The sequence below is a fragment of the Periplaneta americana genome, chromosome 17 (genome assembly GCF_040183065.1).
Source record: "Periplaneta americana isolate PAMFEO1 chromosome 17, P.americana_PAMFEO1_priV1, whole genome shotgun sequence".
Lineage (NCBI taxonomy): Eukaryota > Metazoa > Arthropoda > Insecta > Blattodea > Blattidae > Periplaneta > Periplaneta americana.
In genome coordinates this window covers 34,193,573-34,337,751 of record NC_091133.1, presented here as the reverse complement: position 1 = coordinate 34,337,751, position 144,179 = coordinate 34,193,573, and the positions used below count along the sequence as shown (strand labels likewise).

General features: G+C 35.4%; 1 long non-coding RNA gene across 1 annotated transcript; it reads right to left on the bottom strand.

The window, feature by feature from the left end:
- Positions 1-54,224: 54,224 nt before the first annotated feature.
- On the bottom strand, positions 54,225-121,426 carry LOC138692644 (uncharacterized). The gene is made up of 3 exons (XR_011330095.1): positions 121,286-121,426; positions 97,903-97,988; positions 54,225-55,998 (listed from the first exon to the last, which is right to left on the bottom strand). It is a non-coding gene; the product is annotated as an uncharacterized lncRNA (long non-coding RNA).
- Positions 121,427-144,179: the final 22,753 nt, after the last annotated feature.

Genomic DNA, 144,179 nt, shown 5'->3' with positions numbered 1-144,179 from the left:
ATCTGTCGTGTGCTTATCGCTAATGTCATGGAAGATAGATTTATCAGGGGAATTGTCATATGTGATGAAAAATGGGTATATTACCATAACCTGAGACCTCAAGACCGTGGCTACACCCCTTCAGCCTTCAGTCGTCGTTAAAATGGTTTCGGCTCCAATGTAATGTTATATGTCTGGTGGAATTTTGAAGGCGTGATTCACTGGACGTTTGTTCTAAACCGACATTCAGTCGATGCGGATCTTTATTCTCAACAGATATAATAAGCTCTTAAAGTTTTAATAGAGAGTTACCCGGCATTAGCTAATAGAAATAGAATTCTCTTGCAACAGGATAATGCGAGAGCAAGTACTGCTGAATATTCATGGAAAAAATCTAGGGAGGAATCGAACTGCGACCATGCTCGGTATACAGGATGAACCGTAAGTAATGTCTTTAATTTCAAGGGGCTATTCTTTGAGATATTTCAAACAAATAGTTTAATATAATTTTTCTCGTTTGTGCTTCGTTTTTGAGAAAAAATATATTTTATATGAAACATTTCATAGCGTATTTCGGGAAAGCTATTGAATTAATTCCCAATATGCTCACTCTGTTTAAGAGAGCAATATAATGAAAGTTTCAGTTTTGTCCTTTAAATGTGCAGATATTTGATCCAAACAGATGTAAGTTTTCGTTCTGCAAAGGAATTTTAAAACCTGACGCACTGTGACAATGCTGTAAAGATGCCTGGACAGATGCAGCTCGCGTATGCTAGGAATGGGTGAGATAACGAGAAATGTAACATAACAAAACTGCTTTTAAATATGGCTCGGGAAATTTGATTTCTTGTATGTAAGTTTACCGATTACTACTTTAAAATTAAAGTGGGAGTAACTATTTTTAATTGGATGACGAGAATGGCAATGACCTTCAACAAGCCAGTTGAAGGAGTTGTTGAGAGTAACAGTACAATGTGTACTGCGTACTGGTTACAGCGTTGCAAGATCTCATAATTAAGGTATTTTAAAATACACTTTTTTTCTGGAAAACAATTCAAAACATAACAAAATGGTATTTGACTTTTTTGTTACCCTTTACTAAAGGAATCACCCATCAGAATTAACGATATTACTTACGGTTCATCTTGTATAGCCCTGATATAGCGTCTTCAGATTACCATCTGTTTCAATTTATGACCCACCTTCTGCTTGAAAAAAATTTCCAAAACTTGGAGGTGTATCACGGAATTCTTCGTATCAAAAACAAGAAACTGGTACCGTCGCGGGGTAACAAACCGCGCTGAAGACCATAGAATCTAATGGCCTTTACTTTTATGATTAGCTTAATTTATTGTCACAACAAACTCCAACTAAAATTTTGCTTCAAACCGATATGACATACAGTATGACTCTTATGAGACAGTAGGCTATTGTAATTTCGAAGGTGAGTGAGTTTTATAAATTCTTCCACTCCGTATCAAATTCTCTGGAACATCTTTTAGGCAGTTTCGTATTTAATATGTTAATGTCCGATCTAACAAACGATTAGTACTCTGCATGTCAATCGCCAGATTCTTAAATATCATAATCGTTTCTTTTTAAAGTATTTCTATGCCATGGAATAGTAGCATACATCACTTCTGTTCCCTAATAACGTCATTATTATTGACAATGCTAACATATTTTAAACCTGATCAAGGTAGGCTCTACTTGCAAAAATGTAGAATTAATAGTTTATTCTTCGTCGTTAATTAAATTTTGGAAGTTAAAATAATAATTATTAGTTATTTCCTTGATTCATTACTTTATTTGACCATTAATTCTATATTACATCAAGACTTCATATATGAATTTGTTCGTTGGTTGATTGGTTAATTAATTCATTCATCCATTCATTAATTAATTCTTTCATTTAATCGGTAATTTATCCACAACTTTATGTAGTCGTTCATTTATGCATTATTTTATTTAGTATATAATTAATCCCTTCATTTATTCCTTCATTCACTCCTGACTTAATTATTTTTTCAGCTATTCGTTTATTCACCTATTCGTTTAATCACCGATTTACTTCTATATTTATTCATTAATTTACATATTTATTAGTTCATTTTCCATCTATTAATTTTATATTAAGCAATACCGGTAATGATTTATGTCCAGTGTCATAACGTTTACTTTTCAGGCAATTTAAATCTCACATACTAGACAGACGCAACATTACAAAATAACACAGGCCATTACCTTAACAGAAGACTAACATCACACCGCAGCGATATATGAAAACACGACTGTAACCTCCACATGTAGTTACAGCTGCGTTTTAACCATTGCGTACGCCACGAACAGTCATCAAGTTATTAATGTTATGGTAACACTCTGGGAAATTAATTTAGGGGCACATAGGGAAAAGTGCAGATATGGAACATAATTATTACAAAGAGAAAATGAAATAATGAGATTAAGGCCTTCCGAGTAAACAGCATGGTGACATAGTTTCGCGGTGCAGCAACATTGCAGCAGTTTTGTCTGCAGTCCCGGCTGTACAAATAGTTGCTTTGATATACCATATCCGGCCCTCTTCCTACCGAGTAATACGTTATATTTATCTCCATAAATCGTAAGCTACGAACTACAATTTATTTACTACTACAATTCAAACCATTGCATTGCGAATATTGCGGCATGAATGAAATTAACTAGCCGTGTGAAATTCAGAGGTCTGGATTTGAATCCCTTTTCCAAATGTGACGATTTGCGTTACCTTTCATGACTCGAAGGATCTTTCTAATTCCACATAACGGCAGTTACACCATGTTCGTTTTAGTGTCATAATGAAAAGACCAAGGTCAGAGGACGGAGGTCACCTGTTATAGCCTACTACATGTATATTGTAGAAAAAAAAACCAACAACACTAATAATAAATAGGTAAATTTAGCTCTTTCATATGCCATGAAGATACTTGGGGCATGAAATAGAACCCCATGCTTTCTTCACCTCGGCACTAGAATGAGGTGGTGTGGTCGGTACCATCTCCAATCGCCTTTTTTTTTATCCTAGGAAAGATCCGGTACTCGATTTGATAGAAGGCTGAGTGAACCTCGGAGCCGTTCTGGAAGTTTGGCTGCGAGAAAATCCCGTCACTGTCTGGAATCGAACTCTGAACTGACCAATTTGTAACCAGCTGTTCTATCAATTGAGCTAGCCGGTCGCCAAATAATGTTGTAATACATGTTACAAAATGGATTCTGAAGGAATATCTAATATAGTTCAACAGTTTGGAGAACAAGCAGATATAATATCTCGTGTCAAGGGAGGATATGATGCTTAATTTAAATTGTATTTAAATAATTAAAATACGATGATTTTGGTCCAGAGAGTACTCATTTGGTGCAAGGTTAATTCCTTTAACGTGTTTCTTAATTGTTATTATATGCAAATAATTAAAATAGAATTATTTGGTTCAGAGAACATCCGTTCTTGATGCCAGGATAATTCGTTAAACATTTTTCTAAATTAATCTTGATTGCATCCTTGAATAATTCTCTCCAAATTAATGTTAATATAGAGTGGATAGTGTACGAAAATAATTTTTTTACGCTAATATGTTTTCGCGGGATATCAGCCGAGTTAAGATTTTGGAATGCTCCAAGCTTTCGACTGCTATCTCTGCAGCCATCTTCAGGGAAGTGATGTCCGAACAGAAAGTCGAAAGGTAATATAGATGTTAGGCTGTCTCAGGTGAAACGGGATTGGTTGGCGGATCGGCCAATCCGGGGCCGGGAATTTTCATCGCTCGTAAGCTCCGCCCCTCCCGGGATTCCTGTGTAAAGTTTGGCGGGCGACGAGCCCTGTTCCGCCGGTTGGAATCGGTTGCCGTCCTCGGTCCGTGATCTTCATGACCTTGATTGTAAGAGGGCCTAAGTTGGTCCAAGGCCGGTGTCCATGCCTGACTGAGCTGGAGTTCACTGTCTCTGTTAAAGTTGTTTTTCTCCAGCTTGATCTCTATGGCCTCCTTGATTGTACGATCCCAGTAGTGGCTTGATTTGTTAATGACCTTGGTGTGGTCAAGCAGTATTTTATGCTCCTTTTCTATGCTGTGTTGCGCCACTGCAGATTTTTCCGGGTAATACAGCCTCAGGTTCCTCTTATGTTCTTTGATTCTGTCTTCTATTGTGCGGCCAGTCTGCCCTATGTATTGAGACAATGGACTCCAGCTCAGTCAGGCATGGACACCGGCCTTGGACCAACTTAGGCCCTCTTACAATCAGAGACAGTGGACTCCAGCTCAGTCAGGTATGGACACCGGCCTTGGACCAACTTAGGCCTTCTTACAATCAGAGACAGTGGACTCCAGCTCAGTCAGGCATGGACACCGGCCTTGGACCAACTTAGGCTCTCTTACAATCAGAGACAGTGGACTCCAGCTCAGTCAGGCATGGACACCGGCCTTGGACCAACTTAGGCCCTCTTACAATCAAGGTCATGAAGATCACGGACCGAGGACGGCAACCGATTCCAACCGGCGGAACAGGGCTCGTCGCCCGCCAAACTTTACACAGGAATCCCGGGAGGGGCGGAGCTTACGAGAGATGACAATTCCCGGCCCCGGATTGGCCGATCCGCCAACCAATCCCGTTTCACCTGAGACAGCCTAACATCTATATTACCTTTCGACTTTCTGTTCGGACATCACTTCCTTGAAGATGGCTGCAGAGATAGCAGTCGAAAGCTTGGAGCATTCCAAAATCTTAACTCGGCTGATATCCCGCGAAAACATATTAGCGAACCAACGCCGAGAAAGCCTCAACTCATACATAATTTTTTATGTTGGCCTAACTGTCCATCTCTTTTCATCTGTGGTCATGTCGCGTGTTTAGAATGTCAGGGTACACCAATAGGCCGTTTTTACTCTTGTTGAGTTCCTGTTTCTATAGTATGTTGTAGATGGTTTGTGTTCATGTAACTGATTATAGATTTTGATTATGTTTATAGTATTGGTAATTGAGGCTGTGATGAATCATGGCATGTCAATTTCCAATCTGACATTTATCTTTATGACTAAGGGAAACCATGAAAAACCCCAGTCAGATTGGTCGACCACAGAGTTTCAACCCGTGACCTCCCGAATACGAGTCTCAAAATGTACTGTCTGAGCCAACTAGCTCGGTTGTGCATCAATGTTTATGTAAATAAAAAAATTAAATGAATGTCGTACATAGTTCAGAAGCTCGGAGAGTGCAGTCGGGTTTCTTGTGTGCTCTGTGGTGCGAATTACTACAGTCTTAACAATGGGTAGAAACAAGGGTGCAAACTGTGAAGGAGGAAGTGGGAAGGATCAGGACAGCCAGATTATTTCCACCCTCAAACTTATGTTTGAGGATCTTAAATCTTCAGTGCAGTTGGAGGTGAATGAACTAAGAAAATCAGTTGAATTCATGTCTTCCAAGTTCGATAGTCTTAGAGAGGAATTGACGCACACAAGACATGAACTCAACTCCACACAGGGGGAGATAAAGAGGCTAGTGAAAGAAAATGACCATCTCAAGCAGGAAGTGAGTGATCTGCAGCAGTACACACGCAGAGACAATATAATGCTATTTGGAGTTCCGGAGATCAATGAACAATCAACTTATGAAATCATTGACCAAATATCGGAGGTCATAGGCGGTAGTGGATTGGTGCAACATGATGTAAGCGTAGCACATCGTACACCATCCAGGCTAGGAAAGACGCGTCCTATTGTCATCCGCTTCACAAAGAGGAGAAGTCGTGATGAATGGCTCCAGCTGTTCAGGAACGAGGCCAAGAAAGACGACAGTGGCCCTGGGATTGCGACAAAGAAAGTCAACAGGGAACTTCCAGGAAGTAAGAATCACAGCAGGTGACCAACTGACAGCAGTGACCAGAGACCTTTTGAACAAGACAAGGGATGCAGCACGGCTGAAGAGTTATAAATTTGTCTGGACAAGAGACGATAAAATATTTGCAAGAAAAGATGAAGCCAGTCCCGTGAGTAAAATCACTCATGTTGACGATATAAATAATTTGTAAATATTATTGTGTCGGTAACCACGTTTAATTATACAATATAATTGACTTAACAATGGCTACTAATACTATATTAAATTAAATCCATCAGTGCAAATTTAATAATACTAACACAATGGTTTTTGACGATTTACTTCACTGCAATGAGTATATTACCGATATTCTATCAGATCTTAAAATATTTCACGTAAACATTCGTAGCATCAACAAAAAAATTTTCCGAACTCTGTGTTTTACTCAATAATTTTTCCTTTCACTTTGATATTATAGTTCTAACTGAAACCTGACTTGATCATGACTCTGGCTATGATATTAATGGTTATAAAAAATTCGTTAAAAGTAATAAATATAATAAATATGATGGTATAGTTGTATATTTTAAGGAAAACGTCGTAGTGTTTTTAAGTGATATTGACATTTCCAATTGCAACGCTATACATTTTCAATGAACACTTATTACTGATACTCTTGTTAACCTAACTGCAATTTACAGATCTCCAAAACTATGCAAAAATGAATTTCTGAAAAATTTTGAAAGCTTCTTATCAATATACAAAGATTTAAAAAACCATGTTATTCTGGATGACATAAACATTCAAATTTTAGAAAATGGGTTAGATAATTTTGGCAACACGTATTTAAATATCATGCATGAATATGGATACGTGAAATACTTAAATTCCATTACTCGTCCATCATCCAATTCATGTCTTGACCATATTTTCCTAAAAACGGGACATAACTTAAATTTTATACCTGGAGTTTACGCAAGGGTATTGTTTCAGATAAGGAATTATCCAAATCGGTTAAGTATCTTCTGAGATTACTTCACACAAACACACAAACATTCTCTGTAGATTAATGGAAAAGAAGGAAGAGGTGTGTGACAAACTCGTTCAATCAGCGGTACGAGTAAGATAAGCTTACAGTATAGGCTACTGTGGTGCGATCGTGTATAGTGAACAGTGTGTATTACTAGTTGTGTTTTTGTGTTTTTTTCTTTTTGATTTTGCTTGCACAGTGCTTATTTTTTATTTCATCAAAATATATACGTTTAACCACTGCGTGTGTGTAAATAACGTTATCCCTGATTGATTTATTGATGACGACCGGCATGAATAATGACATGGACATGATCATGGTTTCAAAATTTGAACATGATATTGATACGGATTCGGAAATATTATCAGTTCTATAATCTAATTCACTAATGCATACTTTATATGATACTGCAATAAACCTTGAAGAAGTACTACAAGATGTAGGTATCGGTAACAGTCTCAAGACTTTCATCATTCAAACTTTTGATGTGCGAGTTAAAAATAAACAAATCAATAAAAGAGTGAGAGATGAGTCATCTAACTCTGATTAAGAATTTCAATTTGTAAAAAAAATTTGAACGCAAATCTATGATGAGTCGTCCCACAACATCAACATCTGGTAACATTACGTTGTCCAACCGATTTAACACACACTCAAATTATGATCATCTTATCGTTGACGACGAACATCAGCAATAGCAGGAACAATAGAAGTAGTATCATCATCAGCAGCAGAAACAAAAAGAACATCAACAGCAGCTGCTGCATGAACAACATCATCATTATCAGCAGCAGGAACAAGATCATTATCAGCAGCAGCAGCAGCAGGAACAACAAGAGCAGCAAGTTGCTGCTGCAGCAACAGTATCAGCAACATATACAACAATATCAAATAGTTCACACCTGTGGAGTAACGGTTAGCGCATCTATCCGCGAAACCAGGTGGCCCAGGTTCGATTCCCGGTCGAGGCAAGTTACCAGGTTGAGGTTTTTTTCGGGGTTTTCCCTCAACCCAGCAAATGCTGGGTAACTTTCGGTGTTGGACCCCGGACTCATTTCACCGGCATTATCACCTTCATCTCATTCAGACGTTGATAAAGAGTCGTAAAGTAACCTGCTAAAAAATTATATCAAATATCCTAGGTTCCCCTCAATACTCAAACCCAGACTTCTTCTTCATCATTGATGGATTAAAATTTCATTCAAAAACAGTAAAGGCCCACAACAAATTAACTAAACACTTGATTTCTGAAAACATTGAATTTCATACGTTTATTTCACCATTAGAAAGGCCGTTAAAGTATGTAATTAAACGACTGTCACCTATAATTTCCGAAGAAGAAATTTACCAAGAACTTATAGTTTTGAAATACCCAGTTCAATCTGTTCGTCAATTTACCTCAAAATCAACTGGTTTCAAAGAAGCTTCGAAACTTCCTATTTGGATTGTAACCTTAGAATATTCGCCGATAATTTTGGCTTTTGACTACTTGTGGACAATTTATTTTAAACTTTCATTTTTACCTTATTTTACAGTCGCAAAAACGATAGAAATATTTTCATTTGTCGGAAATGAACTACAACCTAAACTAACCTAACCTATGAACACCTTAGTATAGGTGATTTCCGACAATTGAAAGTATTTCTATCGTTTTTACGACGGTAAAACAAGGCGAAAATGAAAGTTTGAAAAAAAAATAGCCATAATTACCAGCGAATATAATAAGCCAATTAGACGTGAAGTGCTGAATTACGGTCTCCCAATCTGCTTTCAAAATATCCACACTATTCCCACATGCACAACTATCAGATAACACACCATGATTAATTAAGAACTCACGCATTTCTTGGTAGAACTTAGTTACTAAAAACCTAAACTAATCAAACCTAACATTCGTATATGAGTCATTCCACGTCAAATAGCACAAAATTATACAAAGTTTGACCTTCATATTTCTGATTGCGTTTATATTTTTTACCAACTCTATAGATCTAATAAGAAGTGTAGTTTTATTTCCATCTAGTCCACATGTTTTTAAAATATTATATGTTAAAATTCGTTAAAATGTTGAACATTGCAATATTCCAAGTGTCATATATCTGAGGATATTGGTGTTAAAAAAATTAATATTATATAATAACATTTTATAATAATTTGTATAAGTTTTGAAGTCCTAACAATGTATCTCTTTCAATAAGTTCTGGAGAATACCCCTTCTATCACGTTTTGCAATCTACGGTTTAACCCACAGGCAATCCTTTTTTTTTTTTTCTTTTTCAGTAAAATGTTGACATAATAATTGAAATAATTGTAGTTAAACAAGCATAATACTGTTCTTCATTCATGGTGTTATAAACTTAACGCGTAAAATCTAGTTTCAACAAATCATAAACTCAACGCGTAAATATTAGTATCAACAAATCCTCGGAACAGTGTTAACTGTTGTGGAACATATGTTAGGTGAGCTTTTATTCCTAATTTCAGGTTAGCTTTGATAAAATATTTTATAAAAAATTTTATGTAGTGTAGTATACCTCAAATCCCCTCTTTTATCATATTCTTTATGAAAGAACTTTGATACTGTAATAGCAGCCTCCTCCAATGTCATCACATGGACTTTTACCATGCGACGTTGCGAAGAAGTGCCATGCAGCGCTAATTCCATAATCGTCTTCATGTAAGCAGATATTTTAAAAATAATTTTTGTTTTTGTATTGCGAACTTTATTCATTGGAAAAGTAGATAATTTTCCTCATATCGTTGAATTCTTACTTTAAGAAATTGATTGCTTTGCAAAAAAGTGAAAGGAATCGGTATAATATTTCATGCTTTCTGAGATGACAACAATATCTTTGTGACGAATTTCTGTATCTTCTTTGAAATATAACTACAAGAGGATGGCTTGGCAGTTGTTGAAATGCTCACCTTGTGCTGAATCTTGTATTACAAAAGAATAATTTTCAGAAAAGTCTGCAATAACTATGTAATTTTTAGGTTGTATATTTTCTTTGCATTCCGTAAAACTTTCCGCGCGCAGCCTTCCAGCACACGTGTACTGTACATGTAGGCCTACGGCCGCAAACGGTTCATTAGCTGGGGATCGCGAGCGCAAGCATGCCTCCGGAAAATAAATTGTTCAAATGTATGTAATCAGATCCCACATTTTTAAATACATTAGTTTTTTTATTGGATTATTTTACGACGCTGTATCAACATCTAGGTTATTTAGCGTCTGAATGAAATGAAGGTGTTAATGCCGGTGAAATGAGTCCGGGGTCCAGCACCGAAAGTTACCCAGCATAAATGCAGTAGTGTACAGATAATACATTAGGGAACAAGTATATATATATATATATATATATATATATATATATATATAGATTTTTAACGTGGCTATTTAATGTATTAATTTTGCTTTGAAAAGAAATTATTAAACAAATTAGGTCAAATTTTAAATTTATCTATGATATGCCTAAAGAAACCGTGGCGAAAATGTGACTCACGAGCACATTGTGGCTCGCAATGATAACTGTGTATCTCTCTTGCTTCCTACCTCCCACAACCCCCAACCTCTCACTCACTGGAGTCAAACTCCGTTCCATTTGTGATCTGCGAGTGGTGTATCGTCGCAATGTCTCTCTCGAAACCATGTACCTCTACAAAAACGAAAGTTTCAAGTAGGATGGGAGGACGCATTTTTTTTTGCTGCCAATATGATGAGAATATTAAATATATGATTTGTTCACAAGTATTACAAGGAAAACGGTTGTATAAAATGAAATGGCATTATACTACATGTTACTCATGAAAAATTTAAAGGTTAAGTGTTGTTATTATTATTATTATTATTATTATTATTATTATTATTATTATTATTATATCTTACGTTGATCCTTTGTCAGCAGAAATACGAATAATGCGGTTAAATCTTCAATTTAAACTCCCTGATTTACAATGTGATGTTAAATGAAAGCTAGATGTATGGACTTGACAAATGCTGAACTTTTCAAATATTTGCCAAAAAAATAAATATCCGAAGCTTCGATCTTTCGCTTGCTCTTTTAAAGCCATGTTTGCTGCAACTTACGTTTGTCAAAAATTATTTTCAACAATAAAAATAGTAAAAACCAAATTCAGATCACGACTGACAGACAAATGCCTTCGTGATCACATACGATTGGCAGTAAGTGACATCATTCCTGATTTTGAAACTGTCGCAGAGACATTCTGAAGACAGTTAATTCTAGGTTGTGGCAATGTGTCCTTTGTTTTCTTATTAATTTCTTTCTTCGTTACACGTACTGTACATTAGTTTGTACTGTATAAAATTATATTTAAATGCTTGACGGAAGGTAAATGAAAATCCGTTACTAAATCAGACAATTGCTTCACTTCCCCTTCGGGTGTCCGCCTCCCTCCATAGGTGCTATGCAGATTGCAGGTTACACAGTGGCTCGGCGCAAGATCACATTTTCACCACGGTTGGCCTAAAGTAACAAAAAGTATTGTACAGTATTTAGTCTTTCAAATGCGCCAAAACCCAAAATCTCAAAGATAAGTAAACACAGAGTTCCAAGTGAGCTTATGTAACAGTGCGCGCGTAATTTCCGCAATTTCAAATAGTCACAACTACACAAATAATTAATATTGCGGAAATAAATCAATACGTGTCTCTTTATTTGATGTTTGGAATTCATGAAAAAAAAAAACTACCATTTACGAGAAAGTTGTGTTTTGTTTGCTGTGCGATTTGACGTGAGATGTACAGCTGTAAAAAATAAGTGGCCTCAATAGTGAACAGCGAATGTTTTCTATGTCCACTTTGGGTCACGGCGATGTTACACGATGCATATGCATGTAGAAGCAGTTCCGGAACTATGGAATTATTCCGCATCTGTGTCCCGTAGACCAGCGGTAGAGTGTTCGTTTAATGATTTGAAGGTTGTGAGTTCTGGCCTTGTTCAAGTTTTCATCTTATTTTTAATCGTTCTTTAGCGATATAAATAATATTAAAATTATCATTTATATTCTGTTATCGTTCTTTAGCGATATAAATAATATTCAAGTTATCATTTATATTCTGTTATTTTTCTTTAGCGACATAAATAATATTGAAGTTATCATTTGTATTCTGTTATCGTCTTTTAGCGATATAAATAATATTCAAATTATCAATTGTAGTCTGTTATTGTTCTTTAACGATATAAATATTATTCACGTTATTTATATTGTGACAGCTGCAACGGGGTTCGAACACGCGTCCGACATGGCGTGCGGCAGACGAAACGCTGGTACGGGTGCATCTGCATGCTGAAGGGCAGAGGGGGTGTATTACGGCAAAGCGGCTAGATTGCGCGCGCATCTGCTACTTGCGGAGTGAAGGGGGGACGGACCCTCCCGAATCGTCCAGAGGAGTCCGTCGAAGTGGAGATATCCAGATAATTCGAGAGAGCTATCTCTGCACACCCGTAGAAATTTCTCGCAACTATGGTTTAGCTATAAAAGAAGAAACGCGAGCGAACTTGAGCAGTTTTTCAGTTTATTCAGCCAGTCAGTGAGCAAGCTAGTGAACAGAGCAAGCCAGCCAGTCTTGTGTACCGGAGTTCGACTTGAGTGTGCGTCCGCAACTGTGTCAGCATCCGAAGGCCTGAGTTCGAGTGCAGTGGACCGCAGTTGGAGGGACCTGAGTTCGAGTGCAGTGGACCGCAGTTGGAGGGACCTGAGTTCGAGTACAGTGGACTGTCTCTGAAGGTCTGTGGTTCGAGATACTGTGAACTCGAGTGACTGAGCTAGAAGAACTGTGAACTGAGAACTGACAGTTCTGTGTTTTAAATAGTGCTTTGTAAATATTAGTTAAGATTAACAGTTCATTGTTGTTCGTAATAGTCCGAGTAAATTGTCATTGTCGTCAGTGGAGTGCACTAACGAATACTGTGTTACTGTGTGGAGAGCAAATCCTATTGTTGAGATAATAAAGTTACATTGTTGTTTAGTTTAAAACGTCACAATATTCTGTTATCGTTCTTTGCGGTACAAATAATATTCAAGTTAACATTTGTATCCTGTTATCGTTCTTTAGTAATATAAGTAATATTTCAGTTATAATTTATATTCACTTACCGTTCTTTAGCGATATAAATAACACAAATTTAATATTAGATTTGGAACAATACTGTTGCATAATACTGGTGTTAGTTTCTCATTTTTATATTATTACATTGTACTATCGTGACATAATAACATGAAAAGGAGTGACAAGGAATTGAATCTGAGACGTTGACATCTAAATTCCGACGTTCTTCCGACTGAGCTACGAGGTTCAAGTATAGACACATTTTCGGAAAAATTGGTCCAATCCCCCTCCAAGATTTTCTGATGATTTGTAGACGCTTGTCCAGGATGCTGGGGGCAAAGGCTAATTGGGGTTTTCCGGTATCTGATCGGATAAAAAATCCTCATAGAACTAATATTTAACTCTTGCGGTGAATTTCAGTGAAGTCCGGAGGACCCAATTAGTGAAATCCACTCTCCTCACCTCCACGCTTGGGTCCCCTGGGATCTATTAAGATGCGAAAGATACAGTGGTGTGCGGAAAGCAAAGGGAAGTTACCGCATTTACCCTTCTCGAGAAAAACTGCAAACATGAGAAAAAGAAGCCTTCAATGGAAAAGGGAGCATCTTCTTCGGCCTCTGGAAAAAGAACAAAGGAAGAGACTAGTGAAGTGCTTTGTGTGGAGTGTGGCATTGCATTGGGAAGAAATATCGACATTACGACGAAATGAAGAGAAACGAATAGCATCATTTGAAATAAGGATGTGGAGAAAAATGGAACGTGTGAAGTGGACAGAGAGAATAAGAAATGAAGTTGTGTCGGAAAAAGTGTGTGAAGGAAAAATCATGCTGAAACTGATTAGAAAGAGAAACAGAAATTGGTTGGGTCACTGGTTGAGAAGAAACTGCCTACTGAAAGATGCACTGGAAGGAATGATGAATGGAGGAAGAGTTCATGGCAGAAGAAGATATCAAATAATAGACGACATTAAGATGGATCATATGCGGAGACTAAGAGAAAGGCAGAAAATAGGAAAGATTGGAGAATGCTAGATTTTCAGTGAAAGACCTGCCCATGGAAAGAACACTTATTTACGTATGTCCAGAATGCCTGCAATGTCGTGGTTGAGAGCAGTCGCTATTTGATAAGACTTGTCGATTCCATGCTCACTCGACTGCAAGATGTGGGGAAGATAGACTAAATATTGAATCGTGGCTTTTTCTTTTGTTTTGTTTTTTGAACACTTAGGTGTTTGAATGTTCTAAGGCAGAAGCCAGTAAGTTTGATTCGTTCATTCCACGAAAGATAGTTTTGTAGAGTATGAAATCTTTTTTTCTTTCCACTTGCAGCCATAATGTCATAATAAATAATGATAAAGTCATGACATAATGCATTCATGAACCTGATGTTAATTACTAAAATAATCATAAAAGGGACAGGAGCAATAATTATGTATATTTTCTCTTTCTCTTAAAACAAAACAAAAAAGAACATAAAAATCACTAGGTTTCGTTCTAACGGAGGACCTCACGAATATCAAGCCGGAACGCTACCATTACGCTATAAAGTAACACAACATATTTTAATATTATAACTGTAGATATCAGGCAACGTGGTCCAACAACATGTAACATCCGAATTGTAGCGAAGATACCCAAAGGGAACATTGCTTCTAGGGAGCGACATTGTTTCTATTGTTTATGAAAGTAAAACCAGTTCCGTTATCAGTAATTGTATATCTAGATTTAAGTTCGATAAAAAAAATGCATGTTCCATTTAAAAGAAGGTAACTTTGAGTTGAAAGTGATATTGTTTTAAGTTTTTTGGATTATGCATACGCTCCCATTGTGTGAGGCCCTGACATAGGTACATGCCTGTGCAAGTAGATTTTTCACATTTTGTTTCATTTCGAAAATAACTGTGGTCGCAGAATTAGGTGAGGCCCTCTGTATATATGTATGTATATATATATATATATATATATATACTTTTTTTTACTATAGTCGATGCCTGGAAATTCCTTGCATATGAAATGTCTTTACGGAAAACCAAAACAAGCACTCCCTGCTATTATTCCACTGAACTATTGCACAACAGGAAGCATTCCCAAATATCCCTACCTACCTGAATAACACACACTACCGATCTTTTCTCTGTTTCAATTATTCTCATATGATGCGCCAGCAGTCAGAGTGCCAAATGGTGATTTTATTGTATTTTGTGTGCGGTTTGTGTGCGTGCATTCGTTCGTGATGCCTCCTGCAAAATTGTTGAAAATAGTAAAATCCCTAACATATCACATTTCTCATATACAAGGGTCCATTGGTGAGGCTATCAAGATAAAAGTAGCCAGGTTGCTATCAACGAACCTTGGTTCAAAGTAAAGAAGGTCTTGTATCAAGGAAGTGTGGCTTGTATGAACCTTGGTCTTACAAACTCACAATTTGTACACTAAATTTGTCGAGTAACGTCATGTGATGTTGAACAATCCTTTTCAGCATTAAAAATATCCTTGTATGATAACAGAGAGCCTTGTAAAGTTGCTAGTTTTGTTTTGCAACAGGAAAAGGTAGGACTAGACAAAAAATACTGTACTGTACGTCATAATGAACAAATGTTGTATATACCTAAATACATATGTACTAACTTAACACTTCATTCACGCTTTATTTTTTAGAAAGATAGTAAACTGTACTAAAACTTGGATTTTGCATGTTTTTGCATATTTCTTGTTTTATTATGCATATTTCACAACTTATTTGTGAATTTAAATCCTGGTCCTAGTAATAAGCAAATATGTACGAACTAAAAACTACCTGTAATTAAAATACAAAGCGAAATTTACTGTATAATATTAATACATTAACTTTTATTACTGGTTTTTAGGCCCTCCATCGATTGATCTTTGGTTTTCAATAAATTAGTTAACACACTGTATATTCATAAATTGATACACTATATTAGCCTATTACTAAATGACTTAATGACTTTTTAATTCATGTTTTATTTACTTACATGAATTGAATGCATTGTACAGTAACATAATATAATGTACATATATATATTCTTAAATCCATCCACGATATTACTACATAAGCCTATATATATATATATATATATATATATATATATATATATATATATATACTTAAATCCATCTACTACATGAATTCATAACTACTCAATGTTTTCTTTATTTGTATACTAGCTTAAATTACCCGGCGTTGCCCGGGTTTTAAATTTTGGTCTATTTCTAAATAAACTGTATGTTAGACTTATCGGAGACCTCGGCAAGGGAACTATATAAAACCAAAACGAACCATATTTACTTATGTTTTCTCCTCCCTAGTGACGAATATTAAAGAAAGTGCCACTAATATCCAAAGAAACTGACTAATCGAAATAATTCCATCTCATCTATGAATAGAGTTTTAACAACATTAAGACCTTATGCTACAGGGATATTTAAGATATTTAACATTGTGATTGATGATAATATTTATCGTACCACGGCATTATGCATTATTAAGCCTTTCTGTCCACAATATATTTAATTTCCTTCAAGGCCAAACTACAATCTGTAACGGATGGATTCTATCAAATACATGGATTTCAGGGTGTTTTGCAGAAACAGAGACTATACTCATCAAAATTCACTCTCCTGGAGGAGGCAATGTAGAACACTACCACAACAGAAAATCATATTTTTCTATAAACGGCCAAGTCATTAGTGACCGTAACTTATTAATAAGAGACGGGATAACAGTAATAGTAAAATAGGCTCTATATTATTATTGCAATATTATAATATTGTAATATTATCACAAATATTACTATAACTTATAATAAATGCTTAAAATCGAATGGCTATAATAGCAATACGTGGGATAAAAACATCATCTTCTTTCGTTTTTCCAGTTAATATTGCCACTCATATTACGTTTCGCATGAGTTTTTGACACAAATTCTTGTTAGTGCATAATTTTGGTGAGTCAATATTTCGCAATAGTAGGTCTACTATGGCTATTCAATATGAAGTAAATTATGTGGTAGCAATCTTTGTAGTTTGAAAGAATTCTAGAATTCAATTGGATAAAACAGTCTGCTCACTATCTACAAAACTGCATCGAGAAATTCATAATACGGTCCTGGACTGCGTAAAGATACTTATTGCATGAATTATCTAGTTTTAGCCTTCATGATGTGTAACAACAATGTAATTTAATTTCGTGTTAAAATTTCCAAGGCCTCGTGAAAGTCTATGTTGAATACAACAGGCAATAATAAAGAACAATTGACTGTAGAAGATTTTGCATTTTAATATAATACATGAATATTTGATCTATTTATTTTTATTTTTTATATATTTAATTAATTTAACTTCTATTTGCACAATTTTAATGTAGCCTATGTTCTTCTCCTGGTTATGAAGGTTAAATGTGCAAACTTTGGCACATATCGGTCAAAGCGTGTAGATTTGTATAGAGAACATATACACACATACATACAATCATTCATACATACATACATACATACATACATGCATACATACATACATACATACATACATACATACATACATACATACATACATACATACATACATACGTAGTGTTCTGCACAAGGGTCAGTCTTTCACTACAAAACCAGCATTCTCCATTTTTCCCTATTTTCTGCCTTCCTCTTAGTCTCAGCATATTATCATTCATATATCTTAATATATTCCTTCCAGTGCATCCATGAGAAGGCAGTTTCTTCTCAGTCAATGGCTCAACCAATTACTTTTTCTCTTCCTGATCAGTTTCACCATCTTTCTTTCTTCACCCACTCCTTCCAACATAACATTATTTCTTATTCTGTCTATCCATTCACACGCTCCATCCTTCTCCATATCAACATTTCACATGCTTTTAATCGTCTCTCTTCACTTCGTCGTAATATCCATGTTTCTGTCCCATACAACGCCACACTCCACACAAAGCACTTCACTGATCTCTTCCTTAGTTCTTTTTGCAGAGGTTCGCAGAAGATGCTCCTTTTCAATCAAAAGCTTTCTTTGCCATTCCTATCCTCCTTTTGACTTCCTGGTAGCAGCTCATGTTACTGCTTATAGCACACCTTAAGTATTTGAAGCTGTTCACTTGCTCTACTGTCTCATTTCGAATTTGAAAGATTGTCTCTACTTTTCTTCCTGTAACCATGGTCTTCGTCTTGCTTGCATTTATCTTCATTCCATATGTTCACAGCTGTCATTTAGCTCTAGTAGCATACCCCTTATATCATCTCTTCTGTTAACAACGCCATATCATCAGCAAATCTTATGCACTTTATTCTTCTTCTCTTACAATCACTCCTCCCATGTTCTGAAAACAGTTCTTCACTAATTCTCCAAGTAGATATTGAACAAGGTAGGTGATAAAGGGCATCCTTGTCGCATTCCTCCCCCTATTTCACTTCCTTTTGACCTTTCTGCTCCTATTCTGACTTGACTCGTTGTTTCATATAAAGATTACTCAACAGCCTCCTCTCTTTCCAATCCACACCTAATTTCTTTAGATTCACCATTAGTCTGTTTCAATCCATTTTGTGAAATACGAGTACTACCCAAGGCCTACAATTCTTTGTTTTTCTCTAGGTATCTTTCGCCGATTGTTCGTAGTAGTCCAATTGCATCCCTCTTACCTTTTTCTTTCCTGAAGCCAAACTGCTCTTCTTCCAATTGTCCTTCCATCTTAGAATATAAACATCGATTCAGTATTCGCAGAAGAATCTTCGCCGAGTGCGATGATAATTATGAGATAATAATCATAACAATAACAATAATAATAAGCTGTACTATATTATTTTAATTATCCATTTTGGACTTATTGTTAGCCGATCAATTAGATTAGGGTATCAGTTCTCATCACTAAATGCCTGGTTTCAAATTCCAACAGATCCAAGTTCAATTTGTGTTAAACAAGTGCGATGCTCGGCGGTTCAATCGATGGTTCAATCGATATGTTCGCATTTTCCCTGTCATAGTGGTACCAATTATCTACCATCTACTATGGAAGCGAATAGTATGTAACTTCGAGGACCATGACTGGTGTCAGCACTAATGATATACTGGTACATTTGGCATCTTATGTACATCACCTTCAGATACCTATGCTACGAACGTCTGCCAATATCGATAAAATTGCTGGAAATAGTCCTTGTCTAAAGATTTGTGAATGAAAGTCGTGGTGGATTGTAGACGACTCATAGAGCTGCAGATGATCCTGAGCGCCTCTATCTCACCCTAATTAGTGCATGACGACTCATAAAACAGCACCCCTCTATCTCACCCTAATGGGTGCATGGAGACTCATAGAGCTGTAGGTAAACCTGTTCTATCTCACCCTCATGAGTGCATGACAACTCATAGAGCTGTAGGTAAACCTGAGCCCTCTTCTATCTCACCCTAATGAGTGCAAGACGACTCATAGAGCTGCAGGTAAATCTGAGCACCCCTCTATCGTACCGTCATGAGTGCATGACGACTCATAAAACTGCAGGTGGACTTGAGCATCCCTCTATCTTACTGCCATGAGTGCATGACGACTCATAGAGCTGTAGGTGAACCTGAGGCCCCTTCTATCTCAATCTAATGAGTGCATGACGACTCATAGAGCTGTAGGTAAACCTGAGCCCTCTTCTATCTCACCCTAATGAGTGCATGACGACTCAAAACTGCAGGTGAACCTGAGCGCTCCTCTATCTTACCCTAATGAGTGCGTGACGACTCATAGAGCTGTAGGTAAACCTGAGCCCTCTTCTATCTCACCCTAATGAGTGCATGACGACTCATAGAGCTGTAGGTAAACCTGAGCCCTTTTCAATCTCACCCTAATAAGTGCATGACGACTCATAGAGCTGTAGGTAAACCTGAGCCCTCTTCTGTCTCACGCTAATGAGTGCATGACGACTCGTAAAACTGCAGGTGAACCTGAGCACCCCTCTATCTCACCCTAATGAGTGCATGACGACTCATAGAGCTGTAGGTAAACCTGAGCCCTCTTCTATCTCACCCTAATGAGTACATGACGACTCATAGAGCTGCAGGTGAATCTGAGCACACCTCTATCTTACCGTCATGAGTGCATGACAACTCATAAAACTGCAGGTGAACTTGAGCATCCCTCTATCTTACCGCCATGAGTGCATGACGACTCATAGAGCTGTAGGTGAACCTGAGCCCCCTTCTATCTCACCCTAATGAGTTCATGATGACTCATAGATCTGCAGGTGAACATAGCCCCCCTCTACATCACCCTAATGAGTGCATAACTCATAGATCTGCAGGTGAATCTGAGCTCCCCATACCTCACCTTCATGAGTGCATGACGACTCATAGAGCTGCAGGTGAACATGAGCCCCCCCTATATCTCACCTTCATGTGTGCATGACGACTCATAGAGCTGCAGGTGAACCTGAGCCCCCCAGTATCTCACACTCATCAGTGCATGACGATTCTGGTTTCTGAAACAGTGGTTTCCGGCATGCCGTCTATCTTTGTCTATATTCTTCATGTACACGATTTACGAATCAGTTCTTCACGAACTAATTTATGCTATAATTTTATTTGAAAATCAATGGGTCTTTATTTAGAAATAATAGATAATATTGATTACTCGATTTTTTTGTAACGATTTTCTTTGTGATTCTGTTTCTTAAATAAATCATATGATAAAAGAAATGGTTTTAGACACTATATCTTCAAAATGTTCTTGGCAGAGCAATTAATATTTTTACATAATTATGCGCTGGATCTAAAACGTCGAATACATAAGTTTCAGAGATTTGTGTGAAAATTACTTTCCTAATTTGCCGTATCTCTGATTTATGAAAATATTACAAAGGAAGTCTTCATTTTTGTGTTAAATGTAATTACTCTCTACGGAACTGTACCTTCAATTAAGATCTGTTTCAAACCAAAATAAAACAGAGATTAAGAATTTGCATACAATTTTAAAGCAATGAACGTAATGGTAGATGTAATGGGGACAGAACAAATGAAAGGACTTGAGATAACTTTACTTTTCTGTAGTCGTAAATTAATTTTATAAATATTTTCTCACCACAAATAATTTTTGAAGCCAGGTAAATCTCATGGTCGTTCTTTCTCAAACAATTAGGTGTCTCATTTTTATAGATTGGCAACTTTCACCATTGCCTTGATTTGAATTCGGGTACGGTAAGCGGTCATCCTATGTCAGCGTCCTACCATTTCAGCTACTAAAAGAGGTCTTGTTTATGGTCGTAGAGATAGAAGCGTTGATGACGATGATGGCCGTGATAATATTGGTGACAGGTGATGATGATGATGATGATGATGAATATTATTATTATTATTATTATTATTATTATTATTTTTATACAAAATCATAATACTACATGTAAAATTATCCATAAATTTTTCCCTAACATAGATAAGATGCTATGAGGATCCAATTATGAGAAGTCAGCGACATACCACACTAGACTTTTCGAATAATTCGGTGCCTCAATATTGACTACAGTCAATAAGTTGCACACCATTGGGACAGGAGTTCGATAATTTAGGAACAGCTTCATGCATATTTAGGGAGAGAGCAATGTCAGTGTTAACAGGTCGCTTGTTTTCAGCTCGACCCGTTCACGTGGCTTCGGCGTAATGCGAATTAGGTACATTGTAGTTTTATTGTGTTATATACAAGCGAGTTAGACAACATTTGCGTGTCTTTGTTTACGGATAGAAACGAAAGCTGCATGTTTATCTGTTAGTGAACTGAATGCCCTCGGAAAGAGTTTATTTTTACATCGTTGTAGCAGACTGAATTCGCGTTTGATGGTTTCCGAATTTGGTCCCTTTACCAAATATCTTCACTGAATTTTTGTCGGATGGTTGTCTATAGGAAATATTTATGATAACTTAATTTTCACAGGACAGCTTTCTCTTCCCTGTTTCAAAATCTCTTGCTATTTATGTACCATAGCCACTGCCACCATTATCACCACCACTCTCTTCTACCTATAAGCCATTATCTCCACATCTTTAGGTCGTTGTTAGGACTAATAAACAATTTATTAATAAGATTATGTAATGAAATTCCTGCTGACGCATTGAAAAAATTTGTATATTTTATAATTACGTTGTGAATTTCATTTACATCAAAAATAGTAAATCTTTCGATTATGGGTCACTACATTAGATTAGATTGGTGTCGGAGTATTACAGGACGGAAACCATCTCTGGTCTGTTGTATTATTCTCCCAGCTAAACCACTCTCAACCCAAGCAGCCTCGATCGGAGAATGCTATGAAATGTTAATGATAGGAAATCTTGGCGGAATGGTGTACACTATATACCTAATAGAGTTCTGCATTTCATTAAGAACGGCCATTGATATATGTTCGGTCGTTCGCTCGCTCTGGCTGCCGCGTGTCTCGACTCCGCAGAAAGCAAACATCCACACACAGTGTTGTATTCGTAATGTCACAGAACAAAGTAAATACATTAAAGAAAACAAGGATGAAATTCTAGATACGACTGAGCAAAAATTATTAATTTTAAAACCAAATTGTTATTTTCCCACTGATTCTTTCAATTTTGGAATAATTTCAGCATGAATTTTGCTTGCTGCATCTTTAATATTTCGTGATATAGTCGTTGAATGTGGAATAATAGAATCTGCATACACCTTATCATAAGTAGCTTCAACGTCAATCATTGTTTGCGATTACGCATCTCTTAAAATAAGTTACATTATTGTAAAAATGTGAAGCAAAGTGAACATATAGATTTGGTTTATTTTTATTAAATACTGTGACTGAAATAGATTATGTCTGCTCTTGAAGACATTGGAGACTCATTACAAAATCTCTGTTTTTTATGCAATTACATATTTACTAAGTTACATTAAACATTTTCATTACAGTACCTACTGATATAATGAGTTCGACAAAATGGGTGCTGAATAATTTTATTGATAATATAAAGCATTATTTCACTTAAATAATTTTGTTATTTAAAATTATATATCGTTGTTTAAATGTTTAAATACTTCCTGCTTTTCGTGCTATCTGAAATAAAAACAAATGGTAACATTTTTAGGTCGCGACTGACCGAGTAAACGTCTGAACCAATTGGCTATAAATTCTCGACTGCAAGAGCTCGAGCACATCATTTCCTGGCTGCCTTCTTCACACCCGAAGATTGATCGGCGATCATGATTGGCCGTTTTCAGAAAATGCAGGGATATAATACTTAATATAGGGAAATAGGAGAATCCCGAGTAAGATCCAAACTTCGACCTTTTCCGGCACAAGTGACACTATGGTTTTTTCAATGACTATTACACTCTTACTACGTCATACTACTTTTGACCAATAAAACGGTACGAAAGGACGTATTTCAACCAATCATGGCTGCTTATCGCACAATTTTATCGCGTCCCTAGCATTTGTTTAATTTTATCGCGTCCCTAGCATTTGTTTAATTTTATAGCGTCCCTAGCATTTGTTTCTTTGTTTGCCAACATTTGAAACTGCGCTGGTCTGGACGTCAAAAAAAATGTATATATATATAAACTTGCAAACCACTCCAGTTGATGCACAGCAGTTTCAAATATGACTTGCATTGGCATTCAAGAACAAGAATTAATAAAAACCACTGATCATACCTATGCATCTTCTGAAATCCGATTTACAAATAAATGAAGAGCACTATTCGGAAATCCTGAATAAGTTGAATACACCATGTAGGCCTAAATCAACGAGTTCCACTTCTATTACGCACACGTCCAATATAATATCAATTGAACCACCAACCACATTCAAATTTGAAAATTGTACATTCAATAATTATTCCTTTTAAAATTATTCATGTTTATTTTTTATGTCATCGTCGTTAATTAAAACTTTTCTAACACTTGTGTACAGTATATTAGTTAGGTTATGTTATAGTTTCTGCCATATGATATTATGGATAGTCACGTATCAGAGATTGTTTAATATTAAGATTTATTGAAAATCATCTGTCAAGTGACGTTGATTACTGGGATTCGGATAATTGAAGTGGAATCCAACTGTTTTAATAATAAAAATGAAACTGAATCAACAAAGCCTTCTTGACTAGTAACATTGCCATCGTGTATAGATCTAGAACTTCTCGACGAGAAGGCATTGCTCACTACTGCCATCCAGCATGCATCTAGCGTAATATTTGTAATGTTGAGATGGTACAATAATACATTTGAAGACAGTTGTATTTTCGTAAGTCAATTAATATTTTATTGTATTGGAGTACTTCATTACTTCTAATCTTTATATACTTTCTTCTAATCGTGTAATAGTCAATTAAATCCCACTCCAATTTTGATTTTCTCTAGATAAATCTGCTCGTGTTCCACTCGCAGATTTATCGATAAAATCAAAACGTCTAGTGAGATTACTGTTGATAAAATACCAGGGCTGGGCGGGATTAGAACCAGAACCGCCAACGTGATCTTGACATGGGTAATTAAATAGGAAGCCATTCTGGAGAACATAGGTAAAGGTATCGATCTACACGGTACTGATGCGTAATGAAGAGAGAAAAAACTCCATGCTCTCTTAGGATAAAATTATTTATGATACTTAATCATTCATTTAAAGTTTGTGTGTCTGCAACCTGCGTATATTTTTGTGTGGCTTTACTTTGTTTATAGTGTATTTGTTTTCTTCTTATTTCTATTATTGTATTTGTATTTCTGGTGGTGTGGAAGAGAAGGCCTGATGGCCTTAACTACATCAGAATAAATAAATAAATAAATAAATAAATACACCGTAGCCTGACTTTAGAAGAAACTAATGTTGTGACCAACATGTTTCCGCCGAAATAATAGACATTACTGGGGATGGGAACATAAGCTATTCACGATTAGATCAATGTAGGATAGAGGGAGAACAGGATGACCGCTGTCAAACAGGAACAAGTGTATCACAGCTGAGATTTCTCAAGAAGTGACCGAGGAAGCGATGGGTGGAACTTGTTGTCACAAGAACCACAATTCTGACTCACTTAAAAAAGGTCTGTGATTAAGGTTCATCCTTTCAGCCAATATTCTTCTTATCCAACATTAATCCAGACGTAAATAGTTTACAGTGCCTGGCCACATTATTATAATGACTCAATTTTTACTATACTTTACATATTACTTCCTGATTTAAACTCTGGTTTCCTTTCTTAAGCAGAATTCATATTACATATTTAATTTTTAAACAATATTAAGTGCAATTACAATTATAACAATGTTAATTCAAGAAATATTGATAAATAACCAACCACACCTCATTTTTACAGAAATTTCAGTATGTCGTACGACCTCCTTTGGCTTTAATTACAGCTTCAATTCTCTTTGGCATACTTACAATACACTTCTGTATTATTTACTGGATCCTCTCATTGTGATTCCAAACATGTATCAGCCTTTCAATAAGTCGAACTCTGGTAGTAATAAATTCTTTTGCCATCTCACTTTTTACAAGGACCCAGACGTTCTCAATGGGATTAAAGTCCAGTGAGTTTCCCGGCCATGGCAAAAGTGGAATGTTTTTGGAAGCCAGAAACGTTTTGACTCTCCTAGCAGTGTGGCAAGGTGCATCATCTTGCATGAAAATATATTTCTCCCCATTTGGGAACCATTCGTTATGCTGAGGGATAAGCCTGTTTTCCAATACCTGGATATATTGATCTTGTTTCATTGTTCCCTGAACAATGTAGAGTCGTCCTGAACCTTTGCCTGATATCACAGACCATATCATGACTGATATTGGGTGTTTAACTGTGTTAACCAGGCTTCCAGGAGCAAATTTTTCTCCCTTTTGTCGACGAACAAACATTACTTTGTCCATCAAACACTGAAAGGTTGATTCATCGGAGAAGCAAACCTGAAAATTATCAAAGAAACTGATAAAAACTCTAAATTTTGTCTTTAAGTATTAAATAGTTCATTACTGGTTAATATTAAGAAATTGCATACCCTTTTCCAATCCTCCACGGTGAAATGTTTGTGCTGTTTTGCCCAGAGAAAGCGTTTATTCTTCATAGCGTCGGTCAATAAGGGTTTCAAAGCAGACCGATGGCACTTGTACCCCATTTCATGCAATCTCCGACGCACTGTTCTTTCAGCTACATTCAATCCTTCTTGTTTTGGGCGGTCTGTCAATTTAACTGCACTCATTTTTCTGTTTTATGTACACATCTTTCTGATTTTCCTGTGATCTCGTGGGGATGTTTTTCTTTTAGGACCACATTTTCCAATGCGTTGACATGATGTATCCTCTCCACTATCAATTTTTCTCTTCATAACACACACAGATGCCTGTGAAAGACTCATTTTTTCTGCTATTTGCCTCTGAGGTAAGTTTGTGTTACGAATCAATGCCATTATTCCAGCTTTTTTCGTAGGTGAAAGATCACTAACCTTACCCATAGCAAAGCAAAAAAATGCCAATAAAAAGAAATATTTCTTAAAGCGGAAACACAACTAACTACTTAAGAATGTTAAATCTGACTGACTGAATGTTATAAATGACACTTTCCAAAGTAAAAATTAGCATAATAAAGGAAAGAGCAGGTAATTAAAGTCTGCTTGCAACTACATATTAATTTTTAGTGGCTACAAATTGGCAAATTCCCTCCAAATTTACAACAATGTGTTTGGTACACAATTGGGAGGAGTGTAAATATTAACATTAGTAACAATGATCCACATAGACACATGCCTGACAACAATATAAAGCTAAAATCTTCAAAACAAATGAAATTCATAAGTGATTATAATAATGTGGCCAGGTACTGTATATATCCATGTTATTAGTGTCTGTTTTGTTGAGGCATTTTTGTAGAAACTTCCAGAAAAGTTACTTTGTATGTTTTGTACTTTATTATCTCTTCGCTATATGAATGTTTATGTATCCTTACATTCGTCATGAACTTTTTCTTCCACAGTGTGAATGTATTGACCATCTGTAACTTTTTAAGTAGGTTAGTTAGTTAGTTAGTTAGTTAGTTAGTTAGTTAGTTAGTTAGTTAGTTAGTTAGTCAGTTGGTTAGTCAGTCAGTTAGTTAGTTAGTTAGTTAGTTAGTTAGTTAGTTAGTTAGTTAGTTAGTTAGTTAGTTAGTTAGTTAGTGGGGTTTAAAAGGGACTCGTCAGTTACTATGGCTATTTGCGCCCTTATCTAAAATCCTTCACTAAACAGAAACACAATATAATAACCAGAATACTTAAAATAAATAAAAAGCGCTATCACTGTTAAAACGAGGTTCACAAATGCAGTTTCAACAAGGTGATGTATAAAAAACATAAAAGTGAGCAGTTCTCAGACCCTAGCTAGTAACTTATTTAAAAAGAAACAATGAAATAATAAAACAAATGCCACCAGTAATAAATTATCTGGCGCATTTATAAAATGCTCAGATGTAAAAGGTCCGAATGTCAAGTTTGTTAAAAACATATACTATAAAGTAACCTCTGGATGTAAAGAGTCCGGAGGATAAGTAAAACGGTTCATTAAAAAACTAAATCATCGTGTCAAGTCCTGTATTCGATAAAAATCTCAGAACTGCATTTGTACAACTAAAATCATTTCCAAGAGCATTACGTAGAGTTGGCTGAATTTCATATTGCCGACGGACACGGTCATATTTTATACAATACAATAAAAAATGTTCTACCGTAAGTGGAACATGGCATATATCACACTCAGGCTGAGGCTCGCCACGTAGGAGATGGCCATTTCAAGTAGGTATTGTAATATTATTATAATGAGATAACAGAATACTTGGATCAATCTACACATATAAACGGGTGTATAAAGTGAGTTTTTGTCTGCGTGTACACTTATTTATAAGAGGAGTAAAGGATATATTAATGCCGTCTGCAACCACCTTGTTGTAATAAAAGGAATAGAAGTAAAGAAATTGATTTAGTGTCATATATTAGCATTAAAAGTTACGACGATATTGAGGTGAACATCCAGCAACCGAGTGGAGTGAGAAATACATTTATCCGTAGCCAGAGCCCCGTCCGCGGCTCAGTGCCAGAGTGCTGGTCTTCATCCAGGCGACGAAGGTTCGATTCCCGGTCACGTCGTGATGGAAATTGTGGTGGACAAGCAGACTTTCCAGAGGGTTTTTTCTCGGGTTATTCTCATTACCTCTGTCATTTCACCAACACTCTCCACCTCCACATCATTTCATTTATCATCTGCAGTAGTTAAGAATACGCTGGGGATAGACGGGTTTTCAATGCAGATATAAGAAGGGCTAACGAAATATTCGTTTCGATATAAGAAGAGCTAACGAAATATTCGTTTCGGGATGGGATCTCGCTCTGTGAGGGCTGAGTCACAGTGATCCATCTGTTAGCATCGGATAGGGAATGTCATTCGGATTATTAGACTTTCGGCGTCTCAGCTTTTCGGCTTTTCATCAACTAAAACCAACATGGATTTTAGAAGGCATTTGATGAAAGTTCGCAAGAAATCATGGTATCAGTTGAGAGACACAAGAATATTTAATCTTAAATTACCTGAAATCAAATAACCAAGTAGGTTTCCTATATACCCAGCGTAATGAGTAACAAAAGTATGAATAATACGAGCATAATAAGTAAGATAAAGCGATAGTAGCTAATTTGAGTATAATGATTGAAATTAGCTAAAAGAGTAAACTATTAAGGTAAGTAGGAACAAAGTGAATTCAACCTATTCCGTTATGAGATCTTATGATGATGTCAGAAATTCTGATGAATATGAGTTTGGTTATTACCGGGAGCAATATATTGTACAGGGATATCATTTTAATTTTACTTCAATTTTTATTTTACCTGAATTTTTAACTATACTCCACTCCCAACCCATCTACTAGTAAACTTCCAACCATTCTCCACACAGAACCAAGGCCGCGTATGCGGTCATAGTAAGCAGTACTGAGTTACTGAGTATAGTACGTTCCAGAAATAGGTTCGCGTTTTCCAGTGACGAAAGAGCTTTCAATATGCAATCATATTTTCGCACAGGTACTGTCGGCCGTTTGCCTACGTCGCATCCCGGTTTCCCCCACTCGCTTCTGCTCGCCCCTCTGTAAAGGCTAGTGGCTGGGCTGTCTTAGCTCTTTTCTGAGAACATTAATTTACGTTAGGAATTGGACTTCTACGTAATATTACGCCCATACAAATGTTTAAAATAAATAAAAGGGCATCGTTAAGTAATTAACTGTCACGTGATTTCCCCCCTTCTACGACCTTGCTACATAACCACTTCAACGGACAGTAGATAGCATGTTTGAGTAATTTTCTCTTTTCGGATCGGGCAGAAGTGAAGATTGAATTTACAGTACGTAAGGTACTCTTTTATAGAGCAGGTACAGAATTATTTCAACATGAGTTACTAGTACGAAGGACGAAACTGGTAATTGGAATTAGGTACAATAGTCTATAGTGTGATAATATGCACAGAAGAACTGAACCCTGTATCGAAATGAACGGCCCATATTATGATTATTTTTCAATTTAACTTCATTCTCTACATTGTATGCTAATGTGCTGTGGACAGTATAATATACACTGCATAATGAATACTTCCGAATGGATAGGTCAATTCGTGAGTAAAATCACTAATTGTTAATATAGTAAGTTACTGTATTTTGATTAAGTAAAAACCTAATGAAAAATTATCAAACTGAAAATCGCGATATTTTCTAGTTTACGTAAATGGATGAACTACTTTTCTTCCTTCCTATCCAAGTAAAGTGATTTGTTTGTATTTTACGCCAGTATTATCGAACTCCAGTCGTAGAAGGGAGTCGCAAACAGAGTTTCCGGTTCTCAACCGTTAATCCAAAGGTATAGCCAGGTTAATATTAGAAATGTTATTAAAAATAAAATATGTCCCTGTACAAGCATCCTACGTAAATTATATTACAATAGTGGATAAGAGATGACGGTCACATGATGGATCCCATGGATCCAAAGGTGACGCCATAGGCGGGCGTGGCAAGTGACGTCACAAGTGGGAGTGGCAAGTGACGTCACAAGTGGGCGTGGCCAAAGTATGACGTCATGAAGGGGCGTAACTTAAAGCATGACGTCATAAATGGAGATGTAATCACATTACATGAAAATTACATCATCATTGAGCAGGTGGGATTTTTAACATTCACATCTCAATTTCAAATATACAAACACGTATGAACTTGTGTATTTCACCCCCTACACCTACAATTAACTATACAAACTTGTAGGAACATGTGTAATTCAAATTATTACGTCACGCTCCAACTTCAATTACATACCTGCAGTTGTGCACGACGTCACACTTTAAACCTTGCACTCTTACATTCCCATTTATGACGTTATACTTTAAGTTACGCCCCCTTCATGACGTCATACTTTGGCCACATGACGTCATACTTTGGCCACGCCCACTTGTGACGTCACTTGCCACGCCCACTTGTGACGTCACTTGCCACGCCCACCTATGGCGTCACCTTGGGATCCATAATATACTTACAATATAATAATATTCATGTCAGAAGTAAACATAACTGTTGTTCAGTTGTAACAAGCGAACACCATCAATACATTACATTTCTTCCTACTTTTCTCTTCCATTTCATACTTTAAAATATTGGTTTCAGTGTAAGGTGTGTGAGCTTCAATAATAGCGAATAGAGATATACTGCGAGTCTACTGCTTCTCTGTGCAACGTTCATCACCGTACGTCGGTGACAGACTGAGACTTCTTACGGTGATCCTTACTAGCATAATCGAAGTCGTGTCTCGCTGTTGTTCGGAGACTGTGTTATACGTTTACAGTCAGAGCAATAGCGGCCGGTGATCCAAATCCTCTGTGAGGCCAGATGCAACTAGTTTAAGTGCCTCCCATAGAAAATGTTTATTTATGATATTAATTATTATTGTTGTTATATTATTAATATAATTATTACTGTATTATTATTATTATTACTAGTAATGAAAAATAATAATTTCACTCACCAAATAAGCTGTTATGCTGCGAGTTTCAGTGATTGTTTCAGTGTGATGAAGCAACCCACATTATGTGTTGAAATTTCCCTTTCTTTCTTTTCTTTTTATTTTTTTCCTCTGACAGCAACAAACAAGGCCAACAAAGAAGTTTATTTTGCACCACATTACCACTTAACCATTTATGTTGCCCATACCAGGATGCAACAGAAACTCGCGTTTTAAGCTTATCTGTCAGAAAAATTGTCAGCGATGTCGTAGGTATCTCGGTCGGCTCTCTCTTTATTTCAAACTTCCTTTCTTTCAATACTATTTCTTCTCGAAAAAGGACACTCTAACAATGAATTAAGTACACCAGCATTATTTCTGGCATTTGTTTCTGTTTATATTTTCCCGAAGTACATAACAACATTGGCCCAGATTCACTACACGAAGTACAATAGTATAACACCCTCGCTTAAGTCATAAACTAAGACATAAGAGGAGAGAATAGTGTGGGTCTCTGCCTGCCAAAGAGCTGGAATGTTTGTTATTTACGGCCTATTTAGGAAGACAAGTCACCCTATTCCCACCACACTCTACCCTTGATGCCGGCCCATAGTTGAGAGGAGTGAAACCTGACCAGGCCAGACGAATTGTGCCTCAGTTACAACGTTTAAAGCGCAACATCAAAAGCCCGCGAAGACAAACGAAAATCCAGAAGAAGACCCGGCACGAGCGATCCTGGCCTCATGAACAAATTTTACTGCAAAACAAATCTATATACATCACAAGCCAGACCCGGCACGAGCGATCCTGGCCTCAGGAACAAATTTTACTGCAAAACAGGTCTGTCTACATCACAAAGTTTTCAAATGCTTCTACAGCGATATATGCTTCATTCAAATAACTAATACATTGTATAAAAACACAAAATTTGATTTCAGTTAAGCCAAGTAACTAAGGCCCGGCCTCACTTGCCTCAGTCAATCAGCCGCCACTGAGTCAGAGACCTCTCTATGTCTTCGATCTCTGAGCTGAAAGGTCTAACTTAGGATTCCCCATTTATCATATTCCTACTTCTTCAAGCTCATATAGCCTACATAATGAACATGCCTTGAATGGTTTACATGTAGAAAGATTTTCATCCGTTCCTACCGTACTCACACATATATACAGAGAATATCTCACTTTTCTTAAGAATAAATATTAGTATGTAAATCTCCTTCGACTTAAGTTCAATAAAACCCAGAATGTATCGAGGTCTTTAATACCACTGCCGGAGTTTGTATTTAGCATCCGATATATTAGAATATTAGGCGAACATATGGCTGAACTACCGAGATGTAGGGTCAGCATGACGCTGAATTTTAACCTAAGAAAACATAAGACACGACATTGAAAACTCTCAAACATCCATACCTTAATCATGCTTTGAACCTATGTATGTAATAATGTAATATTAACGTCTGTTTATATCGTAGAGGGCATGGCACACAATAACTCAAAGAGTAGCATATTCGTATTTTTACATAATAACGATTTTTTTTTTTCAAATTTTATAACATATGTTAATTGCTATTTTCTTTAATGTATTAAAAAGAATGGCAACTGAAACTAGTTTCGTACACCTTGCACTGCGTTTTGATTTGGACTCGAGCGAGAAATGGGTCATGACAGCGAGCTCGCGAGGAGATTGATCGCTTCAATCTCGTTGAGCCACGATTTAGAGCATTATGCCTACTATAAATCAAGATCGTCGATCATATGTGTCAGTGTAATCCCGAGGGAGGAAAAGAAATTTGTCACAAATCTGGATGACCAGTGTCTGAGATAAAACGTTAAGCGCAGCTATATGAATAGGTCCTCTCAATTTTATAACAACCAATATCGTCGCCGAGAAAATGAACCGTAACTGAACCTCAATATGCCTCTGCGTGTGAATACATGTTCTTAATTATCTTATTCCAAAACAAAAATTCAAAATGTGTTTCATACGATTTTACATTTCCCATTATGCTCTCACAAAGTGCTTTTCATAAATGTATATTTCTTGTAACACACTTGTATGTAAACATTTTCAAAATGTATCGTTGTAGTTTTATGTTCCTCATAGTGTCTGTGAGTTATCCCCAAAGTGGCTCTTTGTGGTTTTATATTCATCGTAAACCTTTCGTAAAGGATGAATTCTCGCACTGAATTACACATGTGTATAAAAAATGTATAATCATCATTACCACCACCACCACCACTATCATTATTCACAAATATTAGATCAGATGGTCAGTTTCATTTGTAACACATTTCAAAGGTCTTCCTAATCTTCTTCAATTCTCGATCTGTGATCCAAAAAGAATAGAAGTATTATCTCTACTGCATCTATTACTTACTTACTTACTTACAAATGGCTTTTAAGGAACCCGAAGGTTCATTGCCGCCCTCACATAATCCCGCCAGCGGTCCCTATCCTGTGCAAGATTAATCCAGTCTCTATCATCATATCCCACCTCCCTCAAATCCATTTTAATATTATCCTCCCATCTACGTCTCGGCATCCCCAAAGATCTTTTTACCTCCGGTCTCCCAACTAACACTCTATATGCATTTCTCGATTCGCCCATATGTGCTACATGCCCTGCCCATCTCAAACGTCTGGATTTAATGTTCCTAATTATGTCAGGTGAAGAATACAATGCGTGCAGTTCTGTGTTGTGTAACTTTCTCCATTCTCCTGTAACTTCATCCCACTTAGCTCCAAATATTTTCCTAAGCACCTTATTCTCAAACACTCTTAACCTATGTTCCTCTCTCAAAGTGAGAGTCCAAGTTTCACAACCATACAGAAGAACCGGTAATATAACTGTTTTATAAATTCTAACTTTCAAATTTTTTGACAGCAGACTAGATGATAAAAGCTTCTCAACCGAATAATAACACGCATTTCCCATATTTATTCTGCGTTTAATTTCCTCCCGAGTGTCATTTATATTTGTTACTGTTGCTCCAAGATATTTGAATTTTTCCACCTCTTCAAAGATAAATTTCCAATTTTCATATTTCAATTTCGTACAATATTCTGGTCACGAGACATAATCATATACTTTCTCTTTTCGGGATTTACTTCCAAACCCATCGCTTTACTTGCTTCAAGTAAAATTTCCGTGTTTTCCCTAATCGTTTGTGGATTTTCTCCTAACATATTCACGTCATCCGCATAGACAAGAAGCTGATGTAACCCGTTCAATTCCAAACCCTGCCTGTTATCCTGAACTTTCCTAATGGCATATTATAAAGCGAAGTTAAAAAGTAAAGGTGATAGCGCATCTCCCTGCTTTAGCCCGCAGTGAATTGGAAAAGCATCAGATAGAAACTGACCTATACGGACCTATCTATTAATGCTTACATTTATTACTTTTTTCGAAAATGGAAATAATTTGTCTTTACTGTACAATTCAGTTGTATATGTTATTATTTTTGTGTATCCAGCTGGCCTTCCGAGAAGTTTCACGTCTGGTATGTTCACAATCTCAATATTTGTTATTTGAGAAAGATAAGAATTGCACTACCATACCGATCATTTTTTACATGAAATAAATTTTATATTTCCAGTTATAAGTTTCTTGTCGCTTTCCAGAGATTCATTCATTCATAGCCTTCTGCCCAAGTGCAGGTATTTCATTGCAAACCCAGCATTCTCCAGTATTTCCTTTTTCTACCTTCCTCTTTGTCTCCGCATATGATCCATATATCTTAATGTCGTCTATCATCTGATATCTTCTTCTTCTGCCACAAACTCTTCTCCCGTTCACCATTCCTTCTTGTGCATTCTTCAGTAGGCAGTTTCTTCTCAGCCAGTGACACAGCCAATTTCTTCTACTCTTTCTGATCAGTTTCAGCATCGTTATTTCTTCAACCACTCTTTCCAACACATCTTCGTTTCTTACTATGTCGGTCCATTTCATACATAGGCCTATCCACATTTCTAATACTTCTATTCGCTTCTCTTCACTTCGTCGTATTGTCCATGTTTCTGCCCCATACAATGCTACACTCCACACGAAGTACTTCACTGGTCTCTTCCTTAGTTCTCTCTCCAGAGGTCAGCAGAAGATGCTCCTTTTTCTATTAAAGGCTTCCTTTGCCATTGCTATTCTCCTTTTCACTTCTTGACAGCATCTCATGTTACTGCTTATAGTACATCACAAGTATTTGAAGCCGTCCACTTGCTCTACTGCCTAATTTAGAATTCGCAAGTTTACCTTCTTTACTTTTCTTCCTATGACCATGCTCTTCGTTTTGTTGGCATTTATTTTCATTCCATACTGCTCACAACTGTTATTTAGCTCCAGTAGCATATCCCTTAGTATCATTTCCTCTTCTGCTAATATCGCCATATCATCAGCAAATCTTACACACTTTATTCTTCTCCTACTATCACTCCTCTCATGTTCTGAAAATAGTTCTTCACTAAATCCTCCAAGTCGATATTGAACAGGGTAGGTGATAAGAGCATCCTTGTCGTACTCCTCTCCCTATTTCACTTCCTTCTGACATTTCTTCTCCTACCCTGACTTTGACTCGTTTCATATAAAGGTTACTGAACAGCCTCCTCTCTTTCCAATCCACGCCAATTTTCTTTAGGATCCCCATTAGTTTATTCTAATCCACTCTGTCAGATAGTCACCAGAATTAAAGTTAATCTATAATGCTGCTATAGCCCTAATGTAGAAGTTAGCAACAGTACCATGATAATTTCAACGTCATGAAGGTATTTTTGTTATGGTTTCATATAAAAATCATTGGAATGCTTATATGCATATGAACAAATCAAATTTGAATCCAGTCTATTTATAAATCTTATGTAGTATGCATGATATGAATGATCAATATGTTAATAAAATAATAATCAGGTTATATTGGGATCGAAACGAATTTGAAGTTCTTGATAATTGTGTAATAAGCCCAGAATAAGAGGATTATCACAAATTAATTATCAGTAACTGTCGTACTTTAGAGAAGTCTAATTATTGGGTTGTGTAAGGACGGATGTTCTTTGAGAGATACGACCGAAATTTTTGAATGAAGATGGTTTGTAATCCAGTATCCCGTAGCAGTATCTTTCTTTCCTCGCGTAAAGAAATATAGACCGTATGAAATAAATGATACAGATTTGTATTCCGTGACGAATATTGATTTTGTCTTGGCCTACGAATGGGCATACTCACATAAACAGGCAATTCAAGGCGCTATTGTCGAAGGGCAGAACCAAAACAGAGTGTTGTAGTCTGGCGTACAATTGGTTTTCATGTGGATTATAAAAATTGGTAATCTTTAGCATCATGAAAACTAGCCAGTACGTTGGTTGGGTAAAAATCATAGTAAGCACAGTGGTTCTCCTTTCGAGTGCAACACTGAAAATGGATGATACATAAACAGAATAAAATGTTTCATACATCATAGATCTCGATGAAAGTCGTTCTGTAATCCTTACTTGATGACACCATTCACCAAAGTATCCAATTCTAGAAATAACGTGCCACAACTTAGAGGTTATCACCTCCTTATATTCTCTAGCGGATTGTGTCCTCCTCTGTGATTTTTACTTTCAAAGGCTTTCAGTAGAACAACTTGTTTCACTGTGAGACAAATGAGTATCAATTTTGGGGCTTATATAGTTATTCTATCCGTCCTGATACTCCTTGCAAGGACACGGGATTGCATTTTCCTTGCCCATTAGGATCTGATTTCAAGAAGAGAGACACATTTCTGCACAGAGTCCTGCATTCAAGAATAGAAAACATATCGTGTAATACGTTAAGAGAGCATATTTTATTTTAATAATATTTTTCCAAACAGTATTGACTGAAGATTAACAAATAAGATACATTTTTGTAAGGCTCTACAATATTCTTGCACTTTTCCATCTCTCATTCCAAAAAGAGGACGGATACTGCACTGCGAATAGGAGAGATACTCCCTGGGGTTTCTTCAGGAAAAATTAATACCGATCAATTGTGTTATATTAGACATGTCTTACCTTAAGCATTCCCTCCGTACAATAGAGATAGAACATAAATAATATATGTTAGGACACAAAAAAAGTAAATAGGCACTTACAGCATATAGCTGTGTGTATGTATGTATGTATGTATGTATGTATGTATGTATGTATCTATGTATGTATGTATGTATGTATGTATGTATGTATGTATGTATGAGAAATCGCCAGATATATGTGCTGTACTGGAGAAGTTTTAATACATGATGTAATAGAATAAAAGGTTGAACATAAACTCAAATAAGTAATACTAATGCCAGCGCATTTCGAACTGGTGGATCAAGGTCAAGCAAAGGACTGCATTTGCCACGGGTGCTTACCCCATTCCTGGATCATTCTCCTCTACTTTAAGATAGGTGGGACAGCCGGGATTATAAGTGCTTCTGTTCACAGTTTTCAGTTCAGTGACTAGTGCATGGATTGTGCATTTATACGTTTGTACGTGACGTTAATCCTCCAGTTCGAAATGCGCTGAGTATAGTTACAATAATATTAACAGAAAAGTTTAATCAGGTCACTACAATCTGTATTGTGCCATCTATATTGACACCAGAACAGTATAATATCAAAGAGGCGGATACTTCCAAAAACACTTATCTTTCTACCCATCGGGAGGTAGATGTTTGTGGAATATTATGTATACCATTGTGCAGTGATAACACAGTAGCTTACTGTTTCTCTCATCTTGCCAACAGACTTCTAGCGAGACCTCCTTTGTCTAGGTATACTTCTATAGTAGAAGACGAGTTGGTAAATTGAATCGTATAAGAAAACGAGCTGAGATCTTTTGTCATATTTGCATTGATGAATTGAGGAAACTTACGAAAAACCTCGATAAATAATAGCTATCCTAGGAACACGATACCTTGCAGCTGTGTATGAGCTGCTCTTGCACGTGATTTACACGCATAGTATGTTGCAAAATATCTTCTCATTGCATTAAGATATCTTTTGAGAAAGGCTATTCAATCAGATGATCCCCCGAGTGTATTGGAATCGCGATCAATACGTTATCTGGCGGCTGTCAGGCGGTCGACTCACTTGACGAGGCTCGAGGACAACGTCGCGACACTTGTACTTCCTTGGAGATTTGCAGCTTTGAGTGAATATTGTCCAGATCACATCAAGATACCCTGCTTCTCTCAAAAACTGTCTACGGTGTAACTTTGTAGAATATAAGATGAGTACTTTTAAATTCAAACCATCATCCAGGTATGTAGCATGATTTGAACAGTGTACAGAGTGATTTATACTACGATTTATGAGGATATGAAATCCAGCAGACGAATAAACAATTCCACAAATATTTTATCAGGAAATCATGTTACAGATTCGTTAGATTGACGAGGGTTGAATAATATTAATGATAAACATAGTTTGGGTCCTTATAACGTATCGAACATCAGACTAAATTGTATCGTTATGGATTCACTACTCAATTCAACAACTGTGGCTCAAATCCCACCAAGGATGGTGGATGTTGAAGAGCTATAAATATTTTAGCATAATTTCTCTGAAATGGAAAGTAAAGCTGGAATACCTGTGTCGTAAATTTACGAACTTAAAAGATGTTCTAGAGTAATAGGGCTTGATGCAAATTTACTTTCTATTCCGAGACAATGCAAATTTAAATTTTTCAGGTAGCATAATGAACATATTTGGATGCGCATGGGTTTTTCACTGTTCAGCTGCAATACATACATACATACATACATACATACATACATACATACATACATACATACATACATACATACATACATGCACACACACACTCATACACACTCACACTCACTCACACACACATACATACAGTGGCGTAACTTCTCATAGCTGGACTCCCCAGCAAAAATGATAATCTATGCCCTTTCCAAATCCGTTTACAAAATGTTTTCATCGCTTAAGTTTTTTAGTTAATCGTGAGTTTTGAAATTTAATTATGATAAATGTAATTAAAATACATTTATTTAAAATATTATAGTACATTTAAAATATTGAAATAAATTTAATTACAATATTAAAAGGAAATAATCACAAATAGTGGACAATGATACCTAGTATTAAGAGAGCCCTAAATGTTATACTTGCGGTTGCAAACGTCGAAGAACTGATAGCTCTATAGGAGATAACATTTCTGTCATTTAGCAATTTTCTACGAACTGATGAAAATATGTTAAACGAACATCTCTCAATTACATATTTTTCATGTGGTTAATTTTCACTGTTTAACAATAACTTCTTTACTGTGTTAATATTATAAAAATAAAAATCTGGGTGACTAGTTTTGAGGTGGTATCCTTCATTGTCCGAAGCCTAGTCAGGTTAATTTTTATCAATTTTTCTAGATTGGGCCCAAGATGAAAAAAGAGAAGGCAGAAAAGAGGTGATGTCGGGTCTGAAGTCTGGGACGGGTTTGTCCCGCAAATAGAGATATTGGTGATACTTAGAGATCGGAAAAATATAGAACAAATTTTTCCAGGATATGAAATTTATTTGATCGAAACATGAAAATATGAAATAAAGACATCAATTAAAAAGTAGCTTCCTTCCTAAATCATCTGGAGAATGTTTACGTCATTATTTACAAAATAAGAACTTCATAAATTAATAGTTTTGCCTACATTTAATATGGTACCAAATAAAATAAAAAACCTCCATAACTAAATCCTTACTAGATAACTTTTACACCGAAGAGAAATATTACTTTTTATATTCTCTGAACTGAACAGTGGTTACAATATAACACAAAGAAAGTTTTCTATACTTTCTGACAAAACAAGATTACATCTTCTCTCAGTTAATATTGTTTCGTACGATGAAAAATCAATGAAGTTGCAAAAGGAGAAGAAATTAAGTAGACAGCAAAACTGATGGTTTAAATCAGTTCAAAATATTAATTTACACGTGTATAAGTAGGCATGACAACATTGAAGGGACTTGCACCGAATTCGAAAGAATGAGCAAAGGAGGAATAGGAACCACTTATTTTGTTTTGCCTTTTTGAATTCATTGACGCTCGAGTTCAATGACTCTGAAGAGTAGCATGGAAATTTCTTTTGTCCTCAAGAATCCCGGAATGTTGGCGAAATAGAACGTTTATGCTTTTCAACTGTTCCGGACAACATCTCTGTTGCCTCCTTATACTGAAAAGCTCTGCGACATTTACTGTCAAAACAACAATGTCGCGACATCAGTGTCATGTATGTATGTATGTATTTATTTACACTGCAAGTGGGCAAGCACCCGGTGGCAGTGGTATATACAATATTAACAATACACAGTTAAAATGATAAGCTATACACAATAAAATTTACAATACATAATACAATTTACAACACATATACAATTTTATACACAATACAATAAGAATACACAATACAATTTAACACAATAATAATAAAACATAAAATAAAACACCTAATTTTACAACACAACCTACATAATTATGTATAGGTCCTACATAAGTCTCAATAGTCTTTCACTTTACTCTCATCTCATTCCCTGTAGTGGCACTATGACGCATTTCACTGACACTTTAGCACACATTTCACTGACACTCTGTAACACATTTCACTGACACTATAGAACACATTTCATTGACGCTATAAATTATCACTGATCGGAACTGTTCACTGCACTGTAAAACCATAACTTCACTGACTCACCTCGCTTCACTGATACAACAGTTCAAATAAGTCAAATAATTGCATTCTTATGCATACTTATAAACAGAACTACATTTAAACTAAACATTTCTAGTCTAAGGCCCTCTTACACGCTATTTTTAAATAATTTACAATTCAAACCAAGGAAGTAAACTCGTCAGGCTAGATAAATACATGTCACCTTAAAAAATTAAATGTTGAATGTCACCTTAATTTTAATTTTCACTTTATACACAACTCTTTAAATTATTCTTGAATCTCCTTAAGGAAGGACAGCCCTCAAAGACCGCTGCAGGTAGGTCATTCCAATCATTTATAGTTCTATTTAAAAATGAGAATTTACCTACATCCGTTTTCTGTTTCCTACATTTGATTTTAAAATCATGATCGTTCCTACCATAGTACGTTGGCTTTTCTAACCGAGCCGTTATGTCTACCCATGCTTTCTGACCTAGATGTGCACTATACAATGATGTTATTCTAGTTTTCCTACGTCTGTTTGCCAAAGTTTCCCATTTAAGTTCTTTTATCGTATCGTTCCCATCTTCTCTTTTACCTTTAACAAATTTAGCTGCCCTATACTGTATTCTTTCTAAGGAATTTATCTGATATATTCTATAGGGATCCCAACACGTAGTTCCGTATTCCATTAACGGTCGCACTAATGTTAGATATGCTATTTCCCTCGATTTGGGGCTAGCCTTTCTCAAGATTCTCATAATAAAGTGAAGTGCCCTCCATGCTTTGCCTGTAACATTATCAACATGCTCTCCCCAAGAAAGTGTGGAGTTTAAATACACTCCTAGGTATTTACAACATTGTTCTTGCGGAATTACAACACCACTGAATTCGTAATTAAGACTAGTCTCCACTCGGGTTTTACAAAATGTTATAGATTTACTTTTAGAACCATTTACTTTCATCCTATGCTTTAACGCCCAGTTGTAAATGTTATTCAAGTTTCAAGTCTGTTTGAATAGACTCTACATCTGAAACGAGTCATCATGAGAACGAGTCTGTAGGCCCTATAATATGCATTACATAGTGACCTACATGCTAATTTTGTTTTGAGTTGTCACTAAGACATTTAATATCTGTTTATCATACAATTTATTTCCATGTATATTTAAGACATTCTAAACATAAATAATACTTTAATAAAATAATAGAATGGAACATATTCTATAATATAATAACATTTTTAAAGCAAAACAAAACTACTGTACTTTAGTTATCAAAATCGAAAGAGCTATGTAATTGCAATGAATATTGGAAATAATAATGCAGGCCTACTATATAGTTTTCATTAAACCTATAATATTACGGTTACATTGTGAGCGAATATGACTATTCCAATAATATTAGCTTGTGGGGAGCAAGATTTATTACTTCAAGACGGATTATCACTAAATATTTTTTCTTTAGGGATTGAATCGAACTTCAACTTTCTACATTTTTGTGGTGAATATTTTAAAACAATTTGCTATAAAGCAACTTCGGCACTGAAATGTTTCCAAAATATTCTTGTTGAAAAGAAAGATAATAAAATTGGCACTCATAAACAAGAAGAGTGAAAATACTCTTAAAATTTACTATGTCATATTAAGGGGGTACATAGGTGAAATTTTTGACATATTGTTCAAAAATTCTGATTTTGTGATTTTTATATAAAACATACTTTACACTTTGAAGAATATGTCTCCAAAATTTCATTTGTCTAAGACACCTGAAACAATAAGCAATTATTGCTTTCGTCGTCATTTTTAAAAGCCTGCATCACGTAAATATGACAATCCAGCTACGCCTAGGCATTTAAATCTGTCATCAACTTCTGAAACATGCCTATCGCCTCTGTTTGGAATACAGTGTTGGTTTACCTCTGCTGTGAAGTTTCCAAGTAAATAATAATAAAAATAATAATAATAATAATAATCCGTGGTGTCACAGCCCTTGAAGGGCCCAGACCGACCAGCCGGCTACTTGCCTCACGTTCACATGCCGAAGCAGAGGTGGACGATCATCCAACCAGAATGGAGGTATCGTATGGTTAACACGATCCCCCCCCCAGCCATTATAGCTGGCTTTCGCAACTGGATTTTGCTACCTATCATAGCTTCCCAAGTGCATCACGATGCTGGATGGGCACCGGTTCCATACATTGGCCGAAATTTCATGAGAAAATTTCTTCCCCCATGAGAAATCGAACCAGCGCGCATTCCGTAACGCGAGTCCTAGGCAGGATGCCTTAGACTACGATACCAAATAGATATCACTTATTTTCTATAGTCAGTTATTGGTTGTGTTTAGAAATGTATTTTCCTTGGAGTTGTTTCCAGAGTTTTCATATAAACACTTTGGTATCACTTTGTTATTGAAGATATTCATTACACCTAAGAACCAATGTGGTGTGTTGTTGCTTACAAATGGAATTAGGTTTGTGTTGTGTGTTTATAATCGTTTTTATTGAGTGTTTTATTTACACCGAAACATTTTGCGTAGGTCTAAATATAGTGAAATAAGAATAATTATAGCATATGTGACGAAGGTAAGGGCTGGAAATGCTGCCAAAAAAGAGGGATGGATTATCATACAAAGCTAGGAACTTCTAAAAGTATAGGTTCAGTGTGGTTTTTCTTATGCAAAACTTTAAATATGTTTTTTTCTCGGTTGTAATATTTTGATAATTTTATCACATTCAAAGTACGAAGAAACGGTACCCGACGGCGGACATAATCATCAGAGGGATCGTCAGGCGTCGCGACATCAACTGAAGGAAGATGGGACGGGCAAACAAGGCGTTCGAGTGGGTTGCGGAGCAGCTGGGAACACGGTACGTGGACGGCAACTCGTGGCTGGACGACAGATATTTCGGGCGGGATGGGGTGCACCTGAACCGGAGAGGGACAGCGGTGATGGGGGCTCTCTTCGCTAGGATGGCGGCAACGACGAGAGAGGACAGGAGTCTGCAATGAAGATGGGACAACGCGGAGCCGAACAGAGAACAGGTGAGGACCAATCTGTTAAGGTTGCTACAGGTTAACTGCAGAAGTATAGTAAATAAAATAACTGAATTTTGGAATTTAGTTGATGTCTGCAATCCGGAGATAATTATAAGTACGGAGTCATGGCTTCACAGTAGCATATACGATGCGGAAATATGCAGGAATGATTATAGGATTTACAGAAGCGATAGAGATGCCAGGGGGGGGGAGGAGTATTTGTTTGTATTAAAACAAGTATAGACAGCAGCTTGTTATGGTCACATGCAGAAGCAGAAATTATAGCGGTACAAATCAATAATAAATTCAATGGTGAAAAGTGGGATATAATAGCATGCTATAGGCCTCCGAACGAAACAAACTTATTTACTTTGAGTAAGTTACAAGAAAAGTTTTCCTCAATATCGTTACAACGGAAGGTCGTGTTAGCAGGGGATTTAAATCTACCCGCAGTGAACTGGAATGGGCAGGTAGAGACAAACACCCTTTCACAAACCTTTGTTAATTACCTGGTATGGGAACAAGGATTTACACAAGTAACAAATGAACCTACAATAAACAATAACCTTTTAGATGTCTTCTTGATACGACCCTGGGATAGTTTTCATTCTTCACAAGTATTACCTGGAACCAGTGATCATAACAGTGTTCAACTCGAGTTAAACTGGCTTCAGACAAATGTCCGAATAGATATCACTAGGAAAATATGGCAGTATAACAAAGCAGACATAAACGGTTTGCAAGGTTACCTTATAGATCAACTTAACAAATTCTTAGACGAGGGCAAAAACATGGATCAAGTATGGGAAAATTTTAAACGAATATTAACCGAGGCCACCTCCACATAAGTGCCATACAAAATATTAAAAAGTAATTCAGACCCGAAATATTATACAAAATATGTCAGACAACTTAAGAAAAAGGCTAGGCGAGCGTACAACAAGAGGAATGTGAGCTTAGAAAATTACCAGAAATTCAAGGACCTTACGAAACAGTTAGAAAGAGAAAAGAAAAAGGCAGAAGCGAACTACCTGCAAAATTTATTGAAAGAAGGTGAAAATAACTGGGGTAGGTTTTATAATTACATGCGCAGAAGAAGGGGAAATCGGGAATCAATACCAGTTTTAAGAGACACTAATGACCAAATAATTACAGGGGACAAACAAAAAGCAGACTTACTAAACTCAAAATTTATTTCCATTTTCAATAAAAGGGAAAGAGAGATTACAATCGATGAAAATGAATGCACAGAGATATTCGAAATAACGGCTAAAGATGTTCGGAACAGAATAAAGAGACTGCAAAACCGAAAATCGCGCGGTCCAGACGATATTCCCACAGAAATTATAAAGTTAGGAGGTGAAGCCATGATCCCGTACATAATGCGAATTTTTAACATATCAATAAATAATTGTAGTATCCCAGAGGACTGGAAATCGGCTATCATAATCCCCATATATAAAGCAGGAAACAAATGCGATGCGAACAATTACAGACCTGTCAGTCTCACATCAGTTATCTGCAAAATAATGGAACATCTAATAACAGAATATATTCGCAACATTTTAGAAAATAACGAATGGCTGAACAAAAATCAACACGGTTTCAGACCAGGATACTCTTGCGAAAGTCAAATCACATCCTTAATACAAGATTTATCCGATGAAGTTGATAGGAGGGAAGAATAGACGGAGTTGTGATCGATTTCGCTAAAGCTTTCGACGTAGTGCCTCACGAAAAACTTTTAGAGAGACTAAGCAGATTTCCAATAGATAATCGAGTAGTAAGATGGATAAATAAATTCTTAGAGAACAGAACCCAAAAGGTCAGACTAGGAAAAGAAATATCGGAACTAGGAAATGTAAAATCAGGCGTGCCTCAAGGGGCGGTCCTTGCACCTCTATTGTTTCTTATATATATATATATATATATATATATATATATATATATATATATATATATATATATATATAAACGATCATCATCATCTTCAAACAAGTGTTAGGCCTCTCGAATGGCCTGTTACGTCTCCTCACAATTGATCTCGCCATCTCTTTCTAGGTCTTCCCAGCGATCTTCTTCCTCTAGGCATGTACTGTAAAGCAGCTTTTGTTAAGAGTGTTTCAGGCATTCGGTCTACATGTTGTATCCAGTTAGTTCTATAATTATTAATCGTCTCGATTAAACTTTCCATTTTTAGCTCCTTCCTTATATTTTCATTTCTCTTCTTATCTATCAAGGTGTAACCTGCCACATATCTTAAGAACTTCATTTCGCTGGCTACAATTCTACGTTCTTGATCTTTTCTTAATGTCCAACTCTCACTGCCATAAAGGAATGCTGGTAGAACCATAATTTTGTAAAATTTTAATAAAGTTTCCTTCCTCATTGTTCTGCCCAATGTTCGTCGTATAGTTCCGCAAAAATGATTAAAAACATTGATTTTAGTTTCAATCTCTGAGTTTGCCTTGTAAGTCACATTGCAGCCTAAATATTTAAATGTATTTACTTGTTGTACAGTTATATTATTTAATTCAATTTTCACCCGTAATGGTTGTGATAATTAGTGGCAGTGAAAATGAACTACAGAAAGCAATTTTCAGATTGAATAAAGTAGTCATTGATTTTAATATGAAAATCTCAGCAGAAAAAACAAAAACTATATATAAACGATATAAATAGAAATACTACGTCTCAGATAAGGTTATTCGCGGACGACTGTATAATATATAGACAAATTAATGATGAATCCGATATCGCCGCCTTACAAAACGATCTTAACGTTATTGAAACCTGGACGACTGAAAATAAAATGAAAATCAATGTCAGTAAAAGTAAGTCAATATCCTTCTGTAGAACGCATAAAGAAATTTGTCTCGGATATCAGCTGAATGGTACATCAGTGCCACAAGTGAACACTTGGAAATACCTAGCTATATATTTGAGTAACAAACTGGGTTGGGAGGAACAAGTCACTAATACCACAAGGAAAGCCTGGAAAGCACTACATTTCTCTATGCGTTTTCTAAAGAAATCTAACCAAAAGTCAAAAGAATTGGCGTACAAAATTCTTGTTCGCCCAGTTATGGAATATGGAGCAGTAGGTTGGGATCCGTACAGACAAAACAAATCGATTCAATAGAAAAGGTCCAACGCAAGGCAGCAAAATATGTCAAAATGGGGAAGGGACATGGTGAGGAGATAGTAAAAGATTTAGGGTGGGAACTTCTCAAATCAAGGCGACGAAAAACCAGACTCAACGCATTGTTTAAGGCACAAATGGGACACAAAGCATGGACCGATATCAATGCTAGATAAGCAACACCATCATACTTAGGAAGGGCTGATCATATTAGGAAGTTTAAATGTAGAAAACAAAGAACGGACGTGGCAAAATTTTCTTTTGTTAACCGCACAATAGTAGACTGGAACAGCTTACCTGCGGCAATCTTTCAGGGTGGTCCTCTTAAAATCATTACATTTAAGGAAAGGTTAAGAAGATTAGACTGAAAATGTAATTGGAGGTGCAGTGTAATTATTTAAGTTGTGTCATGTAAGTAATTGAATTGATATATAATTAATTAAGTTGATATGTAAAATAATTAAGTTGATATGTAATTAATTAAGATGATATGTAATTTAGTTGATATGTAAATAAATTAAGGTGATATGTAATTAATTAAGATGATATGTAATTAAGTTGGTATGTAATGAATTAAGGTGATATGTAATTATTTAAATTGATAATAGTTGGGTGAAATAGAAGTACTTATAAGTTAGATTTACTTTTGCTTACCGTAGGCGTTATTATAGAATAGTTTTTAATTATAGTCGTAGGTTTATTGCATCTACTATTTTTTGATTTACGTTTATTTTATTTTATTTCATTTAGGTTTATTTTACTTTATTGCATGTAATTGTAATTATTGTATATTATATATCACTGCCACCGGGTGTATACCCAATTGTAGTGTTAATACATACATACATACATACATACATGCATGCATGCATGCATACATACATATATACATACATACAATCATACATACATACATACATACATACATACATACATACATACATACATACATACATACATCCATACATGCATACATCCATACATACATACATACATACATACATACATACATACATACATACATACATACATACATACATACATACATGTCTTCTGCCACAACGTGAGAGGTATGACTCTGAAATTTTTACACAATATTCTCTAAACTTTGTTTCTTAAAATGACCGATGGAATTTTTGTCAGGGCTGAACTTCATTAAAAATAAAATAAAAAGTGAATTGTTAATAATTTTATTTTTCTATTCTGTTGTTTTTTATTCTTTTCTCGAGTACTGAAAAAGAATTCAATATTCCATCCGACATTTTATTCATGGCATACTAAAGAATGGAAAATAAAAAGAATTGGAACATAATATTAATTTTTGTGTTAGGAGATACAATTAATTTTTGTTGCATTATTTTGGAAAATTTAAAGAAAAAATTATATCTCAAAATCTATTTTCACCTCGATCCCCCCTTAAATCTAATTAATTAATTTAATACTACTTTATCGTGTGAAACAATATGTTATTACAGTTTCAAGTAGTTTCTCAATCTCTGTAGCAGTCTAAATGTACCTAACTTGACGTTAAATAGCTTGCAGTAGAAATGCTACTATTCGAATATTGCTATTACATAATACAGTGTAACAGTTTTATTATTTAATAGTAAAGCATAAAATTCTTACAAGTTTTATTCTTTGGATACATGACCCACTTCATCTTACCTGTAGTTGTGTTGATTGCGTTCCATCTTTAGCATGCAGATACCCATTTTTCAGAAAACTTTTCTTTTTTCGGGAACCTGAAATATTTTATATCACTTCGTTTTTCTGTAGTGATTTTGGCAACTGTAAACGACACAATGTGACATATTGACATACTGTGTATCCAACTGATTTTAATACAATGCAATGTTAAGATCTCACTTAGTAATGAATCGACTTATAAGATTGTGCAGAAATGCAAAACAAACGCCCGCCACTCAAGTTGGAATCCAGATTACGTAATAGCTAGTGGAAAGATATGGAAAACATGCGGATAGGTCCACCTGTAAGTCTTCCCACTACGATCTCGCACTACTTCAGCCTTCACATGCTGCCAAAATTTGCAACACTTCTGAGCGTTACATTATTGGCATTATCGACCAAGAATACTTTACAGTTGCAATGGCCGTTAGAGACCTAAGAACTGTCTGGCTTAGTCTACAAGCAAGTGCAACACTCTCTTCTAGACCGCTTCGAAACATGCATTGCTTAGATATATTTCTATTGGTGTTATACATCCAGTTTGTCGGAGGCTTAGTAGTTATTATATTTGGCAATCCGAGGGCAGAGAATTTTTATAGGGCGATAAATTCTTTGGCATGGTTACCTCCAGGGCGGGAGCGGCATAGTTGTGAGACCCGTGCCATACATTTACAGTATGTAAAAGCCTATTGTCCGCGAATGAGACAGCTTCAGGCAAAATTTAAGGGCCATTTCTCGCACCCACGTAACACAGTGGACCCTTCAAGTGGCTGAAGTTGCGTATGTTCTGTTTTCAAAAGTAGCAAGTAATTTAATTGTCATTTTCATTTTCTACACAATCTTAAACATTCTCGCACTGGCTTATTACACAACAAAAAGGACTTCTTGCATCACCATGGCAACGAGTTTGTTTCTGATTATTCTGGTGGTCGTGTTATCAGTAGGCACTTTCCTTTAACTCTGTCTGCTAGATCGCCAGATATATTAACCCAACACATTATTGGTTGTGGGGCTGTCTGAAGAAAAGAGTGTTTTTGAGCAAACCTATGACACTTGATGAGTTGAATGACTCCAACGCACACACTGTGAAATACATTCCAGAAAACAAACTCAGACCTGCTGTATACAGCATTGAAGAGAGGTTGTTACTTGTGGAAGAAAGAATATAGGAATCATACAAGAGAGGTTGTTACTTGTGGAAGAAAAAATGGTGGAAACATAGTACAACATCTACGATGAAGTTATGACAGTGGGTAATGATCCAAAATATCCAATTTCTTGTGTAAATATTTCAGGCCAGAATTTTTAAGATTGTGTTGAAAAAAATACGAACAATTAAAAGTATTTCTTACTTTCCAACTTCCATTTGCATGCAATTTATCCATAAATCCACGCTATCGTTGATGGATGGATTATGGGTGGACCTACAGAGTGACATCAGCCCACACACATTGAGCCCATTGTGCTACCTCCAAATTTCGATGTGGGCGAGAAATGCACGACAAATTTTTTCTGAAGTCCTCTATCAGGGACATGGCTCTTTTATGTGCTATAAATGTACGATAAAGGCCTCCCATTCATACTGCCCTTTCGGAGAAATCATGACAAGGATTTTATAGTACTTTAAATTCCACCGTCTATGGCCTGGTTTGAAACCCCGAAATTCGGACTCAATCGCTTGACCACAAGGACCGTAACCACTCATCCCCCTGTAACATTTGATCTGATTTATTCAGTATAGTCTATATCATGAATTTTGTCAATATGTATACAATTTTAATATAATTTAAATACAAAATTTCGAAACAAAACTTTAAGTTAAGAAATATAAAGAAAGAGTTCACAATGAATTTAAATACAATGGTAATGTGTAGGCATTTTCATTTCTATACGTTTTCAAGATATAATACACAATTTTTTTAGACATAGTCAAACAAATTCAATTTCTGATCCGGTATCAAAAGTCAAATGGTCGATCTGGCTGAAATCTGTGTTTGATGTTGATTCACTTCTTCCGTCTTCGGGTTTACTTTCTATTTTGTTATCTGTTTCTAAATTTTCAAATTTTGGCATAGATTTTATTATTTCCATAATGGTTTGATAGCAACGTTTCCAATTCTGATTGAATGAGACAGAGGAGCAATCGACCTGCGGAAAATATTGCGAGTAAGCAATTTCTTCTTTTTCTGATATCTCTTTACAGTCAGAAGAGTGAGCCACTACTGAACTGATATCAATTTTGTTGTAATGTATATTATTGATTTCGTCTTCATTTTGTTTTTGGAATGCATTTGACAAATCATTTCGAGATTCAGAAATACATTCATGCGAATTTGTCTCGCGCTTTCTTTCTCTGTTAACCTCTTCTACTGAATCTACATTATCGCAAAGCTTTCGCGACAGAAAACGAGAACAATATTCAAGTGCAGGTGTCTTTCCGCTTAAATGTGTATCATTTTCATACTCTGCTTTTTCCCCTGAAGTCCCTTGAAGATATAATGCTGACGAGACTGGATGTACAGTATGAATTTCTTTCTCAGTGTCTTCCGGAAGTAGTTCAAAATGGGACAAAGTCTTACGAAGAAATTTGAAACCTGAAGATTCGTCAATGTCTTGAAGTGTATCTGTTCTCTGAAGAGAATATGAATCACTCTTTCTTCTCTGAGAACTTTTTGGCGATAATGGAGATTTTGGAGTTGTTACATTCGGATAAACTTCTGAAGTATTTATTTGATGTAATATGGATTCGTCTTTTAGGTTTAGTTTCGAAAGTTTCATCAAGGATTTGAAGTAATTTTCAATTCTAGAAATCAAAGTGTTGCATAGGGATATTATATGTACTTTTTTTGCAAGTTCTCTCTCTATTTCATCAAAATACGTGTTATTGTACATTCGATTCGAAAAATTAATAACTTCATTCTTTGAAGTCGGCGTTAAATGAATACTTTCGTATGTAGAATCTTCTATTTCTTTCTTCCTCAGAGTTGTGTTAGAGATGACAACGGTGTTCAACTCATTAGCGAATCCTGCATCCGTACTGAAAAGTACTACATCATTAGTGACAAACATCGATGTTGCTATATCCATTTCTTTATATGAATCTTTTTCTCTACTTTCCTGTGTAAAACAGTTTAGTTTTAAATCACAATTTTCATTTCTGTGAATAGATGTAAAGAAGGTTTCTTGATCCATTTGGAATAAATAAGTTGTTTTCTTTGCTGTGATGGAGTCTTTATCGCTATAAGGTAAAGGCTTTTGGGCTATTGCATGTGTATAATCTGGTGTGTCCGTGAAGTCTTTATTATTTTGAAAATGCGTATTACAGAGACAATTCGTAAGAGAATTTATACTTTCATTTTCCTTTAACTTATTCTCATGTACAGACGTTTTGAGTAGGTGAGTGCAAGATTTGTACGTTTCTGAAGTAAGAACTTTCTTCTCCAGAGCACTCTTTTCTAAAACAAATTTTATGTATTTTGTGATAGTGTCTATTATCTCCGTCTTTATTTCTTCCATCAGTTTCTCTGAAATAATATATGCTTGTCTTTCATTTTCAGAGACAATCTCTTCAAAAGATGAAATTTTACCTTCATTGAAATCCTCCATATTATAAACAGGAGTATCATTTGCTTTCGTTTCCTCCTTCACCAGATCAAATAACTCAGAATTAGTTTCCATACTTTTCGTGGAACTATACTTGCTAAGTGAACGTCTCTTTGAAAAGCATTTATTTAACTTATCTTCGTAATTTATTTTATTTTTGCCGTTATTGATTACTTTAACACTGGATGAAAACTCTGATAATTTTACTTCGTTACTTGTAAAAGGCGTTACTGGAGAATTCTGTATAATCTTCACGATTCCCAAAGATTCAACCTCTGCTTTATTAGAAGATTTAATTCCGAAATTGAGACACTCTTCTTTAGTATGTCTTTTCTGATCATTTGATTTACCAGCTACAAATATGACGTCACGAGTGGATGTCTTCTTTTTAACTGTTGACTGTATAAGGTCAGAGAATTTACTTTTAATTATAGGGGGTCCATTAATTCTGGCTGGTATTTGCGAAGTTGTTACAACCATTGTTCGGTTTTTTATTGGAAGGTTTCTGTACTTTCGTTTCTTAGATTTTATTGGTATTTCTGAACAGTTATTGTACAATAACTTTATGAACGTAGCAGAATTAACATAACTCGCAATACTTACTTTCGAATTCACCCTGGATATATCACCTTTTTCACCACTGTCAGATATGTTACGTCTTATTTCTTTTTCTTCACTATCATTCGAAATTTGGGTTATCGCTCTGATTTTCCTAGGAATTATTTGTGATTTCTCTGTTTGCGTAGATGTATTTTGACGGTCAATTACTATTTTCCTATTAATACGAACTTTTACATCAGTTTTTACTGGAGTTGGCGTATAGTTTTTTTCATTATGATTGACATTTGTATTAATATTAGAAATATTGCTTTCCTTTTTACTGTCGATAATGCCACATCTCTTTTTCTTTTCTTGAAGTTGTTTTAACGACGAACACATGCAGATTGTAACTGGTTGTCTAATAAAATATCCATGAGATATAACAGAACAAAGGCACTCACAAATTGATTTATCATGACAAATGCAGGGCGGATTGCATTTTGAAGATGTACAAACAGTATTATGACCATGAATTGGTTTCATAGGGCAAGAAATATTTTCATAACGATTGCGATAGCCAGTGGATTTCGGAGATAATGTACATCCATTTAATAAAGAACCTTGAGTTTCACACTGTGGTGCGACAAAACACTGTCGATTTATTGGAGAAAAAAAGACATTTTGAGGTGGCGAGAAACAAGAAGGAAGTGTAGAAGAACATAAATGTGACACACATCGACATGCAAAAGAAGATGCATAAAATGGAAAATATGACTGACAATTTGTATAGAGCGAATGCGATAGTGGACAGGTGTACTGCGGGTGGCATATGGAATATAAATTAGACTGTTGTGAAGTGCTTGTACTTGGTAATGCAGATGTATTTTGAATATTATACTGATTTGAGGTGTGTGAAACTGTTGAATTGGGCTTGACTTGTGTAATGTTCTGTGGCAAAGTGTGCAAATTTTTAGAAGCGACTTTGTTCTGTTGCAAACATGAGGGTGGAGAACCACAAGGATCATGCATTTTTATTGGCGATAGTTGGCATGTCAAAATAGAACATGCACATGGCGAAACGCTTGAGGGAAAGCAAAGAGGTGACGAAGCACCAGGAAGACTGGAATGTCCTGATTGTGATAGACATGTGGGACTTGAAATGTGTGACTGTGTTGGACAGCTGTTAATCACTAAAAGACAAGGAGAATGACACTCTGAACATTGTGAGAACTGGGAACCGTCTAGATAATTGTGAGACGTTTTCAAAGCACATGCCTTCCTAGAGCGTTGACAGTTATTGAGACAAAAGCAAAGAGCATTACAACGACACATATTTATCGGATGAGGTTTATAAGTAAAATTCGTGTGGCTCATAATTGAAGAGCATTTCAGGTTTGACGCGATTTTGTTAGTGTGAGTAGGTACCGGACGTAATGGTGTAATGCAACGACGGCGATATAGTTTTCTCTTGTAGCGCATAAGTTTAGAGATCTTTGAATGTTTATGATTTTCTGTTAGACAAAAAGAATGATTCTGTTTTATGCAATTAGGATCCACATTTGAATTACAAGTGTTCGAAATTGGGAAATGTTCTTTATAATTTGAACACATGTAGTATGGTTGTAATTTTTTAGCATTTATTGTATATTCGGAGAAAATTTTGTGACATTTTAAACAATATAGTGCAGCTGCTTTGGCTGCTGATTTGTAACAAATACATGAAAAATCACAAAAGGTAGATTTTACGTTAATATCGGAGTTAGAAGAACGTAGTGAATTATTTTTACATTTGCACATTGCAACGCTCTCGACATTGGGTTTTAATTTACAAATATTTTCCTCCCTCCGTATTCTCGTTGATTCTGTCTGGGGTTTTAAACACGAAGAAATACGTTTATTTGAATTTTGATCTGGGAATACCTGCTTGCGGCACGTGCAAAACGAATGCTTTTTAGTGAAGTCCCTACAGGGACACTGAACATTTGAACAATGGCAAGGAGCTTCCTCCTCACCACGTTTTAACACTGCGAAGGAATTAGTTACATTCGTTTTACACGTGCACGAACACATATTTGAAATTTCTCTGGGAATGTTCAATTGATGTTCAGGGCAGGGTCGTACTTTATATTTACATTTGTGTGAAATGTGGAGTTCCGATATATTTTCTGAAGGGGAACACTGACAAGGATCCAGTACTCTGGAGCGTTTTACTTGTTCCTTTATATGTGAGTTGTGAACGTCTCTGCGAAAAAGCTCAGTTCGTTTTTCTTTACATTCACATTGTTTTACTTTATTAACTCTAATTTTTTCGGATTTAGGTTGCCTTTCAGAAGAATAAATTCGTTCATTTTGAACTAAAGAACTGGGATGATTTTTGGCCATTTGTTCGCACTTGTAGGACATTAACGTAATCTTTGATGCTTCTTGTTTATGCTTGGGACAAGTAAATTTTATAGGCTGTGAGCTTTGTGTGTTCTTGACCTTACAGTTTCTACTATCGTCTTCGTGGCCTTTACGTTGACATCGTGTCTTAGGATCCTGACTTGACAGTTTATTGCAGGGATATGTACTTTTAAACTGACGTTGCAGTATTGGTCTTTTACTTTCGCTATTCTTAGTGCATGATGCTTCTTTAACTGCTTTTGTTCTGAAATGTGAACATTGGCAAGACTCAGTTTTAGATTCTTCTGTATTTTTTAAACATGAACACGGAATAATACAAGTTCTATCTTTCTTGCATGGATATTGATATTTTTTGGTTGTTTTGTCATCGTATACACATTCTTTGTCTAAATTAATTTTGTTCCGTATCTTACATGAACTATGATCAAGACTAGGATTCAATGTATGTTTATACTGTTCAGCAATGTTAACTTTCCTTCTCTCTGTTCCTTTCCAGTCTACAGTCTTGGGCCAAGTCTTCCAAGGGTCAGGTATACCTTGCTCCACAGCAATTCCCCACTTGCGCCACAGATTTTCCGTGAGATGTGTATGGCCATCCCATAGTTCTATTTCCTTCGGATGGATTCTTTTGCTCGCATTAATAACACCTTTGAAAATAAGATATTCATACCAGGGATCGGGAATTCCTGTTCTCAAATTAGCACCACGTTTTCCCGTCACAATCTCATTGCGTACTTGCAGACTCTCACTTCCACAATTTGTAACTCCTCCTAAAGAATTTACGAACACGAATGGTGTAGAAGCGACAAGCTGAGGAACAACAAATGGACCACGCACCACTTCCTGAGGTGCAATATTACTGTACTCATCCGGCTCGTACCAGTCATGCCGCCAACCAGCTCGTAGTCGTAGTGCTTTTTTGGATTTAATTTGATGCTGCCGAAGTTCGGAGCAAGAGCAAAAACGATGCTTCTGGTCTTCCTTATCTGAAAAGTAAATACATATATAAGAACCCTTCAGATTATTTAATGTCGCCTCACATTCTCCTATTTAATCTTCCATACGAGTACAGATTGGGCGAAAAGTCCCTATACCCCTATCGTTTATATAGATTTAAAATAATTTTACTTGCTTATTACGGATCCAAAGCATCCGCATGTACTCTTCCATGATCTCTGCACAGACTATCTGCTCATTTCCCATAGAATTTATGGCGTGACAGTCGTGAAGACATTACTCACAAAATTCTTCTACTTGGCGTTTAAAACGTAGTACCTTTAGCGGACATTCTGATTTATGTTTCGTCAAATAGAATTTTATTGTCTGGTGTGGTGAGATTTAGGTTTCGTGATGATCATGTCAAAAGTGAAGGAATGTTCTCGGACTCCCGATAAATGCACTGAGAAAAGCTCGATAAGACCCATTTCCACACTCATGGCGAAATGAGCTGGTGCAACGTCTTGTTGAAGCCACGCAATGTCAAATATGTTTTTCCTCTGGAATTCAGGAAGAAACAATTCGTTAATCAAATGGAGGTAAGTCATGTGATTCACCGGCCATCGAAAACTTACTGTACAGGCAGTTAATCTGTTACCCTCTCCCAAATCATAACCTGAGGTGGATTTTGTTCAATTCTTTGATATAAATGAGTTCTCCTTGGACAAAAAATAAAAGTCATGTTCTTATAACTTCAACGAATATCACATTCATCCTTTTAACTTCTCTCTTTGGAAAATGGCGAAGAAGTAAGTTGTATGCTTCTTCGCTTCGTTTTAAATTCACATCTGATAGCTCACTGTAACGCCACAAGTGACAAGGGAAATGAGCAAACAGATCTGGAGATACATCCGTCTTTGCAAAGATCGTGGAGAATTACATGTGGATGTTTTGGATCCATAAAAGGCATGTCAAATAATTGTAAATCTATATTGATAACAGAATATACAGACTTTTCGTCCACTCTCTATATAAGTACCAGCACATATAGGGCCTAAATATATATTACAGAATATTTTACCAAATGGCATGGAAACTTAAAAAACTGACAATGACAAAGAGGGAAATGGGAGAAAGTAAGCCAAATTGTACACAAATAGCGCTTTCTTGCAAGAAGTCGCGGAGTTACGGGTAGGTAAATATATCAGCTCTATCTGGTGATTTGTCTCACTTCAACATCACTATTCCAATGAAGAAACTTAGACAAAATTAAATGAAATAAAGTTAAAAGTGGTCTAACCTACTAACAAGATACATATAAGAGGAAGAAAGCACAGAGTTCTGAACACAAGAATCAGACATCAGTGTCGATGAGTGGCGAACAGCACAGCCCTTACCGACATTCTAAGTCAAAACTGATGGTCCCATGAGTAGTAGCAGCATTAATAATGTGCTGAGATTCAAATTATAAATCTTATAAAGCATTCTTACGAGGGTCAAAGTGCCTTAAGCCAGCAGAAGTCAACACTCCAAAGTTTGATAAGGGCCGACATATTTTGTTAGAGAGCAACAGATCTGTGACCCATTTCTTTTAGGACTTATCCCGCTTCTTGAAGTCATATACAAAGTTTTTCTGGATGATTCTAAAGTCAAAATATGCATATGAACATTGATCCAATTTCGAATAGATAAAAATTGATTTCCCTTTTTAGACGTATATGACTCTAAACCATATTTCTACACGTTTAACAAATTTTTGTTAGTAATAGAAGATTAGCAAAAGTTATATAATAATGTACAAATTTGTCACGTTTGTTCTGCAAGACAAATTATCCATTATTTGCAAGAACTTTAATAAGAATAAACCATTGTACAATAGGTTAGGTTTGACTAAGAGTGTGGGTGTGTCTTTTGAAGAAAAATATATTAAATGAGAAATAAATATCAAATGGTCCTTCAATAACTGTCTATTCTTTCAATCTAATGCATGATACAAAAGTTTATATTTTACTTGTTAACTTGTCGGACCAACATGCTTTTCGAAAAATATATTTACAAATCTCTCTGTAAGTGTCCCGAAATATTAAAACAAAATTTACTTTGTATAGTTGCCATACGCTTTCCAGGAATTCAACATAATCTCGCGTTCCACAAGGCTCTATCTTAGGTCCGATATTATTCAATGTATATACCTCGGACATTCCTGCAACACCAACTGCACAAATTGCTATGTATGCAGACGATACAGCTATTTATGCAACCCATCGCAACATTAACATAGCCTCAAATCACCTTCAGGAAGCCTTAAACATCATATGCCCTTGGATTGAAAATTGGCGCATCGCACTGAACTACAATAAATGCGAAGCAATGATATTTACTTTGTGTCGTCCTGCTAATCCTCCATGCATAAATCTTTCAACCAACGTGATACCGTGTAAACCAAAGGATGAAGCTGTAAAATATCTTGGAGTGCACTTAGATCGCCGTCTGTCATGTAAACATCACATCAACAACAAACTTAAATTGACCTACTCAAGACTCGCTAAATTATATCCGCTCCTCAACAAGAAATCATCTCTGAAGCTACAAAATTGCATGCTACTTTACACATCTCTATTACGACCTCTACTACTTTATGCCTGTCCTGTCTGGGGAGGAGCTGCAATAAGTGAAATTAAACACATCCAGTCATTTCAAAATAAAGTCCTACGAATTTCACTCAATTCTCCTTGGTTTGTCCGTAACAGCCAACTACACAGAGAAACGGTATTGACACAATCAAACAGTTTATTCATTCACAAGCTAAGAAGTTCTATGACAACCTAGAAAATGTTCCAGGCGCCGTCCATTACTCTCTCGGAAAGAAGTCCACATTTCCCACCAGAATCAAGAGCCGATTTCCAATGGACCTCATATTATAATCAAAATTTATCATCACACCAACCTATGTAAACAATTACTTATTAACAATTATTTTTGTTCATTGAGGAGCCCAATCTAGGCTGCCCTCAATTCAGTGTCATATTTTGTATTTATAATTTTTAGAAATGATCTGTATAGCGCTAAATGCGCTGATCGATCAATAAATTGTTAAAAAAAAACATAATCTCCATTTTCGAATTTCTTCGAATACAGTACTGGGAGACACACAATAACACTACGACTCTGAATCTTGAGATTAAACAGAAAAATAGTTTTCTTTGTCTGGAAGCCTTGGATCGAAGTGTTGCATTCCGACTTTAAAATCGACTGTACTTGCTGGCACTCTAAACCAGGCTTTGCCAAGCGACCCGATATCAGTAATGAGAATCCTTAATTGTACTCTCGGAGTTCGGAGTCATTTGGAGTTCGTCAGTTACCTGCGAACAGTAGTGAATAGTAGAATGTTCGATTTCACCAATTACAGACCGCCTACAAAACAGACGAAAGTGTATAAAATATATTTTCTATATCACCGGGAAGAAAAGTATTTGTTTACAGAGGAGAATGGTAATCCAATATGTCTTCTATGCCTGAAATCGTTTTCACTTATCAGGGTTAGTAATATTGGTCGACATTAAGAAAGACACCATAAATTGAATATAGGGATGTTCTTGGAAACGAAACAAGTGACGTGCTTCAAAATTAAAAACAGTAAGACAAAAAACGGTACGCCTAAGTCTGTTGATCTGTGATGTTTTACTTACTTACTTACAAATGGCTTTTAAGGAACCCGCATGTTCTCACATAAACCCGCCATCGGTCCCTATCCTGTGCACCATTAATCCAGTCTCTATCATCATATCCCACCTCCCTCAAATCCATTTTAATATTATCTTCCCATCTACGTCTCGGCCTCCGCAAAGGTCTTTTTCCCTCCGGTCTCCCAACTAACACTCTATATGCATTTCTGTATTCGCCCATACGTGCTACATGCCCTGCCCAACTCAAACGTCTGGATTTAATGTTCCTAATTATGTCAGGTGAAGAATACAATGCTTGCAGTTCCGCGTTGTGTAACTTTCTCCATTCTCCTGTAACTTCATCCTTCTTAGCCCCAAATATTTTCCTAAGAATCTTATTCTCAAACACCCTTAATCTCTGTTACTTTCTCAAAGTGAGAGTCAAAGTTTCACAACTATACAGAACAACCGGTAATATAACTGTTTTATAAAATCTAACTTTCAGATTTTTTGACAGACACTAGATGACAAAAGCTTCTCAACCGAATAATAATACGCATTTCCCATATTTATTCTGCGTTTAATTTCCTCCCGAGTGTCATTTATATTTGTTACTGTTGAATTTTTCCACCTCTTCGAAATATAAATCTCCAATTTTTATGTTTCCTTTTCGTACAATATTCTGGTCACGAGACATAATCTTATACTTTGTCTTTCTGAGATTTACTTGCAAACCTATCGCTTTACTTGCTTCAAGTAAAATTTCCGTGTTTTCCCTAATCGTTTGTCGAATTTCTCCTAACATATTCACGTCATCCGCATAGACCCGTTCAATACCAAACCCTGTCTCTTATTCTGAACTTTCCTAATGGCATATTCTAGAGCAAAATTAAAATGTAAAGGTGATAGTGCATTAGTGCATATCCTTGCTTTAGCCCGCAGTGAATTGGAAAAACATCAGCTGGAAACTGGGCTATACGGACTCTGCTGTAATTTTCACTGAGACATATTTTAATTAATCGAACTAGTTTCTAGGGAATACCAAATTCAATAAGAATATTATGTAAAACTTCTCTGTTATTATTATTTTTTTTTCTGTCATCCCATGACATCCAGGCATTGTAATTTTCAATTTTTCGACAGTTTCCTAAAATTAATAAATTTTCTGCAAAAATTATAGCTATGGTCTGTACCACATATTATCCATGCGAACAAGTTTTCTTGGTACTAATGGATTAGAACAAAACAAAGCACAGAAGTCGCATAAGTCTTGAACAATTTCATGATCTTATGAGAGTTTCTTCATTACACATGTTGATGCCTAATATGGATACATTGGTGTTAGGGAAATGGTGTCAATTTGCTTCGAGGAAAAATCGTGTCCAGACAACCAGTTCATCTTCCTCCTCTTCCACATGCATGACTTAGGAATAAAACAAAGATCAGTAGAAGACATCAATTTAATAATTTCAGCTTAAGTTCACATATTCAAATTTATTATATGTGTATTTTCCTTTTGTCTTAATTCTTGTTTTATATCAAAGAGATATTAAGTTATTAATTGTATTACAAAAACAAAGTTCTTTGAAGGTATAATATGGAGAGGTTTTAATTGGGTATTTCACGACGTTTCATCAACTGCTATGGTTATCTTGCGTCTGAGTGAGATGAAGGTGATAATAGGGTAAGGTTGCGTATATCGCACCACTTCAGCATTTATAATTTTTATTGAACAATACAATTTTTATTTTCTGCATTCCTTTACAGAAATACATTCCCAGAACATTTACCTTTCATGTAAAAAAGAATCCTTGAATTTGATTTAATATTTTTGAAGTAGAATGACATTTTCGAAACACTTATCAATGGTGCCATTTAGGCAACTAGTTTCCTAAATAGCACCTGCGGTTTCTTAAATCGCACCTCTTTAACTGCAGGGAACAGGATGAAGGAAAGCTTTTAATATTGAACACATTGAACAGTATTTAATATGAATAATGTAATAAATGCTAATTACAAGTTTATTGAAATTAATGAAAGAGAGTAACGCATCTTCAAATGAAATTGAAAAAAACAGAGCATAAATTACCTAACATTTAAACTTCCTGAATGCTTTTTTTATTGTTAAACATTTGCCATGTGCTTAACCAGGCAGTTCAAACTGTAAACTGCGTCACCTTTTCTCCACGATTATCTCGAAGCCACCTAAGAACTGCTTCATGATTTAGCTGTCTGAAATGGTTTGAAGATAGAAACATCTAAAGGCTGGGCCTCTGAGTGTTATGACGAGGAAACTGAAATAGGAGCACATCATTTTCCCGAGATAATCTAGCTTCTAAATTTTTGGAATGGTTCGTATAGGCGCACATACTGAAGCAGCACTTTCTTCTATGGCAGGTTTGAGTGGCAAATAAAATGTTTGAGCTATTCGACAAATTGTTCACTGTTGATGTAACCTGAATCAGAGCAAACAAATAACGATCCTGGAAGAACACCAGCTGATAATGTAGGATGCACTGTTTGACGTTTAAAAATTTTCATAGGTGACACAAAATATCTGGTGCGCTTGTACAACACACACTTGTTGTATTAACGCCCTTTTCACCACTTGATATTGCATCCACCTGATGCATTCCTCGTTCAATTAAAATTTTTTGGCCTTCTTTTGTACGGCTAGAATTGCTACAGTTGCTCATATCGCACCGGTGCGAATTAGGCATCCATAAAGTTGTGCGAATTGAGAAATTACGTCATAAGTTATTATTTCCTTCATTCTAGCCTATAATCACCACATGTTCGAAAATCGTACTAAGTTCTTTAATATTTCTTTTAACCAATAACATCTTAAGATTATGGATTCCTTTGCATACAAGTCCGTTATTAAGTTACAAAATGTTAGCTAAATATACATCCACCTGAGCGATTATATTAAATACTCTACCACCACGTTGCTAGCAGAAAGAAGTGGCAGAAATCAAGTGACATGGTGGAAGTTCATATGATAGATTGTAACAATGCCACTAGATGCTACACTATTACAGTAACTTGTTTTAAACTAGCAGTGGTGCCATTTAGGAAGAGGTGTGATTTATGCTACTCTACCCTATCAGCGAAATGAATCCAGGATATGAAGAAAAATGGAACGTATGAAGTGGACAGACAGAATAGGAAATGAAGCTGTGATGGAACGAGTGTGTGAATAAAGAATAATGCCGAAACTGATCAGGAAGAGGAAAAGAAATTGGTTGGGTCAATAGTTGAGAAGAAATTGCCTTCTGATGGATGCACTGGAAGGAATGGTGACCGCGAGAAGAGTTCGGAACAGAAGAAGATATCAGTTGATAGACGGTTTTAAGATCGTATGAGGAGACAAAGAGGAAGGCAGAAAATAGGAAAGATTGGAGAAATCTGGGTGAAAGATCTAACCTTGGGCAGAAATCTATGAATGAATGAATGAGTTCAGGGTCCAGCGTGGAAATTACTCAGCATTTGCCATTAGTTGAGAAATAAAACCCGGAAGACACCTCAATCAGGTACGTTGTCCCAGCGAGGATTTGAACCCGGGCCCGATCGTCTCACAGTCAGACATGCTAACCGTTACTCCACAACGATACAATGATAGGTTCTTTAAAAATCAAGAACACTTAACATTTTGGGTAATTATTGTATTGTAATTAGCATTTACAATGATTAAGCACTTAATTAATACAGCGAGTGTTTTATAGAGTATGGCCGGGGAGAAAAGAGAATAAGGGCCTGTATTATTGGCCTAAACGCCGTTTAAACCTTACGTTCAGTTTAAACTGAAGTTTTTCGTTCTTTTTATAAACCTTAACTATCAGTTAATCTTGAGTTAACTTGAGTTTAATTTGATCGGCAGTCCTTTGCCGTTTAAACTCCAGTTCAAAGCTCAACAGTGCAATATGGCGGTTTCCGTAATACACATGGATATTGCAGATATTTTCCACGAAGTTATGAAAGACGATAAGTGAATGATCAATATTACTGAACGACCACGACGGCCAAGAATTTTTCGAAATAGAGTGCACCACTTTGAAATATAAATGAACATAAGTTTTAAAACAGATTGAGGCTTTCGAAGCAGACAGTCCTAACCTTCAAAATTAGACTTTATAGTCCTAACCTTGTTTCGAAAAATTGAAAGTCGGGTACAACATGCAACAGAAAAATGAGAAAGTGCAAAGATGTGTTTTAGGGATTGAATTTAAAGATTATTTGAAAAGATAAATTATTTATTTTTTTTTATTTTTGAAAACATTCTGTTGAATCTCTGCATCAATTACTAGTTGCGCTACACTATTTTTCCTCTGGTAGTCCTAAGCATACTGAAAACGATGGAGAATTTCGGAGGTGTCCATAAATCTACTACTATAAACCTACTGACAGTGGCGGCTGATTGACTGAGGCAAGTGAGGCCGGGCCTCAGTCACTTGGCTTAACAGAAATCAAATTTTGTGTTTTTATATAATGTATTAGTTATTTGAATGAAGCATACATCGCTGTAGAAGCATTTTAAAACTTTCTGATGTATATAGACCTGTTTTGCAGTAAAATTTACTCCTGAAGCCAGAATCGCTCGTGCCGGGTCTGGTTGTGATGTATATAGACCTGTTTTGCAGTAAAATTTGTTCCCGAGGCCAGAATCGTTCGTGCCGGATCTGTCTTATGAATTTCTGTATTTTCGCGGGGTTTGAGCTTGCGCTTAAAACGTTGTAGCCGAGGCACAATTCGTCTGGCCTCGTGGCCTGGTCAGGTTTCACTCCTCATATCCATGGGCCGGCCTCAAGAGTAGAGTGGGGTGGGAATAGCAATAGTGACTTGTCTTCCTAAATAGGTCATAAATAACACAAATTCCAGCTCTTTGGCAGGAAGAGACCCACACTATTCCCTCCCCTTATCTCTCAGTTTATGACTTAAGCGAGGGTGTTGTACTATTGTAATTCGTGGTACAGTAGTGAATCTGGGCCAATGTTGTTATGTATTTTTGGAAAATATAAACAGAAACAAATGCGAGAAATAATGCTGGTGCAGTTAATTCATTGTTAAAGTGTCCTTTTTTCAAGAATAAATAATATTGAAAGAAAGGAAGTTTTAAATAAAGAGAGAGACTACCGAGATACCTACGACATCACTGACAATTTTTCTGACAGATAATCTTAAAACCCGAGTTTCTATTGCATCCTGGTATGGGCAACATAAATGGTTAAGTGGTAATGTGGTGTAAAATAAACTTCTCTGTTGGCCTTGTTCGTTGCTGTCAAGGAAAAAAATAAAAAGAACAGAAAGGAGGGGATTTTCAACACATAATGTGGGTTGCTTCATCACACTGAAACAATCACTGAAACTCACAGCATAACAGCTTATTTGGTGAGTGACATCATTTTTCATCAATAGTAGGCTAATAATAATAGACTAATAATAATAATAATAATAATAATAATAATAATAATACAGCAATCATGATATTAATAATATAACAATAATTAATATCATAAATAAACATTTCCTATCGGAGGCACTTAAACTAGTTGCATCTGGCCTCACCGAGGATTTCGATCACCGGTCGCTACTGCCTACTGAGTATTATTGTACTGTGTGTAGCAGACATTCTCCTGGTAAGATTTGCTATAGGGCCTGATTTATAAACGCACTAATAATATTACCTAATTTTACTAGACTCATAAAAATAATTGTATTGTTTGACTGAATTGTTACATAAACATTCTATACAACACACAAAATACGCACACTAATATTATTACTTCATTACTCAGTTGAGTCTGTATGGTGTTACGTCGCAGATGGTCATGCAAGGTTTAGTTTGGTTGCATTGAGTTTGGGAGTATAACGTTGGTAGCCAGCGTTAAGAAACTATTTGAGGTTAAGTCTGACAAGCATACTGAAGAAAGCGATATTGATCCTCTATAGGTTTTTTTATGATACTATCTGATATCGAAGAACAAAGATGTTTCTTAATGAACATTCTTCACGAGCGTCGGCTATTTTAAATCAATAATGTAATTGAACGGCGATCGTCTTCTTTTCTTTCCCAGCAGTAATACCAATCGTATTCCACTACGGTTTAACTTAACCGAGACTCTATAATACGGTACGTTGAGTTAAACTCGCGGTTAGGTTTAACTTAAGTTTAACATAATCTTTAGATTAAAGGCCTCCCCGCACCGACACGAAATATTCGCTGCGGTGGCGAATGTTTCGCTTCGCAAAGTTGACACTGTCTCAGTGTACATTGCGGTATATGAGTGTGCCCACACCGACGCGAATGTATCGCCGGACGTCTGTGAATCTGCAGCATTGAAATTTACATTCGCCGCCTGCGCGGTTTTTATCGCTGCCGCCGCGAATTTTATGATGGCGTTCTGTGAGAAATTGTAAGGAAACATCCAGTATTATACTATTTATTCTAGAGGATTACATGTAAGTAAGGAAAAAAGGCAATATGAGATGCAATCCAATTGGAATTTAATGAAAGTGGTAAGTTATTCGCACCATTAACATATCTTAAGAGATAAATTCTAGCCTACATACGGCATGTCTATAAGGAATAATTTCATATTCGTATCTTTGTTGACTTTTATCAGTCCTTCAGATTGTCATAGCATTACTTAGTACAGAAATATATTTCTAGAGAACCTTCCTATATGAACTTTGCGTCATTTAACATCTTACTAAGTTAATCTTCAAAGTTAATAATTTTCCTGGTTTAGGAAAGTTTTCATTCTTAAAAGCAAACATATAAGCCTATATTTAATAGCAATTTTTTGTCAAACTAATCTCATTCATATTTTATTCCTATGAAATACTATAGGCACTTTTATATTAGCTAGTATAGAAGAGTTGTTTCGATAAACATAAATAGGCCTATTAATTGTTTTCATTAAACCTTACGGATTCGCGCTGTATCTCCTAACATTAGTACTCGCGTTTGGTGTCACTACAGCTCAATCAATAATAATCAATGTTTTGGACTTAGCCTAATATTTTTAATTTATTATGCGAAATTTGTCTACGTAATGTTAAAATAACCGACTTGCAATTAATTTTTAAATATTAAATAAGCTTATAATATTATAGGATTGTTGTTTAGTCAATTTTCCGAAGACAAGTCTGAACCTCACAAAAGATACAAAGAAGGCACTACTTATGAGGCAACTAGGCCAGGAGATAATGGAGTAATGTGGCCAGTTCCTTTCCCCCTCCATTGCATACATCGCCGAAAAAATTAGCAAAAATCTACACCTAGCAGATACTGCTTCACACTTACACTTACACATAAACAGGATAATTTTATTAATTATACGCGGATACCTACTTGTGGGACAAATCCCTCCCAGATTTTAGACTTGACATCATCTCTTGTCTTCCTTCTCTTGAAGGACGCATTATAACAGAATCGAATAAAAGTTAGAAAAGACGAGACGAAGTAGAGTCTCTTCTGTTTTCGAAATTTTGTTACGCACTTAACACACGTGTATTGTATGCTATTTTTGTACGATCGTATATTTAGAACTGCAAATACTGTATGAATTTTATGATACTTTCTGCGTTGAGAGCTCATTTTAGTGAATGTAGCCATTATACATTCAAGGGAGTATTAGTTTGCTAAAAAGTTTAATAAAAGTCAGTATGGTTTTCTTTTTGTATCTAATGATGAAAAAACATTAAAAATATGTTATTGAGGGGGTTTAGAAGTATTATATTACATTATAATAGAAATGCGGACAATTAAAGTATAATAATTGTTTCCAAATATGAATGTATTGATTTCACGGCACTAAAATGATTTATATCGTGTTAGGAGTTTGTTGAACGTACTCTCATCAATTCCTAGAAAATTGCTAAATGACCGAGAATCTTCCAATGCCATCTCTCTGAGTAAGAATAAAAAATATATTACCAATAAAGGATCTTTTATTTCATTTCACTATTTTCAATGCTAGGATGGTAATTCATGTTATGAGGGATTCCCTGAATATTCGTTTCATAGGTAATTTATCTTTTCATATATCTTTAACTTCTTGTTTCTGATGCACTCTTATATTTTTCTACGTGGACTTCACTTTCTCACCCACATTTCTTTCTTTTTTCTATGTGTTCTCTCCTCCAGAGCTTTAAGTTCTTTGACAACGTTTGCAACCGCAAGCACAACATCTAAGGCTAAATGCTAGGTATCATCGTTCGCCATTTTGATTCTTTTCTTTCAATAATTTAATTAAATGTATTCTAATATTTCAGTTACATTTATTTTAATATTGTAACTACATTTATTTTAATATTGTGATTACATTTATTCTTTTAATTGCATTATTTATATTTTAATTACATTTATTTTAATATTTATTATTGCATTTCAAAATACATAACTAAAACAATTTAAGCGATGAAAGTATTTTGTAAGAGGATTTGAAATCAGAGCAAAGATTTCTGTATTAACAGACAAGAGGTTGTCTTGAGTTCTTCGCCAAGTAAAAAATACTCTTTTCTTTAACTCGCTGTAGCTTAAAAACCAGTAAAGATTTTGAATAGCGGCAACTTTTAAAAGTAATTTCCATTATTTCTCAATATTTCATTCGCTTTGAACCCCCATCTAACGTGGAAAATAAAGACGTTTGCCGCTAACCACTTCTGAAGGTATAAATGTCTATTTTCAACAGATCACTTCCAAATTAGTATCTTTTTTTCTCCCGTGTTTTAAAAACAATTTTGATTTCAAAATTTGTTCCATGCTTTCCTCAGACATTGACCTGCCAAACATAAAAATGACAGTGCGATTTATGAACTATCATAGGAGCTACGACATGATATTACTCTGTATACACGAAATTTGGTCTCTGTCAGCGCTGCGAATATTTCGCGTCGGTGTGGGGTAACGTGCGAATTTTGTTGCCGCTGTATACGCGAAATATTCGTCGCCGCCACGGCTGCGAATATTTCGCGTTGGTGTGGAGAGGCCTTAACCGTATTTATAAAACCGGGCCTAAGTGAGAGTTATGCTTACAGTAAACGCCTCAGCTATCTTCACTTGTTTTTTCTATTCTCCCTACCAGCAAGTTGTAACTGGACTCACGTAAACAAAGACTGCCTCCGTACTCGAGCTTATTTGGCAATCTCTGCTCTAAACTGACAGAAATAAGGAGAGTTAACTTCCACGGCTGGAATTTTATCCAAACCAGTGGCAAAAATGGAATTTAAGAAAGGATATCAGGCAAGGTTAAATGTGACCAAGGATGAGAGTGGTGACTTGCTTGCAGACTCTCATTCCATCCTGAACAGATGGAAAAACTATTTTGGGCAACTACTAAATGTACATAGGCCAAATAGAAATGATCGGGACAATATTAAAATATAAACTGCTGAGCCATTTATACCTGAACCTACACTTTCTGAAGTGGAAATTACGATATAAAAGCTGAAAAAGTGTAGGTCTACGTCTCCAGGTATCGATCAAATTCCAGCAAAATTAATACAAGAGGTTCAAAACGCACCATCTAATGACATTTATAATCTTATACATGATACTTAGGAAAAGTAAATTGTACCCGAACATTGGAAGGAGTCCATAATAATTGTACCTAACGTTAAGAAGGGGGGAAAAGACTATTGTAGTAACTTTCGAGAAATATCAATTGTAATGACGTCATACAAAACTTCGTCCAATATTCTTTTGAGAAGATTTACTCTTCATGTAGCCCATATGAAATTATTGGCGACCACCAGTGTGATTTTAGGCGTAATAGATCGACTATTGATAAATTTTTTTGTATCGACAGATATTGGAGAAAAATGAGATAATGAAATCAGTTATTCGTAGATTTCAAAAAGGCATATGATTCGGTTAAGAGAGAAGTTTTATATAATATTCTTATTCAATTTGGTACTGCCACGAAAATAATTAGTTTAATTAAAATGTGTATCATTGAAAGTTACAGCAGAGTTTGTATATCCCATTTCTATCTGTCTCTTTTCCAATTCACTGTGAGCTAAAGCAAGGAGACGCACTATCGCCTTTACTTTTCAACTTTACTCTAGAATATGCTATTAGGAAAGTCCAGGAAAACGAAGAGGGTTTGGAATTCAACGGATTACATCAACTGCTTGTTTATGCGGATGACGTGAATATGTTAGGAGAAAATTTACAAACGATTAAGGAAAACACGGAAAATTTACTTGAAGTAACTAAGGAGATAGGTTTGGAAATAAACCCCTGAAAACAAAGTATGTGATTATGTCTCGTGGCCAGAACATAGTACAAAATGCAAATATAAAAATTGTAAATTTATCCTTTGAAAAGGTGGAAAAATTCAAGTGCCTTAGAACAACAGTAACAAATAAATTACACTCGAGAGGATATTAAAAGCAGAATAAATACGGGAAATGCATGTTATTATCCGGTTCAGAAACTTTTACCATCCAGTCTGCTCACGAAAAAGCTGAAAGTTACAATTTCTAAAACAGTTATATATTAAGGTTGTGAAACTTGGACTCTCACTTTGAGAAAGGAACAGAGGTTAAGGGTGTTCGAGAATAAGGTGCTTAGGAAAATATTTGGGGATAAGAGGGAAAAAGTTACAGGAGAATGGAGAAAGTCACACAACGCAGAACTGCACGCATTGCATTCTTCACTTAACATAATTAGGAACATTAAACCCAGACGTCTGAAATGGACTGAGCATGTACCACGTATGGGTAAATCTAGGAATGCATATAGAGTGAGGGAAGGCCAAGGAGTAAATAGGAGAATAATATTAAAATAGATTTAAGGGAGATGTAATGTGATGGTAGGGACTAGATTAATCTTACTCAGGATAGGGACCAATGGCGGGCTTATGTGAGGGCGTCAATGAACCTCCGGGTTCCTTAAAAGCCATTATTAGTAAGTAAGTATATAAGTGGTACTATTTTTACCAAGTGTGTACTGTGTCAAACAAAAAGTGGCCACACTCGTGAACAGCGAATATTTTCCAAGTTCACTTCAGGTCACAGCGATGTTACACGATGCATGTGCTTCTAGAAGTAGTTCCGGAACTTTAGTATTATTCCATATCTGCGTCTCGTAGACGAGCGATACAGTCCTCGCCTAATGATTCGAAAGTTGTTAGTTCGGACCTTGTGCAAGTTTTAATTTTATTTTTAATCGTTATTTACCGATATAAATAATATTCAAATTATAATTTATATTCTGTATTCGTTCTTTAGCCTTATAAATAACATTCAAGTTACCATTTATAATCTGTTATGGTTCTTTATCGATATGAATAATATTAAAGTAATTTATATTTTATTATCTTTTTTAGCTATGTAAGTAATATTCAAGTTATAATTTTTTATATCCTGTTATCGTTCTTTAGCGATATAAATAATATTGAAGTCATCATTTGTATTCTGTTATCGTTCTTTAGCGATATAAATGAAATTCTAGTTATTTTTATTCTGTTATCATTCTTTAGCGATATAAGTAATAATCAAGTTATAATTCATATTCTGTTATCGTTCTTTAGCGATATAAATGATATTCAACTTATCATTTTATTCTCTTATCGTTCTTCAACGATATAAATAATATTTAAATTATAATTTGTTCTCTGTTATCGTTCTTTAACGATATAAGTAATATTCACGTTATATATATTCTGTTATCGTAAATTTGTGATACGGTATAAAAAGTATTCAAGCTCTCATTTATATTCTGTTACCGTTCTTTAGCAATGTGAATAATATTCAAGTTATCATTTATATTCTGATATCGTTCTTCTGCGGAATAAATAACATAAATTTAATATTAGGTTTAGAACAATACAGCTGCATAATACTGGTGTTAGTTTTTTTTTCTTTTCATATTATTACATTATAGCCTACTATCTTGAAACAAAACAAAATGAAAAGGAGTGACGAGGAATATTGAATCTGAGACGTTGACATCTACATTTCGACGTTTTTCCCACTGAACTACGAGGGCACAAATGTAGAAACATTTGCGGTCAAATTGGCACAATTACCCTTCAAGATTTCCTGATGATTTCTAGAAGCTCGTCTACGAGGCGAGGGCAAAGGCTAATTGTGATTTCCCGGTATTTGCTCGGGTCAAAAATTCTGATATAACTAATATTTAACCCTTACGGTGAATTTCGGTGAAGTTCGAAGGGCCCAATTAGTCAAATCCACTCTCCTCGCCTCCACGCTTGGGCCCTCTGGGATCTATTAAGATGCCAAAGAGACAGTGGTGTGCGGAAAGCAAAGGGAAGTCACCGCTTTTATCCTTTTCAAGAAAAACTGCAAACATGAGCAAAGGGAGCTTTTAATAGAAAAAGAGCATAATCTGCAGACCTCTGAAAAAAGAACTAAGGAAGAGACTAATGAAGTGCTTTCTGTGGACTGTGGCACAGTATGAGGATGAAACATGGACATTATGACCAAATGAAGAGAAACAAATAGAAGCATTTGTAATGTGGATGTGGAGAAGAATGGAGCGTTTGAAGTGGACAGACAGAATAAGAAATGAAGTTGTGTTTTGGTAAACGTTGATGATGAAAGAATGATGTTGAAATTGATTAGAAAGAGAAAAAGGAATTGGTTGGGTCACTGGTTCAGAAGATACTGCCTACTGAAGGATGCACTGGGAGGAATGGAGAACGGGAGAATAGTTCGTTGCAGAAGAAGATATCAAATAATAGACGACATTAAGATATGTGGATCATGTGCGATACTAGGAGGAAGGCAGAAAATAGGAAGGATTGGAAAATGTTGGGTTTGCAATGAAAGACCTGCCCATGGGTAGAACACTTATGTGTGTCCAGAATGCTTGGAATGTCGTGGCTGGGAACAGTCGCTGTTTGAAAAGACTCGAGTCGATTCCATGCCCATTCGACTGCAAGATGTGATCGAGATGTGGGGAAGATAGACTAAATATTGAATCGTGGCTTTTTCTTTTGTTTTGTTTTTTGAACGCTTAATTGATTGGATGTTCTAAGTTTGTTTTGTTTGTGCTACGAAATATATTTTTGTTGAGATTAAATTTTTTTCTTTGCATTTGCAGCCATAATGTCATAATAAATAATGATAAAGTCATGGCATAATATATTCATGAACCTGGTGTTAATTACTAAAAGAATCATAAAAGAGACAGGATCAATTATGTATATTTTCTCTCTCTCCTCTTAAAACAAAACATAAAAGAACATTAAAAAAAACATTAGGTTGTGTTCGAACGCACGACCTCACGAATACCGAGCCGGAACGCTACCATTACGATACAAAGTCACACAGAAAAAGAACGTAATTATAACTGTAGATATCAGGCAACGTAGCCCAACAACATGTAACATCGCCTGTATCCGAATTGTAGGGAAGATACCCGGAGAGAACCTTGCTTCTAGAGAGCGGCCACTTTTTATTTTGAAAACTGTACAATTTTTCAGCCTATGCTGATGTTGATATATTAGCAAGAACTTATCGAGCATTAAAAGAGGTTGCATTGGAGGTCACGGTTAAGAAAATGGGATTAAAAATCAACTAGGAAAAACAATGTATATGACCACTAGCCTATACAAATTTCAGCACATTTAGATAAAAGACAATGAATTTAAGACTTTAGACTATTTCAACTATTTAGTCTCGCTAGTAAACATAAGAAGTAATTACTCAGAATAAATTTAAAATAACGTATATTTCATAACAGATGTTACTATGGATATCAGGAGCAACTGAAATTTATTTTGTTAATAATTAAAAGTAAAATTAAATTATGTAAAATATTAATTAAGCCCATCCTTTCATGTGGATCACAAACATGATTACCACTAAAAACTGAAGAAAACCTAATCTATATATTTGAAAGAAATTTGGGTCAGTATATATGGGCTAAATTAGGACTGGAAAATACGATACAATGGCGAGTTGTATGATATATATGAACAAAGCATAATAATTTACATAAAAGTACAAAGACTGAGGTGTTCAAGACATAAGATGCAATGACCAAAAAAACACTCGAAGATAAAATGTCAAAAGAACGACCCAAAGTCAGATGGGAAGATAATGTTATTAATGTGACAAAAATTCTTGAAAGTATAAATTGGCGAGCATTAGCACAGAATATAGAAGCCTGACAAGAACTTCAAAGGAATGCTATGATCCAAAGTGGGCTGTTCTGCCACTGTTGATTATACCACAGAGAAAAGTTGGGCAGCTCACTAGCAACCACAGGTTTCAAGACAAAACCTGGATGAGAAGTCCAGCGTCGCACAAAGCATCCCAGATCAATACTAGTCCACTGCCATGAGATATACGAGTAGAAAGAGTTGTACACAGCTGCTTTTCACCATTTGATATCACCCAGACCTTTACGCCACTTTGTGTTATATTTCTTTAGGAAATAAGATTGTATGAATTAAGGCGAAAGACAAGGTGAAATAACGAGTGTTGGTGGAGTAAAATTAGTCAACATGAGGGAAGAGGGAGAACTCCGGACAATTCTTCATTCTCATATCTCGTCCGCCACAAGTACCTATTACTCCTAGAACGCTGGAGGTCGGACTCAAGCGCACGGAATGACAAGATTACACTCCTAATCTGATCTACCAGTGGAGCACAATTTCAAATAATCAACAAGGGTTGATAGTTCAATAATGTTCATTTGGTAATAGGGGAAATTAATTCTTTATTGTATGTGTGAACAGTTGTCAAACGAAAAAGTGGTCGCCCTCTAGAAGCAAAGTTCCCTTCGGGTATCTTCGCTACAATTCGGAGACAGGTGAAGTTACATGTTGTTGGACCACATTGCCTGATATCTACAGTTATAACTAAACTCTTTTCTGTGTTACTTTATAACGTAATGGTATTTGTGAGGTCGTGCATTCGAACACAACCTAATGCTTTTACGTTCTTTTATGTTTTGTTTTAAGAGGGAGAAAGAAATAATATACATAATTGCTCCTGTCTCTTTTATGATTCTTTTAGTAATTAACATCAGGTTCATTAATGTATTATGCCATGACTTTATCATTATTTATTACGACATTATGGCTGCAAATGGAAAGAAAAAAAGAATTTATTCTTAACAAAATTATCTCTCGTGCCATAAACAAAACAAACTTACTGGTGTCTGCCTTAGAACATTCAATCAATTAAGCGTTCAAAAACCAAAACAAAAGAAAATGTCCCGATTCAATATTTAGTCTATCTTCCCCACATCTCGATCACATCTTGCAGTCGAATGGACATGGAATCGACTAGTCTTTTCAAATAGCGACTGTTCTCAGCCACGACATTCCAGGCATCCAGGACATACATACATAAGTGTTCTTTCCATGGGCATGTTTTTCACTGCAAACCCAGAATTCTCCAATTTTTCCTATTTTCTGCCTTCCTCTTAGTCTCCGCATATTTCATATTTTCTTCTGTCTCGAACTCTTTTCCCGTTCACCATTCCTTCCAGTGCATCCTTCAGTAGACAGCTTCTTCTCAACCAGTCACCCAACCAATTCCTTTTTCTCTTTCTAATCAGTTTCAGCATCATTATTTCTTCACCCACTCTTTCCAACACAACTTCGTTTCTTATTCTGTCTGTCCTCTTCGCGCGCTGCATTCTTCTTCACATTTCAAGTGCTTCTATTCGCTTCTCTTCATTTCGTCGTAATGACCATGTTTCTTCCCCATACAATGCCACACTCTACACAAAGCACTTCACTAGTCTTTTCCTTGGTTCTTTTTTCAGAGGTCTGCAGAAGATGCTCCTTTTTCTATTAAAAGTTCCCTTTGCTCATGTTTGCAGTTTTTCTTCGGAAGGATAAATGCGGTAACTTCCCATTGCATTCCGCACACCACTGTCTCCTTCACATCTTAATAGATGCCAGGGGGCACAAGCGTGGAGGTGAGGAGAGTGGATTTGACTAATTGGACCCTCGGGACTTCACCGATTTTCACCGTAAGGGTTAAATATTAGTTCTATCGGGATTTTTGACCCGATCAGAGACCAGGAAATCCCAATTAGCCTTTGCCCCCCCGCATCCTGGACAAGTTTCTACAAATCATCAGAAAATCTTGGACGGCGATTGGGCCAATTTTTCCACACATGTTTCCATACTTATGTCCTCGTAGCTCAGTCGGAAGAACGTCGGAATTTATAATTCAGATGTCAAGGTCTCAACTTGAATTCCTCGTCACTCCTTTCCATTTTACTGTGTTTCAAGATAGTATAATATAATAATTTAAAAAGAAAAAACTAACACCAGTATTATGCAACTGTATTGTTCCAAACCTAATATTAAATTTATGTTATTTATATCGCTAAAGAACAATAACAGGATATAAATAACTTCAATTTATTTATAAAATATCACTGAAGAACGATAACGGAATATAATAGCCTAGCCTACTTATATCGCGAAAGAAAAATAACAGAATAAAAATAACTTGAACATTATTTATAACGCTAACGAAAGATAACAGAATATACATGATAACTTCAATATTATTTATATCGCTAAAGAACGATAACAGAATGTAAAAGATAAGTTGAATATTATTCATATCGCTAAAGAACGATAACAGTACTAATGATAACTTGAATATCATTTATATCGCTAAAGAAAGATAACAATATAAATAAGGTGAATATTATTTCTATCCTTAAAGAACGATAACAGAATACAAATGATAATTTGAATATTATTTATATAGCTAAAGAACGATAACAGAATACAAATGATAACTTGAATATTATTTATATCGCTAAAGTACAATAACAGAATATAAATGATAACTTGAATATCATTTATATCGCTAAAGAACGATAACAGAATACAAATGATGACTTGAATATTATTTATATCGCTAAAGAATGGTAACAGAAAATACAAAATTATACCTTGGATATTATTTATATCTCTAAAAAACGATAACAAATTATAAATAACTTGAATATTATTTATATCTATAAAGAACGATAACAGAATATAAATGATAACTTGAATATTATTTATATCGCTAAAGAGCAATTAAAAAATAAAATGAAATCTAAAACATGGCCCGAACTCACAACTTTCGAATTACTATGCGAGCACTCTACCGCTGGTCTACGAGACGCAGATATGACATCATTCCATAGTTCTGGAACTGCTTTTACAAGCACATGCCACGTGCAACATCGCCGTGACCCGAAGTGGACTTATAAAATATTCGCTGTTCACGAGTGCGGCCACTTTTTTTTTCTTTTTTTTCTTTTTTGACAGCTGTACATGCCAACGAGTTTCGACAGCTCAACACAGCGGATACAAGAACATTTGCAGTACCTTCACTGAAACATTACGGAACATTCTCCTTGCAGATCGGATTTATACCCATCCGATTTTCATTCGTTTGTACCAATGAAGAAACATCTTGGAGAAAGACGATGTCTGGAGGATGCAACTGTACAGAATATTGAACCAGATTGGTTGGAACATGAAGTGCCGAGTTTCTACAGAGAATCTTCAAAGACGGAATAAATGTATAAATCGTCGACGATACTATGTACAAAAGTAGGCATCAGTTTGCAGTTCAACATTGTAAATGTAATTTGGACATATACGCTATAGCCTACACAAAAAAGTTAGTAAAGGAAGGAACTTTAATGATCAATCTTAGTTGTTTATTTCACGACGTTTTCAACTACATTGGTTATTCAGCGTAGAAATTCACCCTAGACAAATGGCGGATAAATTTTGTGGGGAACTCTCTATTAGAAACAGGATTATATTACATGCCATAAATCTCCTTAATACAGTAGATCTCGCAGCAGTATGCTTCTGAATTGGCAAACATACATTAGCAATACGACATTTTCTCACAAAACATAATTATTTTATAGATTACTGTGAACGAATAAATTGTGGAAAAGTGCAAAAGAAACGCGAGTACACCCAGAAAGTCGTTCCCGCACGATCCTGTTCATTACAGATTCCATTTAGACTCAACGGAACTCGGATCTCTGACATCAAAAGCTTTAGCCATTCGTCTAACAAAGCACCACAAATAAAGTGTAAAGTGAACTCTTTTGTTTTACAATTCAGTTTTGGTTCTCCGATAAGTCAATTACAAGATTATGAAATATATTTATTTAAAATTTTTTAATCATATGGCTTATCATTCTTATTACAAATTAACATTTGCTAGAACGTGTTAATAGAAATAAAAGACGTATAAACGCTTTTGCCTGTATGGCATCATCAGATACACAGTTGTTTTACGATCTCTAACGTAAGTATAATGTAGAATGTATTCACTTTTGTAATGAAATATTAATTTATATAGTAAAAAGTAAAGTCATGAGTTATATGTAGTGATAGCTTAATATAGTTATAGGGGATATACTGATTTCAATTTAATTGGTTTTGAATTTACTAATCTGCCAAAATTGTACGTGACATGGTGTATTTATACATAGAACTCAAGTTACAATATTTTGTTACATGTGTTCATTAAGACTGTTAAAAATTATTAAAATTGATAAAATAAAAAATATCGTCATACTTATACATATATGTTAAAATTTTATATAGATTTAAATTTCATATGAAAACATTATTAACATTGTGTTTAATTGTGCATGAATATTTGTGATGTTATGATGACGTGTGTTTACATATACTGTACATATAATACAATTATGTTTTGATGTAAGTTAAAACTTCTTCTGTATGTGGTTGTTTCGTGTTTTGCAGATGCTCTCATTAATACGTTATAAATAAATTAACTGAACACATAATTACAAATAAATTAACACTAAAACACCATAACGAGAGCAGAACACCACTCGCATCAATGCACATATACAAAATAACACAACCACGTCGTAATTTATTCAATTTCTTCAAACGTATTAACGTGAGCAGACTTCCATACGAATTCATCGTATATATTATAATACAGCTAAAACAGCCAACGCCATAACTAACTTTATTTACAACGTATCAATGTGAGCAGACCACTGCACGCATCCATTGCACATATATACATCTAAGGATTACACATCTGCAAAATACGAAACAACTACATACAGAATAAGTTTTAACTTATACAAAAACATAATAAATTAATAATATATATTATGTATATACAAACCTATGTCTTCTCGATCTAGACCAGGTCGTAATGTAAGTTGTGTGACGTCACTCGAAGAGTCGGGCTTTTCTATTTGAGTGTATGGATCTCAGTGAAATATATTACTTTATTGCGTATCAATACTCAAGTTTTATTTACTGTAATGTGTGCATAAATTCCATTTACTTCTTGTTACATAATAGTTGCAGAAATATTATTACAAAACTGTGCTATTTTAATGTGAAGAGAGTTTTACATGTTAACATAACCTGTTTGAATTAACATTTTATGTTTAGAATTGGAGCTATTTTGAGGTTTAATAAAGAATAATTTATATTGCGATTTTAATTTATCACATCTACCGTCCTTACTTGTAGGTAGAAAATTCACAACAGTTCCTCCTACAAAATTAGTGTACGTACGGTTTTATGTTCCTCATCTACTAGTTAGTATAGTGAGAAACAAATATATCATAAAATTAAAATTTTATTTAGTATAATGTGCGCATAAGTTCCAATTACTTGTTGTATAATGTGTTGCAGGATATACAATAAATGGTTTATTGGTTTATTATATATAATAGATCACAGACACATTACATACAACAATTTTACACAAAGATATATTATTATATAAATGCAATTTCTACGTTTTACCTATTAACATATTTGTTTTGTCTTGCACTAGCTTTCAGTTATTATGCAAGACTCAACTCATTCTAGAATATTGGTACCATCAGTATTGGTTTACCTTCCTAAGATGTACTTCCCTCTTCACTCTGCAATGTGCAGCTAGCGTATCTAAATCATCTCTAATTCTAGTTTCTTCCATACCTCTTTCCTTACAAAAGTATTTATACAGTTCATACAAGCTCTCTCTCGTAGGTAAGCCTTCATTCCTTAATTTTATTTCATAATATTCTTTTGACGTACCTTCAAAACTATTAAATTTAGAAATAAAAAAGATAGCCAAATAATTTCTAACTAAGTCAAATATGTTATTACCTGTGAGTCTAGACAAAGCGTACCTTCCAAACTTGAATTTATTAGTCAGCTCAGTAACTGTACTTTCCCTTAATGCTTCCTTCCTTCTGTTTTTTAATTTTGCAATCCTCTCCGGTATTTTATTTTCCGTGTATTTGTTTATTATTAAGGGATGTTGACTTTCCTCGATATACAATAATTATAAAAGTGTGTTATTTTAATGTGAAGAGAATTCACCATGTTAACATAACCTGTTTGCATCAACATTTCAAGTTTAGAATGGAAGCTATTTTGAGATTTAATGGAGAAGAATTTAGGATAAGCTTCAGAACGTGGTTGCCTTCCTTACTTGTAGGCAGAAAATTCATACACAGTCCCTCCTATAAAATGTACATACGGTTATATTACTTCTTCTCTTAGGTAGTTGATAAATACAATTCAATACAACCCAGTACAGTAAGAAATAAATACAATTAAAATACAGAGAAATTGCATGTGCGGGGTACCATGTAAATACAGGAAACATAACCTATAATTTCCATACCGGTATGGCATCATAACATATATAGGCCTAATGACAGAGCATTGGAGAATATCAAAATTAGAAAGGATTATATTATATAACTAATCCTTAATTTAAACGTAATACGTTAAGTATTCTTGATCTTTTTCCGGAAATTTTATCACCGTCTATAACTAAACTAGTTTGTGTAAAAATATCTCTATACAAATGCTAATTTTCACTCTCAAATAATTATTCAGCAATATATTTATACATACATGTATATTAATGCAATGGTCTGCAATTTTAATAATTGTGCTACCACATTCACATTCGACATGACAACATAACCTTGTAAATATAGTTGCTCCAGTAGGCTAATAGCGCTTTGGGGTTACCGTATTTCAATGCACTGCAATACAACTATCGTTTACTCAAGTGTCCGAAGACTAATAAGGCATCACTCATAAAGCAACTAAGCCAAGAAATAACGGGAGAGGATCACCAGTTTCTTTTCCTCCTTCATTGCATACATCGCTGACTAGTAACAGGTGAAACTAGCGCTGAGGTAGTTCCAATAATTGCGGGAGTGAAAAATGGTTGAATTTATAAGAAAATTTTCGTGGAGATGCAGTTGATCGTATATGCAAGGCATAATAAAAGCCTAAACTAACCAAACCTAAGCTATCACATATTTGTGTATGAAAGTTGTATAAGTACGAAGAGAACTACCTCAGCGCTAGTTTAGCCCTAGTAACATATTACATTAATCAGACTTCAGATTGCAGCACCGTAAGAAATGAATAAATACAATTGAATTATAGACAAATTGCATTTACAAGTTATACGTATAACGTTAAGTTTAATTATAAACTATATTATGTATAATTGCGAGTATACAAATAAAAATAATAACGGTTTATTTAATCTGGCAGAGTTAAGGTAAGTGTCGTTACCTATAATTTCAACATATCAAAATATCCGTGCTATTCAACTGAAAATTTCGAATTCCGTAATGAAGGGTGCTTTATTTCAATTAATTATAAGATTAGGTACTGTAGCAGGTACTATTTTATAATTTTTCGTATATATTTATATATCTTTATTTTCAGTTCAAATTATATACATTATCAATCATTGTATTATTTATAATGTAAAAAGGGCGCAATAATTTCAATTTAATAAAACAAATACGATAAAAATATTGGTCTGTTTACACAAGAGTAACATCATTAAAGTTGCACTTAGGCCTAATCACAACATAATTTTCATGCCAGTCAATGTTTCCAGTTTCATAATTATATATTTACTGTTTATAACACCAAAAATTCACTTAACCACACAAAAGGAAGGAATATTTTAATGGAAATTAAAGCAGGTATGCACATACGAACTTCGCCTGCATTAACTTAATTTTCACACAAATATAATATTATATCTTAAGTCGCAAGTGAATTATGTCTGAAGTGTCTCATAATCATTATTTCAAAGTTTAATAATGCAATTACACTACATTTTAGGAAATACATGTTACTATTTCTGCTTCCCAACGAATTCATATGGTTAAAAGATCGCCCTTCCCGATCAGCTGTTAAGCGAGTCAGATGGTCTGTCTTACGGCCTGTATTAGATCACGAAGGCAGTGATACAAACACACGTCTTCATAACATCACAAATATTCATGCACAAAATCACAACGTTAATAATGTTTTCATATGAAATATATATATCTATATCAAATTTTAACATACAATATATGTATAATTATGACGATAATTTATATTTTATCTTTTTTAATTTTTAAGTGTTAATAAACACATATAACGAAATATTGTAACATGAGTTCTCTGTATAAATACACTACGTGGTACAGTCATTAAGTTCTGACACTGACGCCTGAAGGGTAGGCACCCACAAGAATCTGGATGTCTCAGAAGATGCCGCATGATACGGCGTACACTTAAACAGATCGACATCCTCCCATATAGTCGCCGTTGGCCGCTATGCACGTCTGCCAACGTTGGTGTAGCTGCTGGAAGCACCGCTGAAAGATGTTGGCAGGAAGATGCCGTACGGCTTCTCTTGTGGCAGTCATGACCTTTTCGGCCGCATAAAAATTAAGCCCTCCTACGATTGATTTCATGAGGGGAAAGAGAAAAAAAATCGCATGGTGCGAGATCAGGTGAGTACGGAGGGTGTGGCAAAACAGCGACCTGTTGCCTTGCAAGTTCCTCTTGGACAAGGATGGAGCGATGTGCAGGGGCGTTGTCGTGTAGCAACAGCCAATTCTTCCTATGCCAAAGCTCAGGATGCTTAAGACGAATTGAATTGCTTAAACGGCCAAGAATCTCTTTGTAGAGAATCTTGTCTACAGTTGCACCTTGTGGGATGAATTCTATGTGAACAATTCCATTTGAATAAAAAAAAACTGTTAAAGCATCACCTTGCCTTTTGACCTGTCTTGTTGCGGATTTTTCTGTCGTGGAAATAATGGCGTTTTCCAGGTGGCGTATTGTCGCTTCAGTTGCGGATCGTAAAGGAAACACCATGTTTCGTCTCCAGTTATGATCGGTTATAGCAGTTTCGCCTAATTTCTGACAGAACGTGACGTTTGCCCGTTGCTCAAACTGCAACATACTCGAGTTCCGACGCGCGCATTCAAATCACCGTCACAACAAAGACCGTAGTTCTGCTTACAGTGCATGCACTCAACTGTCTCTTGTTGGGTCGACAGACTGACAAGGTATCATACCATGGCGCCACCTATGCGCTATAATGCACCACAACGCCACTATGCGCTCAGTATTAGAACTTAATGACTGTACCACGTATATCATGCACAATTTTGGCAGATTAGTGAATTCAATTGCAAATTAAATTGAAGTCAATATAACCCCTATCACTATATTAGGCTATTACTACTATAACTCATGACTTTACTTTTTAACTGTTACACAATATATAAATTAATATTTCATTACAAATGTGAATAGATTCTATATTGTACATATGGTCTGCCTGGTTAGAGCAATCGCCATACCGCTGGCCTTCTATGCTCGAGGTTGCGGGTTTGATCCCGGATCAGGTCGATGGCATTTAAGTATGCTTAAATGCGACGGGCTCATGTCAGTAGATTTATTGGCATGTAAAAGAACTCTTGCGGGACAAAATATCGGCACACCGGCGACGATGATATAACCTCTGCAGTTGCGAGCGTCGTTAAATAAACCATAATTTTTGTACTTACGTTAGATATCGTAAAACAACTATGTATCTAATGATGCCATATAGGCGAAAACGTTTATACTTTCCTTTCTATTAACATGTTTTTTTAGCAAATGTTGATTTGTAACAAAAATGATAAGTCATATGATTGAAAATTTTTAAATAAATATATTTCATAATCTTTTGTTTTACCGGAAAAGTCACATTTATTACGACAATGTTATAACATTTACATAACAATTAATAATAATGTTGTGTAGGCTTTCTCTATGTTCACACTTCTAAATACTATTTTTGTGTTTCGTGTAGGCAACAGAGATTCTGGTATAACAACAACAGGAACGTTTTTCACTGCGCCTCTTCATGACATCCACTCATGCCACATCCAATTAGTTCCAGGATCTATCTCTGGGTTATAGCTTAAAATGTCAAGTGGCAGCTCGAAATGACGCGTGGCGCAGAGCTCTGTGATGGAGCATGCGTTCATATGCCACAGAATGCTTGTGTGATTCATTTGAAAGGGGAAAAATTGCCAGTTTATGTAGTTGTAGTGACAGGATTTTGAAACTTAATTAAATATTTCGACATTTATATTTTTCCGTCGTTTCTTGTTCAGAAAATATCCCTTCTGGCTAACTTCTGTAATATTTAAACGAAAAGTAATCTACAAATTCGTTTCTTTAAAAATGAATCCATAGGATTAACAATGTTTGATTTATCGTTAAAAGTAGTCAGAGTGGTATGATGCCCCTCTTAAATAATAATTCGATATGGATTTTTGCTTTTATTCTCCAGGAGTTCAAGTCCACAAAGAACTAAATTAAAATGTAAGATCTGCAGGAAAAAGTAAACGATTTTCTCTGTAGAAAAGAGCAGATTTCAAAGATCTAAAAGAAATCGTATTACTATGCCCTTCTTTACTATGTTAAGTGGTTAAGCCAATATCAGAAGCAACTGTTTTAGGGGGTTATGTTTATCGGTTTGGCTCCAAAATAAAATGAAGAATAGATCTTCCTCTACGTTTACGTCCATTATGTTTAAACATGGTTCTCGCCTGTGTAATACGAATTTCTTTCACATTTTTCAAATTGGTCTTTATACGAGCAGGATGGATTTTATAGGCCTATCAAATATTTCCATTATTTTTCAATATTATTTTACCTACTCTATGTAAAAATTAATTATGAGATCGTACTTTGAGTCAATAGTACTGACGTATTGGCGTAAATCCGTAGATAGTGACGTAGCCAGGATCAGAGCAAGGGGGGTACGGATGGGGTCCGAGCTGTAAAAATTGGGTGCGAGCTGTAAAAATGCGGTACATAAAAAATCCAAAATGTTCTCTCTCATGCATTTGCGCGCATACCGATACTATACGTCTGTTTATTAAACTGCTACTGCTGCTGCTGCTTAGCCGGGAATGTGTGTTGAATTTCTTAATGTAAAGCTATACGTCGATTACCATGGGCAGCGTCAAATTTGTCGATTAGATCCTCAATGTCCAGCGTCTTTACGATATCCTGCTCTACAACAAAGACTGCGAGATCGCTGAGTCGCTCATGACCCGTTCTGTTCCGAAAGTAAGCTGTAAAGCGAGGTAAACACGAAAATTCATGTTCACATCCCGCACTAGATGCTGGTGTTACGACAGAAATTATGGAAAGTTTGTGAATTTCGTGAAATGCCAATTTACAATCCTGAAGAAAATTAACAAATTTTAAAATGTTGTCAATAGTGACATCATGTTCATTCTCATAATGTTCAAATATTTTAGGGATTAGTTTCACTTCGGTTTCCACACTTCGTTCATCACATCCAAAATGATGCATTAAGGGACGTTGTTGTTTCACATTCAAACACTTCATTCCTTTAATAATTGAGCTATGTTCAGAAAATCTGCGTTCCAATTCATTTAAAATTGTATCAAGAATTGGCAGAAAGGCATGTGCATAGTAATCAACTTCTGATTCAAGTTTCTCTTTATGACAATGCTGTACATAAACAACTTTTTCCAAGTGCTCAGGAAGACGACGTGACCTTCCACGCCTGCTGTCTTGAATTCCATTTTCTTCATTCCGTAAACAAGCTTCTAGCCATATTTTTTTCTAAAATCCTCCCCCTACAGTTTCATAGAATCAGCGGCGATCAACAGTGCTTTCAATCAAAGTGTACGCACTACCAATATCACAATCTTTACTCTGCAGAACATCAGACACAATTTTTATATCTTTCAACAAGGCACTAAATACGCACAAATGAACTAAAAATTCCATGTCTATTGAATTAAATAACCCTTAAGCCTCTTGTGATCAATATCCTCTTCTTCTATCTTCCGCTAGACTGTGTAGCGTGACAATAATGGCAGGCAAAGTTTTCTTCGTAGCTTCGCAAGCTGCTGCTTGGCAAATCCGCTGTGTCTCACTCAGAGCTTTCAGTTCTGTAACAGATTTTCCCCTTTCATGCTGAATATTAATAAAAAAGGGAATGCATGGCTGAGTCTAACATAGACATATACGACGTCTGTAGTAGTGAGAAAAAGCTGTTGGCATTTTCAACATTTTTACAAACATCAACAATAAAAAGCCTATGATTTACGCAATGGGTATAAATCGCTTGAGGTACATCTTTTCTAAACTAACTAACTAACTGAACCTTTCATTACACTGACACCATCATAAGTTTGTGTGATATAGTTTTGCATATTTATACTACACTTACTCAGTGTTTTTTATGAAGTTATAAGTGAAGTGGCGACTAACAAGTTAGCTGGTCTAAAATCTAAAAAAATGTTCATGAACTTTGTCATTTAAGTAAAAACGAACGACAGATAAATGTTCAGTTTTACTTAAATCTTTAGTTTTGTCTGCTGTAATAGCAAAATAAATAGCGCTGTTTATTTGTTTGCTCGCAACTTCAAGAGTTGCACTAGCAAGGACATTTGAGATTTCATTCTGAATTGATGGATGAGCATACTTGGCATTTTTTGGCCCTTCTTTTAGTTTGTTTTCTACAGTGGGATTGTTTTTAGATATTAGCTGTAGTATCTCTAAGAAATTTCCGTGCTTTTCACTATCTTGGGTTTCATCGTTCCCTCTCTGATCGATACCTTGTACAGCAGTGAACCTGAGGATTTCTATTATTTGTCCAATATACATATGATTTTCTCGCACCTTAATTGCATATGCTTCCCTTATAAAGGTCCCAACTGATGTTTGTGGATCTCTTATTTCCATGCGTCGGTATTCTTTCCATGCAGCACAACGTTTCTTATGTTATTCAATATTTTCATGTTTTTTTTTTATCCCTGCGTAGGCGGAAAGTGCTTTTTTCCAGTTGTTATATCTGCCCTTCGTTGTTAGAGACGAACATCGACCACTTTCAGTCGAAAAGAAACGGCAAGCGAAACAAAATGCAGCATCTTGGGAAACATTATACTCCAGCCAGGGGAAAGTTTTAAACCATTCAGATTGAAAAATTCTTTTCTCCTCCTTCCCAGATGTTCTTCTCGGGTATTCATCTAACACGAACTGTTGAGGACCGTCGGAAACTGATTTAGCTATATCGAGGGGGAAGCCCTTTTCACTCTCATTAAGCGCGAATACATCACACACTCGCTTTCGCTTCACTTTCACTTTCGTAACATCTTCATCTTCACTTACTCTTTTTTTGTTTCCGCGTAATTTTTGAAAAGAAATCAGAAATATTACGTTTTCGGCCGGTAGACATTCTAACATACTGTAGAATTTGCCTTTTAACAATCAAATCTCTTAATATCTTATAATTATGAACAAAATAGTATTTAAATTGGTAACTAGTAAGAACACACTCACTATGTTAGAAGTTAACTGTATACTGTACTGTCGCACTGATGAAAGATCTCCTTGTAGGTACTGTACATTATTGTTCTGATACGCGCTCAGTTCGTAACACAGCATAACAAGAATATGACGTCATATGAAAACTCAAATTCATTCAATCTTCTCGAAACTTCACAAATAGTCTTGTTGTTCTAAGTAGATTATACTCATCTTAATTTCATTTAATAAAAATGTTAAATACATTGAAAAATAATTCATATAACCTATAGGTTTACCAATAATGAATCTGACATCCAGGGGTGTTCATTGTCGAGTCGACTGCATTGCACCAATATATATTAATGCTAACGACGTTCAAGTAGATATAACGCTATTTAGTGACGGAATAAAAACGAGATTAACGTCGATTTGCGCTTAACTCTGAATCGTGTAAAATGTCAAATGCTATGTTGGCCTACGGTTTGAAGGGCTAGTTTTTATTTCTCGCGTTTAATCAAATTTGTTTTACACTCTTATAGGAATATGTTTGTTTTTCCTTCAAAACAACTTATGCATAGTAGGGTAAACATTGGTAATTTCGTGATAATTTCATGAAAAGTAATTTAAAATGCAAATGTGTAAATATATCCTTATTCCGATTTTTTCATCTAAAAGACGATAACTTGCTGTACAAATCTGGAGACATAAAAGATTGGATACGTTCTTGAATATGTGCCAAAAACCACTTTTACAACTTAAGCTGAAAGGTTGGTTATTTCGTGATAACCTTGGTAATTTCGTGATATTGCATTGATAATTCCGTGAGAGGTAGAAGAATTGTGGAAAAATTCATTAAACTCAAATGAAATTCTCATTTATTGTTACAACACTTCAAACATAGTAATTCCGTCTAATATTCATAGCAAGAAAACATAGAAATACATATCAACACACAATAAGAATACAATCAAAGTAAAAATTGAAATTTAAAAGGGATCTTCTTTGCCCTGAAAGGGTGAACACTTTTATTACGGACTTTACTATAACCTATATTGCAAGGGTAACTCCAAAAGTAATGCATAACGTTTGTTTAAAAATTATATTTTTATCCTACAGCTTTGCTATTTTCACAGAATGTAGATGCATCCTTAAGGAACAAAATGTCACTTTTCCATATAATCCCCGTCCCTTTCAACTGCCTTATGTAACCTAGGAACGAGGGCCTGTAGACCAGCACGGTAAAAGTCTGGACCAACACGTCTGAGCCACTCTTTAGCAGCGTGCACAAGGGAGTCATCTTCTAACCTCGTTCCGCGAAGGGATCCTTCAGTTTTCCAAAGAGATGATAATCGCACGGTGCCAGTTCAGGACTGTAAGGCGGTTCAGTGTTGTCTATCCGAATTTTCTGATCTGGTCTGTGGTCTTGTGACTGACATATGGCTGTGCGTTGTCGTGCAATAGCAGAACATCCTGCTTCTCCCGATGTCGTCGAACACGACTCAGTCTAACTTGAAGTTTCTTGAGAGTTGCAACATACCCGTCAGGATTAATGGTGGTTCCGTGTGGGATGATGTTCACAAGCAAGAGTCCTTCTGAATCGAAAAACACAGTAGCCATAACGTTTCCTGCCGAAGATGTACTTTTGAATTTCTATTTCTTTGGTGAATTTGCATGGTGCCACTCCATTGTCTGCCTCTGTCTCCGGTCCAAAATGGTGGAGCCATGTTCCATCTTCTGTTACAGTTCTTGCAAGTAAGTCATCTAGCACTTATCATTGACACTTAGCATGATAACAAATCAAACAGAAGCTACACTTAACCCATTGCGTCTTCGTTTTCTTTTCTGTTATCACATCTTGTCTTCAGATTTCTAAAATTCCTATTGTAATACGATTTTTAAAATAGTATAAAATGTAACACTTAATGCTCAACAAAATTTCGCCTCAAACAGCTAAGATTTCTATCAGTAAAGCTAAGCCTATATGGCGACTACAGATGTATCTAAATTCCAAAAACCTTCCATGAAGATAGAATAAATCTTTGTACAAAATATAATATGCTTACCTTTAGTAATAAGCCTGTAATGCAATTACAAACATCCACAAAATTTGTATGCCTGAGAAGTCGAAGCAAACTTGCTCTCTCCAAATATAAAAGCTCACTGAAGCAACTACAATAGTCACACAAAGCTTAGCTGTATGTTTCTGGAAACTGGACAACATATGCAATCCCTTGGCAGAAATCTGGATCTCGTAACACCATTGGTTAGTCCACAAAAGAGCAAAGAAAAAGTATCACGAAATAACCACTGCCACGAAATTACCAATGTTTACCCTATCTTATTAATAAATTGTCCAAATCACGGCTTTAAAAGCCCTTTGGGGTGCGAAAAGGGGTGCAAACCCTTTCCCTAGCCATAGCTTACTGCTGATTTTGTTCAAATATAATATATTTTCTGCTATGAATATATGCCACTTCACCATTGTACTTAATAACAAATTGTTCACAGTTCTGCTCTCTGATCAACATAAATGCCTTCGTGTTGCTTACCCTTATAGCACATAAAAAATTAATTTTCATTGGCGGACAAAAAATTTGGGACACTTGAATTTTACTTTGTAAATGTATTTAATATATTCACCAATATTTTTAAATTTAATTATAAGATTATAAACGTAACATACACTGAAAACGAAAATAATTTTGACATCATACCACCAACAATATTACTAACAATAACATCTTAATCTAGATTTGAATAAAATTTTGCTTATACAGATTTCTGAACGTTATGTTCCTTGTTCACACATTAAATTGTATCATTGCTAAATAAGTCAATGTGGTTTATTCTGAAGATTCAGCACATAATCAAAGAGATATTAATCCTGAAGACGTTGCAAAGGCAATAGTGCTTAGTGAGGATGGCCGCAGCATCTGATACATCTCTAATGTGTTCAATGTAGCACGAAATACAATAAATGATGCCATTTTAGGCGATACAATGAAACTGGACCGCCTCAGCATGCTGGTCTCTTACGCAGAGGGTACGGATTAGATTCCCAATCGGGTTGAATTTCCTGGTTGAGGTTTTTCAGGGTTTTCCCTCAACCGTAAGGGAAATGCCAGGAAATTCGAGCCACAACATACCTGAATATCACCGGTCTCATTCATCACCGAAATCCTACTCATAACAAATCAGTAATACATATGCAGTCGGCATCTAGTTCACAACAATAGAACGAGTCTCAACAATAGTACACAGACCTTCGGATTTCACCCAAAAGATTAACTTGCGATATGACCAAAGATGTTAAAGCGAGTATAAATAACAGCGAAGAAAAAAAATGAAACTGGTAGTATACAAGAAGACAAAGTTCGGGCCGACCACGGTGTACAAATGAATGAGATGACAAATTTGCTGTCAGTACTGTACTACGCAACAGGTATTTGCCAGCAACAATTGTTTCTCGTCGCTTGGCGGAGGTATGCAATGTGATTGTGTTTGCTGGGACCATGAGGAGAAGATTGCATGAGAACGGACTGATGTCCAGGAAACCTGCACAGGACCAGAACTTACTGCAGAACATCGAGTAGCACGCCTTCACTACGTTGGTCAGCAAATCAATTGGACTATAGCCGATTTGGATTCTGTTCTGTTCACCGATGAATCCTGGTTTGCCTTGCGTTCAGCAGATGGACGACACCGTGTATAGAGAAGACCTGGAGAGCGCTATGCACCATGTACAGTACAATATCACCTAGGATACCTTTCAATGGAGGCTCAGTAATGGTGTGGGCAGGCATTTCTATTGCAGCTCGCACAGACCACGTTTTCATAGAGAATGGCACAATGAACGAGGATCGGTACATTGAAGAGTGTATAATTCCTCACGTTTTGCCTTATGCTCAATTTATTAATAATGGCTTTCTCTTAATGCATGACAATGCACAAGCACATGCAGCAAGAATCGATTCAGATATTTTACATGAGGTTGAAATTAATGCTATGGATTGACCAGCCCGCAGTTCTGATCTTAGTCCGATAGAATACATTTGGAACATTTTTGAAAAGCGAATTCGTGAAAGAGCTGTTGTTCTAGAAACACTAATTGAACTACTGACACACTTACAGGAGGAATGGGACTCTATGCCACAAGAACACATAGCCAGAATCATAAGAAGCATGCCACGTCCCTTGAAAGAGATCATCAGAGCCCGAGGTGGTAATACACACTATTGAACATGAGTGCAGCTCAATAAAATGTAAGAAATTTCAACATATCTTTTAAAAGCAAAGTGTAGTTGAAATGCAGAGTGTAACAACAATGAACATTATTGTTGGTAATTAAAGAAGCACCAGCAAAAGGTGCCAACTAACAAAAAGGTTCACCTCTGCTTCCAAATCAGCTACAATTTTCATTCGAATTTCTCGTCTTGTGTAAAAAATTCTTCGGAAAGGATTAACCGAAACAACATGCGAATCTGCTGTTCAGATTGAATTATATTTATAGCAGGATCGAAGTGGAAGTTCACCTTGGCACAAATTAAGATTTTGTTGTTTGTTTGTTGCTGGTGACTCCTTCAATTATTGTTGGCGTTATGTTTTTTGTTTTTTGTTTTTTGTAGTAAGATTATAACCTTATTAAACACCATTTAAAACATATTGTTGACATTTTATAGCCACAAATTTTTTGTCCGTCAGTATATTTACTTTCTGCTCATATATTTTCCTAATTTTTTCTCTATCCTTTGGTACGCTTCATAATGATAATATGTTATGAGCAGGGAAAGGATTTATATGTAAATACATATTTACTTATAAAACTAATATAATTTATATTTTGCATTATCTTTATGTTTCACAATGTGTAGGGTTGAAAAATCCTACTTTTATTTTCCATATTTTTCCATATTTTAGAGTTTAGTACATATTTTCGTTAATTTCCATATATTTTCCATATTTCATATAAAACAGTCCATATTATATTAGGTTTAACAATAAAACAAAACAAAATTCCATTAACTTTTAAAAATACATTTCAACAATAGAGATTTAAACACATGTTCAGTAATCCCTTTAACATCAGAGTTATTTGAAAATTAGCAGTCCTATCAACAATGGGAAAGTAAGTTACAAAACTATATTAATTTAATTTAAAATTTTTAACAGACTTCAGTTGTGCAGCTCAACAGTTAAATGCCAGTCAGAGTACACATAGGTTCAGTTTTGTAAATCATACTATAAAGACGGTAAATATGCCAAAAGTACGTCATTCAGTCAATTTAAAATCAAAACTAACAAGTTACATTTCAGAATTTAAAGAAGATGGTTTATCAACTGACAATAAAATATTATTTTGTAATTTGTGTCAGTGTGCAGTATCATCTACACAAAAGTTCCTGGTGCAACAACACATTACAACTAGTAAACATCAGGCCAACAAACAACTAAATTCCAAGCAGAGACAATTGTTTTTAACACAACCAACAACATCGAATGTAAGATCTGAGTTTAACATCGACCTGTGCCGTTCTCTCATCTCTGCTGATATTCCTCTCTACAAACTAAAGAATAAGGTCTTCAGGGAATTCCTTGAAAAATATACTCAACATACAATCCCGGATGAGTCAACACTTAGGAAGACGTATGCTCCATCCATCTACGATGAGACAATACAGAAGATAAGAGATGAAATTAAAGATAGTTCAATTTGGGTTTCCATTGATGAGACTCCCGACAAAGAAGGTAGACTTGTTGGTAATGTAGTTATCGGTTTGTTAAGTGAACAATATTCTGAACGAATTCTTTTACATTGTGATGTTCTAGAAAAGTGCAATAACAAAACTATAGTTAAACTGTTCAACGAAGCTATGGGTATCCTGTGGCCAAAGGGTATTATGTACGATAATGTGTTATTCTTTATTAGCGATGCTGCCCCTTATATGGTCAAAGCTGGACAAGCATTATCTGTTGTATATCCTAAATTGACTCATTTTACTTGTGTGGCGCATGCATTTCATCGTGTGGCAGAAGTGGTCAGAGACAATTTCCCTAAAGTAGATTTGTTGATTTCATCAGTGAAAAAAGTATTTCTCAAAGCTCCCAGTAGAGTTAACGTGTTGAAAGAAATGTACCCTGAAATTCCATTGCCACCAAAGCCAATTTTAACTAGATGGGGTACATGGCTAGAAGCAGTTGAATATTATGCCGAACATATAGACTCTATTAACAATGTTCTCCTTGCATTGGACTCTGAAGATGCAGTCTCAATTGATACTGCGAAAACAGTTACCTGTGACATAAGTGTGAAGAATGACTTAGCTCACATTCAGCATACATTTTCATGCATCATAAAAACGCTCAAAAGTCTCCAAAATAGGCACCTTTCACTATCTGAAAGTTTTGAAATTATAAATAGTACTGTGGAACAACTGAATCGTGGTAGAGGTAAAGTTGCAGATGCAGTAAGAGCTAAGGTGGACACTGTACTTTCAAAAAACCCTGGATATGAAGAACTACAAAAGGTTGTTGCTGTGATGAGTGGTGAATCAACAGTGAAGATTAACTTGGACTTATCCCCAGCAGACATTGTGAAATTGAATTATGTACCAGTTACTTCTTGTGACGTCGAACGCTCTTTTAGTCAGTATAAATCTATCCTCAGAGACAATAGAAGAAGATTCACTTTTCAGCACTTGAAAGAAATGTTTGTAACCTATTGTTATGGTAACAGACAATAAAAATTGTGTTTTGTTGAAACTACATTGGAAGATAAGGTACGTCCATTATATTTTTTGTTTAGTTTGATTAAAATGTACCAATATTTAACGTACATAGTCATTTTTTTATAATTTTAAGTCCATATTTAATTCCATATTTTGGTAAAAATCCATATTTAATTCCATATTTTGGTAAAAATAACTACATATATATTTACATATTTCATATATTTTTAGTCCATATAAATCCGTTCCCTGGTTATGAGAGTTACAGCAACGTATCACAGGACTGATATTATATTTTGTTTTCTTTTTGTAATTTTCTATGACATACTTAATTTTCTCCTTTTGATCGTCGCAATATGAATGCAGTTGACTGCAAAATATGCTAATTGCCATTTCGACGCCATGTTCGAAAAACCCATAATCAAATCATTAAAAAATAATAATTTGAAGAGAATATTTTAATAGTGTTGCGCTCCATTTTAATGTTACATACATTGTATCACATACCGTTTTTATCCACGACTATTGACCACACTTGCCTTGTCTAAGAGTGGAGTGATATAACCTACAGATTGAAGGATACAATAAAACACATTAAAATAAATTTAAAATATATTATCTGCGTTTTAATTAAGTTCATTATTTATTAGGAAATTAGGCTAAAAGTTTGCGTAAATTGGCAATAGCACATCGTCGGCTCACCTACGAAAACTCACACCCACGTGGTCTGAATACAAGCGTTCCGTCCCTTAGTCACTGCAGTAGAGTTGCCAGACTTCCTAATGACAGGAAGTAACGACACGCGTTAATCATTTTATTGAATATGCAAGAAAACCACTCATTTTAATTTAAATCTGCAAAGAAACAAATCATTCTTTTCGGTTTCTCTAGTGATAATTATAAAAATCATAATAGTACCAGGACGAATAGTACCTATCGATTAAAGCAGTAGGCCTGTTAACATTTAGGGGATTTTTTTCCCCTGAGATAATTATTCATTTGGGACTAATATAGTATTAGAAATTTTCGTTGTATTCTATCCGAGGAATGAGCTATTAAAATCTGCACGTTACGTTACTTCCACTCTGTAGATATCTTTCCCGTCTTTAGTGTTATCTTCTTCGACTTTTTGCTGTTCTCGTTGTACCTAGCGGATCTTCAGCGCACTCAAGCCTCTGCTAGTATTCTTTATTGCTACTTACAACATCATATGAAGCGGTAACACTGATTGAAAGTTACCGGGTAGCTCAGTCGGCTAAGGCACTTTCCTACCGATCCGGAGTTGCGCTCAGGTGCGGGTTCGATTCCCGCTTGAGCTGATTACTAGTTGGGTTTTATCCGAGGTTTTCCCCAACCGTAATGTGAATGTCAGGTATTCTATGACAAATTCTCAGCCACTCTCGCCAAATACCATCTCGCTATCACCAATCTCATCGACGCTAAATAGTCTAGTATTTAGTGCTGCTCATCGGAGTGACTACTACAGCGGAGGAATCGGAGATTACGACTAAAGCTCTCCACCGGTGATCTCCGGTACTACCGTAGGTGGAACAGGGAACATACGGAGGGATGCGGTGGTTCGGAGCGAAGCGAAGTTGGAGGACATGGAGCTCAAGGACGACCGGCGCGTGCGGACTGACGGTAGTTGTGAGTGGAATAAAATGACACCAAATCGTATATCCGTCGCATGGAAATTCTTTAATTTAGTTGAAGATAATAATAAAGTCGCACGCTGTGAATTTTGCGGACGAATTTACTCTAAGGGTGGTGGAACTTCGAATTTGTTAGACCATTTGAAGCGATCGCACAATCGCGAACTTGAAGAAAGTAAGTAAATTTAACTGTCCAAAACGCTTTTGAACTCTTTTAAAAAGCGTATTTACTTGATTTATATATAAAAGTCCTAATAAATAATTTCGTGGTTTTGTGTGCAGACAGAGTAACGTTGCGAATGAAAAACTGAAAATCAGAAGAATTTCAGCAAAAAAGGACCCTCTAAGATTGATCCAGCATATTGTTACGAGATGAAACTCCAAATTTCAGTGATGAGCCGCTTAGTTGAAATGAAATATGAGTTGGTGATTGTGTTGCCAGAAAAGCCAAACGTTCCTAGGACGCTAACAGGTCCGTATTTGGAAATCTCTATGGCGTCGACCAGGTTAGATAGATTCGCTGAGTAGGTCTAAGTTTTAAAATGTAGGTATGCAAGTGTTTAGACTAACATTAAGAACCGCGGTTGTGGTACTCGTACTTGCTGTCAAAAATAAATTATTACCATTCAGATACACATTGACGGTTAATTAGTGATATTATCGTTTTCGTAGTTTTAAAATTACGCAAAACATTTGATACGATTTTTTAAACTGCTTTAGTGCTATTGTTCCAAAGGTCCACAGTCTAGAGAAAAAGTCTTGAAATTTCTATAAAACGTAACTTTCGACGCAATAAAAATCATACATAACTTATTTGGAATACTTAAAAGGCAACTTGAGTTATTAGATTAAAATATTGAGTTTCATTCTGAAACTAAAGAAACGTGTGGTAATAATATAATTACAATTACCCTTAAGTTGATATCCGCTTATATTTTTATTACAGAGGAAGAGTGACGCGTTTCAGAAGAGACAGTTCAAATACTGACACCCTTTAACACAATGATCACAATCCTGTCTGGTGAGGAATCTTAATGAATTATTTTGGACAGTAAACTTTAACCCATTGGTACCACACATTTCTTTTCTTCCATTCTGAAACTCCCTTAATATATTTTACGTTAAACTAAACCGATTAGAATAATAATGGACAAAAACTGTTTGTGAATAAACGAGTGTTTCCAGGAAAATTATAAATGTTTACATTAGCTACTGAAAAGCTTTACTTCTGCATTAGTTTTCAGTTAATTTTAATGTTATTAATTTGATCAATGACATAAAACTAATACGCCTTTCCACATATACTATGAATTTCAAAACTAGGAAAAAAATCTGTCAGCTAACATAGCACTTAAAGCAAAACAAAAAAAAAAAAAGAAGAGCCGAAGAAAGAGAGAGAGAGAGAAAGGGGGGTAAATAAAAAACAGAAAACAAACAACAAAAAATTACACACTTATTTTAAAAAATACGCTGACGTCAGCGGACTCCAATCACTACCGATACGATTAAAGGAATGCTCAGCGGAAAATGTATGTCTGCGCCACAGCACATATACAACCTGAGCGGCATCAATTGGAGGTAACCGGAGGTCTCCGATTGAAAGCACGCAAACAACCGCTCCGGAGGAAAAAAACCTAATCATAAACAGCACTAATAGTATTTGATACAACGTCGTTAAATAACTAACTAAAAACACTGATTGAAAATTTCCCCTAAATACTCGTATTATCTCTGTCTAACGAAAAGTTCACTTCGGCTCACCGAAATTTTAAACTCGGATATCCAACAAGAAATATAGACTCTCTGACTCTTTGGGTAACTGGAAATATTTGTGCGTATAATACGGATTGTCAGTGGAGAGTACAATAGTTTATAATTAAACACTCTTAGCCTAATTATGCTGTCCAATTACGTGATCTTCAGATTTTTACGCGAACGAGAAGGGACCAATAAATTTTGCCTGAAACCCTCTCATTCAGAAACGATTTTTAAATGCAAGACAGAGGTGTCCCAGCTAAGAAAAGCTCCTAAAAGTCCGACTCCTTTGAAATAATTTGAGCCCAAGATTCTCGAATCTGATGACAACCATGATATCCACTAGATATGTATGTTAAGTCATTGAATTTTAGTAAAAGTAAGAGCAAGAAATTTAGTGGCATTAAAATTATAGATGTAACATGAATCTTTGAATGTATTTCCGATTCTCATAAAATGTATTATCTCCTTTATTAGTTTATATAGGACACATTTGTTGCAATATAATTAAGCGAATCATTGTATACTTACTATTACTGCAGTTACAATTCATCCAAGAAATTGAAATGTCATTTCAGACCAGTGGAATAATGTGTGATAATTTCCGCTCACGAATGCTGCAATAGAAAGTATTATTTTTAAGTTGCACAATGTGTACAGAAATTTGCAAGCCTATAATCTAATTTGTATTCTTTTAATTAATGCATTTATAATTCCTTAATTTAAAGTGTAATTTTGCACTGAATATGAAGAGTCCACTGCAAGAATGATGGATGTCACTTTCTTGTCGAAAATGAACCAATACTGTCAAAGCTTAGCTTAAGACATATAGAATGTACATACAGAGTTATATGGCATTAACACTGATAGTCATTGTCCAGTAATGATCGGAAAATCACAGTTAAGCTTTGAGCGCTAAGCATTTCAAACTTTCAATTGCTTCTCCTGCAAAATGTATTCCAAATGACATCCATCATTCTTGCAGTGGACTCTTCATATCTATTTCATTGTTCAGTATTTAGAAATGAACGATGAAGTAGCGATAGACCTAATAAAACGATAAGTTCAAGATGGCAGAACAGATCGCCCTCAACAATCCTCACAGAAATGGCCGAGAATCGAATCCTCTTTCTTTATGTGTCATCCTTGGCGGTCTGATGATTAACATGCTTGCCAATATTCTAGCTTGTCCACCGCTTTGGAGTAACGGTCAGCACGTCTGACCGTGAAACGAATTGGTTCAAATCCAGGTTGGGGCAAGTTACCTGGTCGAAGTTTTTCCGAGATTTTCCCACATCCAATCGAAGCAGAATTGCTGGATAACCTACTGAGTTGGACCTCTCATTCATTTCGCCATCATAATTACACTTCCCCTCATTCATCATCATCTCATTGTCAGATTGTTTCCTAGGTTTCGGGTTTGCTCTGTTATAGAGTCGTCTGCGGATCACCGCCGAGCTTGGACCCAGTGAATATGTTATCAGTCGTTGTTGGTGGTAACACTGTGCATCGTGGGCTCTCTACTGGGTTCATGGTAATTCGTGGGACCGGGGTTCAGGGACCGCGGTGAGAGCTGCGTGGAATGGTAAACTGATCATGTAGGCTGTAGGGGAGTTTGGGGCGGCATGCAGGGGTATCTGTGGCGCGGAGGGCTTTAGGACATCCATCCCGGGTAGTACAATAGGCCTATCCGAACGCCTGCGTGCGAGGATAGTCCCAGTCCTTGCCCAATATCCCAGCTTTGTGGGTCCAAACGCGTACAAAAGCGATGGTATTTTAATGGGAGAAAAGAAATAATGTTGTTGAATCACCAGAACTATTTTGACAATTCTTGCGCTGCCACGTCGACGTATGTTTTTCGGAAGATTTATATACAATATAACTCCAATTCTGTATAAAATCTTTCACAGAAAGAGTCCACTTCTTTTGGTTCACTAGCGATGCAGGCGCATTATAAAAAGACCCATAATCACGATAGTACCACAAATAAGTAGGCAATGTTATATAATGTAACATTTTGTCTTAAAACTAAACACAAATTACATCTTCATATCGGCATTGTTCCTGCAATAATTCATATGTGCAAAATATAAAATTTTTGAGCAGGACGAAAAAACACATTTATTCCTTTTACGGCAATGGTATATAGGAGATGTGAATTCTTAAAGAAAGAAATATAATTACATATAGGAGATTTCACTCGGGAGGAAATTAAACGCAGAATAATAATATGGGAAATGCGTGTTATTATTCGGTTGAGAAACTTTTGTCATCTAGTCTGCTATCAAAAAATTTGAAAGTTAGAATTTATAAAACAGTTATATTACCGGTTTTCTTTATGGTTGTGAAACTTAGACTCTTACTTTGAGAGAAACAGAGATAAAGGTTAATTGAGAATAAGGTTCTTAGGAGAATATGTGAGGCTAAGATGGATGAAGTTACAGGAGAATGGAGAAAGTTACACTACGCAGAACTGCACGCATTGTATTCTTCACCTGACATAGGTAATTAGGAATATTAAATCTAGACGTTTGCGATGGACAGGGCATGTAGCACGTATGGGGGATTCCAGAAATGCATATAGTGTGTTAGTTGGGAAACCGGAGGGAAAAAAGACCTTTGGGGAGGCCGAGACGTAGATGGGAGGATAATATTAAAATGGATTTGAGGGAGGTGGGATATGATGACAGAGACTGGATTCATCTTGCACAGGATAGGGACCGATGGCGGGCTGATGTGGGGGCGCAATGAACCTGGGGGTTCCTTAAGAGCCATTTGTAAGTAAGTATAAGAGATTTCATTATTTGCTGTATCACTATAAGTTATTTATTATAGATCAAAAATCTGAAAATCGATAAATATGTAGCATAGGAGTTAGTGCAGGAACAACGACGATATATCAAATATACACTTTACTTTTTTTTATGAGCTCTAATATTTAAGGAAAGAGTAACTAACAAACGTATACTTTTTTTGTGCTCTTAAAGAAAAATAAGTAATATTTTATTATACAAACAGCTCTGGTAAGAGTCGTGTATGCAGCGTGATGACTGGTAGATTTTACATAAGGTTTCTTTATTCAGAAGTTACTCCTTCGACTTCATATGCAAGTAATTTATTCCAGTTTATTTTTAGCGCTTCAGTGGAAATTTTAGGCCAACAGGCAGTGGCATTAGCCTATAAATCACGTGGGAACATTAATATTGTAATTTCTGGTGATACGTTTAAACTTTTCGCCATTTTCAATTCAATGAATAAATTGCAGTTTTTGTTGCATGTTTAAAGATATCCGCTTGATAAACATCTCTTATCATCTGTGATATGCTCAGTGTCAGTGCCTGAACTGAACTGGCATCATCATTGTTTACTACGCCACAGTACGCTTACAACCATTCACAGGATTTGAGTCGTATTATAGTAAGCATTATACCTAAGATGCACGTATCTATACGAAGTAAGTTAGACCTACAGTCCATTATATGCACAGTGTCCTTTTATGCGTTGTTCCGCTACTTCCAGTTCTCGCCCGGCAGACAGAATGATCACTGTTGTGCAGAAGGTACGCTTATTTTGTCTGTACGAGTTCAAATTCTGTAACTGCAAGGTAAACTTAGAGTTACATAATACATAAGTTTGACATCTATACTAATAATAAATCTGTAGCCGAAATTTTTCTGGTAATTTTCGATTTTCCAAAAATAATTGGTCCTAACATATATAATTAACCACCCTGAAACCGAAAATCGCTTTTTTGAAATTTTTGTTTGTATGTCTGTCTGTCTGTCTGTCTGTCTGTCTGTTACCTTTTCACGCGATAATGGATGAACGGATTTCGATGAAAATTGGAATATGAATAAAGTTCGTTGTAACTTAGATTTTAGGCTATATTGAATTCAAAACACACTATTTAAAAGGGGGGTTATAAGGCGCCCTGAATTAAATAAATCGAAATATCTCGCTTATTATTGATTTTTGTGAAAAATGTTACATAACAAAAGTTTCTTTAAAATAATTTGCGATAAGTTTTATTCCTTGAAAAAGTTTGATAGGACTGATATTTAATGAGATAAATGAGTTTTAAAATTAAAATAACTGCCATCTAAGGTCGTGTAATGAATTAAAAAACAAATGACTTCGGCTATAAGGGGCCTTGGACAGCAACAATCGAAAGCTATGAAAGATAGCCTACAGAGAATGTTTCTGTGTTTGTAAGAAGTAATATTGGAAGCTAAATTAACCGATTTTGTATAATTAATTATTATTTCACCATTGGAAAGTGTAGTTTCTCTAGATGGACATAATGCTATAATGTTATTAGTTATTACAGTAACTTCTGATATAATATAATATAATATAATATAATATAATATAATATAATATAATATAATCTATACTAATAATAAATCTGTAGCCGAAATTTTTCTGGTAATTTTCGATTTTCCAAAAATAATTGATCCTAACATATATAATTAACCACCCTGAAACCGAAAATCGCTTTTTTGAAATTTTTGTTTGTATGTCTGTCTGTCTGTCTGTCTGTATGTTTGTTACCTTTTCACGCGATAATGGCTGAACCGATTTCGATGAAAATTGGAATATAAATTAAGTTCGTTGTAACTTAGATTTTAGGCTATATGGCATTCAAAATACATTATTTAAAATGGGGGTTATAAGGGGATCTGAATTAAATAAATCGAAATATCTCGCTTATTGTTGATTTTTGTGAAAAATGTTACATACCAAACATTTCTTTAAGAATCATTTCCGATAAGTTTTATTCCTTGAAAAATTTTGATAGGACTGATATTTAATGAGATAAATATGTTTCAAAATTAAAATAACTGCCATCTAAGGCAGTGTAATGAAATAAACAAATGAATTCGTCTATAAGGGGCCTTGGTCAACAACAATCGAAACCTATGAATCATAGCCTACAGAGAATGTTTCTGTGTTTGTATGAAGTAATATCGGAAGCTAAATTAACCGATTTGTATAATTAATTATTATTTCACCATTGGAAAGTGTAGTTTCTCTATATGGACATAATGCTAAAATGTTATTACAGTAACTTCGGAGTGAATTGAGGACAGGTAAGATTAAAATAGCTTCTTATGCACAAACAACTTGATAGGCTATTCTGTGTATTCGTTTCCTGTATTTCTTAAAATAATGTTTATCTCAGAGAATTAACGAACCACAAGAGTGTATTGATTTAGTATGCAGTAATAATATTTTAGCTTAGCATTCCATTATTTTATAATCCAAATTTTAACTATGCTCAATTGAATCGTGTTAAAATACATAAAATACATATGCATTAAATGCAATGCAAAAAAATTGGGTAATGAGCCAAGCAGATTATGTTGCGCTGTTGTAAAATAAAATTTGTTTCTCCTGAGATTCAAGAGCCCCCATAACAAATTAAAAACTTACTTATCGGTGTACATCCGTTATCAACACATTTTTTATATAATACAATATAATATAATATAATATAATATAATATAATATAATGTAATATAATATAATATAATGTAATGTAATGTAATGTAATATAATATAATTTAAGTTATTTAAGTTATTTGGAGGGTTCAGAACCATAGTGGCCCAAGCGCCATTTACTGAATACGTAGAAAACAAGGGTTAAAATTAAGTTATTATCATAATTCAATGGAAACATATAGCAAGTAAAATAAGGTATACACATTAAATCTAAATGCTATGTCAGTCTTCATTAAAGTATGGATGCATGTAATAAAAATTAAGAAACATGTTAAAGGAATTGTCATTGCACCAAATGAGTGTCTCTGGACCAAAATGATCGCATTTTAATTATTTAAATACAATTTAAATTAAGTAACATATTAAACGATTTATCCTTCTATCAAACACGAATCTTCCCTGGATCAAATGTCCTATTTTAATTATGTAATTACTTTATATTTATTTCTAACGGGTGCAGCGGAGCGCACGGGTACGGCTAGTATAATATAATATAATATAATATAATATAATATAATATAATATAATATAATATGTAATATAATATAATATAATATAATATAATATTAGTTGAAGGGTTCACAACCATAGTGGGCCAAGCGCCATTTACTGAATACGTAGAAAACAAGGATTAAAATTAAGTTATTACCATAATTCAATGGAAACTTATAACAAGTAAAATAAAATATACACATTAAATCTAAATGATGTCAATGTTCATTAAACTATGGTTGCAAGTAATAAAAATTAGAAACATGTTAAAGGAATTGTCATTGCACCAAATGAGTGTCTCTGGACCAAAATGATCGCATTTTAATTATTTGGATGCAATTTAAATTAAGTAACATATTAAACGATTTATCCTTCTATCAAACACGAATGTTCCCTGGATCAAACGTCCTATTTTAATTATGTAATTACTTTATATTTATTTGTAACGGGTGCAGCGGAGTGCACGGGTACGGCTAGTATATATATATATATATATATATATATATATATATATATATATATATATATATATATATATAAGTATGAAAAAGCTGTTATCAATGATAAAGAGAAACGTACAGTATTTCTGTTGTAGCTGAAGTAATATTATCGACTGATAGAATAGGCTGTAAGAAAGGGTCGTCGGCTGCCTGCTGAGTTTGGTGATAAAGTTTTGTTTTCATTCTGTATTATTGAATTCCAGCTTTAATTGTGATATTGCAAACGGATTTTGTAGTGCTGCTCGTTTATTTCTAAATAACCTCAAAGTTGGAGAACATTCCGAAAAAAATAAGTTGATAAGTTTGCTCTGTTCTTCGATTAGATTCTCTATCTTCTCTTATAGACCATTGCTATTCCTGTCTTCTAATTATTTAATTATTTGCTTTGAAACAAACAAACTTACAAGAGGAGATATCTTACGTCTAATTTAACATTTTATGGTTGCGTCCATATGACAGTATCATGAATGGTTGCATTTGAGATATGTGAACGTTATGTTTACATTCAAGCTTGAATTATGAATGAGACCTTAGGGTCACATAATTAGAACTCCGACTGAAGGATTCATGAAAATATCGTAAGTTCATTCAACCGTCTACGCAGCAGTCATGTATCGTGGTTCCCCAGGTCAGATTTGGCATCGGCGGAACATCACTTTAAAATACTGTTTCAATATTGTATTTAAAATTACCAGTGAAAATCAAGTACCCTATTTAATAAAGACAGCAAGAGGCTATATGTTTGCTTTGTGTATTTCGGATAGATGATTGAATTCATATATTTATTTCATAGAAATGCAACAACGATTAAGAGTTGCCACAACAAGGTAAACAAAAATCTAAAATTGAATAAGCAAGATATTTTCTGCCATTTTCTCATCCAAATGCATGTCAGAGACGTCCTTTAACGATCTAAGTAAGCCTATAACATGAAAACATGTTTCGGTCATTTATTGTCAGTTCTGTTAGTTTGTTTATTCTGTTGTAAGTGAGTAAATAATTATTTCATGGTCTCCTTCATTCGAAATAGGAATCACCATAAATTCCTTTCTTGTAGAACATAAGAAGATTTTTCTAGACTATATAAAAGTATACACTATATATCGATGGCTGAGAACCAGACTGTTCTAAGTCCAACTTTTTAAAAGAAAAAAATATGTCTTTCATTGTGTTCCAGTTCTTGTCTGCATATATGAATCGAACAAATTGTAAATATTCCTCTCCATAAGGATGTTACGAAGCTATACCAAATTGTTTCATGAAACTTTGAATGTCAGGAGCTTAAAATAGCCCTCCTGAAAAAAAAATAGTAAAATGGACTTGGAACAATCTGGTTCTGGGCCATCGACATGTCGGCAACAAAGAAACGCTATTTAAGAACATTACTCTATTGTTTAGTTTCTATAGTTTCTACAATTTGTTCTAATATTTCTTTAACCGAGATGTTTAAATTTACATTAAAATTGTTGTTTAGTTTCTTTTTATTTAATATAAATGAATAGAAAGATACATGGATAAGTTAATAACAGTATGGTCTACTAAAGAAGTGTCAACAGTAACATGAGGAAGACGACTTGTTTCGAAGCTATTGCTGGTACCAGGCACTTCAAGGGCGAAGGACTTTTGTATATAACGCCACGGAGATCCCTTAAAGAGTATGCTAATATTGAACGACCAGCAAGAAGATTATTTAACTGTGGAAATTTTAGGCGTAGAAAGAAACGAGACGTAAGCCAGACACCGGTGGATACGGAATTAAATGTAGCGTCGAAACCAGGAAACACCAGTTGCGAAGAAAGAGATGACAACAGATTTCTAGAGAGAGAAGGAATTGCGATGTTCACTGATCATGTTCAAGTTCAACGCACCAGGAGACAAGTATTTGGTTGTGGACATTTTAGGCGCAGAAAGGAAAAAGTTGCTAGTCAGGTACCGGTACATGTGGCATTTAATATTGCTCTTAAATCTACAAATTATCCAGAAAATAAATGCGTTCCTTCTTCCTCAAATTCTTTCGACATAGAAAATGCACTTACAACACGAGATAAAACTGAGCCTCATATTCGCCCATGTAAGAAGCCATTTCATAGCAATAAACAGAAAGAGGCGGAGTACCCTGACATTAGAGACAGCAAGCCAAATTCTAAGAGGAACATGAATCCTATATGTTACAAATGTGGCGGAAATCTGTACCGACAAGCAACAAAAGGCAATGAAGAAACTTGTGACAAATCGTGTCAAACAGATGGCTTGATGGAGAAATTGTATGATGCGTCGCAGTATATGGAAAGTCAAAGGCAAAGGAAACATTATAAAGAAACTGCTTCACAAACACAACCGTCAATTTATGTAAAACAAGATAAAAGCTATGATGAAAAGGTAGTTTGCTGTAACGAAAGCATCAAGAAAATGACTTCCAGAAACCTAATCAAAATACCACTTCCAGAGAGCGGCCGTTCAGTGTTGGTCTCTTTAAGATTAGTGGATTCAAAGACAAATAGCTGTTATAACTGTCTTCAACCATCACGTCAAATCTCTCCATCACTTCCCAGCATAAGCAAATAACACAACAGGAATCAAGTTACAACAAACAACAAAAAATTGCATGCTTGTCTGAACCACGTTAGTCAGAAGTACCGGTAATCGAATGTAACACTCACAAAAAATACAAAATCTCAATCACATTCTCAAGTTGTTATGTTAAAGCAACCCTGTCACGAAGTAATACATCACACTCAGATTTCCACTTATCTTGAAATCACACAAAATTCACAACTTATTAATGAGACTCATTATCAGAGCAGCAAAACCAAAAGAAAAATAAATCTATTTCAGGACTTTTTCCGTGGAAAATAAGGAAAGCGAAATAACAGTACAGCATTTAATTTGTATCTCCGCCTTGATAAAGGCAACAAATTAATGTACAATACTATTATACGATAATATACTCTGTTCTTCAAACGGTTTTCCTGCAGTTTATTTATAAAAGTCTAATATCAGAATTAACAAAAATTAAATATAGGCCTATATGTCATATTGCATTTATCATGCACACTATACAGAGTGATTGAGACCATCCGTAACTTTTATTTATTTCGGAAACTATTGCATTAAAATTTTCGAGATAAAAATATAACTAAAGCACATATTGATTCCTTGGTACGACCGATAGACAGATAAATTTCAGCTCACGATGACACACCAATGTTCAGACTGGGAACAAGGGAATTCCCTATTTACCGTCAGCTGTCTCTGAAATTCAAGTGAAAACACACATAGACATGAAATTACGTGAAATATATGTCAGCACAGCTTCAGATCAATGTACAGATCTTAAAATTATTTTACCTCTGCCTCTGTGCAACGTCACATTTGCGGTACGAGGAAAGCAGACGGCAGAAAGATCATAATGCTATTTAATTCGCTGACGCCCACGACTAAGATATGTCACTTGAAATTTAACGGTCACTGACTGGCAGAGATAAAATGTAAGATCTATAGATCTAAGTGGGTGTACAGTGACCGAGGGATATGTTTTGTAATGCTGAACTTCAAGACTATGCTAACCCATTTAAAATTTGTGTGACTGTAGCGTGAATAAAGAAATAAATAAAAGTAATATATATAATTTTAAAAACTGTTGAACGTAAGGCATATGATGAAATTTTTTTTCGGTTCCTGATCTACAGCTGTTAAGTTAAAACAGCTAAATGTTAAAAATAATTTTACTGCCAGTAAAAGCATAAGAACGGCGAATATAGTATTAAAAGAAAAAGTGATGTTAAAACTACTGTATTTTGTACAGAACATTTGTTCTCACACACAGACATTTCACTGATTCACACTTTGTTTTACGCATATTACTTAAAAATCCTTAACTTGTCTCCGTACACTGATGATTTGCACATGAGTGATGTAAAATTCCTTTGGCATCACCGATATTTTCTAGTACAATTCATGTTTAGCGCTTAATGAAAATTGAGATTATGAATGAAAATGCTGTATGGTGACCTGTGCTCAATTCGAGAAATTATTACGAGCGTCACTTCTATTTCAGGAACAGGAACTCGAAATATCGCACGTTTTTACCAGGTAGAATTTTTTTCGAATAATATTTTCACTTTTATAAATTGTTTTTAAAGAGTGTGCCTTGCGTTTTACTGTTTGCCTAACAGTAACTCGACAGTAAATGGGACTGAGTTTCTGTATTTCACATTTCGCCTAGAAATTTTAGGCATTATACAACTTACCTAGTCATTATACATAATTTCTGATATTCCGCATTGTCTGTATCACACAAGATGTCTGAGATCAACGATTACAAAACAATACATAAAAGAATATTCTATAGTGGCTACTTAGGTAACGAACTAAAATATCACAAGTATAAGTATAGCATTACGTAAAACAGTGCCCGTTGACGAATCCAAAATTCCTCCATCTTTCAATTCGAACCATTTCACATCCATAGAAAATACAAAGAAGCTCTACACTGTCCGCTCAGATGAGTCCATTTGTCAACTCAGAAGGGAATCTATATTAAAAAAAAAGACCTCTCATGTTGAGAATTTTATTCAATTTTCGTATAAAGAAAGATTCTGGAGTCCACATCTGTGGAGTAACGGTCAGCGCGTCTGGCCGCGAAACCAGGTGGCCCGGGTTCGAATCCCGGTCGGGACAAGTTACCTGGTTGAGGTTTTTTCCGGGGTTTTTCCTCAACCCAATACGAGCAAATGCTGGGTAACTTTCGGTGCTGGACCCCGGACTCATTTCACCGTCATTATCACCTTCATTTCATTCAGACGCTAAATAACCTAGATGTTGATACAGCGTCGTAAAATAATCCAATAAAATAAATAAAAAAAGATTCTGGAAAGAAAGAGTTAATGTAAAAAAAACTGGCTTATTATGCGAACTACAAAATGTTGTGAAAATATTGAAAATCACTTGAGTCCCCCAATGACTGTACTTGTACGATTGGCATATATTTCACGTAATTTCATGTCTGTGTGTGTTTTCACTTGAATTTCAGAGACAGCTGACGGTAAATAGGGAATTTCCTTGTTCCCAGTCTGAACATTGGTGTGTTATCGTGATCCGAAATTTACCTATCGGCCGTACCAAGGAATCAATATATACATATATAATTTAATTCATATTGGAAGATTTACGCTGTACGCTCCCTCCCTTCCTGTGTGCATAACGGCTAGTTTATCAGCCTGTAAGCAAAAGAATGCTTGCAAGTATTTATGCTTTCTTTAATAATTCAATTGTAAATCCCAATTTTTGTTGTTCACAGGAAGAATAAAATTAACATGAAATGAAGAAATATTATGATTTGAAGTTTATCTAACCATGCATTTATAACACATTAGCTGAAAGTACCCGGCGTTACCCAGGTTTTCCTTTCTGCTTCTATTTTTAATTAAACTGCTTATTAAATTTTCGGAAATCTCGGAAACCTAACTATAGACAACCAAAACGAATTGTCTTTACTAAGCTTTCCTCCCCATAAAGATATATCTTATAGTTAATGTCACTTACATGAATTAATGAACTCTTTAGCCAAATGCCTGCCAGGGTTAACTCAATTTTAAGCAGTTGTAAATCGGGCACCGAAAATAAAACATTTCATCATGTGCCTGACGTTAAATTGTTGTCTTAAATTTATATATTTGTTTTTATTTATTTATTTATTTATTTATTTATTTATTTATTTATTTATTTATTTATTTATTTATTTATTTATTTATTTATTTATTCACTCATTTATTCACTCATTCATTCATTTATTTATTCTGGTGTAGTTAAGGCCATTAGGCCTTCTCTTCCACACCGCCAGATATATAAATAAAGTAATAGAAAAATCAAACTATGAACAAAGTAAAACCCAACAAAAATATAATTCCTTTTCCTCTTTCTGTCAATTTCAGCATCGAATCAATATATACATATATAATTTAATTTATATTGGAAGATTTTTTACCTCTTGACCGCTGTACACCCACTTATATCATACCCATTTTTTTTAATATGACTTGAAACTATATCTCATAAATTCTAATTACATTAATTCTAATTTAATTATAATTTTATACACAGAATACAGATACAATATAAACTCGCAATAAGTCATTTTTAACATAAAGACTAATATTCTGAGAGACGTATAGGTCTACCGGCATTTTAGAAATTAAGAGATTTTTATTTCCTCAATGCTTAACATACTACATTTGCAACGTGATTACACAGACAGAATTTCGCAGCAACACATTTTCGGACGAGAACAACAATATTTTGACAGACGTATATTTTAGAATTAATACAGTGTTACTTTTAGGCCCAATTGTATAAAACTCCCTGACTAAAGATCAACTTTGATCGAAGATCGAAAAGGGAACCGAGTTCAGACACTTCTTCTATTGTATAAAACTTTTCTGCGATCAAATTACCTTGGTTCAAATGCAATCTAAGTTCACGTGAAAAGGATTTGGCAACATCGCATAAACAGGTGAAATACGTGATGCGCGGATCATGTTATACAGGTTTGTTCAGGCGACTTTAACTCTTTTTCAACAACAATTTCTTTTAACTTTTATATTGCTTAAATAGGGATTTAGTGACCTTTTTAGCACCCTATAGTGACAAAATTTAATCTTTCTTTGTTGATAATGAGAAATCTAGCGACTTTACAACTACTTTTTGGCGACTTTCCGTATTACACTCTGTTGGAGACACTGGTTTTTTTGTGCAATGTAAATAATGGCGGACAATAAGAAGGTTGACTGTTCTCCAAATTGTTATCATGTTATGGTGTTCGATACTGCTAAACATAATAAAGCTTTATAAAACGACAATTTTCGTGGCATTTTCGTTTAGTAATACAGTTAATTGTACATTTCTGAATGCACCTATCATATCCATTAATAATTAATGGTTGTTATAAACATAATATAATTATAGGTTATGTTATTTGATACTGCTGAACACGATAGAACCTTATAAAATATAAGAATGTTTGTGTCTTAAGGCAAGAAATTGAAAGAAATACATGTAAATGTACCTAACATATCTATTAATATTAATAATAATGGATATTTTATTTGCACAATCTGTCACTCGTATATTTCAAACAGAAAAGAAAGAACTGAACTTGGATCATCTAACTTAATCGGAGAAATTTCTTCAGTCAAAGTTGACTTTAGTTTGAGACAAATTAATCTCAGATTAGACTTTATACAACACAAAATTCCAAGTTCAGCTGAAACAAGGATCAATTTAACCTCTGATCTAAGATTAGATGGTTTATACAATCGGGTCTTAGTGGGCTTATGTACATTCACATATTACATTAGCAACATGACAAAAGTATCATTGAATTCCTTATTGATATATGTAATTTTTTTTCACTCCTTTGTATAAAATAGGATGTGAAAAACACGCAGTCTTTTAGGTAATGTCTGCAATTTCGAGCAACTGTCCTTGAGCTTCATTTTAATATGGCCATTACAAATGCTAGTCGCACTGAAATTGCAGTTGCTTAAAATGGAATGAGTACCCTAGCAGTACTTAGAATAAAAACATCTCCTTTTATTTTTACAGTTAATATTGCCAATTCTTTTACGTTTCGTATGAGTTTTTCACACCAATTCATGTTGGTGCATAATTTTGGTGGGTCAATATTTCTCAATAGTACTATTGGTTATTCAATATTAAATAAATCATGTGGTAGCAATCCTTGTAGTTTCAAAGAATTCTAGAATTCAGTTGCATAAAACAGTCTGCTTACATCTACAAAACTGCATCAAAAAATTCATAATACGGTTCTGGACTGCGTAAAGATACTTATTGCATAAATTATCTAGTTTTAGCCATCATGATGTGTATCAACAATGTAATATTTAATTTCGTGTTAAAATTTCTATGGCCTTGTGAAAGTCGATGTTGAATACAACAGACAATGATAAAGAACAATTGACAGTAGAAGATTTTGTATTTTAATATTACACATGAATATTTTGATCTATTTATTTTTATTTTTTATATTTTTAATTAATTTAACATCAATTTGCACAATTTTAATGTAGCCTATGCTTTTCTCCTGGTTATGAAGGTTAAATGTGCAAATTTTGGCACATATCGGTCAAAGCGTGTAGATTTGTATAGAGAACATGCATACACACATACTGTCCGTTACTCAGGAGAAGACGAACGGAAAGAATGTGATCTTCTTGACTATCGCTGCTGATTATTATAAACATCGCTCAGGTAAGCATCCCAGTAGCCAGGTTATTACTCGTGCAGGAAACATGAGTAACAATGCGTATGGAAATTAAAGCTAAGTTGAACAGAAGGAGACCTAATGTTTCCGCTTACTGCAGTACAAATATTGCACGTGTTGTCGTACGTTATCTGTTCACATCCCTTCCTCCTCAGTCCGCTCTCGTCTTCTCCTGAGTCACCGACAGTGCATACATATATACATACATACCCACATTCACTTTTATATATTAAGATAGTCCTAGATAATAGATTTAACATTCATTATACTTTATTATTATTATTATTATTATTATTATTATTATTATCATTATTATTATTATTATTATTATTATTTGGTTCCCAGCTTTTAACCAGTTTTTTAAACTTATTCTTGATCACTATCGAAACTCCTCCAGCCGCTCGTTCATTCTTCGTACTCCACTATAAAATTGAGTGTATCTTCCTAAATTCTCTATTCCTTTCCCTTTCTTTTTGGTTTCAGTTAAAATAATGATGTCTTGGTTATGTTTTTGTAATTCATACTGAACAACTGAATATTTATTGTTGGGAAATATGTTATGGAAACAGAAGTCACTAACTTCGCACTGAACATAGAATTGGTAAAAATTGTAACCGAAAAACATAAGAATGGTAAGTCTTGAGGGATAGATGGTGTTTATCCTGAACTTATTAAACAGGGAACAAGTAAATTGTTTGAAATGTTGAGATTTCTTTTGGAAAGATGTCTAAATGGAGAAGAGATACCTAATTCGTGGAAAACAGGACTTATATCAGTCATCCATAAAAACGGAAAGAAGGATGATTGTAATAATTATAGAGGTATCGCATACTCAATACAATCAGTAGAATATATGGAAAAATTTTGAAACATATACTAGAAGCAGAATATAAAGGGAAAGAGGATGAGGAACAGGCAGGTTTTCGAGCAGGGAGATCAACAACTGATCACATTTTTGTGGTTAAACAGTTAATGGAAAAGAAATTTATAAAAAAAAAAAAGACAATCAATACATGTTGTATTGGTTGATTTAGAAAAAGCCTGACTCCGTCTCACCAAAGAAATTATGAGAAGTATAAAAGGATAAAGTAGAAAACAAACTTCTTGTAAATGCCATAGGCAAATTATATGAGAATACAACCTCTAGGATAAAGATTGGGAAGAATGTTTCGGAGGAATTTCTAGGTACAAAAGGCTTACGTCAAGGGCGTAGATTATCCCCAACTTTTTTTAAGATACATATACAACAAGCTTTACAAAATTGGGAGAAGAAGTGTAAAGATATGGGAATACCTACTGAGAATTCTACAATTTATACTCTGTTATTTGCAGACGACCAGCTAGTTATAGCACAGGACTATGAAGACATAGAATATATGAGTAGAAAACTTATAGAAGAATATAATAAATGGGGTTTAAAAATAAATTTAGAGAAAACACTATATATTTCCTGTGGGGAGGAAATGAAATGTTTGGTTTGGAAGATGGAATGGAATGTATCGAAGGATGTGAGGAGTGTGAATATTTGGGGGTAAAAATTAACTCAACATACAGCCAGGAAAGTGACATAAAATATAGAATTCAGAAAGGTAGATCGCAATAGCTATGTTAAATGGGGTTTGGTGGGATAAGACAATAACAATTGAAATAAAGGTCCAAATCTATAAATCTATAATAAGAAGTACTATGACATATGGGGCGGAAACGTGGCATTCAAACACGAATCTGAGATTGAAACTCCTCTCCACTGAAATTAATTGTTTTAGACGTTCCACTAGACATTCTAAATTGGAAAAAATTCGAAAGACAACCATTAGACAAGAAATGGGAGTTAATAGTACATTGTTAGATTTCGTTAGCTACAAGCAATTAGAATGATATGGCCACGTGCGTAGAATGCCAGAAACAAGATTGCACAGACAGATTTTGGAATGGATTCCGCCAGGAAGAGGAAAGAGGGGAAGACCAGGAAAACCTGAATGGACGATATAAAAAGTGGAATAAAGGAGAGAGGCTTGGAAGAACAGGATTGGGAGGCAAGAGAAGAATGGAGGAAGAAGATAAGAATTTAAACACTTTGGATATAGGAATATGTAGTTTACATTGTAACCCCGTTAATAATAATAATAATAATAATAATAATAATAATAATAATTATTATTATTATTATTATTATTATTATTATTATTATTATTATTATTAGTATTATTATTATTATTATTATTATTATTATTATTATTATTGTTATTAGTATTATTATTATTAGTATTATTATTATTATTATTATTATTATTATTATTATTGTATATATTGTATATTGCTCGTTTATACAGTTAACAACTTGTTCTTTTTATGAACAAACGCGTTTCGGGGTATAGGCCTATCTTATACCCTATCTTCAATGTTCTTATTGATATGATTAGTTACATTGTTTGAAGTCCATGATTTTCAATAATATTGTACCTTCTAATGTTAATGAAGTTCAGTTTTAACATTCGCATCCTTACTATAATTATTATCGTACTAATTATTTATACATGGGTCATTCAATAATAACACTGTTCTGCAAGGGTAATTTTTCTTATGTGAAAATATGTGTTTCCAAAGCATTTCCATATGGAAAATTCAAATCTGAAAACAGAAATTCGCTAACAGGCAGAGTTTTTTAGTTATACGAGAATATACGTCTCATTTAACTGACATTTTAAGTTTGTGATAAAGATGGCCAACAGATGCCAACAGTTAATTTTGTTCTCCATTTGTTTCATTTTCAAATTGTGGCATTCCTGTTGCTAGTAAAATTTTATGTTAATAAGCAAGTTATTATTACAGAATTTAAAATTGAGTTTTATAGCGTGTAAAAACGGCATTATTTGCATGATGGAGACATTCCTTACCATGTGAGTAAATATTCATTTTTAACCATAATATTCCGACATCTGTGGTATATAAAATAAAGGGAGTTCTCCTCCACAATGGGAACATAATGCCCTCTGTCCCAGTTGCCTATGCAAGTATGACTAAAGAGTCATGTGATATTTTAAAAAATATGCTGAGATCAATCAAACATAATGAGCACAAGTGGAAAATACATGGTGATTTGAAAATAGTTGCCATGATATTAGGTATGCAACAAGGCTACATCAAATATGGATGTTTTCTGTGTGAGTGGGGTAGTCGCGATAGGTATTCCCGTTATAAAAGAAAGATTTGGCCTGAACGTAAGAGGAAAGTTGGAGATAAAAATATACTGAATGAGAAATTGGTAGCCAGTGAAGATGTTCTGCTGCCCCCTCTTCACATCAAGCTAGGCCTTATTAAACAATTTGTTAAGGCCATGGACACATCTGGAAGAGGATTTATGTACCTTTCAAAAAAGTTTCCTCGTCTTTCTTCAGCAAAAATAAAAGAGGGCGTGTTTGTAGGTTCCCAAATTAGAGAACTTCAGAAGGATTCAGATTTTGAACAACGCCTTGCACCAAAAGAAAGAAGAGCATGGTCTTGTTTCAAAAATGTAACGCAAAATTTTCTGGGAAGAAAAAGAGCTAACGACTTCGAACAACTGGTTCAACAAATGATAAATGCATATAGGAATCTAGGATGTCACATGTCTTTAAAAGTTCATTTCTTAGATTCACATATACATTATTTTCCTGAGAGTTGCAGTGATGTCTCCGACGAGCATGATGAAATGTTCTATAAAGATATAATGTTCATGGAAAAGCGGTATGAAGGGAAATGGATGCCTGCGATGCTTGCTGACTACCGCTGGAACATTATTAGAGACTGCAAAATTGAACACAAGAGAAAAAAATAACACTTTTAAATTCTTAAGGAAAAGTGTATTTTGTTCATATTTTCTAATCTTAAATAAGTGTTTCCTTATAATATAATTATTATATTAAGGCTTGTATATTTTTTTTTGTTTTATAGTGCATAAAATGTTTGTAAATAATTTTGTGAGTGACTAAAATATTAATATTTACATGTTTTGCCTACATAAATACATAGTGTGGAAACGAAAAATAAAAAAAAAATGAAATTGCATATAACTTGAAAACTATGCGTGACACAAAGAAACTAATTACAGATTTGAATTCAGGAAGTAAATTTCCATGTTAATCAAGAGCGTTATACCCAGAAAAATGAATTTCATTTTTTTTAGAATAGTGTAATTAGTGGCAACATTTGAATTAACAAAAAAGAAAACATTTTTGGAACAGTGACATTGTTGCAGTGCGCAGAAGTAATCTCCTCCAACATGAAGAACCCGCCTCCACACCTCAGTGAGACGACGGATGCCACCCACAGAGTCTTGTTGTACTAATCTTCCAACAAACTCCTCTACTGCTCCTATAATTGCCTGTCTGGTTCTAAAGCGAACTCCTCTAAGAGGTAATTTAATTTTCGGGAAAAGATTAAAATCACATGGACTCGTATCTGGAGAGCTTGGAGGATGCTCCAGAACTTCCCAGTTCCATCTGCGAAGTAAATTAACCACAGGGGCAGCTATATGAGAGCGAACACTATCATGTAGCACAATAGGATGAGAATTCAGGAGATTTAGATGTTTACCACTGGTTGTAAATGGTGTTCCAGAAAGTAACTCTAATATGCACTATTCACACGATTTCCAACAACGGTGTTCTGCCAGCAGCGCTCTTACAGCGTGCACTTGCCGATTACGGTATGCCAGCTCCACGTTTTTTATGAACATCTTCCCTCCCGCTGCGAAATGCATGCGTCCACCTAGCCATGGTACGATATGCTGAAGTCTCTCTACCACAAGTTTCCAGTAATGCTGTATGGCATTGTCGAGCATTCTTGTCTCTTGCAAACTGAATTTTAATGGAACATTTTTGTTCGTATTTGCTAAACATTTTAGAGCACTATAGATAACAGTCTATAAATTAGGCTCACTACAATTAATATCTTATAAATGAGGTTATTGCCTTCAAATTCACAGGTAACACACATCAGATGCTCTTCTTTCTTATTGTTATCAGCTTGCATCATTCACCGCTGATAGCGCAACATACAAATTATTGAATGACCCATGTACGAGTATGTTGATTCATAAATCACATATTACTTGTTTATTCCAAAATATACTGTAGGCCTATATATATACTTGTATTCTCTTATGTAAAATCCATATTTATATTAGTTAAAAATTGTTTACATGTAATAAAATTTTCGCTCGCATATAATGAATAAGATTCTTATTCTTCGTCGGCATTTCCCCTCTCAACCTCCACAGATCTCGGCCGTTCTAATTACCAGGTACCAGGCACCTTTCATTCGTGGTTTTGTTCATGTATGCTTCCCATCCCAAAGTCGGCCTATCTCTTCTTCTTTTCCTTGCAGAGGACAATTTTTTTAATTTTCTTTGGCCATCTACATTTCGGTAGGCATTGGATATATCCATACTGACATACTCCATTTATTTGTCTTTGGTCCATACCACTTCAGACCTCTCTTTTCCTAGTGCATTGGATATTGAACATGTAATCCCCACTCTTGTCCAAACTTGATCATTTAAATTATTATTTATTGTTTAAATTATAATATACCTATACAAATTAGCTTGCAGTCATTGTATTTATTTGAATCATGTTGTGAATTCTTGCATATTTTAAATGTGGATTACTTTATGTGTGAATGCCATTCTGTTTTGTAAAATTGTTTCATTTGATTATTATTAAAATAATTTAGATTAGATTTTTCTTCTTTGTTTTGCTTCAATACAATGTTAAGGGAAGAACAACAGATGACATTATACTGTGTATTCCAACTTTGTGTTGAAAACTATACGAGTTTTTACAAATCAATATTTGATCTGTCTATGTCTATCCATTATAATTAATTTGTAAAGATGTTGTAAATCTGTTGTAAGTTCCGGACCTCCATGGTCAGCTGTTAGAGCAGCAGCAAGGATCGTACATAGTAGAATATATGAATACATAAAGGTAACTGTATTCTATTCACACAAAATACAATTTATGTACGTTACTATTGCCGTACATAAATAAAGTATTGTTTCAATTATTTAGTTTCATACTCTAAATTATCGTGTATTTAAGGTCATTCACATCACTGCGTAAATGCAGTCATCTAATGGATGTTCATTATGTGTCTACTAGATCAATTTATTTCGCTTCATGTTAATGATACTTTTTTATAAATTAAAATGACAAGTGTGAGAAAACTTTGTAAATATAACATTGAAATTATCTACAATATACAGTTTCCTTGCTTTTACTACTGTGCAACATAAACATCATGGCAGACGAAGCGTGTGCGTGTAGTATGTATTGTGAGACTATTCAACCGTTTCAGCCGATAAAGTTACCTCCAAAAGAAGGGCCTGGCAATATAGGTTATGGGCCCATTTTTTGTTATACCGGTATATATTTTCTTAACAAGATCTTACAGTGAGCAAAGTTTAGAAAAGAATCTCAACAGGATATAGTTCAAGGTTCCCTCGTTAGGTTGGCCCTTCTTGATATTGGCTATCAATGTAAAAGACGAAATTGCTTCACTTCGGAAGAAAACTACAATTGAATAACCCTATTATTCAGTTACTTAATTCTTTCTCAAGTCGCTAGTCACTGGATATTCTTTTATATATTTTATCACCTTCTATGGTTCATTCTGTTCTGTTTCATTGTTGGTATACATGCGTTCGAACGAAATCTTCTTTTGAATAATCAGCATTTTCCGTTACTTGATTCGTCCTCAAGCCACTAAAACATAGAATAATTTTGTATTGTTCCTTTATATATTTTATCACGCAGGTGGTCGGGATTTGAGTCTCGGTTATGCTTATGACTTTTTATTTGAAAGGAAACCACAGTGACAATTTTGGCGGACAAGATATGCGGAGTGTATCGCAATGTGCATTTGCTGCTAAGACGTTTATTAAAAAAATTATTTGCGATCGCTGCTAGAGGAGCATATCAGCGTTATTTTCGTCTTATAAGGCATGATCCCGTTCCATCTGATCATAAAATTAGGTTATGAGTGCAAAATTTGTAAGATACGGGATGTACTTTAAGGAAAAAATCTAACGGCAGGTCTCAGAATATTCGAACACAATAAACAATACAGACAGTGAGAAATGTTGTTACACAAAGTCCAGACGATCTGTGAGACGATTTTCAATGCATATCTCAAGCGCTGGTATGCATAGAATGTTACGTGAAGATTTCAAGTTGAAACCGTAAGAAATAAAGAATGTCCAGCCGTTAAATAAGTGTGATTTTGAATAGAGAATACATTTCAATGTTGATATTTCGTCTAAAATTAATAAAGATCAAGCTTTCTTGCATTCATTATGTATGTCTGATGACTAATGCAGCACACTTTCAGCTTATCGATTTGTTAACAAACAAAAATATCATTACTAGTCTGGTGGAAAAACCACGTCAACTGCACCAACTGCCCTTACACAGCTAAAAGACCATAGTGTGCCATATGGTCTCTTTAGTGGGTGTAATTGGTCTACTTACAGTGAGGTAATTTTAGCTTCAATATGACGTGGCGACGCGATGTCGCATACAGCGAGAATTTCCAAGCAAGAAGTGCACCAAACTTTCGGCAATCGCGTCATCTTCAGAAATAATGGCATTGGCGCATTGCTTGACCTTCAGGTTACATGACTGAACAATTTATGATTATTGGTTGTTAATGAAAAAAAATTGTCTCCGGCGCCGGGAATCGAACCCGGGACCCCCAGTTCTATGCATTGGGCGCTCTAACCACTGAGCTACGCCGAGGTTCAATTCCCAGCACCGAATAGAATCTTTGAAATGCTGAAAAACAACAATCATTCCTATTGAAATGTTCAAACGTGTCATAGTTATTCTCCGTCGACTGTGATTGTTTTAGTAAATGGTAATGTGTAAGGTTGCAATTCTCTTGCTTGCAATTTTTCACATTAAAACGGGTATCTCTTTCGTTGCATTTTGAAACGTGCATTTTAAACACCGTGTATTTATGATAGTGTATATAATCTGTTTAAAATAAACGTTTCTCAGGCTCATAACAATTACTCAAAATTGTCGATCACAGACCAAAATATGCAAACATTATAACGCCGCAATACTTCTGTCTCAATATTTCAACTTTATATCTTAGAGAATACTCGTCCCGCTCTTTTGCCAAACTATTTAACTGCTATGCAAACGGACGCGCGAGTCGTTCTCCTAGAGCCACGGTACTTGCTTTCGAATTCAGAAATCGTTCTTCTTTAAGCACACTTTTGAAACAAAATGAAGAGCACAAGGAAAGACTTGATACGTCCAAAATGATCGATTTTCCGTTTTAGATGCCATATAATAGCTCATGTAATGTAGAGTTTTTGTAATTTAACTGTACAGAATAACAACCTTTTTGATTCATAGAAATTTGAATAACGATAACACAAAGACAATGGAATATAATGTATATTGAAACTTTTAACTTGTTCTCCTGTAAAAACAGTAAAACGTGACTTATCAGGTTTTACCGCTGTACTTTTCAAATGTCTTCAGACTGCGACTAGAAACCAAGCTGTCCAGCTGAGCGCGTGCTGTAGCAACTTCACCGTTGAACATTTTAAAGATACTGAGTTCTAGCAAACGATATCGATTACAGTACCGGTAGGCCTACTAGGAAAATAGTGGATGTGAAGAGAAATCCAGAGGTGTCAGATCTTAATCAGGACTAATCACACTCACTGCTATAGCACCAGTTAGTGATTGCGTGAATAGAAGTTAAAGCAAAAGTGTAGAAACATACTTAATTTTTTCTTTCAATTCCAGGTATGATTACAATGTCAAGAACGAACACAGCAGACATCTTAGCCATCCGAGCATCTTCGGACATTAAAAAAAAAAGGTTTTATAACGAACACTGCAAAAGTGGCACTATATAAATGACAGAAATTTAACATTGTAGCTACGCTTTACCGAAATATAATTAATATTTAAAATTTGTCAGTAGTAATAAGCCATAAAAACACAAACGATATTGTTATAGGCTAATATTGCGTAACACTTAAAGTTAAAACTTTGCGACACAAATTAAGAGGACATTCAGGATACACAAAAAATATGAATTTCTCGACTGAACATTTCAAGTATACTATTACACTTACCGTACTCTGCAAACTACAGGATATTTCATAATACGCTTACAATTTCACTACGACAATAAAATGACAGGCTCATGTTTCTCCACACCGAGTTACCATAAATCACTTTTTCAACAACTTTTTAAACAAAAGAATTACGGTATCAGAGAAAACCCTTCGCCTACTATGAACAATGGTGGAAACTACTGCTTGCTGGATCACACCTATGACTGTGATGGATGCTCTGCAGTGGATGGATGCGATCAAGCAGGCAGTGATGGAAACAATTTGAAGCTTGTTATTGCTAAAACAAATAAATGTCGAATAGAAAATGTCAAGAATCTGATAAGGTTTAAAAAGGAATTTCCGAAGTACTTTTCTCAACTTATCTCGATGTATGCAAGGTTCCCATCTGAAAGCATAACAGTATTAATAATTGATATACATTATCATACACAGTGAAACAAATAGGGTCATTTAGGGACATTTCGACACGCTAATTTTGAGACTAATTTATGCTAATTTTATTCTAATTTTTCCCCCAATAGGTATGGACATGTTTTCCGTACATTACATATATCTGGTGCCAATGTGATCATTTTGTATCACTGTATTTAAATAAATACAAATTGGTACCGAAGTGTCGACTTTTCCCCTAATGGGGGTGATTTCGACATCGAATTACAAACATAGGAAACATTTTAAAACCCAACATTTACAACACAAATTTTGCTCCTGAAATATTTCTAAATACTTTATAATATTCCTACTCGCGTTGGTCACATGTGAATTTTTCATCGGTGCCATTTTCCACATACTTTTGAAACCATTTTTGGTATTCTCCAACACACTGAACATATAGTCCTCTAGTAATGTTATCGTAGTAAAATCACTACTTGCGGCACAATAGGTTTTTTTTGGATTGTCAGATTGTTTGATGAACTAGCTCCCTTCTCCTACACGCCGAGCATTAGAAGGCTTCCTTTTGTGGGAAAACCTAATTTCTTTTTGTTGTTCAGTCTCATTCAGCTGTTTCCTATTATTAGTCTGAGTCTTGCAGTTTTCTTAACTTTTGCCACCAGATGAAGTGTTAGCAGTGAAACTGGCGCCAGTTCTTCAAAGGAAGTATCAGTAGGTAAGGAATTAGGCAAGACTAATGTCCTTGTGAAGATGGTGTCTGTTGTGTTTTTGGGGGAGTAGTAATAATAATGTCATCTTCAACGCAAATCAATTTTCGGATAGAACCAGGTCACAATTAATATGTTATTCTGCAGTACGTCAGGATGACAATTCTCTTACGTCATTAATTGTTAATTCATATAGCCTTTAGAATCAAAGCGAAGGATATGCCAAACTAAATTGATCTTCCATGTTTGTATTTGAGAGTTGCGTGTTTTCCCATTTGTCCGATATCAATTAAAATTAAAATATAAAGTTTAATTAAAATTGGTTCAATTGAAGATGGGTAGTTTTATAGATGCAGACAGACACACACACAGAGAAAAACAAATAGATTAACAAAGTGGCACTAAAAATTTTTGTGGAGGATTGTGAACTCTCCTAAGACCAAAAATACAAACATTTTGATAGAGACAGCCCTCCCAGAAGGACCACAAGCGAAATTAAGGAGAACTTGACACATATCGAGATCTCCTCAACACAGTGCCGAAATCTCCCCGAGACACACCTGCATTCAAAAAATAACAGCAAACTCCAAACAATGATAATTATTTGAGGATAATCATTTTGGCGCCTTTATCAATCTGTAAAATGATATACTGTATACAATAATTTGTGAATCTCTAATATCACGCACAATCCAATCAAAATACAATAAATTAAAGATGGTATATTATATTTCATTATCGAAAAGAAAAATGTAACTCACATTCATTGTTTTATTGCCTTCTGTGAACATAAAACACAAGGTAAAGTCACGAGATTCACTTACACAGAGATTAAAAACACAGTCAACACAGATCTCATGTAGTTAGACTTTTTTCATTAGAAACAGTGCTCGCAATGGCTACTTTTCTTAAAAGTGTCGAGATCTCCCAAAATGATCCTATGCGTTGCAAATATTTTGGTACATATTTAAGAAAAGCGCTTATAAATGAAATCTGTATTTTGTTTTTCCTTTTCCCATATGTGTCTTGTATTTTACGATCTGATATTTTATGAATGATCCCATTATGAAACGCCTGTCAGTTTAGAATATATCCACGTCTTTCGATCACATAATTATTATATTCTAGTAATATTCGGTCTCCATTAAGAGTTGTTGTACTTGCTCGCCAACATTAATTGATATAATGGAAGGATTCACTAATGATGAATTAGCCGACATGTTTGTGATGTACGCAGCAGCAGGAGAATCGCCATTCGTAACGATTCCCAACCAGCCCAACACCCTTCTTGCTCCTTCCTTTTCGTTCATCTGAAGACGAAGATAGCTAGAGCTAACCTTCGGAACGTTGTGAAATAATGTTAATAAGCAGTTCAAAAGACTCAAACTACACATCTTTTAAAATAAGTCCCACTTTCAGTAATATATAGCGCATAGCCTGGCGGAAAATTTATGATGAACTAGCTAAAAGCACCCGGCGTTGCACGGGTTTTCTTTCCTGCTTCTGTTTTAAATTAAACTGCTAATTACATTTTCGGAAATCTCGGAAACCTAACTACAGACAACCAAAACGAATTGCCTTTCCTAAGCTAAGATTAATCTTTACTTAACGTCACTTACATGAATTGATGAACTTCTTAGCGAAATGCCTGCCAGTGTTAACTCAATTTAAAAAAGTTGTAAATCAGGCACCGAAAAGAAAACATGTCATCATGTGCCTGACGTTCAAGGTTTTTCTTTAATTTATATAATTATTTGTTTTTATTTATTTATTCTGGTGTAGTTAAGGCATCGAGAAATTCATAATACGGTCCTGGACTGCGTAAAGATATTTATTGTACGAATTATCTAGTTTTAGCCTTCATGATGTGTACTAACAATGTTATTCGTGTTATAATTTTCATGGCCTCGTGAAAGTCGATGTTGAATACAAAAGATAATAATAATAAACAATTGACTATAGAACAGCGCATAGGGATTATAAAGAAAGGACACTCAGTGAATTTTCCTGTGTTTTGTTTCTTTATGCTCCGGCGTTTAGTTCTAATTTCAAGCGCTAGAAGTTAGTGTAATCGAGCATACGCTAAGGTAATAATTGAGTATAGAGTTGAGACACAGGATCCAAACATCGCCTACCTTATTGCATAATCCAGTAACGCTTTGCTTCAAATAAATTCAAGTTAACAGCTTTTCCTTATTTCTCAGTGACGAACTAGTTGCAATAATATTTTTTTATATTTCAGATATAATAAATTATATTATAACATTAAGTATCAAATTCGTATTAATATTTGTATATAGGCCTAATATAATATAGGTAATATGGTTTTACTTCTTATAAGAGTTTTGTTTTTCCATTTTCAGTGCTATCAAATCATTACATATTTTAATTATTGTTGCTGGAGTCAACGTCTAAACTCTCATTATAAAGGAACTCTAGAGTCTAGACCAGACGTCTCCAAAAGCGTACTCACGAGTAAGCCCCTGAACGGAACCGAAGGCAGTACGTAATGAACCGTTCCGCCTCACCCATCCCCACCTGTACTGTACTCAATGTTTATGCGCAAACGAAGAGCAGTGGCGGACTGCCATTATCATTGTGTTGGTCGGAGTGTTCCACATTTTCACAATGTCTTCTAATCATGGACGTAGTACATTCAAGGATGAATAGGAAGAGACTTTTTTTGAGTTAGTGGGGAGAATGTGAAATGCTTAATTTGTTCGAAAATTCTTAAGGATGTGTTAAAATTCAACATGCGACGACAATACTCGACTCTTCACAAAGAATATCATACAATTACAGGTATGTGGGACATGTGAAAAGAATTTATTTTGGGGCTATCTGTATAACTGTTGGTTATACATAATAATCAGTGTATTACAAAACGTTTACACTCAGTTCCTCATGACAAACATATAGTTTTTCGTTTAATTTTAGGTGAAGTGCGTAGGCCTACAAATATTTTGATAAATATAAAACAAGAAAATACAAATACAAATCACACACGTGTCCTAAGTCTTAAACAATAAAAGCTTCTTGCTAGCTATGTTCTAGCTTGGAATATTGGAAAGTCAATGAAGCCCTTTACAGAAGAATCATTTCTAAAATCGTGCATACAGGACGTTACTAAAATACCATGTCCACAACAAAGTCAAAGTTTGAGAAAATTAAATTGTTTCCAATTACAGTTCAGAGAAGCAATGTCAAGATTGTAAATGTAATTTAATCTGAAGTCGAAACCACAATTAACCATTTTGTAGCTTACTCTCTTGCATTGGACGAAATCACAGATAGAAATGACAAAGCTCACCTAGCCATTTTCATCCGAGGAATAATGAACATTGTTCTAGATGTAATTACAAAATACAACTGGAGAAGATCTTTTCCAGGCACTGAAAGGCACCATAGAACAGAAGAGGTTTAATTTGCAATGGCTTGTGTCAATAGCAACAGACGGGGATCCAGCTTCATAGTATGTCAAAATAATACCTCTGGTCTAGACATTACAGTTAATGACGGATTTATTATTTTATGGATCCAATTTATTTTATTTGAGTACATAATGTACCTAGATGTATTAATTATATGTGTTATATTTCCGCTGTGTCAACTGCTAGGTTGTGTGATGTGAGCGCCAACTCTAGGGAGAAAGCAGAATCTCAAGCTCTAGCTGGCTTGAAGGTCACTGAATTCAGTCCGGCTACATCAAAGGTACCGACGCGAAGTGTCTATACTTAATTACCTATACGCTGTATAGAAGATATCATTTTAATATTACGCATGAATATCTGATTGTATTTATTTCTATTTTTTATTTTCAATTAATTTAACGTCCATTTGTACAATTTTAATATAGCCTATGTTTTTCTCCTAGTTATCAAGGTTAAATATGCAAACTTTGGCACATATCAGTCAAAGTGTGTAGATTTGTATAGAGAACATACAAACCCACATTCACTTTTATAAATTAAGATTTCAGTATAATTGTATGGTAACTCTGTTTGATACAACATAAATAAAATACTACGGATATATTATTATTTATGTAGTAAAACTCCTTTTATGGCGGGTTAAAATAAAATAACATATCTAAAATAATGTAAATAAATTATCAAAATAATAAAAAAAAAAAAAAAAGGAGTTAAGCTCAGGTTCAAACTTGGTTCCCCGTACCTCAAAGCCATTCATCCTACCACAACGCTACGTATTTAAGTGCTTGAATTTAAGTATTATGAATGTTTCACATTTGCTGTCTATTACTGTATGTTTGATTTTGAATTTATAAAAACTAAACAAATATGTGTTTTATATCATTTTGTATTGTATATTATTGCCCATGACATACTCGTATTCAATCAAGAAATCGTCCCTCATTTACTTAATGTTAATTTAATGTTATTTTATTTAATTTTTCAATAACAACATGCCCGCTTTTACAACGGAAGAAGACGTGATTGGATGACGTCAATAAAAGACAGTTGACTGTAGAATAGGAGGCCATTTTAATATCATACATGCCTTATTTCTTTCTAATGTTTATTGTTTTCAATAATTTAACGTCCATCTGTCCAATTTTAATGTAGTCTATGTTCTTCTCCGGGTTATGAAGGTTAAATGTGCAAACTATGGCAAATATCGGTCAAAGCGTGTAGATTTGTATTGATTACATACATACATACATACATACATACATACATACATGCATACATACATACATACATACATACATACATACATACATACAGACATACATAGCCACATCTATATATATAATTTGAACTGGTAATGGAAATTACGGGAAAACGGCTGAACGGATTTTAATAAATGGCCCCTCATTTTGAAGCTTGGAACCCAAAGTTTTTCGGAAAAGTAGTAGTTTTCAGTGAAATGTCAATTTTCCTACATGATTTTCCTATTTTCCAAAATCCATCTGTTGTCAGTTTTGAGAACTAATTTTATCGAATCACGGCCGACTTGATTGAATTTCAGAACAAAACACACACTACAATAAACAATAGGCTATTACACGAAGGCCATGACCTGCAGGATTGCCGACATATTTAGAGCTCAATTCAATTTGTTATTAAAAACTGATTCTGCAGTGTATAATACAGCTGTGTATTGGATATTCAAATCTACGAAACTTGAGGTGGTTTGATGACATTATTATCATTAGAAATTAAATATTATTATAGTTAATATCATGATGCAACTATTTTTCATTAATTGTACATAATATTGATCCTATATTGCTGACATGAAAGTGAAACGTTTTGAGGTTATGAAAGTAAATGTAGAGAATATTTTAATTTAGATCTTCATTTCTGTAATTTACTGAGTGGCTGCTATATATAACTACAAAACTTAAGATAATAATATTGTTATTAAAAATCAAACATACTTATTAACCCAGTCGGGTTGTGTCTTTTTCATATACTTAATGGCGGTGTAGTGTAGATATTAATGTGTCATTGTCTTCAGTATTGGCTCGAGAGAGCGCAAAAATTACAGTTCCTAAGGAAAATATATAAAAAGGTATTACTTACTGATAAAATAAGAGGCCTAGAAAATTTTGTAGTCTCCAGATCATTTCAGCACGATCTCTTAGTAGGATAAAATGATTTTACGCTCTACATTTCAAGTTCTACATGCAGCAGCTATACGAAAATGCTATTGTTCGAAAGCTTAGCAAACCTGACATTTTTTTTAACTTTTGCCTACAATCCACAATGACCTGAAATAGCTACTGCTATCGTCCTGACATTGATACGTGCGTTTTCGCGTTGAAACTCAAAAACTGAAGTTGGATAGGTTCAAGAGAAAGTATTTGGCCTAAAAAAATCCATTCAGAGGGAGTATGTTTCATTATTATGGAAGCAAATAACTATTAAAAAGACAAGTATTCTTCATTGAAAATAAATCTGAAAATTTTTTATTTGAACGTCTAACGAACTTAGTTTGCAGCAGCATTTGCTGCACAAGCCACTAGTTAACTTTTATATATAAGATTTGGTGACTTGTGCAAGAATAGTCCATGCTCTATCTTGTTTAATTACAATTTTCCTGATTGACCGGAAGCGGCGCTGTGTGCAACAATCCAACAATCGCGTTTAGTGATGCGGTAAAATCTTATTGCGTCTTGCAATTCTATAAAAATAATTGTGCTACGCAAGTGCAACGCTCTTTTTTTGACGAGATATGAAAACGAGGCACGCAACAGCAAAGTGATAAAAAAAAAGTGGCAACATCAATTAGTCACGATTGGTTCTTTGTGGTCACAGAAAAAGACCGGACGTCCAGTAGATTCGAATGAATGTGTTGAGCGTGTAAGGGAGTGTTTTCAACATAACCTTCAGAAGTTCTTGTGGAGAGCCTCTCGCGAGCTGAGAATACTACACCAGACAGTGTGGAAGATGCTACACTTGTCACATCGCAAACTGTACGGCCTTTTTTGTGGAGTCTACAGTCACTGGCATAACCTACCTCGACATGCTCCAATCGTGGTTAATGCTTCAACTGAATAAAGATTCGAATGCTTACCTGTACCAGCAGGATGGTACACTCTTAGACAAAAAAATGACCGGGCTCCAGATTCTATGTCCGATTCGGAAGACTTCGGGTGGATTCGCCAGAACATGATATACACGCGGACGAATTTCTTCTGTCGTAAATGTTTCCAACACTCCACTGTCACTACTATATGATGGTTATATAACATGCTTCTTAAAGGGTATATTCATCGTCTCTCTCGCATAGCGCAGTCGGTAGCATTGTGGTCTTGTATTCGAAAGGTTTCGAGTCCGAATCTCAGTCTATACTTTGTTTTTTTCATTCGCATTTTTTACTTCTTGTATACTGATAATAACCAGTATTGTGCTATATCTTGTATTTAAAGAGACTAAACGAAATCTTCTCGGATAGAAATAAACAAAAATAAACCTTAAGTAAAAGAAATCCTTCTTGGATAGGAATAAACAAACATAATCCTTTTCTGTGTATTAAACAAAATAAAGAAATACATCTCGGAGACCAATAAACAAAAATCAAAATAGACAAAAAATTCAACACCGGGTATGTAATCCCTCCGCATCTATAACCGCCTGCATCCTACGGGGTATGGATGCGATCAGGCGTCTCAGGTACTGTCGACATGAAGATACACGATCCCAACCGTCCTCGATAATATTCCAGAGTGCATCTTTTGTGGTCGGCCGACGTGGCATTATATTTATCATCGCGTTCACAGTTTTCTTCACCTCCGACCACACATTTTCTAGGACATTCAGATCTGGTGAACAGGGAGGCCATGCTATCAGTCTGATATATGGACTCTCTGAAAATAATCTCATGACCTCGACACATGTGTGAACACGATGATTATCCTGTTGAAATATGTTATCATCATCATCATCAGGATATATCATCCGTACAGAGGGAAGCATAACATTTTCCAATAAGACCTTGTATTGTTGGACATTAAGATTTCCGTCGAGCCGCCATAGAACACCTAGACCGTCACTGAACATCCAGCTCCAACCTGGAACAGATACACGGCCACTGCGAAAGCGAGTTGTCACATGCGTAGGATCATATCGGGATCCCCGTTAACATTTTCCTCTGCAAATGCAAGGCGGAATAATCTGTGGTCATCAGTAATGCACTCCCATTTTAATTGCATTAGCGACTGTACTGCTATCTCGTGTTCGTTTACGGCGGATGTGTGGCGATCCTGGCGGTTGTTCTCTTCAAAGTGCAACCGATTTTAACATAGGAATGAACAATCTATATATGATCTGGGCTATTACAAAGCAGATATGTAACGGCACTATTTACGAGTGTAGCCTATATCTCGAACGCATTGTTTAGTCTTTAACATTATTCATCTCGTTTTTGCAACACTATTAACATTATGATGATGATGATTATTATTATTATTATTACTACTATTATTATTATTATTATTATTATTATTATTATCATTATTCTCGTGTTTGTATTACTGTGAATAGTATAAACGGCTAACAACTGCCGAAATGAGATTCATGAGAAAAACTGCTGGATACTCCCTTCTCGACCATCATCGGCACGTAGATATTCTGAAGGAATTAAAGATTGACTCTATTGTCCATTATCTGCAGCAATACAGGCTTCAGTGGCAGACAGATGTCAAGAGGAGGATCGCTCTAGATGGCCCAGGCAGGTTTTGTCGTATGTCCCAAGAGGTCGAAGAAATTTAGGACGACCTAGGAAACGCTGGCAAGAGACCGTAACAGATCCACTAGGGTCTAACACTTGAAGGCTAATGATGATGATGATGAATAGTATTATTGTTATTATTCTCGTTGTTGCAATATTATTATTAGAATATTATTATTATTACTACTACTACTACTACTACTACTACTACTTCTACTACTACTAATCTACTACTACTACTAATACTAATTTTAGTAACTGAACAATACTCCTTATGGAGAAGGGAGAAGATCCAAGAACTGAGCATCTGTTTTAATTCAAGGGTAATTAGGAAGAAGTCTCCGATATTAATGAACGTTTTTGTTTAATTCGACAACTAATCCCAACTCCTGTGCACGTTAATAAATGTATCATTCGTTTCCAGCTAGAGAAAAAAATAAAAAGAAACAAATACACATACTTATACGAAGGCGGATACGAACCCGGGTTTTCTGCGTGTGAAGTCAGAGTTTTACCACGGAGCTATGACACAGGCACAGTTCAAACCGTTGTTTGCCGATATAAGAGTATGTCCTTGGATCTCGTTGGTTTCGTCCTTACTACTCTGATTTTAAAGACTAAAATCAGAGCAGTAAGGACGAAACCAACGAGATCCAAGGATCAGGCGCACAGCCGAATGGAACTTAGAAAAATTTACGCTTCAAGAGTCCGGTCATTTTTTTTTTTGTCAAAGAGTGTACACCTTCCCACTATCACTGTGAAGTTCGTGACTATCTCAATCTCACACTTCTCCAACGTTGGATAGGATGCGTATGAGACATGGACAACGCTTACATGAAATGGCCGTTGCGATCTCCTGATTTAACCTCCTGCAATTATTTCTTGTGGGATTAAACAAAGGACAAAATCTACGTGCTATCTCTACCACGAGACCTGCAGGATCTACAAATGAGCTTTGAAGAAGCCATAGCCACCGTGATACCTGACATGTTATCGAGTCTGACAAGAGTTGGAATGTCGCGTCACACATGCCACTCATATCGAATCGCTTTAATGAAAAAAAAACCTGGGAATCTTGTGCACCATATGAGCCATAAAACATTGTCTAAGACTAGTTATTTATTTATTTATTTATTTATTTATTTATTTATTTATTTATTTATTTATTTATTTATTTATTTATTTATTTATTTATTTATTCATTCATTCATTCATTCACTCACTCACTCACTCACTCACTCACTCACTCACTCATTCATTTATTTATTTATTTATTTATTTATTTATTTATTTATTTATTTATTTATTTATTTATTTATTTATTTATTTATTTATTTATTTATTTATTTATTTATTTATTTATTTATTTATTTATTAAAAACTGTTTCCAGAATATGGAAGGAGTGATATTAAGATGAAAAAGAATAAAATGTATAAGATTTGTTGATTACTGCATATGGCGTTGTTAGCAGAAGAGGAAATGATACTAAAGGATATGCTACTGGAGCTAAAAGACAGCTGTGAGCAGAGTGGAATGAAGATAAATGCAAATAAAATGAGTATGATCATAGGAAGAAAACTACAGAAGATAAACTTGCTAATTCTAAGTGGACGGACAGCTTCAAATACTTGGGGTGTACTATAAGCAGTAACATGAGCTGGTGCCAAGAAGTCAAAAGGAGGATAGCAATGTCAAAGGAAGCTTTTAATAGAAAAAGGACCATCTTCTACGGACCTCTGTAAAAAGAACTAAGGGAGAGACTAGTGAAGTGCTTTGTATGGAGCATGGCGTTGTATGGTGCAGAAACGTGAACATTACGAAGTGAAGAGACGCGAGTAGAAGCATTTGAAATGTAGATATGGATAAGAATGGAGAGTGTGAAGTGGACAGACAGAATAAGAAACGAAGCTATATTGGAAAGACGGAACGAAGGAAGTTGAAACTGATCAGGAAGAGGCGAAGGAATTGGTTGGGTCACTGGCTGAGAAGGAACTGCCTACTGAAGGATGCACTGGAAGGAATGATGAACGGGAGAAGAGTTCAGGGTAGAAGAAAATATCAGATCATAGACGACATTAAAATAATAGGCCTATATAAATGGATCTTATGAGAAAACGAAGAAGAATGCAGAAAATAGGAAAGCTGAGTTCACAGTGAAAACCTACCCTTGGGCAGAACACTAAATGAATGGATGAATTAATTAATTAATTTTATATATTGTTATTGTTTAGTCAACTGTCCGAAGACAGGTCTGAACCTCAGAAGTGATACCAATAAGGCACCACTTATGAGGCAACTAGGCCAGGAGATAATGAGGTAGGGTGGCCAGTTCAATTCCCCCTCCATTGCATACGTCGCCGACTAGATACATATTACACTAGTCAGACTTCAGATGCATACAAACAATTCTTCTTCCTCGACACATCGTCAAATGAGATGTACTGCCTCATAATAGATGTACTGTACATATTATCAACCAGTATATCAATCAGAGGAGATATATAATATATCATGGAATTCATATAACGTGTTTCCTGACAAGAGACACTTTAGCATACAAAGAATAGTTTGTTCCCAGTCATATTTTAGGCTAACGATGATAATTATGTTGGCTATAATTTATTGATTTAACACCTCCTTGTGTTTTTGATATTGAATTTCATTTATCTTCGATTTCAACGAAGTAGTTGACGGGAAAGCTTCGGTCTCTGTGGCCACACCAATTTATTTCGAGCATATAGTCAGAAATAGAAGGGAGGCCTTTACTTGACACATTTTAACCACAAATAACTTATCATAGATTATCAGTAATGCGATTCCTTTGAACATATATCCGGGAGGGATTACGATTCCTCTAACCAGACTAACTCACGAGAAGCATCCTAAAATGAACAAGGAGTAGGACCGAAATATAATGCATGCAGACTATTCCGAAAATCTTTAGTCAGGCAAGTATTTCAAGAAGAAATTGTCATGGACATTGATATTTCAAGGAGAGAAGGAGTATAAAAAGAGAATGGTAAGGAGAAAGAAGCCAACAACAATGGCAAATCAATAAGTAATGAAAGAGAGAGAAACGAGGAGAGAGGAACACGAACGAGTTGTAACTTACATAATATGGTTTTTTATAATGGAGAAAGAAAGACAAAAATAATGCAAATAAATGGAAGCTAAAGGAAGAATGAAATAAACAAAGAACGAAACTTGGAAGGAGAGAAGAACGAACGAAAGAGAGAAGAAAAAATAGAATGTAAAGAAGAAAAAATAGTGAAAAGAAATTGAATAAAGAAATTAAAATATAAGTGAACAAATTAAATGGAAGAGAAGAAAAACTAAAAATAAAAAAGAAAGTAATGAGAAAGGAGGAAAAGAGAGAAAGTAATGAAGTAGAATTAGAGATAACATAAACACGATAAACGTGTCAGACAGAAAGTAAACAAGGAAAATGAGAAGGGAAAAGTAAAGAAAGAAGAATTAAAAAGTCAGGGAAAAAATGGAACATCTGTTATTAGCCACAAGTGTCGTCATAATGCATGTTTTGCGTACCGGTAATTAAAAATTAAAAAGCATTTTATGAATTTACTTGGCCAGATTCATAAAGTACCCAGGGTTATAATTTATATCCCTAGTCACGAAATATTTTGATATCTCTCCCGCCGTTCAAATAGAGCTGTTTATTGTTTCCCTGTATCTCACATTGCTAATGAGCTTTTTTTAATTAGTTGGTATAAATATGTTACACTAATTTTTATTATTTTCAATTTCTACTTGTATGTTCAGTTGTTTTTAAGTCATATTCATTCTGTCACTCGTTATTACAGTAGATTAATTGCATTGATGTACTCGTATAATTTTTCTTGTAGTTGAATTGCATTTTTGATGGTGTGGAAGAGAAGGCCTGATGGCCTTAACTCCACCAGAGTAAATAAATAAATAAATAAATAAATAAATAAATAAATAAATAAAAACATGTAGCCTAAGAAGTGACAGGAGACTTGAGGAAATCTCTATGAGTGCATATAAAGTCTGTGCAGGGTTAGGGTAATGGTAGGCCTATTAAAGTAAATAAATGCAATTTTTTTATTATATTTAAGAAAATTTAAGTGTGTGTAATGAACGGAATTCAATAAGCTGTGAATGAATCATCCCTCAATAATAATAATAATAATAATAATAATAATAATAATAATAATAATAGTAATAATAATAACACGCTGGAACAATGATAAAAATAAGAAATGGAAACAGACAGTCAACTACCAATATAGAGATAAATCAAGGTGTGAGACAAGGATGCCCTTTAGCACCCGCTCTGTTTAACCTTTATATTGACGATGTCATAAGGAAATGGCAATATATTTTATCAGAAAAGTTTAGAGTTGATAATAGAAAATTACATACACTCCTCTTTGCAGATGATCAGGCAGTGATAGCAACTGACGAGGACAGCTTACAGGGAGCCATTTTTCAATTAGAAAGAGTTGCTGCTGAATATAATCTACGGATATCGCCAAGTAAAACCAAAGTAATGGCGTTTCATGGGAAGAATATAGTAAGAGACAAAATAGTAGTGAACAATCTTTTAATAGAACAGGTAACTGATTTTAACTATTTATGAAAAGATATCACAAAGGACATTAACAGAAAATTAAATCTGTTCCAACATAGTTGTGGTACAATTAAGAGAATACTAGGAAGGAAAACCAGAAGAGAACCTTTACTCAAGTTCTATAACGTTTTAGCTTTACCTGTATTGATGTATGGCTCGGAATGCTGGAAGAGCAGAAATGAGATTTCTTCGATATGTAGCAGGATATACTCTTTTAGACAAGAAAAGGAATGAAGATATCCGCAAAGAACTACAAATAGTCAGCATACTAACAAAAATAGAAGAATATAGAAATAAATGGTTTGAACATGTCAGCAGAATGAATGAAGAAAGGCTGCCCCGTATGATCCTAAATTATAAGCCTCAAGGTCACATAAATCGAGGACGACCAACCAAAAGATGAAGTGATCAACTATACTTTGAAGCCGAAACAGATCAGTAATGATCTAATCCATGAAGGAGATGAATAATAATAATAATAATAATAATAATAATAATAATAATAATAATAATAATATATTAAAACATAATGTACCAATAAAAGGGGAAATAAAGAACTGATTTTAGCCATAACAATTAACTGGTATGCTGTAAGCATGTAAGCACATGAGACTCTCCCGCAAATGATAATATTATTTATTCATCTTGTGTAATTCGAAGCTTATATTAACTTTCCACAGTTACGCATGTATTGTGCATGTGTATGTTTCGCGTCCACGCCAAAGCGCATGGATTATACGAGTAATAAGCTCTTACAAATACAGAGCGACCCATATTTATGTCCAACTTTTTATTACACTGTAGTAACGAAACCAATCAGGATAAGTGACCCATTCCATCGCTAATTTTATTTATTTATCAGAGCTTCCTCAAATTACTCAAATTAGAGGCTGCCATTAGACAAAGCATACAAAACAATACAAGAACAAAATAGAAGATGAGAGCTAAAAGAGTAAGAAAAAAGGCAAACAAATACACAAACAAACAAAGGTAGTTTACAGAAGAAAAAAAATTTCAAGTAAAGAATCAATGAAAGCTAAGAAGGAAAAAGAAAAATGTTAATGGTGCGTCAATTTTTTTGCATACACTGAATTAGAGTCCATATACGTGGTTCCGTAAAAGTTTGACTGACTCTTTAATTGAATCGGTCATTGCAGAAAGGGGATAAGTCATAAAATCTTACTTTTGAGATAATCAATAAAAACTGTTTTCTTCTTCCAATACTGGAGTAATCATTATAAATATTTTTTCTTACTTTGTTTATGAATAGTGAAGTATAATACATCATGTTAGACATCTGACATCTCAAACACTTTTGTTTAAAGTTGTTTAATCGAACCATGACTTATCCCCTTTCTGCAAGGAATTGTTAAATATAAAAGAAAAAAATATATAAATTACAATTTTGGGCTAATGTAATATTTGAAAAATAACTAAATGTTAATAATTACAATGATAACGATGTTTTGTGTATAATTACTACATTACAGTCACCATTTACATATATATATTTTCATTTCAATCACTATTCCTACTACAGAAATGTACCAATATGTAATTTTATATCACAGTTTTAAATCAGAACTCTACTTTTAAACTAAAACTTAAAAACTGCATATAGGAGAGCACAATAAAAATACACTAAAGTACTACACAAAATCATTTGTTTCAATTTTTACAGAGTGTATTGTTAGACGTTGGAAGCCACGTCGTCTGTAGATTCCTTGTCACAAGGTGGCCAGTTCTCTTCGTAAAAGGAAGTGTGTTCCAATGGAATGTATTGCCTCACTGTCGAAACGTCTCCAATTTTTTTTCGTATTAATGGGAATTTTCCCATTGTATGCTTTTGTATAGGCATTACTATGCGTCCAGAACCTGGTTTTTTCATACAGAATCTGTGTTTCCTCATTTCACTATCAATGAACAAACTGGCAGTCACACATCCTCAATCATCTTTAGAGTAAACAAATTCACTGAATTGTGCTGAAGAAAACATATTCTTATCTTTCCCTTTCTTCCTCAGTGTGTCTAATGAGCAGGTGGTTTTCTTGTAATACTCTGGCCACCAGTATTTAAAATTCAAAATATCATCAGTAGTAACTGATTCTACAGAAAATCTGTTGTTTGTGTTTGCCTGGTGGATCAAGGTATTGTATTGGTCTGGCACATACTGTATACCCTGTCTGTCTTCCTTAGTTTGCGCTTCACTACACCAAAGTTGCGGTCACAGGGAAGAAATGAATGTCCTCGTTGTGGAAAATAATGAATGATTTTGTTAAATCTCCCCATTTGGGTCAGTGCAAGCAACAATCGAATTAAGATATGATTTTTATTTTGCCCTCCACAGTTATCAGAGAAAAGATACAATTCCTTAACTGAAGAAGAGACATTATTTTCAATGTAGTTCAGAAGGAACACACTTCATTTGAAGATCTGTGGCCTATACCTTCATGATAGGAATAGAAGTGCGCCGTATGGTCTTTGAAATTGTGAATGTTGAAAATTATTGATGACCCAGAGTTGCGTCTAAACAAACAATGAGTAGTTTCTTACCCACATTGTTCTCCTGTCGTACGGGCTGCTACAGACTTCCCAATGGAATTGACGTTCCAATGCCTTCAGTTTATTTTTCTTATTTACATTTCTGCGGTAGTTAATTTCATTGCGTTTACGTTTACCACTAATAACACAGTTTTCTTCCCCTGGGTCACTTACTACTTCTAGCTTATCTGTCATTTTCCTTATCACCTGATGGGTGCATAACTTATTAGATCCGCGGCACTCAGTTGCGTCACGTCGTCGGTCAGTGCAGAAAGAAGGTAAGTCGCTGACTTGTCCCCTTTCTGCAATGACTGCGCTGCTTATGGTACTCTGCTTTGCGTTAAGAATGAGCAAATTTGTCCCATTTCTGTATGGAAATGTGTGTCTAGGTCTGGAGAAAGCAATGGCACTCTTAACTCATTTTCGCGTTTTTCATGACTTATCCCCTTTCTGCAATGACCGATTCAATTATGAGGAGGGCCAGTTCGTTCAGAAAAGATTTGTGCAGCCCTAGGGTCTTACAGAATTGAGAAGAGAAGTTGGGTATCGTTCCTCTTGCTTCAAACATCAATCCCGTAACACTGATATCGTGAAGTTGGTATTTATCTTTATAATACGGGATGGTTGGAACGTAGATTACTCGTTTCTCCTCATGTACGTCTTCGGGTTGTCCTTTGTAAGTTTCAAACCTGATGGTGGGGTCGATTATCATACCCTGAGACAGGGATTCGCTAATGGCGATTATGTCAATTCGTCTGTTACTGCCATTGTGGGCGGTTCTGTGGACTTCTTCATAGACGGTGTATTTTAGTTTTCTAAGGGCATCGGCCAATTTAGTTCTAATTGCATGGTGCCTATGTATACGCAATGTTTCGCCATAAGGGCAGGCTCCCAGGACATGTCCAAGGGTTTCTATCTCACTGAAGCATCGCCTGCAGTGGTTGTCCTGAGACCTACCGGGTATGGCTCTTACAGCGCTTACGTTGGCAGTCATCTTGATAACCTCCTTCCATTCACCGCTAGTCATTCCATCGGGCTTAGTTATCCATTTGTTAGAGGGAGTGAATTCACTGTACAGAATAACGCCTTTTCCCTTTTGAGGTAAGTTGCACCATGCGTTTTACTCTCGCTGGCGTAATTCGGTCCTAATTTTTCTGGTGTTTATTACTCCACTCGTAGAAGTTAGGTGTTCGGTTTCATCGATTTGAAGGTTGTTCAAACAATGTTTAGCTTCCTCCATTAGATATCTAGTGTTGTTTATGTACATATTATTACACATATTCAACTTCATGCAAGAGTTGACGTGTTGCAAGTAGGCTTCCCAACGTGCGCAGAAAATACCTAAGCCTTTAAATTTTTGTCGGAATACAACATATTGTCTGGAATATCTCCAGGAAGTTGTAGGATGTCCTTAATTGAGCTTTTAATAAGAAGATCTACATCTTTGAGGAACTTTACAGGTAATTTATCGGGAGGGGTTAAGAAAACTAACAGAATCAAAAGTCACATTTTTATGCAGATCATCGCCTGATTTCTTGCCATGCTTGATACAGATTGTTAAAAATTGCAGACAAGAAAAACACTTGCGGGAAGGAAACACTATCGTATCGCTGCAGTGTATAACTCGGGATAGACACGTCTATCCACCTGCGGGCAGGCAGCATTATATTCTGTGCAAAGAAGTAGTTATACGTGGTGTGTCTAAAAAGTTCGGTGAATGATGTCATATCTGAACGGCAACTTGGCGCACGTGCTTGCGCATGCTCATGGTTCTTCAGAGACTTGGGGAGAATCGATACACAGCATGCAATGCATGTGACTGGCAGTGTAAACAGACTGCGACCAGTTGAACGTAGTCAGTGTGAGAGGAAGTGTCACAGCGCAATGGAGCAACGTGTAAACATCAAGTTCAGCTACAAATTGGGTAAGACTGCAACGGAGACACATGGAATGTTGGTGCAGGTGTACGGGAGGGAAGCCGTGAGCAGAAAATGTGTTTACGAATGGTTTAAACGCTTCCGTGAAGGGAAGGAAACAATTGAGAATGAGCCACGTTCAGGTCGGCCATCGACAAGCAGAACCCCAGAAATGTTCGAGAAAGTGCGACAAATACTGGCACAAGATCGGCGACTGACTCTAAGATCGATTGCGGAGGAATTGGACATTAGCAAGGACACGGTGCACACCATCGTCCGCGATGATTTGAGTAAGCGGAAGATCTGCTCCCGATTTGTGCCGCACAAGCTCACAGACGAGCAGAAAGCAAAACGGATGGAAACTTCTGGTGATTTCATTTCCATGTGTGACCAGGATCCATTGCTTCTGAAAACCATCGTCACGGGAGATGAGACCTGGTGCTACCATTTCGATCCGGAATCAAAACGGCAATCGATGTCATGGTGTTCACCGTCTTCCCCGCGACCAAAAAAAAAGCCGTCTGCAAAAATCCAAGGTGAAAACACTGTTGATCGCCGTCTTCGACAACAACGGCATCATCCACAAGGAATTTGTTCCTGCAGGTCAAACCATTAATGCTGCATTTTACCAGTCCGTTTTTAACCGATTGCTACAGCGTATCCGGCGGGTTCGGCCAGAGTTGCACAAGACTGGAAAATGGATGCTGCTCCATGACAATGCCCCTGCACACTGTGCGTTCCGTGTTCGCCAATTCCTGGCTCAGAAGATAGTAACTGTTCTTGAACACCCTCCGTGCTCCTCTGATCTCGCCGCCTTCAAGCGGGGAAACAGGAAAAAGTCCGCAGGAGCCAGATCAGGGGAATACGGAGGATGTTCAAGAACAGTTATCATCTTCTGAGCCAGGAATTGGAAAAGTTCGGTGAATGGTATCAGAAAGCAAAAAAATAAAGATACAAACAAATTTTCTTTATTGCCCTTCAAAATAGTCGTCACCCGTTACAACACACTTTTGACAACGTTCGTACAGCTTCTGGAAACTATCAGCAAAAGCCTCCTGTGGAATCGATCGCAGAACGGATGTCACACGATCTTTGATAGCATTCACATCCGCAAAACGTTCACCTTTCATGGCCGCCTTCAAGCGGGGAAACAGGAAGAAGTCCGCAGGAGCCAGATCAGGGGAGTACGGAGGGTCATTGTCATGGAGCAGCATCCATTTTCCAGTCTTGTGCAACTCTGGCCGAACCCGCCGGATACGCTGTAGCAATCGGTTAAAAACGGACTGGTAAAATGCAGCATTAATGGTTTGACCTGCAGGAACAAATTCCTTGTGGATGATGCCGTTGTTGTCGAAGACGGCGATCAACAGTGTTTTCACCTTGGATTTTTGCAGACGGCTTTTTTTTTGGTCGCGGGGAAGTCGGTGAACACCATGACATCGATTGCCGTTTTGATTCCGGATCGAAATGGTAGCACCAGGTCTCATCTCCCGTGACGATGGTTTTCAGAAGCAATGGATCCTGGTCACACATGGAAATGAAATCACCAGAAGTTTCCATCCGTTTTGCTTTCTGCTCGTCTGTGAGCTTGTGCGGCACAAATCGGGAGCAGATCTTCCGCTTACCCAAATCATCGCGGACGATGGTGTGCACCGTGTCCTTGCTAATGTCCAATTCCTCCGCAATCAATCTTAGAGTCAGTCGCCGATCTTGTGCCAGCATTTGTCGCACTTTCTCGAACATTTCTGGGGTTCTGCTTGCCGATGGCCGACCTGAACGTGGCTCATTCTCAATTGTTTCCTTTCCTTCACGGAAGCGTTTAAACCATTCGTAAACACATTTTCTGCTCACGGCTTCCCTCCCGTACACCTGCACCAACATTCCATGTGTCTCCGTTGCAGTCTTACCCAATTTGTAGCTGAACTTGATGTTTACACGTTGCTCCATTGCGCTGTGACACTTCCTCTCACACTGACTACGTTCAACTGGTCGCAGTCTGTTTACACTGCCAGTCACATGCATTGCATGCTGTGTATCGATTCTCCCCAAGTCTCTGAAGAACCATGAGCATGCGCAAGCACGTGCGCCAAGTTGCCGTTCAGATATGACACCATTCACCGAACTTTTTAGACACACCACGTATATCGTTCTGTTGTAAGGGAAGAAGGTGGTCCTGCGCGTGCATGTTTTTAAATCGAAGCCCTGTTGCAGCTACGAGAGACTGAAGCAGACGGAAAAGACAGATCGTCTTCTATCTACCCCATAGGCCTATGCAGTATCCACCATGGCTGCAGAAAACTTGCATTAGCGACTGTACTGTCATCTCGAGTTCGTTTACGGCAGACGGGTGGCGATCCTGGCGGTTGTCCTCTTCAAAGTGCAATCTATATGTGATCTGGGATTATATGAATGTAATATTAAAAATTGCCCTTCTTCCATGGAATGAAAAACAATGCTGAAATATCCTTATATACATTTATTATTTCTTTTGTATTAACTAAAACACTAATATTTTCTTTCAACGCATATTGTGAATGACTAGTCCATGAAAATCAGTCTTGATTAAAAATATTCCTTGCATATTGACGCGTTCACATTGAAAGCATGATTATTTTCTACTTCTTTACTATTAGTCACTCTACAGTACTTTTCGGTGTAGATATTACCAAACAGTGAACAAAAATATTGTCTTAGATATATTTATCTGCAGTTTTCCAGAATCAATAATTGAAAAATGCACTTTGTTGTGGCACATATACATTCTTGAAACAATAAAATAAGCTTTCGTGTAACACTCGGTGACAGATCTGATTCTGAATGCTTTAAATGGAATTTATTTACCAGAGCTGGTCAGATACCACTGCCTTTTCTTAATTTCAAAATCTTTTTCTTCCAAGGCATTTCATATCACAGCGACACTGTAAAAAATCTTGGATTTGACAGAGATGTAAATTGGAATGGCCAAGTAACTCATATCTGTTGGAAAGTATTATCATTGCTCCATTCTCTAAATCACTTGCGAAATTATCTGCCTCTTTCCATAAAAAGAAACATTGTTCAATCGCTAGTGATGCTCCATTTTGATTACTGCGATTCTCTCTTGATAAATATAATTGCCAATTAAACGTCATCATAATACGGATGTATATGAACTCAGATATTTTCCGGTTTCTAATTGTAACAATGTGTGGCTTAAATTTCTCTCTATCATCATGGATAGTCACAATCTCGCCAGAGAGGAGGAAGAGTCACTTCAGTTATTGTGCGACACAGTTTGGAAAAAAACCTAAGTAAATGTCAGCTTTTTTATTTTTGGGTGAAAGTTCATGCAGAACATAGAGAACTGTAAGAGTTCTGAAACATTTAATATCGTTTCTCACAACAGTACATGTGCGAGCAGATATTTTCTACTCTTTCGCGTGTCAAAACTATTAAGAGAAGCCGAATAAATTCAGCGAAGACTAGATATTAAATATAACTGACATTGATCCTAAATGAGGGGCTCGGGCGTAAAACATGGTAACTGACAGTTTGGTTAAAAATGAGATATGTAGCGTATAATATGGTATCTTACATTCTGCATCTAATGCACTAGTTAGTTTTCCAATATCTCAACGGATGGCAGAAGTATACAGATTTTAGTTTCCTGGTAACTATACAAACTGTTGCATGTATATAAATGTTTATCTATCTAAAGTCTGATTGATTTAAGTTGGCACAGAATTTATAGAAGGAGAACGAGATACTTACCCTTTCACTTGCACTATTTTTGCCGTAGCCTGCTGTGGGTGTTGAGAGGAGGGGAGAAACCCCTGGTATGTGGTCGTTGGATGTAGGAGTGGAGGACCCGTCTTCTTCTTCGCAGTCTTTATCATCCTCACTACACTCGCTATTCGAAACATCCATATTAATTATAAAGGTGTCCAAAATTTGTACGTCAAACCATCCTTCTCCCAATAAAATTGTTCCACTTTTTTGCACATGAGCACACGCATTTTTCCGGTTTTCCACGGTAACCTTTGACACGGCTTTCTTAAACAAAGCTTTAACGTCGCTAGCTTTAAACGGTATGTTATGTTAGCAACGTATTCCTTTATTTGTCACCAAATTCGTTCAATGGCGCTAAAGTCGCAATGATAGGGTGTTAGTCGCAGTATATCATGTCCGTGTGATTTCGCTATGTGTCTGTTGCATAGATCTTAATATGTTCTTTCTTTACATTTATAAGTTCATAGAACACTGATTTTGTTCCACGTGGATCGTAGTCTATGTTATTTTCACGTAACCATGCCTGCATATCTGATTTTATCGTTGACGATACTGGTGCCTTGTTCAATTCCATCGAGTGGTACGGTGCGTTGTCCACAATGATAATACCATTCGAGGGATTATTAGGAAGCAGCTGTTGTGGAAACCAATCCTTGAAAACACGACTATCCATTTCCTCGTCGTAGTCTCTTGTGAATTTAGATTGGAAACATAGAAGGGCATTGGGGACGAATCTAGTTGAAGAGCCGTCGTGTACAAT